Source organism: Macrotis lagotis, chromosome X (genome assembly GCF_037893015.1).
Source record: "Macrotis lagotis isolate mMagLag1 chromosome X, bilby.v1.9.chrom.fasta, whole genome shotgun sequence".
In the NCBI taxonomy this organism is placed as follows: Eukaryota; Metazoa; Chordata; class Mammalia; order Peramelemorphia; family Peramelidae; genus Macrotis; species Macrotis lagotis.
The window spans coordinates 355,959,478-356,103,656 of NC_133666.1; the positions used below are offsets into that span (position 1 = coordinate 355,959,478).

Sequence of the window (144,179 nt, forward strand, 5' to 3'; positions counted from 1 at the left end):
GATCTTAAACTAGAGGATACCAGATTCCTGAAGAGGAAACTATTAGCTCCTCTTTCCATCCTCCTTCCAGGATGTTAGTGAATTATTTAGCTTCCATTCAGTCTGTGAAAACATATTCACTAGCCCCCAGGGAAGCCTCATTCAATCTGCTTTTGGCCCCACAGTTAGCCAGAGCCTCTCCCAACCCAACCTCTGGCCGGATTTTTTATGTGCTATCTAACCATTGGCCTTTCCATTCCATTTACAAACTCCATCATTCAGGTGAACTTCTGCTGGCTGGTCCTTCTCTACTACCTATTTATGGACTGAAAACCTAATGGGACTAATTTTGGTGACTTAAGTTGTCTAACTTTGGGTCTGTCAATATATTCTAGAAGATTCCCCAGGAACCCTCATCACATATTCAGTTATGATGTTTCTGAAAAGACAGATTTCAAACTTTATTTTTTCCTTAAAAAGAAGGTTATCAACATAGGTCAAGAATACTAATTTGGATTATTTTCATTAAAAAAAACCACCTAACTATACTACCTCCTCTCTCAATTATTTCACTTACAGTTATATTTTTGAGGAATCAATTAAAATTAATTGAACTATTCCTATATGAACATTCTAGTCTCACAGCATAAATATGATCACATTAAAAATCCAATTAGCAATCTCATATCTGAGACTTTTGCTTGCTTCTGTCTGTTTAGTTTTTCCATGAAGAGAAAAAGTTAAGGCCTTTTCCACCTGTGCTGTTATAAAAAGATCAATTAGGATCAGTATGTAGTCCATGGTCAAAAGCACTTAACCAGGGTCAAGAACATTTGAAGAATCCTTCAAAAGCAGAAATCAAATGTCAAAATCAGGCTATCAAGATTAGGTTGGAAGCAAAAACTGTGAAGGATTTGAAGCAAAACATATTCAGTAAATGGAATTGAGGTCAAGAAAAGCTGCTAAGCTCATCAATGTTTAGGAAAGTGAAATAAAGTTGCTAAAATAGTTTCAAACACTAGAGGTCAGTGTATAATGGAATAGGAAAACTTGGAGCCCTGAAGGGAGAGTCTGCGAATCTTAAATATGTAGTTATCTTGTTCATCTTATCCCAGAGTCACCTGGGATAATAATTACTCTATTAATTTGCATATCATTAGTAACCTAGAGTTTCCAAACTGGAGATAGAACAGAAATGTGGTAATAGTATTTGAATAAGAACAGAGACTGGGTCCAGAACTAAGATGTGCTTCCTGCAGTCTCTTCACACCATGGGCCCACTGCCCCACCATCCTACCACAGCAGATACTAGGATTACATTCCTAACTTCCCTCATTCTGATAGTCAGGATCCAGTCCTTGACACCATTTTCTGCTTTCTCCTTGCCTTGAGCAACCTCCCTTCCTCCATTTCCATCCATTCCTCTTGTATTAGAACATAAGTTCCTTGAGGACATGGTTCCATTCTATCTATCTATCTATCTATCTATCTATCTATCTATCTATCTATCTATCTATCTATCTATCTATCTATCTCTATCCCTCTATCTTCTATCTGTCTACCATCTGTTCATCTGCCTACTATCTTAAATTGAGTTGAGAACTGAATGAAAACAAAGGAAGAATTAGGGTTGAAGTTGGAATTCTAGAATATATGTCTCATACTAATATTGTGATTAAGCACAGGTGATTGGATTTATGGGAGATCACATGGAATGAATGTCCAATTTACAGCCAAAAGAGCTGGCTTTAAGTTATAAACACTCTATTTACTAGTTATGTGATCTGAGTAAATCATCTTGCTTTTTTGGTATTCATTGTCTATAAAATCAAGGAGTAAGACCAGAAAATCTTCAAGGTCTTTTCTATATCTACAGTAACTCTCTAATACTATGAAGTTCTATGATTCAGCTAGTAATAATTATTTATAGAAAATAATGAAATTGGGGCAGCTAGGTGGCATAATGGATAAAGCACTGGCCCTGGAGTCAGGAGTACCTGGGTTCAAATCTGGTCTCAGGCACTTAAGAATTACTTAGCTGTGTGGCCTAGGGCAAGCCACTTAACCCCATTTGCCTTGCAAAAACTTAAAAAAAAATAATGAAATTAAACCTGCAATAAGACCATCATTTTACCATTAAATGACTGAAGACACTGATGATGAATAAAGCTATACCCCACATATTCTAAATTATAGGTATAAATGTTTGCTAAAAACAAGGAACTCTCTTATGAATGACCACCTTATACATACTTATTCAGATATTTACAAATATTAATTTGTGATAGGTTGGAGATAATAGGAAGGGAGGAAAAATATAGTGACTTATGACAAGTAAGGAAGTAAGTATTTATCAAGTATCTTACAAATATTAACTCATCTGAGACTCATAACAACCCAGAGAGGTGTATATACTATTATTATTCTCATTTTACAGTTGAGAAAAGTGACGCAGAGAGATTATTTGTCCAGAGTCAAAAAGCTAGTAAGTATTTGATGCCAATGATGATAAACTCAGGTCATCCTCATTCTAGACCTAGAGTTCAGACTACTATTCCATTTAGCTGTATATATAGAAAATAAGATGATGGCAATATGAATAAAAGAAACTGATTAGGAAAATAAAAGCATAAGAAGATAAATAAGAGAGGTTTAAATTAATCAACACAAGATCTGGAGGAAAGCAGAGGAAAAAATATAACTAGATGAGATTTATTGATGAATCCTAAGACCAACAGAAAACATAGAGAACATAATATATTTAAGCAAATCCATAAATTTTCTTTATTTTGGAATTGAAAAGAGAGGTAAAGAGAAAAGGTAATGCTGTCAGAGGGGCTGAAAAAACCATGGTAGTAGTACCCATAAAGAGAGGAGTGGATCATTGGTAATGGCAGATGAACAAAAAGGGAAAAAAAAGCCTGCCTTTGAATATTTGCCTTTCACCTAGTGTAAATGTTCCTTCAGTAACACAAAATTGGGATGCATTTTTTCATTTAGTTTCTGAGACCTATGTTTGCTCAAGCTTTCTTAGATACCCTTTCCCAGCACAGAGGCTCTGAAAGCAGGGTGCTAGGATTATGGAATTTCCAAAAGCCACATACTGGGTAACAACAAGGATTTGAGTTTGGATAGTGCATGCTTTTGTAGGACTTTGCTTTGTCTTCTCAAAAATTGTCTCAATATTTAGGGGATATGGTAAAGTTTTAGATATTTGGTCATTAAAAAAAATCATGAGAAGATTTCACTTCTGTTTTTGAACAGAAAAGTCATGGATAGAATAGAAAAAATTCCTGGATTTCTGTCTTTGTCCTTTGCTACAGCAAGTATTAAGTAATGTAAAAGGGCCACATAACATTTAGGTTAAGGGAATGCCTTTTTGATTCGGTCATCTCAATATGCATGTAAAAAATGTTTTAATGGACATCAATGTGTGAATAGTATGCTTTTAATAGTTGTAAAGCAAACCTGAAATGAAATAAATACACCAAGGGCAACATTTTACTTGACTTTTTGGAATTCATAAGCATGCTTGCGAAAAGTAGGAAACAGACATTTACATGTTATACCAATAATGTGTCCTTGAATTATACAATTTATAGCTTGTAATCTAGGTTTTGCTGAATAAGCAATTGAATCCAGACAGCATTTCCAACTTTTTCCTGCCTTTGGCAGATGGGATTGCCTCCTGCAGCCCATATATATATATATATATATATATATATATATATATATATATATATATATATATATATATCCAACTACATGCAAAGATAGTTTTCAACAATCACTTTTCTGTAAGGTTTTGAGTTTCATGTTTTTTCTGCCCCATAGAAAACAATTTGTTATAAATGTATAACTATGTTAAACTATATTGTGAAAGAGGAATCAAATCAAAATGGGGAAGAAAACAGAGAGAAAAAAGTAATACATGAGACAATTTTTACAAATTGAAGATAGCATGCTTGGTCTGCATTTCAACTCCAAAGTTCCTTCTCTGAGTATGGATGGTATTTTCCATTATAATTCATTTAGAATAATTTTTGATGATGCTGCTGCTGAAATGACTAAGTCCATCATAATTGATCAAAAGACAATATTGCTGTTAGTGTGTACAATGTTCTGGTACTGCTCACTTCACTCAGCATTGGTTCATGTAAATCTTTCCCAGCTATTCCCTTCAGCCCTCTTAATGGTTTGCACATGAAATTCTTGAGGACAGAGTATTGGGATCATGTTATAGCCTAGAAAAGAAGACAAGGACTTAAAGAATTCAGAAAAAGGAGTTGGAGGTAGAAGGAATAATTTAGGGGAATTCTATGAAGGTGAATTTGAGCTACTTTGCTATTCCTCTTGTAAGTCTTCTTTCTTTTCTCTCTACTTCCACATCCTTTTTCAATATGTGTATGTGTAGGAATGTTTTGAATGTTTTTCTTGGTTTATTTGAATTTTCACTTCTTTATATTTGAAGAACTTGCTTTCTTGGTCACTTCTAAAATTTCCTCAATGGAATTGTTCATTAATTACTATGTGTTTTGGAGTTTGAAGTATAGTTTTTTTTTCTGGAGGCTATCCATAGATTCTATCAATTGATACTTTATTTTTCTTTATTCTGAAATTCCCAGTTTTTTTTTGTATTGCATCTTGCATTTTGGTGTTCAGATTTTTAATGTTATATTTTTTCTTAAATTTTATTTATTTAAGGCAATGGGGTTGAGTGACTTGGCCAAGGTCACACAGCTAGAAAATTAAGTGCCTGAGGTCAAATTTGAACTCAGGTCCTCCTTACTCCAGGACCAGTGCTCTATCTACTGTGCCATAGCTGCCCCCAATTCTGTTATTTTTTTTTATGGGAAGCCTATGCTTCTTTTTTTTTGTATTTAAAGATTTTATTTATTTTGAGTTTTACAATTTTTTTCCCTAATCTTACTTCCCTCCCCCCACCCCCCACAGAAGGTAATTTGCCAGTCTTTACATTGTTTCCATGCTATACATTGTTCCAAATTGAATGATGAGAGACAGATCATATCCTTAAGGAAGAAACTTGAAGTATAAGAGATAGCAAGATCAAACAATAAGATATCAGTTTTTTTTTTCTAAATTAAAGATAATAATCCTTGGTCTTTGTTCAAATTCCACAGTTCTTTCTCTGGATACAGATGGTATTCTCCATTGCAGACAGCCTCAAATTGTCCCTGGCTGTTGCACTGATGGAACGAGCAAGTCCATCAAGATTGAACATCACCCCCATGTTGCTGTTAGGGTGTACAGTGTTTTTCTGGTTCTGCTCATCTTGCTCAGCATCAGTCCATGCAAATCCCTCCAAGGGAAGCCTATGATTCTTAAGTTGTTTTTACACATCCTGTTTTCTAGATCATTATATTTTGCTTATATAAACAATACTCTTTAACATTATTGCACTTTGCTTCTCTTCTTTTGGATTGTCCTCTACTTCAATATATTTTTGATCCCAATTGTTCTCTCTTTTGCATCTGTGGAAAAACTTACCATTCTGTTAGTCAGTTTTTAGGTAAACTAATAAACATTTACTAAGCATTAACAATACTAGATAAACAATTATGCACAATCTATACACAGGATATATAGTAATCATCAGAGGAAGATTTCTTGCAGAAGATGAGATTTTCAACGGGGACTTGACCATGGCATGATGCCATGACATACAGGTGAAATGGATTTAAGTGAGACTGGGCTGTGCAATCACCAACTTCCCTTTTTCCTCTGGAACCATTTCAGACCAATGACCAGATATGGATCAGGATAATTGGATGTATAAAACTTCTCTTATGTTTTTCCTTCCTATCTCATGGTTTTCTCTTTCTCCTAGTTCTAATTCTTCTTCACAAAATGATTAATATGTAAATATGTTAAACACAAATGTGGATGATGGGAGAAGATTTTTCTATTTTGCTAATTATTTCTGATGTGCAGACCATAAATTCTACCATTTGTTTCCTTGTAGTTTTTGCTTTCACATTTTATTTTTCTCTTTAATCATTTGGGAATGTCTTTGTGTGGTTTCATGCTCTCTTGAGAAACCATATGGTTCTCTATATTATCAGGTATTGGTTCAACTTCCTTTATTTTGCAATATTTATATGAAGACATTTATGTTTGTTTTAGTATTGGTGGTTTCAGTACTCCAATTCCTATTACTCCCCTTTATTTTCCTATTACTCTGAATTCTTCCCCTATGATAGTGTATCTCCTCAGGGACTGGGCCTCAAAACTATCTCAGCTTTTCAAGCTAGGGAATTCACTTTTCACTACAGTTCTTGCCCAAAGTGATTTCTGGGGGATGGGGGACTCAGAGAAAGAACTAGCCTTAGTTGAATATTAGTGCCCATTTCCTCAGGTATAGGACAATCCATTACATCAGTGCTTATCTCCTGCCCCTCTTCCCTGTTTAAGGCAGCAGAAAAGAGTATCAGAGTATAAACTGGTGAGCTGGATTGTGAGCTTTCTCAAAGTGTTGGGGCTAGACTGTTACCTTGATGTCTTGGCCTATGGACATTTGAATTGTTTTTAACTTTTGTGTATAATTCCAATTTTGGAAAGTTTGTGAGGATTGAAAAAAAGTCTCATCTTCCATCCTGTTCCTTCCAGACCCTTGCTTTGCCTCTATTATCCTTCAACAACCTCTCTTTTGTAATTTATACCATTAAGTGGAGTCACTTATAGATCTTTAGGATATTTTCTCATTGACTTCAAACCCTGTTTTTCAGTGTTCTTCAAGAGGAAACAATCCTACTTTTAAGATTCTGGATTTTGAAGCCACCCTCTTTTATCAATCTCTTTTCCTCTATCCTCTTCCACTGAACTGAATCTTCATCTTCAACATGACCTCTGGTTCTTTCTTGTTCTTCCCTTCCCTGGCTTAATTTCCTGCATCAATATATTATATCTGACCTAGATGAATGTTAGGATTGTATGTTGGGAAAAAGTGTATAATATGTTTAGATTCTTACTAATACTGTGAAATCATTGTTACTAAACAATCCAAAAATGCTTACATGGAAAAAATGTATAAAATAGTCTAAAAGGTGTTTTCAGAAAATACAAAATTAAGTGAAATTTAATTTCTTCCCTCATAGTAGAATTTATTAAAGGTCTAACTCAATTGATCTAATTAATATGACGATTCCATCCAAAGCTGTAGATCCATTCAAGCATGTCTATACTGTTTGACTCTCATCTGAGTCATTCTGGAAAGTTGCCAATGGGAATCTCTTTAGTATGCTGAGGGCCTTCTTTGAGTTTTCTTGCTATCAAGAGGATATCAATGGATCACACAGACCTTTGGTCATTCAACATTTTCACCATCTGATCAGTTATTTAACCGAAACTTTATATTTCTTTATAACATGAATATCAAAAAGAGTACCATTTAATTCCTTGAGTTCTATATCTCCTAATTGATCTTCCTAGAGAATGCAGGACAAGGAAGGACAACAGTTAAACTGTGTGATTCTTAGTACTTCCTGACATAGGGCAGAGTGCTATTTTATATATTTTTTTATATATTTCATGAGTTCCTATGGCCAAAGAATTTATCACCAATTGAGTAGCCTATTAATGACAATCCCCAAAATATGCAGAGTTGATATAACTGTAAAAATAAATTAAATGTTAGAATGATTTCACTCTCACAAATTGAATAATATTTTAAAGACTTTGAAAAAGTGTTCAATTAAAAATAACTTTTTTCAGGGATCCTTTAGTATAATTTTTTTGGTTATACAATTTATATTTGGGCATATTGTTTAAACTTAAAGTAAGGCATACTAGTATTTTAAGAGAACAGATTACAGTGTAGAGGAGTTCAAAGTCCTGGGTTGACTCCTGTCTTTCCCTCTTTCTTAGCATTAATATTCTGCTTAATGAACTTCCCATTTTCTCCATTTGCAAAATGAGAATAACACTTATGCTAACACGTAGGGCAGTATAGTTTGGCTCAAATGAAACAATATGAGGAAAGTAATTTATAAATGTAAACAATTATTGTCATCTTTTAATGATAAAGGGCTTGATTTTTGTGTCCTACTTAGTTTAGGTTTGGTTAAGGAAAATATTTGAAACATTTGTAAGATAATTTGTCGTTTGATTTTTTAGCAATTAGATAATTCCAAGATAACATTACTAACCTTAAGACTTTTTTTTTGGAGTGTGCATAGGGGAATATTTTGTTTGTGCAAATTTTCAACAGGGATTCAGTTTTTCTTGTTTACTCAGGGTGGGGGGGCGTGGCTTGTGAGAGGGAAAGAGCTGGTAGATCTTCATGAGAAAATAAAAAATTAAATCTTCCTCAATGAAGGAGCTTCAAATTCATTTCTGTGGCTTCTCTAAATTAACCCTATTCAGCTTTTCCAAAGCTTCACATATACAAAATTTAAAAATATCAAAATTCATGTGTCTGGAAATGTGATTGGAAATTACTACATGCAGATTTTAAAGGTGTGAAGTTGTTGAATTTAGATGGCCTTTTCCATGGAATTTTTTCAGACTACATGTTCATTGAAAAGCTTCCATTCAGGATTAACTGTGTGGTTAGATCATTATTCCATAAAAGTAGAGCTCCCTTTTAAGCTTCAGGAGGAGAGTTGAGTGTGATTGAAGATGAATTTCAGTGGACCTACCATTCTCATTGTTGGTTTAAGGATTTTCCTTCCCCCCCAACCCTTCAATTTCTATGGCATCAGAGGATCTGTATTCCAATCACATTGTCTGCAGGGATTGTTCTCCCATCATGAGAAATGAGCCACCAGAAAAAGATAGCACTTAATAAAAATTTCCTAATGTTAAAGACAATTTACACATCTAAAGGAGATTAGAAATAAGCTCTAAATGAAATCCAACATGAGTTGCTATAGTTGTCATTGCCATCCTTTAATACCTCACACAGAATTGAAAATGTGATATCCAAAAGATGCAAAAACTAAGCTACTAGAATTAGAAATCAAAAAACTAAGGTTCGATATGGCTAATAAGATCTATATATTAAGAAAATTGGATGCTTTGCAGGAAATGCTGTACACTAGGCATAATTTTTCTCCCTACATCTCAATTAACATTGATTTCTCTACTCAATTTTCTGGGGGGGGAAAAAAAGAAAATTTTATTCCCTAGGCCTACTGTAGTGGGGAATTTAACTGTTGCTAAATTGCGTATGATACAGTCTAGTTTAACTATATATATATATAAAGTAATCAGACAGTAAATAAATGTTAACACTAGAAGCAGCTATTGTAGAATTCTTGACATGATCACGACTGAGGTGAATTATTTTGTTTTTAGCTTATTTATAAAGAAAAGAAACAATTTCTTATATTTTTTAAAGTGAAAGAGCCCTTTCCCCTTTCAAATTATGAACCAACCCTATTTAGAAGCCATTTTCCGAGAAAGTGAAAGGACTTACCTTTTCCCAACCTAAATTCAGATACATTTATACCCTTGAGATCTACTAATTTTAATTATATTTAATTGCTCAGTCTGTGGATGGTAATAGCCACTTCTGAGATAAATTCCTGTCTAAAGCCCTGCTCCAATTTTGCAATTAATCGATAATCCGGTTCTTCCTATAATCTGTGAGAAAGAGGAACCCTTCAGTAATGCAGGAAGGGGGCGCCAAAATGCTGTAAATGGAATTTCAAGTCCTGGCCACTGAAACCTTTTACCCCAAAGTAAATTTCGCTTTAATCAAATTTAACAGCTGTTAATTGCAAGTTTTCCTCCCTTTCCTTTTTTTATTTCCTTCTCTCCAAAACGGAAGCCAGATGTGCAGCGCTTCCCCGCATGCTGTATTGGGGGGATTAATTGGTGTATCGGTTTTACCTACTCGTGGCAGCTTTGTGCCAACACTAACCTGCCACAATTTGTCAGGGCTTGGAAACGTGCGGTTCTTAGCTGGACAGCTGCTACATGCCTGGAAATAATCCCTTCATTAGAGGCGTGACTGTCCCCTCCCCCCTTTTCTTTTTACCGGGATGGACCCGCTTCTTGGGCGTTTTTCTTCTTTCTTTCTCTTGCCTCCCTAACTCCCTGTGCCTCTTGTCTTGGGGGCGCGGGGAGCTAAGCAAGACCACTCCCTCTCCAGTCCGAGTCCTGGCCCTTGGGCGCATTTAGTCGACGGGCTCCACCGCCTCCCTTTATCTCCCCTGAAGTCGGAAGAGCCAGGCTGCCGAGCCTCTAGACTTCAGGGTGGGTCGCAGCTAAGACCATCTCGTCTACAGCAAAGAAGAAAAGTGTTGCCGTGGTGGTCTCACGTCTCAGGGGCTACGGGCAAAAATAACCTTCCAGCGGCCCCCAAACGTCAGGGTCTTCCCACGCCGAAGCCTCCTCTCCCGAAGGCTAGGATCCCCGCTAACTGGTAGCACTGTTTGAGAAGGAGGTGGCAAGGAGGTACACTCAGGGACCCTGAGTCTCAGAGCTCTTAGCACCTCTCCTTAAAACGTCGGGTCTCGACGCCCCCTTAAGACTGGGTGTGCGCGGGAGCCGAGTCTTTCCCATAAATAAAGCAATCTGGGCGGGGGCGAAGGGGGGGCGCAAACACTCACCCCCCGAGCTGGCGTGGCTTAAGGGACTGCCCATAGACTAACCAAGAGGCGAGGGGGAGGGGAGGCGGGCTGGCAAGAGGGAGGGAACCAGAGGGGGAGGGAAGGAGGGAGGCAGGCGAAGGGAGGGGGAGAGAAGGAGAAATGCAGAGGCAGCAGCGGCGGCGGCGGCAGTAGCGGCGGCGGCATTGCTCCAATAGGCTCCCCACGCTCCAGTCTCCAGCCCGGCAGAGGCATCGCGCCACCCAGCCCAGCCCAGCGGACCCCAGGCTCCCCGACACTCTCGTGGTGACACCGGGGCGCACCTCGCTCACACCGAGGGGGCGGAAAAGAGAAAAAACCCAGGTAAGCAGGAGCATCTCCTTTCTCCCATCTTCACATCCCATACATGGGAAAGCATTGCTTTGGAGCCCCTTTGCCTCCTGCCTTCCTTCCTCCTCTCCTCCTGCCCCGAACCCCTTTCTTCCCCCTGGAGCTGGAAGGTGGGGGTGAATTTGAAGGAGTGGAAGGGGGGGGAAACGCCTCCACATTCAAAAGAGAGGAACCGCCTGGCTGGGCACAAGGCGAGCCTCTAGTTTCTCTAAGGGAAGAGCTATGAATTAATGCGAGGCTTCCAATCGGATCGAAATAATTGCTAAAAGTTTGCCCTATTTGTAAAGATAGGGAGGCAAGGATGGGATGGGAGTGATGGGGGGGGGGTAATGGAATGGGGAGCATAGTCCAGGAGGGAAGCTATTGAATATTAAAAAATACACACACACACATACACACGCACACAAAAGCCTTAACTTGGGTAGAAGGCAGTTATTTTAGCGATTAAAAGAAACATGTGTTAGTGGAGCGAATTACACCACGAAGAAAATGCTTCATGCTGGGGTATGGCAGAGAGAAAAGATGGAGGGGCTCGAGTGGGGGTGGGGATAGGGAAGGGGTGGGGTGGGGGTGGGGAAGAGCAAGGGAGAAGAAATAAGGGAGCTTTTGGTACCTTAACCAGAAAGAGAGATGGGAATAAGAATGCTGCTTTTAGAAATTGGCTATATTTACCTGTGGCAATTTTAGGAGCTTTGCCTTTGGAGAGCCAGAATATCTAGATGGATTGGTATTAAAACTTGAATCTGAAAACAACTGCTTAGCCACTCGATAGCTCTAAGTCTTCAACATGGCAATATTAGCTTTCCACCAATCTATTGTGGGTTTTTTTGACAATTAATTTAGCCTTGCTAGTGTTCAGTAAAGGCGTTCAGTATTCTTAATTCATTGACTCTAGTCACTGGTGTATCTGCTTGGAAATGACAGCATGCTAGCTGCATGGAATCGGGGGTTTTAATCTCACAGCTTCATGCAAATATTTGAGGTTTAGCGACTTGTGCCTTAACCCAGCTAACGCTGCAACCAGACTCCCGGTTCCCGCCCTCCTTGCTCTCCCTTCATTCTCCCCCTCCAAACACCACCCCTCTCGCCCTTCTCCGCCCCCCCCCCCCCAATTCGCTGAGCCTCTATTGCATTTCTTAATTGCTTGCAAACTGCCTGGCTTGGAAGTGCAGTTTTTCCATGAATATTCATCGAATGCCTTGGTGGGACTCTTATCTCTGTACTACCCTAAAGATTTCAGCCCTGAAACTACAAGGACTCTTGCAGGTCCGTAGAATTTTTTCCTGCAATGAAGCAAAGTGAACATCTATAGATTTTTTTTTTATAACAATCTGTATGGATGCCATGACCCTTTTCCCAATAAAACTTCTTTCCAGATGTCAAGTTTGTTGAGTGAACACTCAAACATCAATGTCTTCCTTGTATGCTGGGTTGAATTCACCCTAAGATACTGCTGCTCTTGCTCAGAGACCAGTACTGCGGTGAAAATGAATGAAACTGGACTGTAATTACCTATTCCTTTGTCTTTGCCTCACGCATGCGCCAGAGAACTGGGTGTGGAAAGGGACATAGGCAGCTTGATCTCTCCATCACTAACCAATCTCATATCTGAAGCATTGGAACAAAGGCCTAAATGTTGCATTAGACCCATGGATGCAGTGGCAGGTCTTTGGAGGAGGGAGGGAAACGTTCTTTTCTTACAGGATGTCATCTCTTGATTTCTTAATGATGAATGTGACTACATTAATAATTTTTTAAAAATTCAACTATATCCCTAAAATCTTAAAGGTCAGATTTGCTGTATATCCTGATTTTGCTCCACTTACTAATAAATGACAGCTTCCCCATGTCTATGCTTTATTACATGTAATGCTACTAATTTAGTATCTCATCCTTTGTCCCCCCACATGATTATTTTCAATTGGATCATTTGATTAAACCAAATCTGCTGACCATGAAGTGATCTGGGTGTTGTCTCTGGCAGCTCTGTTAAGGGAAGTTTACTACTGGAAATCACTAACAAGATGGCTTTCAAATCTAGCGAAGAGAAAATGGTTACCTTTCAGAACATGTAGTTGAGTCTTTCTGTTTTGTTTTCATTTCCATATTATTGATAGGCTAGGTCCTTCAAGAATGGCAAAATGGAAATGTTAATTGAGTCTAGAGATATTAGTATTGAGGGTAATTGCTCCTTTTAGTTACACAATGTCAACTATAGCTCAGATCACATTGGTTGTTGAGTGCTCTCTCTTCACCAGATTCTAAAAATTCCTTTTAGCTTTAGGCTTCTAGGTCTTTGTTGTATATTAAATAGATGCATCTTGGAGTGCTTACAAATGAAAGATTAAAATTTTCTCATGAAGTTTTCATACATATAAATCTTTTAAAGCTACAAAATGTAGCTGGCTGGGTTAACATAAAACTTGCTTATAGTAGTTGATTAAATTGTTTGTTTGACTCAGAATTTCAGCATTTACCAGATTTTCACGTAAAAGGTCAGTTCACATGTCATTTAAGGTATTCTGAGGAGAAAAAGAAGCCCGTTATTCTTAAATATTTGGGAGAGCCATTGAAGATTGGAAGGGTGGGGTGAGTGTTGTTTTTTTGTTCTTTTTACAAAGACCTAAATTCAGTGAGTCTTGGATTTTAAAATAACTTTTGTTTTAATTGACCAACTACTTTGTTTTCCTTTCACTGTTCTTGTTATTTCTTTTAGTTTTTACTACTCTTCAAGGAAATGAGTGAGGAAAGGGAGTTGAAATGGAGATAATTGTCAGTATATATTGAGCAATTGCTAATATTTTGCTAGTGATATAAGATTAAAAATTTTACTCTTGTGCTTTTGCTATGGAGTTTGAAGTAGGCAGCTGAATTTGAAATACTGAACTGTAGGAAACTGGTGTCCCAAGATTTATTTAGTCAGTTTTGCTTATCAAATCAAGAGGACTTGTATTCAAATCCAACCTTTTGACACATTGACTGTCTGACCTTGGGCAAATCTTATAACATCTTACTCCTAGTAAGTTCTTTAAGACTATAAATTGAGAGAAAGTGCTGACCTGCACTGCTGGATGAGCCTCAATCAGCCCTATATCAAATGAAATCACAGGTCCAATTCCTAAATTTTTGTGATTGTCCTCAAAGTTGAGCTTTGGGACTCTATATCAAAGGCACTTGACTTTAATTTGAAAGCTTTTTGGGAGTTTGTGATTATTTTACAGAACAACATTGTCTGAAAATGATGTATATTCTCTCCAGTTTTTATTTCAGATAAACAACAATTCATGGTCAAGATAAAGTGTGCCAATACTGGGGACAAGTATGACTTTTGGGGTGAAGGGAATTGTATCTGTTAACACAATAGATATTTTTATAATGTATAGCATTTGTGTTTGCATCTAACTGTATGATCCAATTTGTATCACCTTGAACTTATGACTTAGTAATTATATTTTGTAAAGATAAAATTTATTTTATGCATAAAACCCATCCACCCTTAGGACATTGTGTTGCAGTATTTTTATGCTGCTTTTGGAAGTTGATTGTATTTTTTGTAAAACAGTCTTTCCTATAGGTTAAAAAAGGTGGCTACCCAGTCTGCTGGTGTGCCATATCCCTTAAAGAAATGAGACCCATTGAAACTATGAGTCTATTCTCCATTTTAAAAAACAATGTTGAAATTAAAAAAAAAGAGAGATTCATAATAACTGCTATTAATAGATAAATCAGTGGGATAAGTAAGATTTGTAAAAGAAAAGATTTTAAAAATTGACTTGTTCTATAGTTATGCCTTAATGTAACATTCAGGTATATAAATTATATTTTCACATCTAACATGTTACAGATAAAATGTCACACACATGTATACATAAACAGTATTACATAGAGTATGCATATTATGCACATTGTGTGTATATGTATCTATATATTGATATATCTATAGATATGTATGTACACACTCTTATATACACATATCAGCTAAAAGAAATTGGTTAAGCATATGACCAGTAATGACTCAAATTAACCCCATATTCTTTTCAGAAAGACCACCTTGATCTAACCTTTCTGGTTCCCTGTAATATCTGGTTACAAACCATATTACTGTATCTCCCTGTCTAACAACATTGCTATTTACTTAATGGAACCCTCACCTAGAGAAACTAGGGTGTAAACAGTTGAGAAACAATCTTAAGTATCTGGATGAGCTTGTACTGCCTTTGGGCACAAATAAGATATCTTTGATCTTGTTTGAGAATGGTTGGTAAACCTGTGACTTTAGTAACTATTCTTAAGTTTCAGTGTTTTTTTTTTATTATTGTGTTTATGAATTTAGGTAAGGTAATATATCTTCTCCTTTGGCTCAGTTATGGCAAACTTCTGGAAATATGTAGCTGGGGAATGGTCTTTTTTCATTCTTATTCTCTTTGTTGGAGATTTCCTTGGGTAAGTTTCTTTGACACATTTGTTACAGTATCCCTCTGCTATTAGTCTGTTATTAGGATAGTTATTACATGGTAACACATTTATAGTTTCTGTACACTCAGAAAATAGTCTATTTTTCCATTCTTGAAGTACAGTTTCTCCAAATGTCTTGGAGAGCTGGAATGGTACTTTGATTTTTTTTTTGTCTATTTTCTAACATGGTTCTGTGAACACAAGTTGCTTAATAAATGTTAAGGATGTACTGAGGTTGGAGAATAAGGGAAAGGAGAATGTTTCAAAGTGACATAGTTTACACTCAGACATGCAACATTCTCATAAATGGAGTAATTGATTTATGATATCTGACTGGACAGAATGATTCTTACTGGGAGTCAGAATGATTAGAAATTTTATGCAGAGTGCCTTCCTTATGTTTATTTCCTTAAAGCTCTAAAGATTTGACTAGCTCGACAGTCAGATTGCCCTAAAGAAACTAATTTCTTGAACACAGGTTACAGAAACAAACCAAAAAAACCCCCTGATTCTGACAAGTCAAAGCAATCAGTGGCAATGGAATTGGAATGAGGAGAGAAATCTAGGAATAAATTCCTGAAAGCATTAGAGTTAGAAATGGAAACCATCTGCAACACTACAGGGGCTTGGTGCATAAGGAAACACTTTTCAAGATAATATCAGAAAATGGTGTTTAATGGTAAATGAAAAGTATTTAGGGAACATATCTCCTATATCATTTTAGAATTTCATAGATTTGCTTTTTGATTTCTTGATTCTTGCCTGGGCTAGTAAGGCATTGAAATGTATACTGGAGAGTTTTTTTTAAAGGCCTGTGATTTGTCAATGTAGATATTCTGTAATTGAATTCTATATTTCTAATGTCACATTTTCATTAATCTTGAAAAATTTATGCATATTTGTTTAATCACTATAACCCATTTTCCTTTTAGGTATAGACTCACATATCTCTGAATGTAATCCTTGTACCTATAGGGAACTAGAAGTACATCATTCTAAAGATTAAAAAATGGCATTATGGTCTAATTGGTAGAAAACTCTTAAATCCTTGCCTTGGTGTGGAAATCACTTTGTAAAAGATTGGTAGTCTCTTCAATAACATCTTTATCTTTAAGTTAAGAGAACCTAATGTAGCTTAAAGTATAGCATCTGAATTTGGGTAATAAGTTAGCTGTCTATTTTGACCCAAACTTAAGACTATGTGAAGGATTTTAATGTGAAATTAATCTTTAAAATCAGAGTGGCTAGATTGTTGAGAAATTTAAATGCTAGACTGAGGGTCTTTATTTTAAGGGTTAACTGAAGATTTTTGAGGTAGGGACATGGACAGATCTATTCTTTAGAGCAGATTGTTTTGGTATGAATATTAGAATGGAGTAGGAAACCAGAGACTAGGAAGTTAAGAGATCCTTAGAAGTTATAACTCTTGAGATAGATAGACTTTCCTGCTAATTAGGGTGAAGTGAAATACATGTTAGATAAATAACTATTTTAGGTATTTAATTCACTTAGATCCCTGGAATTAATTGGTTAACTTCATTGGTTAGGAAGTCAGAAATGTTCACTAATGTTTGTAAGGACTCTCCCAATGCCAACAAGAGTAGATACACCAATCTGGATTTTAAAATTCTACATAAATTGACATGGACATCATTTTTTATTCTATCCACAGTGGAATTTTGAAAATAATCCCCCCCCCTTGATTTCTCCCTCTGAATTTATGCTTCTAGTTAGCCAACATTATATTGGATTTTTTGTCTGCTTTGCAATGGCACAAAAATATCATGCCTGTTGCTTCTCATTTTTTACCTAGCAACTTGGTGGTTTTTTTCTTAGTGTCTAGTGGAAAGATCCTTTGGATACAATACAGAAAATGAATAAGATTCTTTGTGCACAGTTTTTAAAATAAAGTCTCATGCTTTATTTCTCTATTCCTTTACTTTATATTTTTCTATAGTTTAGGTAAGATGTTTGAAGGGGGCATTTGCAGTAGTTGTTAACCTATAGCAAAAGTTACTAGTGTCCGCTACTTACATAGAACTTTGAGTGTAAGGAAATTTATGTTTAGAGATGCTGTAATCTACAGAAGGCTCTGTACTAAAATTCTTATAGATATGGGTATCCTAGATAAGTCCCTTGCTTGCAGACTTTACAACACTATCTCATTCTTTTTTTTTTTTTTTTGCCCTCCATAGGTGCTTAAAAATGATTATTGAGTGACTAATAACCACAGACAATTTCAGGGTAAAAAGAGTACTTTTTTCTTTAGATCAAAACCTGGCCACTTGTGCAAACCTGGGTCCTGAGCAGGTCTTTGTCTATAATTCTTTAGTAGCAATTATCAACTTCCTCCCAGCTTTGTAGATAAAGTGGGGAAAAGTCGAGCCATCTTTGGAATTTCAGATATTTTGGGTGGGTCAATCATTTGGAATCTAGCTTCACATTTTTGGCAATTAAGGGCAGGTAAGGCTGAGTGCAGACCAATCCAATAATTCCCCAAGTATTTGTTTATCTGATGGAGCTAAAGGTTTTTGTCACCTGCAAGTCTTAGGAGCTCCAGTGAATTATAAGGAAGATGGTAGAGATGTAATTGTTAAAATATTGCTAATTTTTATAAACTATTTACTTCTTTCCTATAGAGGTACATCAGCTGGATGAAAAGTCTTGAAGGATACCTTGGAGGTGATTTTTAATTTCCGAATTCTCATTTTTTTAAGTTTGAGAGGAAAATTGAGATTTTTACAATATCTTATTTTATGTGAATTCCAAGTGTGACAACTAATTTGTAGTTCACTTATTTGTAACCTTACATGTCTTTACTATATAATCTCATCTAATTGAATTTGTACATTTATTTCAATTAGTAGATCTGTGACTTATGGTCAGTTACTTAATCTCTCAGTTTTAGTTTCCTCATCTAATAGCACCTGCCTCAATAGAGCTATAAAGATCAAATGAGTTCACTTGTAAAATGATTTATAGATCTTAAAACATTACAAAATGTTAACTCCAAAGGCCTGTGGATGTTGTACAAATTAATTTTAACGAAGTTAAATAAATGCATTAAAATGTCAGTGATTATGAAGCTGGTTACTACATTTGCCCCACAAAAATAGCAGCTATCTGCCCCAATGTCCTCTTTTGCTCCTCTCCATCTTCCTTCCAGCACAGGAGGAGGAGGTGAATCTGCTGTAAATGCTTTCATTCTTTTTTTCTCCTTAATCTCTCAGTTACTGTGGTATTGTGTGTTAGGAATTCTTTAAATAAGCACATGGTAGTAACCCTAAAAAAAACATCCTGTATGAAATACTAACTACTTTTGAAGAATGTCATTAAGATCAACAGGAGCACTTCTTGCTATTAAATTATGTCAGATTAGAAAAGATCCCAGTGTTGAATTACAGAGAAAATGTTTATTTTTGACTCATCAGCAGACATTTTACAGAACATACCATATTTAGACCATTATAGAGTTAGAATGAATTTTAGAGAAAATTAACCCAATTTCTTTTGCGAATGAAGTAATTCATTACAGTTCAAAGAAGTTAGGTGATCCATAGCTAGTTATTAGTGGAGACCTTAGGTTAGACTGAACACCCCCTTTTGATACCTTCCCTACATAATAATGAAAAAACTAGAGAGTCTTAAATCTGCCTTACTCAAAATTTGTCCCTTTCTAGTTTCAAAACAACCATTTATGTTACTGACTTTGTTATTCTACCTTTCCTTGCTCAGTCACCTTCCCTTATTTTTTTAAGTTATTGAAAATCTACTCCTTTTAAAATAAAACTAAAGGCCTATATTCTAGAATCAATTTTAGTAAATATTAAGTGCTTCCATGGGCTAGCTGAACTAAGTTACTATGTGCTCTGCCATTCAAACTGCTTTATATTCTTCTGAGTAGAAATAGGTCTGTAGTCTGGGAATTTAATTCTCTCTGGGAGATAAAGAACAAACAATTGTTTAAGGCCTATCATTCACCAGACTACAAACTAAGCTCGTGTACTTTATTTATCTCTTGTTATTTCCCCAGACCCTGGGGAGGTAGGTGGTTTTGTTATCTCCATTTTACTCTTGGGCCAGAGGTGAAAAGACTTGTCCAAGGTCACACAATTGAGTATGAGTTTTAGGGAAATTTAAGGAGATATATGGAAAACTTGGCAGGCTAGAATCTGGGAAGGCTTCATCAAGGAAATACTACTTGTAAAAATTCTGAGAGGCAAAAATGAAAAAAAGGAGTGGCTAAAGAAGGGAAGGTGATTGGTAGCACTGAGTTCTGGGAATAGCCTAAGTAGGCCATTTTAGCTGGAAATTAAAGTATGCTAAGTGATATATGAATTTGATTACAAAATTAAGATATAGTCAGAATATGAAAAGTCTTTTATTCCAATCTTTGCAGTTTATTTTAGGAACAATAGGAAGCCACTAATGGTTTTAATCAGGGTAGTGATATTACAGGACTTATTGTTATAAGATCATTTTGGCAGCTTTTAGAATATTGTATTGGAAAAGGGAGAAATGAGATGACTGAAGCCCAGTTAGGCAGTGAAGGAGTCACTTAGAATTTTTAAGTTTAGGACAAGAAAGGATCCTTCAGAACACCTAATCTAATTCCCTTTAATTTAAAAAATTAAGAAAATGAAAACCTAAAGAATAAAGTTAAGCAATTTAAGATTGATAGTACTTGTCTTAGGTCATACAACTAGGATAGTATGATAATTGGTTTGTACATTTAGAACTCACCAGTAAATTTATAAATGGAGTCTCACAGATTTTAGCTTTATGACTAGTTTGAATTTTATCCCTTATCTATTGAAGTTATTTTTTGGTGCCTATCAACTATACAGGAATAGGGGTATGTATTTGTGTGCATGGGTGTGTTTTTTTCTTAAATTCCATCTTTTCCTTTTAAAAAATAATACAGCAAAGACAAAGATTGAAGAGTGGAGCCTAGATAATGCAGTTGGAGTAAGGGGAGTGAAGTTTCCTAGAATACAGGAGACACTCATCCTTGGATTTGATTGAGAAATGAAACTCTTGAATCCAACCTTATCTATATTATGAGACCACTTTTAGTGTAGCTCTGGGAAAAATGGAAAGATACTGGGTTAACATTGTTTCGGAAATATTTGGGATAGATGTCTTTTATGTTGAGTGCCATTTGCTACCAGGGTTCCTGTGTGAATGCTGACATTCTTGAATCTTCCTCTGAGCTTGGAATTGTGGGCTATGAAAACTCTTCAGTTTAACTTGGAGCATGGAATTTAGAGTTGGAAGAAATGTCAAAGATCAGTTAACCAAATTCCCTCATTTCCAGATGATGCAACTAAAATTCAGAGAGGGGAAGTACTATGGGGAATAAATAAGCAGAACTACAATTTGGACTCAGATTTTTTTTTTTTTTTTTTTAGGATTTTGCAAGGTAAATAGGGTTAAGTTGGCTTGCCCAAGGCCACACAGCTAGGTAATTAGGTAATTATTAAGTGTCTTAGACCGGATTTGAACCCAGGTACTCCTTGACTCCAGGGCTGGTGCTTTATCCACTGCACCACCTAGCTGCCCCTCTTTTGTTTTTTTTAACTTTAAAAAATACTATGCTGCAGATACAGAACCACAGGTTGAGACTTGGAAGAGACCCCTAGAGGCCACCTAGTATAGCTCTCTCATTTTACAGATGAGAAAACTGAAGGTCATTAATTGACCTGCCCAAATACACAATTTTGGTACCTAGCACTAGAGGCAGTATTGGAACATGTCATCTGGCTTATTCATTATGCCAAGTATAATAATTTTAAGTTAATGTTAGGATACTGAAATAAGTGAATCCTGGATTTTAGACAAACTTTTAGATATTGTTTTAAAATAACTTAAAATTTATTAATATCCTCACTCTGAAAGATTATTTTGAAAGGTTATTTTTGCTTCATATTTTGAAACACATGCTTCTCTATTTAATTTTATGATAGTTATACTTCTTTATGTTGACTGGTACCTCAATAATGGCCTGAAAATGATCTTGTATTTTCAAAGGAGGGCCTTCCAAACTGAAAAAATTATTTAATTAATTGTAAACCTCAGAAACTAGTAGATTCCAAGCTAACCCTAAATGAATAATTTGGTTCTGGGAGCCCATGAAACCTTACAAGAAAATTGTTTTTAGATAAAGATTCTACTTAAAAATCTGACCTTCCTTATTTCCATAACAAATGTTAATTTTACTGTGAAGTTCTGGGATCAGGAGTTGTTAGAAGAATAAGAAAAATGGTCAACTATAGTAATATAGTAATGTAAAATAGAGTTCTAGTACAACCAAACTAACCTTGTGTTATGCACATATTGTAAATGATCTTATTTGGACCATTAATAGGTGTTTGTTTTGATTTGTAAATCAGTACAGTTCATTAAACCAACTGAGAGAACCAACCTTTTTGAAGAATCGAGGGAGAAATATAAATCAATTGTTCTTTGGATTAAGAAAGTGCAAGTCTGCTTCCTGCTTTGCCTCAAGAAAAAGAAAAAAGGAAGGAGGGAAGGAAACAAAGAAGGAAAAGGAAGGAAGAAGGGAACTACACTGAACTCTGGGGATAGTGCTGAAAATCCATTTCATTGAACAAGCATAATGCTAAATATAAATTCTAAGTCATTTTGGGAAAAAAATCAAAACCAAAAAGTTAATCTTTGAAATCCTCCATACGAAAAGGAAACTTCTGAACACACTTCATCTACAGATTGCTAGCCTTCTAACTAAGGGGATTTAAATACTCTGATCATTAAATTGATCATGTTTGAATAACCTGAATTCATACATATACATAGATTCTTCAAAAGTGTAAAGAAAAGATCAAGTGCCCAGTTTGCCCACACCCTTGATACATAATGTCTATAATTTATATCTATAGAATCTAAAATATTTCAACTAGTAAGAAAATAAAGAACAGTCCATTCATCATTTCATACACATTCTCAGAATATTGCTTTATTTCAAAGTTTTTTAGTCTAGTGACTGTGAATTTTTTTAGTATGTGAACTTAGAAACATTAATAAGGGCTTTAGACACTCACACATCCCACATACACATCACTTAATGACATTTATTTTAAATATTCTTGTTTGCTGAAGGAAAACTGGTAGGTTTTTGGAATAATAGGTCAATGAACCCAAAGTTAAAAGACTGAAGGTACAGTGACCTTGGCTGTTTACCAATTCCTCTAAACCATCCTAGATAAGAATTGAATCTTCCCTGAATGACTCATTTTCCCCAAAGGCAACAAAAAAAATCTTAACAATTAGAGGTAACAATAGATTCTGAGGCTTTCTCTTGGTTACCAAACTTGAGTGAATAATACCCTATTGATGGAGGTTTATTATAGCCTCCAGTTTTCTTCAGTAGCCCTGGAGATCTTTTGTTCAAATCTCTTCCTTTGATATGTTAGGGCTCCTTCTACTTGGCTTCAAAAACTATTTACTTGGGTCAAGAATGCTTGTCTTAAAGAAACATGGTAATTGTGTTATATACTAGTGTAATCTCTGGATAAAAGATTAACACTTGTGTTTCTTTTTTTCAGTGTGACTCAGACTTCAAGGGGAAATTTTTTACTGTAAATAGGCTACCTCACTTTAAGACTTTTGCATGAGGTATTTATTTAAGATAAGATAATGGTGTTTTCTGAAATTTTGCCCATTCAGAACTAAAGATGGTGGTCATATTAGCAGCAGTCCTTTAGACAGATCTTGGAATCCAGGCTAGGGAGCTAAGTGAGTTGGACTACAGTAAACTCCAGTGAAGAAAGAGAAAGGCCCTCTAGTAAACTTCTTTTGGTGAGGAAAAGAAAATGTAAATCTCAACAATACATTTAATAGTTGCACTTGAGATTTAGGTTTGGAAGAGCTAGTCTAGTCTTTGTTGAAGAAGTTTATGCCCTAGGGAGGGGAAGTGATCTCAATTCCTATAGCTGAATAAACCCTTTGGAACCTCCTATGTTATATCCAGGTAAGTTGTGGAATTTAGCTATGGGTTTGCACATGATTTCAGTTATCTTTCTAAATAATCAATTTAGAGCTAGAAAACACCTCAGAGATCCTCAGATATGATGAACATCAAGAGAGTTTAATACCCTCTCATTTTACAATCAAGGAATGAAAAGACCAAAGAATTTGAGTGACTTGTATAATAAAGCCACATAACAACAACAATAATAATGGTTAATATTAGCACTTCCTATATAATATAGCATTTATTATGCCAATGGTACTTTATCAATATTATCTTGCAACAACCATCAGAGGTAAGTTAATGTTCTCAGTTTTACTGATGAGACTGATGCAACAGGTTAATTGTCACACAAATAATATCTTGAAATCAGATTTGAGCTCATTTCTTTCAGACTTTAGATCTAACACTTTTTTAAAATTTAATTTTAATTTTTAAATTTTATTTAAGGCAATGGGGTTAAGTGACTTGCCCAAGGTCACACAACTAGGCAATTATTTAAGTTATCTGAGGCTGAATTTGAACTCAGGTCCTCCTGATTCCAGGGCTGGTGCTCCATCTACTGTGCCACCTAGCTGCCCCAGGTCTACCATACTTTTCCACTGTACCATCTAATGTAAGGAGCAATTAGATAACATAGTGGATAGAGTATTAGATTTAAGATTCAGAAAATACTTAGTTCTTTCAGTGATGTCTGACTCTTTGACCTCATTTGGGTTTTTTAAATGTTAAACATTTCAACATTAGTCAAGTTATGAAAGAATCAGAACAAAAGGAGAAAAAACACAAGAAAAAACATTAAGTGAAAATATTATGCTTTTGTTGAGATTCACAGCCCAGAATATTAGGGTTCTGTAGAACGTCTGAGAAAACGTTCAGAAGACAAGTGTTCTCTCCCAGACAAGTAGGCACTGTGATGGCCCAGTGAACTGAGAGTTGGAAGGAAATCTAGCATGTTCTCATTTTCATAAGGAGAGAAGGAAGAAGAAAAAAATGATCTCAGATAAATAATTAAGTCTGGTTAAAGTGGGTCTGGATGTCAGAAGTTGGCACAGTTAGAAGGGACAAAAACCTAAAATTAAATTATAAATATCCTTGTTAAGGAGGGTTTTTGGGTATCAAAGAAGACCCCAGTTGCTGTTAATAAGTGAATAAATCTCCAGGCAGACCCTCATATAAGATAAAAGGACAAAGGTAATCCTAAACAGTGGGCACTGAGAGGACAACCAGAAAACAAAAGACATTGGGCAAAACAGGGGCAGGGACTGCAGAGCCAGTAATTAAATCATAGCTAGAATTTCTCAGTTCTACCAAGGTCCCAGGAAGGACATTTAGACACTTAGAATTCTGGGGAGGGCACTCATTTATTGAGTACCCCCATCACTTTAATCTCTGTTCTGACTCCATAAAGAGTTCTTTGGCAATAGATCTGCTTATTAAAGAGTCCTTTTGAATTGTCTTTGGTCATTGTATTTCTGGGAAGAGCTAGGTCTATCAGAATTGATTATTGTACAGAGTTGCTGTTAAAGTGCATATATTCTGGTTCTGCTCAGTTCACTCAGCATCAATTCATGCAAGTCTTTTTAAGGTTTTTCTGAAATCTACCTGCTAATCATTTCTTTAACAACCTTTTTAGCCATTCCCCAATTAATGGGCATCTCCTCAATTTCCAATTCTTTGCCACCACAAAAATGCTCTAAATATTTTTGTACGTGTAATTACTTTCCCTTTTTTAAAATGATTTCTTTGAAATATAGATCTATTATTGGTATTGTTGGATTAAAGAGTATGCACAATTTCATTTGTGATTTTCTTGGCAAAGATGGTATAGTGGTTTGCTATTTTCTTCTCCAAACTTGTTTTACAGATGAGGAAATTGAGGTACACAGGGTTAAGTGACTTCCCCAGGGTTATACAGATAGTGAGGGATTTGAACTCGGGTCTTTTTTATTCTAGAGCTGGTACTCTATCCACTGTGCAACCTAGACTCTTGCCAGGAAGAACACTTAGCCATGAGACCCCTGTATTAAGTCAGTTAACATTTTTCTATCTGTTTCCTCATTTTTAAACTGGGAATAATAGAAGCACCCACTTTGTTGCATTTTTGTGAGGTTCATATGACATTACATATAAATTACTTAATCTTAAAGCAACATAAAAATGCTAGTTGTTATTAAATCCAAGTCCTCTTAATCCATAGTCTTTACTATTTTACCATGTTGGATATCACAAGGAACAGATAAATTGTCGATAATTTTTTAAAAGGGTGATATTTTTAATAAGCATTGACTTTAAAAGAAAAAAAAGTTAGACTTTAATTGCTAGCTTCATTCTTCCAATATATTTTTAGAGTGGAGTTGCAATTGATCATTGGTTTCATCTGCTCTCTTACGACCTGTTATAATTTTGAACTTCCTCTTCTTTTCCCCTATCCCCCAATTAGGTTAGCTTTGCAAATGAAGTATCTATTACTCACCATTTGAGCTGGCCCAAATAAGCTCAGAATAATTTTACAAGCAAAATATTTCCAGAATTACTGAGAGAAAACAAATTTAAATCAGTTTGGAGTGGTTAGAAAGACAGTTATACCCAAGGGAGAAGTACCCATTTTTTCCCCTTGGTATTATGGAGGTTGGCAACAAATTGCAGAATGATAAACAGGTTGCATGCTCCAACAAGTTAGCCATCTATTTTGCATAGCCTACCTGGTAAAGAAATATTTGAACCCAGGTACTCCTGACTCCAGGGCCAGTGCTTTATCCACTAAGCCACCTAGCCGCCCTTGGTAAAGATATATTTGGCAAACAAGCAAAAATGTTTTGGAATACTTGGTGACAGTGGTATGTGACAATTATCCATGGGTGGAGTCAACCTTAAATCTTGATTCTGGTATCTTTTAAAGATAATTGACTTGCTAAATCTTTAGTGTAGTTAGCATTTCAATTTTGCAAGCCCTTATTTTACTGGTAAGAACAAAATAGCAGATAGATTTGAATGAAAAAATATTTTCCATTTTTTTCACATGTTTTTTACTTCCCCTCTTTAATTTGGAATTAAATGAACCCATGTTCATTTAATGTTGAAATGTAGTGGAAGTACATCTTGGAGTCAAGACTTGATTTTTTTTTTTTTGTCCCTGATCTGAGAAGCAGGGAAACCTTAGCAAGTTTCTTGTCATTCAACTGGTTGTGGAAACAATTTCCTCTGTAAAAATTTTTTCTTTCTATAAAATGGGAAAATTATTATTCACTTGTGTCTGACTCTGAGGTTTTCTTGGTAAAGATCCTGGAGTGGTTTTCTTATTTTGTAGATGTGATCTGTCCAGGGTTACACAGCTAGTAAGAATCTGAGACTGTAGCTGAACTCAAATTCTCCTGATTCCAGACCCAGGACTATTCACTTTGCCACCTAGTTGCCCCTAAAATGGGGGACAATATTTACATTATGTAGGTTGTGAGGAAAGCACTTTTTTCTTGAATATTTTTGGAGACTACTTTGTGAATGCTTTTGGAGAATTCTCTTACCCAGGGGTCCTGCAATCTTTCTGGAAGGTAATTCTCCCCCCCCTTGGTTCTCCTGCTACCTTGGACTGTTTGGAGATTTGTAAGTCTGGTGGTAAGATTGGAAAAAAGTTTAGTTATTGAAGTTGACCCTTGGCTAGTAGCAATCCACTGAACAAAGGGAGAATGACAGAGTAGCCTTTGGGCTACTTGCGCCTTGCAGAAAACTTTCTGTTGTGACTACTCTGCCACTTGCTATTTTGGGAGGCTGAGTAATAGGGGCAGAATGTCAGGTGATTGGGGAGGGGGAATATTTGTAATTTGGGGTTGTGATTTGTTAACTATAGTGTTTTTGGAATTGCCATAGATCAGGTTTGTTTTGGTAGAGTTGTTCCTTCTGTAGTTAATCTCATCCAAGTGATCTAGACCTCCATATGTTGTTTGTCCTTCCTTCTAGAAGACCAAGACTTCAGGGGAGTGATTCCATGATGAATTGGATTTGAGTGAAGGGTTTCTGTGCCTAGTCACTAGCCTCATTTTATTTTCTGGAGTCTCAGAACTATTGGATATGGCCCTGGATGTGAGGCCTCCATCTACATAGAATCTAGAGGCTTATCTTGTTATATAAAAACCTTTTTTTCTATTCACTTTCTTTGGTCTTTAAGTTTACTATTTCTGGAGAAATGTCACCCAGATTTTATTCATTCCCTCCACAATACTAATAGGTCTTGATCATGTGAACAGATTTTTTTGTTGTTTGTTTGTTGGTTTGTTTGTTTTGACCCACCAACGGAGAAGCATTTTCTGAGATAGAGCTAAGTGTGGGGAGCAGGGGATGAGAACTGTAAAAATTGGAGAGGAAATCGAAAGTGAGGAAGCAGAAGAGTTGAAGGGAGAAAATATAATAGAAAGGGAAAGTGATTGAGGGGTTACCATTGCTTCACAATCCTAGGTAAAATATTAATTTATATATTTGGAAAATTTTTGGTCTAGTGGGTAACACTTAAACTGTTTAAAATGAAAAAGAAAAGGATGGAGCTTTTCTTTGTATTTCCAGGCCATAAAAAGAATTCTGATGTTATTATAGTGGCACTCAAGGGATTCTAGAGTGAGTGACATTTCAATTAGGGGAATTGAGATTCTCAGTAACTCTTGGATGTGTCTATGCAAAATGCTTAATTTGGTAAGTTGCTTTTTTAAAATATCTCTTTGCAAATTTGTGTGAGTATTCTTAAGTAATTCAGTAATTCACCCTTAGTTAGATTTCAGATTGCTTCATATTTCAGTGATACCTTTTAGAATAAGACATCAACAAATAAACCTTTATTAAGTGTGTGCTTACATTGAACTTACAATCTTTGTTAGGGCAACAATATGCAAACAAATATACCAAACAACCTATCTACAAAGTAATAGAGGGAACTTAAAGAATTAAGAGGGGTTGGGAAAGGCTTTTAGCAAAAGATAGAATGTTAGTTGGAATTTTTAACAGCTAAAGAAGTCAGTGGATAGAATTGAGGAAAAAAGGTATTCCAGGTGCAGGGGTTAGACAGAGAAAATGACCAGAGCTGAGAGATGGAGTATCTTTTTCATGGAAGAGTAAGGGGATTGATGTCACTAGATTGAAGAAGTGTGGTAAGGGGGAGTAAGGTGTTTTTACACCTGGAAATTTTAGCCTTATAGACTGGAATATTAGGAATGGGTAGTCAAGGAAAGACATTAAATGTTGAACATTTTGTATTTGGTCTTGGAGACAATAGGAAATCTTTGATGTTTATTAAATAGCTAGGTGGTGTGGTCAGTCTGAGTTTGATTGAGGAAGGCCACTTTGGTAGCCAAGGTAAGGATGGATTGGAGCAAGAAGAGAGTTGAGGCAGGTTGATCCACCCACCAGCAGACTAGTGAAGTCTAGGTGGAAAGTGAAGGACTGCACTAGGGCTGGCTGTGTAAGAAGGCATATTTGAGAGATATTGCAAGGGGGAAATCAGGTTTTTAGTAGGTAACAAATTGAATATTGAGGGATGGGGTGAGAGATAACAATGTCTTTTGAGCCTGAGGGATAGGACAGTGTTATGTTCCACAGTTCTAGGAAAGGTTGAAAGGAGGGAGACAAAACTGGAGTCACTGAACAAAAAAGGAGATGGAGGAGTGGGTCAAATAGGTACAATCAGGAGAGAATGGTGTCCCCAAAATCCTGAAGAAGAGAGTATCAAGGAGGAGGGGGTGATCAGCCATGTTAATGGCTGTGGAGAGGTCAAAGAGAGTGATGACTGAGAATAAACCATTGGATTTGGCAAGCAAGAGATCACTGGTAACTTTGGAGAGAGAAGTTTTGGCAGAATAAGGTCAGAAGTCATTGTAAGATATTGTAAAAGAAGAGAAAAATGGACACACCTATTGTAGACTGCCCTTTCAAGCAGTTTTAGCTACAAAGATAGAATTGATATTTGATGATAGCAGGGAGGGAAGGATCCAATAAGAGTTTGTTATATTTATTTTGTTTTGTTCTTCAGGAGAAATATGTTTGTAGGCACTAAGGAATGAGACCTTAGACAGGGAGAAATTGAAAATAAATGATAGAGTAGGGATTACAGGACAATTTGTTGAAGACTGGGTGGGCTGGGATTAATGGCAGAAAGATTATCCTTGATAAGAAGTAAGATCATGTCATCATGAGATAGGAATGAAGCAATAGATGATGGTAGAAAATGAGGAAGAGTAAGCTCATTGCCAGGATTCAATTTTTTTTTTCTGTAAAATGAGGCAAAGTTTTCATTTTGAGAGATTTGGGGGTTGGAGCCTTGGAACAATTGAGGAAAGAGGAAAAAGAAGCAGATATAATTTCTCACAACACATTCTGCATGTTTTAATTACTATTAAGATAATTACTGTTAATACACAATGCATTTCCTTATGAAGTAATAATTCATAACTTCAACTAAACCATGCTTATTCTCAGTGAATTTTAGCCTGTGTTGTAACTGTAACTATTGATTTCAGTTGAAAGGACAACATCACACTAGAATGAAATATGTAGTGTTTATGGATAATGAAGAAAGGCAAGCAGGCAATTTGGTGGTGTTTCTAATTGCTGTCTTATTGTCACTCATGAACATTAAGACCATGGGTTAGAAACCTCGAGGCCAGTTTAACTTGAAAAAACTACCTGAGTATATGGGCTGCCTACTCATCAGCCAAAAGAATTTCTCTGAAAACCTGGGTATGCATCCTAAATTTTCTCACTTAATACTGTCTTGACTATAGGCAAGTCACTAACTCTGGTCTTCACTTTTTTCATCTGTATAATGAATGGGTTGGATTTGGTGACATGAAGATTATCTTCAAATCTAGGTCTATGTTTGATTCTATGATAATGAAAACCGCTCCATCTCCTCTTTGAAACTACAGCAAAAGAGGCTGATTGGTAAAATTTGGATATGGAAATAATACACATGAACTAAGCCATAATCTGAACTAAAAGCCTAGGACACAAATGTCAGTCATCTTGATTTTTTTTTTCTTTCAAATGTTTGTTACTTAAGATAAGTCTTAATGTGGCCATTTGAGGGGTTAAAAAAGTTAAGTGGCGGCTAGGTGGCTAGGTTGCGCAGTGGATAGAGCATAGGCCCTGGAGTCAGGAGTACCTGAGTTCAAATCCTGCCTCAGACACTTAATTATCTAGCTGTGTGGCCTTGGGCAAGTCACTTAACCCCATTGCCTAGCAAAAACCTAAAAAAAAAGTTAAGTGGGGTATACCATAACCATCATTTAATTTGGTGTTAGTATCATGAGAACACAGATACATTTTAATTGTTTGGCTGCCTGTGCTCTAATGTTCCGACTCTTAACTTAGCATGAGCATTCTGTCCATTTCACTGAAATGTAGAAATGATGAATCAACATTTGGGGAATATTTTATTAATCATCTCTTCCCCCTTCACAGTAAAATACAAATAGGAAGAATGATTTTCTTCATCTAGAATAGGAGTAGAGGTTTCCCATTAAAAAACACATCATGGTTTCTGGCTTTTTTCCTCTTTTGGGGGAAAGTTTTATTGTGTTTTGTTTTTACATTATAAATATTTACAAATTATTCCTACTTCATGACAAATTAAAACAGTTTATGTAAAACTAATATCACAATGATCTCATCTAAAAGTACATGCAATACTTCACATCTGTAGCACTCTCCCCAACTCTTTAAAATTGAACAGAAATTGATTTTTCTCCTCACTACATCTTGATTTCAATAGAAAGAAAAGAAAAAATCTTGTAAAAAATATGAATAAATTCTCAATGACTATAAATGTGGGTGTCATTTTGTCATTGTATCAATCATAGTTTTTCTACTTCTCATAATCTGCATTTATAGTATTGTTACTATAATTGTTCTCCTGCTGATTTCATTCTTCATTGGTTTATAAAGTCCTCAAGAGTCTTCATTTTTGTAAAACTGATGTTGTAAATTCTTCTGTTTCCAAACCTTTCAGTCTGTATCTGTGCATTTAAGTCTTCCCCTGTCTCCTTTAAAATAGCTTTCTCCTTTGTATAGCACATAAGTATTCCATTGAATTCACTTGCCACAACTTATTTAGGCAAGTCTTAATTGAAGGGCATTTTCCTAGTTTCTAGTTGTTTTTTACCACTACAAAAAGAACTGCTATAAATATTTTTACATATACAGAACCTTTTTTCTCTTTTATTTCTTTTGAATATAGATAACCCACCCAAATCTTAGTACATTTTTTAAGGTATTAGAGTTTAAAACTACAGTAAGACTTTTGGGATTTATTATTGTCTTGACTCAGAAATGAGAACTTCCATGATCCTTTCTGTTCTTTGTTTGGTCATAAACTACTCTTATCCATAGATCTGACAGGATAACTTTCTTGTTTTTCTCATTTGTTTATGATGTGACCATTTATATCTAGATCACCTACAGATTTGGAACATATCTTTGCATAAAATATGAATTGTTTATCTAAATGTAAATTCTTCTATCTTGCTATCAAATAAGTTCTTTTTTCCAGTAACTGGGGTCCTTGTTTTTTTTAATTTAATTTAATTTAAATTTAAATGATCAAATTTAAAAATTTTTAAATTTTACTAATATTTAAATTTTATTTATTAAAATAATTTGACCAGGAGGGTATATCATTTAGCTGTTTCCAAATGAGAATAGCCTTAGATAGACAAGATAGTTTTACATATTTGACCATGATTTTCCCCTTTATTTTTAGGTGCTTACTGGATAGATGAATATCTGATGAGCTCCAATTATATAAGCTTTCTGTTTCCAGGCTGTAACTCTACTAGTAATTGCTCTCTGGTCCTGAGACATTAACAAGCAATTAGTACTAATGATTATCACACTGTTGCTCTTTCCCAAGGTTATAGCTCCAAAGAAAAATTAAATCTTGTGTTCTTTGTTGGGAACTAGAACATAGTGCATTGTAGATCTCAGTTTCTGCAGTACCACTGCTATGAGTGAGGAGTCAGAATTGTGGAAAAGTTTTCTTTTGTCTGAGACTTAAAAAAATTAGGACTGATAAATAACTTTAAAACCCCAAAACAAACTTTGTAAAGTTAGGCATGATATAATATTATCCATTAAAATGCCCAATTGTTGACTATATTAGCAAAATGAAAAAAAAAAGATTTAACCCCTGCCCTGTGCAGTGATAATGACATGGTTTGCATATATTAGGTGCTAGCTGAAATAATAACAGGACTTTCCTCTAGCATAAGTAAACTAAAGAGCAAGATGAACCAAAAATCCATTTTAAATGGGAAATTTTCTTGTTCATGAATGTGATGAAATTTTGGCCGAATACTTGAGTTTGATTTGGCAAAGTAAACATACTGTGATTTCCCACATTTCCATTTTTACTGTGATAGGAAGGGTTGACCTTTCAGTTATTCCCTCATAACTTAGTGTCATTGGTCTTAGTCTGAACTAAGATTGTAGTGGAGAAAAATTTTAATGCAAACACTGAAATTTTTGTCAAACCCAAACATAGCTTTCTCAGGCTGATCCTTAGAGATTGAATTATTTCTTTTAAACATGCTTTTAAAAACCTATGTAGTTCTTTAGTAGGGGACCATGAGCCAAGATCCTATGGTCAGATTTAATTTGGTCAGTTTAAATTAAAAAATATTACACTTAAATTTGCATTGTAGAGTATGTATGAGATTGCTTAAGAATTAATTATTTTACATTTAATGAAGAAATATCACTAGAGGATAGTGCTTTGAAAATTTCATGCTCTAAAAGAATTATGTTTAATATATTTTAGCATGGCCATTTCTTACAGGAAAATTAGTTATAGATGAGGAAACTAAGGTTTAGAGAGATCTAGTGATTTACTCAATGTCACCATCATAAAACTAGGATTAGAACCCAAGGCATAGCACCATAGAGTGAGAATAGGAAGGAGACTTTGCAAGTCCTCTGACTTCAAACCCAGAGCTCTTAAGCTACTTAGAGGTCCCTGTTTCAATAATTAAAAATTAGATTCTTTGTGTGTGTGTGTGTGTGTGTGTGTGTGTGTGTGTGTGTGTGAATATAGCTTTTAATCCTTTGAACTAATCCACAGGATGATTTTATTAGGTTGGATTTTGTGTGTGTGTGTATGTGTGTGTTTCCACTTTTGAAACATGGGTGGAAAAAAAGACATGTCTTTGACTTAAATATTTTTTGATAGATAAAAAAAGAATAGATGAATTATTTTGTTGGTCATAGGAGCTATTAGCCATCCCTTGCATGGTCAGCTAGACTAAGGATGGGTTGCTGTGCTCCTGGGAGTTTCCCTTGAAAGTGCTTAATTTAAAAGTGATAGTGTTGAAAGCACCCTGACAAGTCTTCTAGGAATTTTGGGTGGTGGGATTCTGCTAGTGGGTACTTGTTTATGTTAGCTTGACTACATCTTCACAGAATAGGGGTATTTGTGATAGTCAGTAAAACCAGTCCTGGTTGGAGGTTTGTTAACTTAGAAAATGTTAAGTAAGTTTCAACATTGCTAAGAGTAGTTAAAGTATATTTTCAGGAAAATTATTTCCTTTTTGTTACCTCTTTTGTTTAAAAGGAAAAGCTAATCTGGGGAGAAAGGCAGAGTTTGTACATGAATGGTTATAGATAGGTAGCAGTAATGTTCAAAATTATTAGATATTGAATAAATTGGAGTCAGTTTACTGACACTCGTGTTTTGCTAGGTATGTTTTCATTCATATATATTTGTATGTGAAATATTTTACCTTAATACAAATGTTTCCCTGATTAAAAATCCTTTTAGGAAAGTTTTGAATGTTGTCAGACTCAATGAAATGAATCCACCTTAAAAACTTCCATTCATTATTGAAAATAACAAGGTGTGGTGGACCAGAAGAGAAATCCTGAATTCACTAGGCTTGGGTTCAAGTCCCAGGGACTATTGTTGCCAGCATTCTAAACTGGCAAATAGCTATCTCCCTGAAATGCAGTTTCTTGTCAGCAAAATGGAGATGTTAGCACAATCTAGTAAGAACTTATTAATGGACTTCTACCCAGTTTCTTAGAGGACTGACCAGCAGGTTGTATAGTACCATCACTATAATTGAACAATTTCAAAGGAAACTGTCAGCAGCATAGAATCTATTATCCTTCTGAATGCCCATGTAAAGGATGACTGATTATGCCCACAACTTAGAACACAATAATCTTATTCTTTTCATCTATTTATGATCCTTAATAATTCCTTAGACTTTTGTAACCTTTGACCTATACTGTGCTCGGTGATCCTCCTTGCCAAGGTGGAAAGCTGCCCCATTATACTTAGGAAGTCATGACACTGGTTTTTCTTAATGTCATTGTTACATTAGCTTTTCTTTCTGGGGAAAGGGAATAGCTAGTCTGCAGACCATTTGATCTGGGGTTGCCATGAAGGGTGAGACTTGACATACAGTGAATCTAGGAGTTTTTAGGGTTGAATTTAGGGGTGAATGATGCTATAAAAATATCCAAATGACCCTTGGCAGAAAAAAGATTCCTCACCTTTATGCAAGTTTAGGATAATGGTTTAGGAAGGTCTCTTGGACCTCATTTAATCAAATCTCATTTTACAGATGAGGAAACTGAAACTCCCAAGGTGAGAGAAGGGAGGGAAAGAATTAGATTTGGATATCATTCCATTAATGGAGGCATTGGATGAATTCTAGCCAGGATATGGAAAAGATAGAGGAGCAGTTCAAATAATTGAACAACAAATGGGGAAACTTGGGTTTTCATCTGTGGATTACAAGTCATTCCATTTCTTGGTGTCCTAGTTAATTAAATGCAGAATATTATTTTCATACAGTGGTGATTCTCACTTATCCTCTCTTATAGGTTGGGAATGAGGGCAAGAGGGGAGACCTGTTGATTGGTCCCAGTGAACAGACAGTATTCATTTGGGTATAGCAATTAAAAAAAAAGATCCTAGGTTTAAGGGATTTTAGGTTTTATGGTATTTAAAGCTCATTGTTAAAACTGTATGGTATTCAGCAGTAGTTTAGTTCAAAAGAAAGTAAATTAGGTTTGTAAATGGTTCATGGAAAGAAATCTTGATAAACAATCAAAATGCAGATAAATTTCAAATCCTTCTTTAAAAATAAAGTTGCTACACAATTATGGATTTCTTTTTTAAAATGAATGACGGAGCTTCTTTACTGACCTTTGAACACTTTCCAGTGAAATCTTTCAATCCATGCCAACCTTTCATGGAGGTATTTTAATGAAGATTGATTTGCCCACTCAATTAGAGATAAAGAGTTGTCCTTTCAAACTCTTGTGTTCTTTTAGACTGCTTTCAGTGTTTGTTTGTTTGTTTTAGCACCAACCTGATCTCAAGTATATTTTAACATCTATAACATGGACTTTAGTTATTTGTTGATACAGCCCCTCCCTAAATACACCTGATGACTATATACTCTTCTGATAAAATTTTATGTGTTCCTAGTTAGGCTAAAGCAGTTAAATGATTTGTTTATATAACCTGTACATTGTTGGCATCCACTGACCTTTCCATCAACTGAAGTAGCAAGGACCTGAAGTTCTTATGTCAGGGTACCACTATTGTTCAGCTGTTTACCTATCTGACAAAGTATGGAGAGGCAAGATGGTGAGGCCAGTTTGGGAAAAGGAGACCTTTCTAGTTCCTGACTTGTCACCAAGGAATTTAGTGAATATGGCAGTGGATATTTTAGTTATTCATTAGATTTTGATTATGTCTCTTTTCAATTTCTATTTAATCTTCAATAGTGCTCTTTTAGGATATAAGCCTGTATAAAATTATATTCTGAGAAACTGGAGTTTTTCATTAAAGCACAGCATGGAAAAATATTAATAGTATATAGAGTTGGTATGATGTGGTGGGAAGGCAGATCTGAGTTCAAATTCAGTCTTTGATCCTGGCAAACCTCTTAACTTTTGTGCCTAAGGCAATGTCCTTTTATACAAGTCCTATATGTAGGTTGGCAGGTTGTGGAAGGGTTTCCCTTGCAATCAAGTGGACCCCCCAGTTTGCAACCTTCCTTCTTTTAAAAGCTCTTGAGAATATTTTTTATGTCTCCTGATCAGTTCATTTTCCATTTGTTAATGATATTCTTTACTTTGATTTTTTCTTATTCATTAATAGTTCTTTTAATGTATCTTTCCTGACCTTACCTTCACCTACCATTCTCTCCTCTTAACCACCTACTTTCTCTGCTTTGTTCTCTGAGTGATACTCTTGATGCCAGGGCATCTAGGTGGCTCAGTGGAAAGAGCACTGACTGGCCTTGTAGTCAGGAGGACAGGAGTTTAAATTTGACCTCAGACACTTGACTGTTACTAGTTGTGTGACCTTGGGCAAGTCAGTTAATTTTGATTGCTTTGAATCCAGTGTCATCTCCAGACTTTCTGATTGTTATCTGGCCACTGGACCCAGATGACTGGAGGAGAAAGCAAGGCTGGTGACTTAGCACAGCTCCCCCTCACTCAAATCCAATTCATGTGCTTGTCATGGCATCTCCTCCCTGATGTCATGGTCTTCTTAGAGAATGAAGGACAAACATCATCATGCTTAATGCCTCACTGGGACATGTAGTTAACCTTGCTTTTTTCTTTTTAATTGATCTGGTTATTTATTAATTTATCTTTTTCTTTTAAAACTGAAGTCTATAGCAGATGAAAGTCCTATTAGCTTTTACAAGACCACAGAGGGTTTAAGTAGGGTTATTGCTACAAAATGAGTTTTTGTACCCCATTTGAAGTATTGAGAAGTTCATCACTAATGGACTTGTTGCAGCTACTAATGTAGCAAGGAAACATGCTAAATAATCTCTAGTTTCCAGTGGCCCTTTCCACTTCTACAATTATTATGTCAGAAAATGAGCAGGGGGAAATCTCTAAAATTTACCTCAGTTGGTTCTACATTGCTTTTCTTCTGCATTCTGGAATGTTTATATGAAACCCAGAGTAAAAGAAGAGAAATAACATGGAATAGATTTGGAAAGTAGATTACAGTAAGATTTTGGAATCTGTATCTTGTATGCCAGATGAGGGGATTTATAATTTTATCCTAGAAGCAATTAGGAGATTTTGGAGGATTTCCAATAGGGAAGTAATATCAGATCCATTCTATGATTTAGTATTTCTATAGATCCTTGTGAGTTCTTTGTCATAGGATCATAGGATTATAAGATTTAGAGTGGAAAGGGATTTTAGAGACAACCAGTTCAATCCTCTCTTCACATTTTAAAGATGAGGAAATTGAGGCACAGAAAGGTTGCCCAGGGTCCCATAGCTAGTATAAGTATCTGAAGTAGTATTTGAATCCAGAATATTTTTTTATTGTTTGAAAGGCAATGGGATCAAGTGATTTGCCCAAGGCTATACAACTAAGTATTAAGTGTTTGAGATCAATTAAGGAATTTGTAGTTCAATAAACTGAATCACCTTTTTTCCTTGAAAAGGGAACATAGGAAGCTGAAGAATTTGGCTTTAATTTTTATGCCCAAAGGCACATTTCATGAACTTTTTTGGTCACCCTCTCACAATCTATTTTGCATTAATAAAGTTGCGACCTCTAACAACAAAATTCAGTTCAACAATCTTTCCACAATCTCCTATTGTGTGAAACCAGGTGAATACAAAGGGGAAAAACTGACTTTCATTCTCCTTAAGGAGTTTAATTTATTTAAGTTGGGCTATAGTACATAGATAAATACAAGGAAATGTGAGGAAGAAAAGAACACTAATAAATGGGAGAATCAGGGAAGACTTTCTAGGAGGATGAGATTAAACATATCCTACTAGAACAAATTTTGAAAGAAAGTGAGAGATAGGGAATGTGGAAGGAGTACATTCTGGTAGGCTTATATGAAGCCCAGAGTAAGTGAAGGGAAATAACATGAAATAGATCTGGAAAGATGGATTATGGTCAGATTTTGGAATCTGTATCTTATATGGTAGATGAAGGCCTTTATAATTTTATCTTAGAGGCATTTAGGAGCCATTGGAGGATTTTCAATAAGGAAGTGTTATCAAATCCATTCCCTATGATTATTTTAATATCTCATTAGAGATACTGAGTAGATACTTGGTACAGCTAGCTGACACAATGGCTAGCTTGCTGGCCTGGAAGACTTGAGTTCAAATCACCAGCTGTGGAGGATGGATTAGGGAGAGGGAATTGGCATATAAGAGTATTAATTGAGAGACTATTTCAAGAGATCTTGAGAACTTGAATCAGGCAATGGCCTTTGATTTTTTTTTTCTGTTTAGTACATTCCTTTTCCTTGGTCTAATAAAACTCTTATTCTTTGCTAATCTTATAGTGGAAAGTACAGGCAAACCAAGACTGAAATAAAGAAACTCTCAATTCCTCAAGAAATTTCCCTTCTTGGTGCATGTGGTTGGACAGTGACAACATATAGGAGCAGTTTGAATATAAACTTTTTTGGCTTTTGACTTTCTTATGCCTAGTACCTGTGGGGAAAAATAACCAGCTAAAGCATTTCATGCATTTATATCTTTGTCATTCATGATAAACAGTCTGGAATTCAGAGAAGATTCTCTACCACCTGCTTATGACTCTAGTGAGTGATAATCTTAGAGCTTAATGTTTATACATTTATTTATGGATGAATTTCCCTTCCTGGTAAATATCATGGGACTTAGTTATCTTTTTAGTCAAAGGGAAAACTTTCTTACAATTATTAGTTTGGATTCTCACAAAACTGTCATGATAAAACATTGGGGCAGAATTATAGACTGAGCTGGAAGAGTTTATGTAGTCCAAACCCCCCTTACTTTGTAGATGAAAAAAGGGGGAAGGAAACAATTAAGTGCCTATTGTATATCAAGCAATGTGCAAAAGACTGGGATGCAAAGAAAGGCCAAAAATAATCTCTATCCTCTGGAGTTTACATTCTAAAGGGATAGAGAAACAGGAAAGTAATTAGGCCAGATACATGATAAATACAGAGTATAGGGTAGCAATTCTCAGCTGGGACAGGGTTGGGGAGGATGCTAGGAAAGACAGATTAGAATTTGAGTTGAGAACTGAAGATAGTCAGTGCCTATGAGAGGAGAAAGAAGGCCACACTAGTCAGATTTGGAAGAGCAATTGGAGGGGATAAAGTGTAAGAAAGACTGGACAGGTAGGAAAGGGCCAGATTGTGAAGAATTTTAAATGGCAAACAAAAAACTTTATATTTGGACTAATTTTTATAATGAGTTTAGTGGCAGGGAGGGGATGACATTAAAAAGTGAGAGATCAAAGATTTTGCTCAAAACTACATAGCAATTTATTAGCCAGAGAAAAAACCCCTCCTGCCTCCTCCTGGTTCAATGTTTTTTGCTCCTATTATATTACTCTACAAGTAATTTTTAATTAGTTATGAGGTAGATATTGTGAAATGCCCAGACTAATGATTTCTTAATGCTCGGAGAGTATAAAGAATTCATAGTGTCATCTTAAGAATTTATATTTTAATATAAATAAGTGTTCTTACTTTTTCCTCACACTTCTCCTTTTCCTACTCTAACCTCTTAAAACTCATGAATTGCATAGTTTTTGACTGCCTGGATTTTGAACATGCTTTCTACCTTCTATGACTTTTAGTTTCTAACTCTTCACCTGGTTTCTGACTCATTCTAACTTGTTCTGTCACATATTTTTCATGTATGTTCTGGTTTTGACTTACCTACTTCATTTAAACTCTTCCCTCTTAAGTCTTTCTCAGTATCCTTGAAGCAAAGCATGCTTTAAGATACCTGTAAGGGTATAATACATTATATAATATATTCTTTTAGGTTTGGGAATGTGGGGAATGTGGGGCATGTGGGAAAGGAGACTTACAGCCAGGAGTCTAGGGACAGAATATATTCCAGGGACTCAAAGAAAGGCTAATTTAGATTTCTTTTGCTCACCTTCTTCATCAGACTTTTTAATCTGGTCCAGGTAGGCATCCTTGTTCAGATCATGATTACCCACTTCCTGCTTTATAGTCCAGGCTATTGCATTTTTCTATATGCTTCTAGGATTTGGAACCTATAGTTTCATAGGTTCAGAGATTTAGAAGTATATAAAATCTTAGAATTTCTAAATTCCTTATTTTACAGCTGAGAAAATTAAGGTTCAGAGGAGGCTTAAGTGGTATAGTCAAGGTCAGACAAGTAGTGACAAAGGAAGTTTTGACAAAGTAAGTTTTGGGGGATTGTTTTTCTTTAAGGCATTTTCTAAATGTGGACTTTAAAGAAATGACCTGGCAATTTGTGTTAATTTGCGATAATAATGTCTTTTTTGCAGTTATTCTAAATTCAGTAGGGATTTGAGTATCTTATATATTTAATCCTCTGTTTTAGGTATTATAGAGATAGAAATATCTTAGAGATAGGTCCTTAAGAAGCTTACATTACTGATGGGGAGGAAAAAAACAGTTCAAGAATAGCACAAAATTTGTGGAGATCTCTGGTGAATGATATCTGAAATAACAGAAAATAAAAGTTTTGAGTTTCCAAGCATATGGATATATGAAGCAATGCATGTCAGTGGCATATATAAATCAGGATCAGGCTTCCTTAGCTTGGCAGTGGACCTGAATGGGGGCGGGGGGAGGACAGGGTTTTGTGCATTAAAAAAAATACTACAGGATATAAACAAAGATTAGTCGGATTTCTAATTAGAGGAAAAATAAAGGACTTTGCAAATTGACAGGGGAAAAGGGAACAGATACAATTTCTTGAAATCAGAAAAAGACATGTGTCACCCCACTCCAATCTCTTTCATATAGCTGCTAAAGGGATTTTTCTTAAAACATCTGGCTGTATCAGTCTAACTCTTAAAAAACCCTAATACCTGGCGTAATTAAGTGACATGGTAATAGCTAATAGCAGTAATAGTGATAATAGCTAACATTTATAAAGCACTTAACTCTGTGTTCTACAATTATCTCATTTGACTCTCATAACAAGCTTGGGAGGTAGATACTAGTATTATTATTATTATCTCCATTTTATAGATAAGGAAATCATGACTTGCTTAGGGTCACACATCTAGTAAGTGTCTGAGACCAGAGTTGAACTTGGCTCTTTCAGACTCCAAACATGACACTCTATCCACTTTATCATCTAGCTTCCTATAAATGATATGGTTCTTGTTTTCCAAAGATAGATATATATTAAGATCTTTTAATGTTTCAGTTCATTTCAATGAAATGAAATTTCAAATGAGAATTTGTAGAACTAACCAGGACTACTATTTCAGAAAATGTTCCCAAATCATCCATGCTTACTCCTGGACTCCGACTCTTGCCAATAACCTTGCCCCTGGCTTGGATACCTTTTTCTCTCTCCCTTTTCAGCTTCTTTTTCTATATCTTGTTCCATTAGAATGTGGTCTTTTTAAGGGTAGAGACTGTCTTTTTAGCTTGTGTTTGTATTCCCATCACTTAGTATGGAGTCTGACTTGTGGTAAGTATTTAAAATTGTACTAGTCACTGAAATACAAATACAGAAATGAGGCAGTCCCTGCCATCAAGCAATTAACACGCTAATAGAAGGAAACTATATATAATATGAGAATGGAGGTCAAGGAATAGAGTGATTAACAAACATTCACTCATTCATCTATTTGTCCATCTTCTAATCTACCTGTCCATCTATCTAGCTAACTAGCTAACAGGTATTTCATTTGTAATATGCATTGATGTAATGCCTCAATGTAATATGTAATAGATATCTAGCTATCTAACAGGTATTTATTTCACTTGTAATATACTACTAAATTCCTTTTCATTTTAGGTAATTGTTGCTTTAGATATAGACTAGAGTCTTTTATGGTGCTCTTGATAGAAAGGTGAAGAAATGTTTGAAAGAGCATAATATAATTAGATATATTAAATGAGTTAGTTCATGCTTTTATGTCAGCTTGAAAGGTCTTTGGTAGAACCATTCAAAGGATCGATTTATCTCTGGGCTGATATAATTCATATATATATATATATATATATATATATATATATATATATATATGCTTTAAAAAACTAATTTGGACAAAGGTATTAAAACAGATTTTTAAAATACTGAAAACTGGAAGTGGGGGAGATAGCTAAGACATTGAAATGACAGTCTTAGTTCAAAAATGTCTCCGATCTGTTGATCAGAACATTTTGTTGAATTGAAGAAGATGAAATTGAACAGAGACCAAAGAAGTTTTACATTTGAGTTCAGAAGATCAACTTCTCAGGTACAGGATGGGGAGATCTAGTTAGACAATAGTTTAATCTGAAAAAGAGCTACAGGTTTGTGAATGGATAGGAGAAAATAATGTAAGAGTAATTTCTTTCTTATTTTTCCAAACACATGTAACAATAGTTTTCAACAATCTTTTTTGTTCCTACATTTTTCCTCCCCTGATAGAAAACAATGTAATATAGACTCTTATATCCATAACCATGCTAAACATATATTCATGTTAATCATATTGTAAAAGAAAAATCATCCAAACAGAAGAAAAAAATTAGAAAAAATCCCAACATAATTTATGGCAACTTTTTAAAAAAATTGAAGATAGTAAATTTTGTTTGGTCTACATTTTAACTCCATAGTTCCTTCTGGAAACGAATGGTATTCTCCATCACAAGTCTTTTTGTATTGTCTTTGATTATCACACATCACCCCATGTTGCTGTTAGTTCTTCTCACTTCACTCAACATCAGTTCAAGGAAGTCTTTCCAGGCTATCCTGAAGTCTTGTCCCTCATGCTTTCTTATAGAACAGTAATGTTCCATCACATTCATATACCACAATTTGTTCAGCCATTCCCCAATTGATGGGCATCCCTTCAATTTCCATTTCTTTGCCACTACCAAAAGAACTAGCAGCAATCTCAAGACTACATCAACAATAGCATTAAAAAAACCTCTTATGAGTGAGTCTTGTCATACTGGTTATGCCATATTTGGAGTATTGTGTTCAATTCTGGGTGCCACATTTTAAGAAGAATATTAAGTTGAAGAACAACCAGGATGGTGAAGGTACTTGATTCTCACTTCAAGTGAGGACCATTTGAAAGAACTATGGGATATTTAACTTAGTTGAAGGGAAGACAGAGGGCCTGGGGTTGGCATGGAGATTATAGTTGTCTTTCAATTATTTTAGGGATTGTCTTCTAGAAATAGATTTCACTCATCATTCTTCTCGGCTACTAAGGTCACAGAATCAGAGCATTCAAGAGAATTTGAAGAGAGAGGATTCAGATTTGACTTAAGAAATAAAAATAAGCTCCTTAATAATTAGAACTGTAATGAGTTGCCTCAGGAGATAGTGTCATACTAGAAAATTTTAAACAAAGTCTATGCTAGATGACCTTACCATGATCCTCTGTTATAAGGGAATTCTTTTTCCCTGGTCTCCAGTCCTCTGTAGGTGTGTTTCTCTATAGTAGAATCTAAGCTACTTGATTGCAAGGACTGTCTTACTTTTATATTGTATTCTAGAACCTAGTACACTATTTGTTTTTTTATTCTTTTATTCATTATGCATTCTTGCTACTGCTGAAGACTACAACCTCTCTATAGATTTACTTCTCTGGCTGCTGCTGCTGCTTGCTAGCACTTATATAATACTTTAATATTTGCCAAGCATTTTACAATCTTGTTTTTGTCCTCACAACATTCTGGGAGGTGGGTGCTATTATTATCTTCATTTTACAGCTTAGGAAACTGAGGCAAATAGAATTTATTAGTCAGTGTCTGGCTAAAAACAAAAGATTAAAATAAATCACTTGGTGAGTCTTTTTGAATATAAGTGGTCTAATTTTCAGATAACAGATATAGAGTGGTCCCTTTGTTAGGGCCTGTGAGGCTTTTGTTTTGCTAGCATGATCATTAAAAGGAATTGCAGTTACCTCTGTGCAACTCTTAATCATTGAGATAGGACTTCAGTAGAAGATCATTCTTATGGGTAGTCTAGTATCTTAATTACTTGTCAAGTTTGAGATTCTGATCTCTGTCATAAATGCAACAACTGCTTTGGTACATGCTTAATTTAACCCATTGCTTTGTAAAAAAAAGCAGTCTTTGCTCATGTACTGCTTTCTCCTTGTATTATTTTAATCCCCTTTTGGGGAAAATTATTCATAAGCATGTACTTTTTAGTGATTATGTAGGAACTTTTATGAAGAACTGGTTAAATGAGTTAGTGAGTTAGTTAAATGTATTCTTTTGATATGAAAGTAATTTTAATACTTTAAAGGTGTTTCCATCATGTGCTGTTGCCATGGATATAGCTAAGGACTACTAATACTCTGGAATTTAGAGAGCTGGAAGGGGATGGACTTTAATGAATCTAATTCAGCTTCTTCATTTTATGATGAAGGAACTGAAATCCATAGATGTTAACTAGGCTGCCTAAGACCATGTAATAACAGAGCCTGTGATTGAAATTCAGGTCTTTTCATTTCAAATCCGTTGTCCTTTTCTTCCCCCCCTCCCCACCAAAAATTTATGTATGTCTCATGAATTGAAGATTATTATGCTGAGGATGTACTGAAGATAATACGTCATTTTCTTTTGTCTTTTGTAGTCAGGGAATTATAAAGGAATGAAAAAAATATTACTATGTGCAAAGTATTGTGAAGTGCTTTTAAGATATAAATACTTAATTAAAAATACAAAATATTGTCATAAATAGTTAGCTTTGATATTCATTGTTGGAATCTCTCTCATTATATACACTTTGCCAGACTCTTTATCATGTAAAGAGAGTTTCATTCTGGAACTACAGTGCTCTCTTCCTAGTGGAATGGAAGGCTTGTGTTATAGGATATAATATATTCAGTGATGCTTTGGCCTATATTTGCTACCTAGCCATTATAAGGAAATGGTATCCTGTTGTGAAGTATGCCAACAGTTCTCCAAATGTATTTAAAGGAAATTACATTAGAGGGACTTTAGATTCCAGGATGGCAAAATATAATTTCCTGAAAATGTAGTTGCCAATGTTACCACCTTGACTCTCCCTTATCCCTGCACTTAAGAGTCTCTTGCTATGGCTAGTTTTAATTTCCCTGGTTTTGTCTTTTTTTTCATCTCTAGCATAATCTTCCTCCTCTTTGTCATTTTTCCTTTTCATACCATATTATAACTGCAACCTATCTACATCCTTGCTTCATTCCTCACCCTTCACCAATCATTTCCTCAGATTATTCTTTTCAGCCTCCTAATTAATGTTTTCTTACTTTTTTTATACTAAAAGGAAATGTTGGAAAGCATTCTAGCTAATGCTACAGTGTCTTCATTTAAACTATATAAGACATTTAAATTTAGTCTAATGTTATCTTGCTATTGGCACAAGAAGTCTATTAATTTATTAGTTCTTATCTATTACATATATTTGTTGTTGTAAATATTTATTCTTAATATCACTAGCTGACCTGGTAGAGTATTATATACAGAAAATTCATTGGACTTACATAATTTCCAGTATTCTTTTTCATATTCTAAAGGTAGATGGTTGTGAATTGGTATTACTTTAGTCTTCATTTGAAAAACCTAGACAGGTACTTTAAAACTATCCCTTATTTTAAACCGAATTTCAACTTGTGCAGGGGACAGTAACTTACTTGGATTTCCATGAAATATTTTATAAACTAAAAATATCTCAAGAAAAAAATGGCTGTATATTAGGTGACCAAGCCTCTTTTAGACTATGGAAATGAAGTGGGTCAATTAACATATCAGTTATTTAAAACAGTAATTGCTTGCTCTTTTCAGGCACTGTGCTAAGTATACAACAAAGTTAAGAAACTTAGGTTCTGAAAAAAAGGCATTAGAACCAGTTCTCTTTTGATTCCTAGTTCTTCTTTCCTCTGTATCATGGTGTAGTTGGATATGAGCATGAAGTAAATGAACAAAACTTTTCTGGATGACACTAGCCTTAATACTTTATTCCTTGTCCTATTTTAATTCGGTTTAGAAGACAACACTTTTACAGGAGTCATAGCACCAGGGGATTTCAAGGCCAACAATAGATTCATGGCAATTTTCTTGTTCAGAAGGGTGTCATACTCCTTAATGTGTTTAGACCAGATTTTTCTGAAATAGAAACTAAATATGTAATCCTAATTATACTTTATTTACAGTCTTTTAGTGAGTTCAAAGTGATTCACATGTTGCCTCATTTATATTACTAATTACTAATAAGACAAATTATAAAACTACAATTATTTATTCTTAATTGCTTTTGTTTCTTGTATCAACTAGCCAGATCCTTCCCTCATGAAGAAAATGTAATGTTCTAGATCAACAGTTCTTAAAGTGTTGTCCAAGGGGTCTGGAGGATCCCTAAGACCTTTTAGGACTCTGCAAAGTTAAATAATCTTAATAGTTATAATAATATTACGACATTATTTGTCTAGTAAGGCATTCCTTCTTTTTCCAACCACATTTGTATTTGATGTTGGATTTTCTTTATGTACTTCAATCAACAATTTTGCAATAGATGAATTTTAACAGATAAGAGAATTCAGGTGTCTTCTATTAAAACAAAGTATAAAGTGGGCCTAAGACTAAAAAGCTTGCTAGTTTAATTGTTATTGTTTTTATCTCAAATGTTCTGTGATAGTAAAGGGTACAAGATGGTATAGCATTTCAGAGTTTGTAATATAGGAAATGTGGTAAGGAAGTTGGGCTTAAGATTTCTCTGTCTACTCTAAAAAGTAAACTCATAACTTAAAGGCTTTCCTTTACATATGCAGCTGTTATTTTTTATTATATTAAGAAATAAGAAAAGAGACTAAATGTTGTGTTCTAGAATTTTTTTTTTTTTTGCAAGGCATTGGGGTTAAGTGGCTTGCCCAGGTTCACACAGCTAGGTAATTATTAAGTGTCTGAGGCCGGATTTGAACTCAGGTACTCCTGACTCTACGGCCAGTGCTCTATCCACTGTGCCACCTAGCTGCCCCATGTTCTAGAATTTTAAGGGAAGAAAATGGAAATATTGAAGGGTATTGTACAGAATCCTGGTTCTAATTTCATTTTTCCTAATTGTATGTAATGGGTGTGTCCACTGGGGCAGAGGATAAGCCTGTCTGGAAGGTTGCTGAGAGGTAATATTGGATTAGAGTTGCATCATAGATGTTGACCATAAATGCTGTCTATCTCATCTTCCCCAAGGAACTTCTGGTAAAGTCTGTCCAAAGGATGCGGTTCTAGTTTTTGTTTCTTTTTTTGTGTTCTTTATTTTTCCCCCTAATCTTCCCCCACCCCCAGAAGGCAGTCTGTTAGTCTTTGTATTGTTTTCATGGTATACGTTGATCTAAGTTGAATGTGATGAGAGAGAAATCATATCCTAAAGGAAGAAAAATAAAGTATAAGAGATAGCAGAATTACATAATAAGATAACTTTTTTTCCCCTAAATTAAAGGTGATAGTCTTTGGTCTTTGTTTAAACTCCACAATTCTTTCTCTGGATACAGATGGTATTCTCTATCGCAGATACCCCAAAATTGTCTCTGATTTGTTGCACTGATGAGATGAGCAAGTCCATCAAGTTTGGTCATCACCCCCATGTTGCTGTTAGGGTGTGTACAATGTTTCTGGTTCTGCTCAGCATCTGTTCATACAAATCCTTCCAGGCTTCCCTGAATTCCATCACATACATATACCACAATTTGTTAAGCTATTCCCCAATTGAAGTACATTTATTTAATTTCCAATTCTTTGCCACCACAAACAGGGCCTCTATGAATATTTTTGTACAAGTGATGTGTTAGCCTTTTTCACAATCTCTTCAGGGTATAGACCCAGTAGTGGTATTGCTGGATCAAAGGGTATGCACATTTTTGTTGCCTAGTTTTTCTTAACGGGAATGATCACAAGGGATTCTGTTGTCTGTTGTCTGTTGTCTGTGGTCCAGGCAAAAATTGTTTCTTAACTCAATTTCCTGAATTGACTGTGCACTTTTTGTTTTATTACCTTTAGTTAATCCATTTTCCCCCTACTTTCTTTCCATGTCTACTTTTTCCCTTTGAAATGCCAACTTTTTAATGAAGCCTATTCTGATTTTATAATCACAACTCCTTTCCTCATCTGATTTCACAGTTCTGACACGTTTTTCATTATGCTAAATTATTTGACGAAGTCTTATCCTTCTTATCCTCCGTGTCTAGATTATAGGTTTCTTGACTGAATAGCACTCCATATTTGCATTCCCCCATAGGACACTGTGCATCATTCCTGCCTTTGACATTCATTGTCCCCAAGCAACTCTAAATGCTGATTATTTTCATTGATGGAGGTTTTTTTTTAAATGCTGGAAATTTCACTCCTATCATCTCTGTCTAGTACTTAGTAAATTACAGATTCAAACCCTCCCCCCCCAAAAAAAATTATCCTGAGCAGAGAACTAGGTCCTGAAAGTCCATGAAAGGAGATTTTTTTGTATATGTGTAATATATTTGTAGTATTTTAGATATTACAACCTCCTTTTCCCCTCCAAAAAGAGAATTTCTACGTTCTTAATCTCTAAATATTCCTTCATATGTTTCTGTTTAGTAGCAAGGCTACAAACAAGAAAGTGATCGGGACTAATCCTTGTAGCATCCTTTTGTCATGAATAATGTTCTTGTTTTTGATAGTTGGAACTGAGTCACTGGTTAAGGAAGCTTGTGTATGGCCATAGAACAAAGCTGGAATTAAATTTTCTAGCTTCCACTATTATCTTGTGACCATGTAAGAAGAGAAACTGATTGTAGTATCTTTATTTAACAAAAGGGTGATACAAGTGTGATTGTTGCCATTCCTTTTACTTTTGATATTTTAGTGTACATGTCCATATAAACCTTCATATTTTTAATAATATAGTTTGACATATAAATGGGTTATTCTGCTATGTTATTTGAGAAAGAAATATAAATTTTGACTGCTTTTGGACTCTGATATTTTTATGTCCCTGTCCTCCTGACTCCCCATTCTTGGCTAGTATTTTGGTTGGCTAGGTTACTGCAGTGTTGTGAGTCAATGTCTCCCTTGAACTGGGTAAATATTTTATAAGTGAATCTTAATATTAAAATTTATAAGTGAAAATTAATAAAAATTGTTGTTAAGATAATGACTATATAAAACACTTTGACCAGATGACCAAAGCACTAAACAGTGTAGGACAGTAAGGAAAAAAAGCATGAAACAAGAAATCAAAACTTTATTCTGCTAAAACTATGTGACCTTGAGCAAATTACTTAACTTGCCTAGATTTCAGCTTCTTCATTTTAACTTAAACCCATTTCAGGTCCAGTTTATAAATCCTACAATTGTCCATAATAGCTAGTTTTAAAATAGGTTTCTGTAATTGTTCCTCAGCTGCCTTCCTCCTTCCAGGCTTATCTTTTTTTTTTAAATCTCTTACCTGGTGACCTTGTTAGCTCCTATAGATTTAATTATCTCTATGCAAATATCTGAACCATATTTCTAGTCCTAATCTTCCTCTTATCTCCTAACACTGAATACTTTTCAATGGATTTCCTAAGGGCTTCTCTAAAGGAATGCTTTATCTTTCCCTCTCAAATCATCACTTTCCTGGAACATAATCAGATACTGTTGCTGTTGAGGGTCACCAAAACTGTCATCCAAATATTTGACATTTAAAGCCTTTCACAAATGGATTTCAAAGGACCTCTTCCTCATATATGATACTCATCATCTCTGTGCCTTTGCATTAACTGGCCATGTCTGGAATGCATATTTTTCATCTCTGCCTCTTAGAATAACTTCTTTTATGATTTAGCTCAAATTCCCATTCTACATGAGGTATATTCTTATCCTTTTAGCTGCTAATGCCTTTGTATCTATAGTGTATATACTTCTAGATGCATATCTCCCCCTTTCCCCAACATTAGACTCTAGTATCCTCTTGGGTAGGAACTATTTCAGTTTTATTTTTTTACCCCAAAGTGCCTAGCACATAATAGATACTTAATAAATATTTGCTGATCTATATATTATTAAAACCCATCAGTCATTTGTTTTGCATCTTGAAGTAATAACCAAGCACAGTGTTCTTTTTACTTTTTAACTTAGATCCATAGAGTGGTCAGGTTTTATTGAAGACAAATAGTGACTAGGTGTATATCCACAATCTGATTTTTAGTAAGGACATTTTAAGGCTCACATATCATGGGGGGGGATTGGATAATTTATTGATTTTCATTTATTTGTTTTCAGTAATATGGAGTCCTGAGTATGATCAACTTTTTGAGCCTCATCTATATAATGAGGAGGATAATATTTGTCCTGTTCATCTCATAGGGCTGTGGGGGATCATGCTTCTTAATTTTTTTATTTAAGGCAGTGAGATTAAGTGACTTTTCCAAGGTCACACAGCTAGGCAATTATTAAGTATCTCGGGCTGGATTTGAACTCAGGTCCTCCTGAATCCAGGGCTGGTGCTCTGTCCACTGCGCCACCTAGCTGCCCTGGGATCCTACTAAAATCCATACTCTGTTTTATTATTCTCTTGTGATACTCTTAACTAAAGCTTTTGCCATTTTAACAGGTAATTTTTTTCTTTTTCTTTTTTTCAGGTAATTTTTTCAACAGACTTTCACAGTCCACATTTACACTGTTAATATTCATTCTCAAGGTTCAAAAATCCAATAAGACATTAGAGTTATGAAGACATGCAGGCATAGAACCCAGACCCTGATCGATCTTGACCTCAATCCTTAATTAAAAGCTGGAATCTACTGAGTGAGAACAGTTATCTCTTGAGTTCAGGTCCTTGAAAATTTGAACATTCAGAGCTTCTGTATTAGGTAGGAGAATTATCTTTACTGCCATTTTTTGAGTACATTATATACTGTGCACTGTGGAATCAGACACATAATAGCTTTAGGATTCTGGGGTAGAATTTGTGGGAGAACTTTGGACTAACCAAAATTCTTTCCATGATTATAGTGAAAAGTACACTGCATATTTAAACCAAGAACTAAAGCAATTTGACACCTATTAATGAGCCATGATTATATTTGTAGTCCAAGTATCCCTCCTCAAAACCTTCTTTCTTTCCCCTTCCCCCACAATCCTGTGTGAATTGAAAATAATCTTGGGCTGGCTTAGTTCAGAGAGATGAAAAAGTAGCTGAGTTTTGGCATGTTCCTGTTTGTAATGAAAGGATAGTGATATCATGGGATGTATTTTGGGGGGAAATATAATCTTTGCCAGATGTATGAGCTTAAACTCAGGGTAGTGATTCTTTAGGAGGGATGACATGGAATAATAAAGAGAAACTTCTGAGAATAATCAACTGGAGAGTGAAAAAGTCATAAAATTTTAGAATTGGAAGTGATCAGCACATTCATTCTAAACTCCCTTATCTTTTGGGTTAGGAAGTTAGGAACAAAAGAGATTACATGAATTGGCCAGAGGCGCATAGTAATGGCAAAGCAAGCTGTTTTCCTATTCTCTGCCTCAGTGTTCTCTTTACTATTTAACACAGAAGATCCATAGAGTGATCAGGTTACAAGTGTCTTACATTGTTTAACAAAGACTGTTCCTCTTTTATGTAACCATGGCCCGGAGGGTACCCCAGAGTTTAGGGTTGTTAGACCCAGGTTGGAATTGAGAATATTTTTCTTTCTTTTTCAAATAAGTTTATATTGATATTTTCTGTTTTTTTTTTTTTTTAATTTCATCATTGTTATCCCCGGTAATCCTCTTCCTCCCAAGGAACCATCTCATGACAAGTATTTTTTTTTTTTAAAGAGAGGGGGGGAAAAAGTCATTACCTAACATGTGCAATGTGTCTCACCTCCACAAAGGGGTAGAGTGGGAGGGGAATCTTCTTGCAGCTCTTTATTTGAATCCTGTTTAATTTTTAGATTTTTTTTTTATATTTTTGGTTTTTTTTTTTTAGTGTGAAGCAATTTAGCCAAAGCTGTCAATTTAAGTGCATTTAATTTTTTCTTTGACCCTTCCCTTGTTCTTAAAGTTAATAAACAATTTGTTGTTTACAAGGTATTGTCAAGGAAAGACTTCTTGGCAAGTCACATTTGGGGCCTCAATGATCTTAACCTCTAAAATGGTAGGGCAGAAAAATAAGCACAGTTGCCAATTGAAATTAGCCAAGTAAAGCATTTCAAAAACTTAGAAGTGCTAAATAATTTAGTAATCATCTAAAGAAGTAATCATCTTGATGAATGTTATTTTTTTCTACATTCAAACTTGTTTTACTTGTAATTTCTTTGTTTCCTTTTTTTTAGGTTTTTGCAAGGCAATGGGGTTAAGTGACTTGCCCACGGTCAAACAGCAATTATAAGAATCTGAGGTCAAATTTGAACTTAGGTCCTCCTGACCCCAGGGTTGGTGCTCTATCCACTGTACCACCTAGCTGCCCCTCCTTGCAATTTCAAGCTGCTTAAGGAAAGCTTTATAAAGGAGAGGGAGGGGTAACAAGTATATGGGTGGTATCCTATTTATGTGAGAGTTACTATGTATGGAGAGTAGCATCATAGTGCTACTGAATAGAATCAAATATTTATTTGATAAATTAGAAGGATGCTCTTCCCATCTTACCCTCAATACTCAAAACCCACCTTCTACTAAAGGCTTTGCTTTGTCTTATTATAAATAAATACTGTTTGCAAATTCTCTCCCCTTTTGGAATATGAACTTCTTGAGGGCAGGCATTATATTTTTGCTTTTCTTTGTATCCCCAATAATTTTGGTGGCTGAGTGAAGATGGATGTATGTGGGTAGAGACTTGAGGCAAAGAAAAGGCAGTCTAGTTGTGAGATGATGAAAGTGATTGTGGAGAGAATGGGATACATGAGTAAGGCTGAAATATTAGACTCATCAACAGTTTAAACATGTGGAATAAATTTGAGAGACAAATTGAGGATGATACTGAAGTTTTGAGTCTGAGGTGTTTGAGGTGACAGAGGATAGTAACATTTCTCGATTGTAATAGAAAAATTGGAAGAAGGGAAGGGTTTGGGGGAAAATTTGAGTTTTGTTTTGGACATTGAGTCCTTTGGAACATACAATTCAAGATGTCCAATAGGCAGTTGCCAGGACAACTTAAGGAAAGAAGTCTGGCTATGCAGATCTATGAAGAGTAAGCATCATTATTGTACCCACAATAGAGTACCCATCTCAGGTGTTCATTTGAACTATTTGTGCCCGATTTGTGGTAGAGTATTGTTCTGATCAACCACAGTTAAACACATTGTAATTTGTCTCTTAATGCAGTGATATATTTTGGTCTTCTTTGATAATGAAGAACAGGAACCAACCAAGCAAACAACCTTCTCTCTTACTCTCTTAATCTTTACAGTTATCCTCACTGATTTCCTTTGACTTTCCTTTTAACCAAAATATTTCCCCTTTTTATTCCTTGGAGGACCACTCTTGGTTGAGGTATAGAGAACATATACATTAGTATCTAAAAAAAAACTTAAAACACAAATTTATTCAAATAAAGAATACTTGTTAATGCCATTTGATAATTCTCCCTATTACCTATTAATTTCTGTCAGTCATCTAGATTGTGATTACTCCTATCTTTTCCAGGGATACTACTCATTTTATCACAAATCTTTGTCATTGTCTTATCATAAGTTCAGTTTGAATGCCCATCTTACGTACTTACTATTAGAATGATCAAATCTTCCTTTAAATAGCCAGATTCCTCTGTAACATTTTTTGTTTTGGGGGATCACTGCTAAAGTGGCATTCTGTAGCATTTCCCCTAGATTTCTGACCAGTTTAATTTGATTACACACAAGTATTATTTTAGTTTAGAAACCAAATTATGCCATAGGACCAAAAAAAAGATTGAAAATCTCAATGAAATCTATATTTTATTAATTCAATGAATTAGGTTCTTCAAAATGTGAAAACTTTCTCATATTTTTATTGTGTATAATTTATATTTATTATTCTATTCTTTCCTATCTTTGAAAAGCAGATTTACTTCTATTTATCTCAGAAACCTTCGCTGACTATAGTCATTACCCTTAGATAACTAGAGCAACATAGTCTATTTTTTGTTTGGTTTTGTTTTTGTATTTGGTTTTCCCTTCATATTCTTTTCTGAATGTACTTCTTTCCCCATTCCCCCAGCTTTTTTTTCTCTTAAGAAATGAGATTTTTCTTACACTAAAGGTTAAAGAGAGGGGAAAAAAAGATAACCTATCAGACTAAAAAAGAACAGTGCAGTTAGATAAATCAACACATTGGATTCATTTGACAGCATTTGTAATGTTCTGTGTTATTGTCTGCCATCTTTGCACTGAAGGAAGAATGGCAGATTTTTCAAATTCTTGGTACAGGCTTGATCATTAAAATCTGGTAGCATTTGGTTTCATGTCATTGTTCTTTTTTGGTTTTAGATTATTGTAGTAAGTATCTTGTTTTTCTATTTTTGCCTACTTTACTCTGTATCAGGTATTATTTAGTTTTCTCATGTTTCTCTGAATTTGGTATTAATCATTAGTACATTCATATGCTCCAGTTTTTTTAGTCATTTCCAAATCAGTGGGTACCTACTTTGTCTCAAGTTCTTTGCTACTACAAAAAATTTGTTGTGATGAGTATTTTGTCATATATAGGATCTTTCTTTCAGGCAATGTATTTTAATGAGAAAAATATAATTCACACTGGCAATTTATTTTAAACAATATAGGATATATTTATTGGGTTGATGGTTGATTTATTTCAGTTTTTCTAATTCCTTTTACTGTTTGTTCACAGCTATAGTTTCTTTAAATGAGAATTTGAGAATTTACTTTGAGAATTGTCATGATGAGATCTTCTATCACAAGAACTGCATTATACAAGATATGTACTAGTAGAATGGTGAAATAGTAATGCATAGAATATTGGACCAGGAGTCACCCATCAATGTTCAAATCAAGCCAAGTCATACATGCCATAGGTTCCTGACAAATAATCATGCAGTTTGCTTGAAGAGTTCCAATGAGGTGGAATCTAACATTTCTTGAGGCATATTATTCAATTTTTGTATGAATTTAATCCATAGAATTTTCCCTAACATCAAGTGAAGACTTTTTGTGCCTCAGATAATTTTCAACACTAAGTTATATAGGATAAGTTGCTTTGTTGGAGGGAGCTTTAAGACATTCATTCTGACAGATCTTTCTATGTTTACCCTATACAAAATAGACCAGGAAAATAAAGTTATTTATACTAATATTTTCTCTATAGAATCCTTAATAGGCTAAAAAGATGCCTAGTATTTGCTCATACAGTAAAATTTTGTTAATTCAAACTATTTAGGAGATGACATCAGTATTGTTAACGTTACTTAAACATTCTTATCCTCAATTTTCTCATCTGTAAAATAAGGATAAGCCATAGTGTTGGGAAGACTCAAATTAGATAATATATTCGGTCATTTTAATAGACAAACATCAGTCAACCAACAGAATCAATCTAAAGAATTTAAAATTCTTAATTGTAGGCAATTTCTTAATGCACTTTCAGTCTCATTACAAGAATTCTTGTTTGGAGTTAACAGAGGTTAAGTGACTTGCCCAGGATCACACAGATAGTAAATTTCTGAGGGTGTATCTGAACTCAATTCTTCCTGACTCTAGGCCCAATCAATACTCTAACCACTGAACAACCAAGCTACCTTTTAGAGTTCATAAATATTTTTATATGAGTGATAGTTATGAAGTTAAGCATGCTTAAATGTCTTTATTTCCTTTAAGCACTTAAAAAATTCCTCCTAAATTTTGTTCAACTAATAAACCAACCTTATTTAATGCCAGGCAACATGATAGTTATAGAAGGTAAAGATCAAAAGAAAAATCCAAATGATACTTGCCTTTAAAATGTGTGCAATCCATCCAGGAGAAATAGTGTAATGAAAATAAGTAATGAGTGTGTGTGTGTGTGTGTGTGTGTGTGTGTGTTATGTATGTATATATGTATAGTAAATATAATATAATGAGGGCTTCTAGCAGTTAGAGGGGATTAGGAAAGACTTCATGTAGGAGTTGGAAGATAGTGAACTGAGCTTTGAAGGAAATTAGAGTTTCTAAAAGAGGTGGACATAAGAAGGGGGGTCATTCCAGGGAAATAGCCCTGTAAAGGCACAGAAATGGGACTTCAAGGACCCTGTCTGAGGAAAAGTGGGCATTTTATTATAGACATATAGAGCAGATTACATAAAAGATGAATATTTTGGCTATACCAGAGTATATATGTGAGGAGGGAAATAATAAAATAATATCCCCAAAGTTTTAGGGTCTTTTAAAGCTTAACTTAAATACTTTAATAACTTTTAGAACACTATGTATAATATGTATAATAAGGTAGAATGGAAGTTAGATTGTTAAATTATTTATATATTAAGCAGGGAACTTTTTATTATGTCCTGGATACAATAGAGAACCATTGGAACTTTGGGTCAGAGAAGTGACATATTCATACCTATGCTTTGGAGATACCACTTTGGCAGGCATGATTATGTATGGGATCTTTGGTCTGATAAGAATAGAAATTCCTGATGAGTAGAATTCATATCAATGAGGTTGTATTGAATAAGATAAGGTTGATAACTGAAAAAAATTGGGAAGGAGTTTTAATAAGGGAAAAAAGTTGATATTTGTTTGGCAAGGTTTGCAAAGATTTTTACACATTATCTTCTACGGATTCCAGGTTTCAGCAACATCTCTGTGAAAGTACCTATAGGTAGCATAAGTCTAATTTTTGTTTTGTTTTTATTACAACATTTAGGAAGGGGCAGCTTGGTGCATTAGATAGATTACTAACCCTGGAGATAGGACTACTTGAGTTCAATTCAGCCTCAAGACAACTTGATACTTACTTGCTGTGTGATCTTGGACAAGTCAGTTAAACCCAATGCCTAACCAAAAAAAAAAAAAAAGAGAGAAAATTTAGAGAATACTTTCACTCTATGAGAGTTCTTATAATAAAATTTAAAAAAATTAAGTAAAACTGATCATATAGTGACCTCATTTGAAAGTACATTCAGTATTCCATATATCTAGCAACGTCAATTTTTTTTAACAAAAATCTATTTTCTCTTCCTATGATACCCTTTAATAGAAGAGAGAGTGAGAGAAAATAAACAAATTCCTTGTAAAAAAGTAAATAATTCAAAGTCACTCAGCTAAAGACTGTCAGAACCAGGATTTGCATCCTGGTTTCCATGACTTCAGGGATTGCAAATTTATCAACTTGACCACATTCCTTCTTTAATGACTGATGTTTAACACATATTTAAAACATTAATTCAAAGTTGAATGCAGTTTGGGTAAATTGTTTTCTCAGTAAAATATGTATACAGAAAGGATTTATTCTGTTTTGCAATTCTTTTTGTTGTAGTTAAGGTAGAAAGCACACTGTTTCTGTAATTTAATGCTGCCAACACTCCTGGGACTCCAATTAGAGCCTTTGCTTCTCTTGGCAGGCATTTACCTTCCAGTGTCCAGGTGTGTCCTCAAATCAGGTATAACCAGCTTAATATGCTTGAGCTAGAATATAGTTGATTTTTCAAAAGTGAGTCAGAATTTCCCTTCTAAAACTATACGTAAAATTGACCATTGTGGGAAATTGAAAGACACATAGCCCACCGAAGGGAGATATATGACTTGTTCATTATCTCCTTTATGGCAATTAATTTTGTTAAGACATTGACGATAGAACTTTCTGGGTTTTTTCCCTTCAATTAAACTGTCTGAAAACATTCATAGAATGTGGTTGCTTGAGTAAGTTAATTATCAAATACTTAGTTTCATTTACTTTGACTAAAATCTTGTTTCTTGTCCCATTATGTCATGAAGGTGACCCCTGAGTTTCTGAAGGTTTTGTGAGAACTCAGAATCTGGTAATTCTTTTTTTTTTTAAATTGTTTATTTATTTTTGAATTTTACAATTTTTATCCTAATCTCACCCCCCCCCCCCAGGTAGTCTTTTAGTCTTTATATTGTTTCCGTGCTATATATTGATCTAAGTTGAATATGTTGGGAGAGAAATCATATCCTTAAAGGAATAGCAAAATTACATAAGATAACCTTTTTTTAAAATTAAAGGTAATAGTCTTTGGTCTTTGTTCAAACTCCACAATTCTTTCTTTGAAAAGACACCCCAAGGGGTGGCGTAGTGGCGTAGTGGATAAAGCACCAGCCTTGGAGTCAGGAGTACCTGGGTTCAAATCCGGTCTCAGACATTTCATAATTACCTAGCCGTGTGGCCTTGGGCAAGCCACTTAACCCCATTTGCCTTGCAAAAACCTAAAAAAAAAAAAGAAAAGACACCCCAAATATGTCACAGATACCCCCAAATTGTCCCTGATCATTGTACTGATGGAATGAGTGAATCCATCAAAGTTGATCATCACCCCCATGTTGCTGTTAGAGTAATAGTGTTCTATAACATACATATACCATAACTTATTCAGCTATTTCCCAACTGATGAACATTCACTCAATTTCCAATTCTTTGCCATCTGATAATTTTTAATGTGAGAGACTTTGGGCATATGCTCACAGATAGCTTATCTTTTCCAACATGACTCTCCCCCCCCCCCCCAAGCTGAGCTTAAGTATGCTTAGAGATTTGTCTACTAAATGTGGATATTTTGTGGATTTACAAGAATAAAATTACAATTCCTTGTATTTAAATAATCTATTTTCTGCTAATTTTTCATTTGATAACTTGAGGAACTACTTTGATTTGTATTTAAGATTTCTTTTTTTCTTTAGGTTTTGCAAGGCAATGTGCCCAAGGCCACACAGCTAGGTAATTATGATGTGTCTGAGGCCGGATTTGAACTCAGGTACTTCTGACTCCAGGGCTGGTGCTCTATCCACTGTGCCATCTAGCCGCCCCCTAGATCTAAGATTTCTGTTTTTTTGTTGTTTTTTTTTTTAGATTTTGCAAGGCAATGGGGTTGAGTAACTTGCCCAAGGCCATATGGCTAGGTAATTAAGTGTCTGAGGTCGGATTTGAACCCAGGTACTCCTGACTCCAAGGCCGGTGCTCTATCCACTGTGCCACCTAGCTGCCCCTGATCTAAGATTTCTTGACATTTTTTTCCCTTTTATGTAAGTATTTCCTCCTGGAAGGCAAATCACATTCTATTGGCATTTTATCTTCTGTGACACTTGTTCATGTCTAACCAATAAATTCTTCACAGGGAGTTCAGGCAATGGGGAAATGTGCTATTGAGAAGACATTCTCTAAATCTCTAATGCTTACTGAATCAAAATGAGAAATAGGTAGCAAGACTTGGGATTCTTATGCTTTATTATCATATAATGAAAGTCTTCTTTAAATTGTCATTTTCTAAGTACTATCATTTATTACTATCACTTTATGGCTTAGTGTCTACTAGACAAAGTGATTTTCCTCACATTAGGACATGTGATATATAGGTACTTGATGAATAAAACTTTTTTTTAAGTTTTATAACACTCAAATTTTGAATGTTTAATGAGGTATTCTTTCTGCTTTCTTAGAAATAGATATTTCCCAATTATTGCACAAATCTGTGCATTTTACCAGACTACTCTCATCATCTCTTAGTTTTCATAATGAATCTTGCTTAATTGGAGAATTTTACTGTTAAATTTGGATTGAATATGAAAGTAGGATTTGAAGATAGGAAGGTCTAAGTTCAAAATCCTGTCTCTGACTTTGTAGCTTTTTAACTATGGAGAAGTCACTTAACTTATCTATGTCTCAATTTCCATATCTATAAAATGGAAATATTAATAGTGGGGTCAAATGAGGTAGGATGAAGAACTCTTTGCAAAACTTGAAGACTATACAAGTGATGGCTGGTATTTTTCCTCCATATGATTCCCACCCCCAGGAAAGCTTTCCTTTAAAGTTACATAAATGGGCATATATAAAGATGACTAGGATCTAGCTAGGTGGTAAAAGTAGATAAGAGTGCTGGGTCTAGTGTCAGTAGTAGGACCCTGCCTGAGTTCAAATCTAGCCTCAGACACTTATTGTGTGGCCCTAGGCTAGTCACTTAACCCTGTTTATCTCAGTTTCTTCATCTGTAAAATGAGCTATAGAAAGAAATGGCAAACAACTCCTATATCTTTGCCAAGAGAGCCCTGAATGGGATCATAAAGACAAGATTGAAGTGCTTGCTCAGCAAAGGTGGTTAGACAAACTTAAATAGTTTATAATCATGATTGTATATAGATCATTTTAATAGGGGAAGGTCTCAGTGAAATGAGGACTAAATACTTTCATTGAGATTATTTAATATTTTTTATCCATTGATAGTCTATTATTGGTTTGGGTGTGACAGAATACTGTGAATCTTTCTCGGGTATAATTCTGTTCTGCAAATATAGAATTGCAAGTAAATAGAGCATCTTATTTACAGACAATCAACTTAGAAAGAAATTATTTTTGTTATAGAATTCTTTATTATAATGGTATCGTTAATACAGATTAGTTTTTAGCATAAGATTTTTTTTTTCAGATAATGGAAAAACAGTTAAGAGATTATACTGGATCCAAGGCCAACTTGGATAATATTTGGTAGTCCTTAGGACTAATGTTCTGGCACCCCTAACTCAAAGTCAGTATGTTTTAAAGTTTATTAGATTTTTGCAATCATAGATTTGGAATTGGAAGGGACTTAGGCTGACCATCTAGTCAAACCTGTTTACTTGATAAATATAGGAACAAGATCTATGGGCATTGTGATTTGTCCAAAATAATACACATCAGAGAATTTGAATCCAGGTCCTCTTGACTGTAGAGCCTGTAGAGTGGAATTTCCAGTGAATCACATTAAAAAGTCTTGGATAATTCATTTAACCTGATTTTAAGCTTAGTTAATTTGATTAATAGAATAGAACAAGGAAAATTTTTTTCTTTCTAGTTCTGCTTATTAGCTAGATAGACCTGATGCTAAATCTTCCCTGCGCCCCCCCCCCCCCCCCCATGAAAGAATTTAACAAGTTACAGCCTTTCAGGTTTTTACTACAGGCTATATTTTAATATCAAAGAGTTCTTATGAGGAAATGACTATTTCCTTCCCTGTATATACATATGTATACCAATCTGAAGACTCTGGCATTATGAAATCTCTTGCTACACTTTGAATGTCTAGCATTATCAGGAAATGTTGCAACACATGCAATACATATACCCTCTGTTTTTGACACTATTGCCAGGCAGGAAGGTGGGAGTAAGTGACTGACTGGATAGTTATAAATAGTAGATGGCTTTTATCACAGGATGTAGCTTCATTACTGGATAACTTTTGCCAACACCAGGTAAAAGTTCTATTGCACAAATCTCATCTTTCAAATTCTCTCCACATTTTCTTGGAACTTGTGCATGCCTCCCAATATATATTTAAAGCCCAACTTGTACTCTTGTTTTCACAAAAGATGCTATAAAGTTTTGCTTGAGGACATTCAGTTGGGGGACTCAACTAGTCCATGGATAGTCCACTCTGCTTTCAGGGTTAGGATGTTTCCCCTTTCATCAAGCCTCCTGCCAGGTTTCATTCTCTGCTCCTAGTTCTGCTCAGCAGGACTATGCAGAATAGACCCAATTCCTCTCCCACATCAGATTTTTGATGAAAATTATCAAGTCCTTGAATATCTTCTCTTCTCAAGGTTAAACACCTCCAGTTTCTTAAGTTTCTCCTTAATAAGAGACCTTGAAGAGCAGGACTTTGAAGGCTAGAAAAGTAGTTGTTTTCTGTTTCATCATGTCTTTACTAAAATGAAATAGCCAAGACTGAACTCAGTCACCCAGCTATAGCCTGACCAGAGCAATATAACTGTTGTCTTCCTATCCCTGGACATCATGCTTTTCCTAATTGAACCTATATTTGTATCATCTGTTTTTCCCCTGATCATATCACAGTTGACTCTGTGAGGGCTTTTTAGTGACTAAAACTTCCAGGCTATATTTACTTATTTTACTTAATACTACAGTGCTAAGTGAAGTGTCACCATGTTTTACTTTGGATGTTCTTGAATAAGATTTTAAATAAACATTCTAAATATTGTATTTGATAACATCATAACGTATTTGTAGGAGGGAAAATATATTTCATATCTTACTTTGCTTTGCTCTTTGATTCTATCTTTTATTTCAATATGCCCCTGGTTGACTTAGTTAAAGTAAATATATTGGTAGGGCTTCATGAACTATGTACAATCTCTCACATATCCCTTGACTCTGGGATAACTTTCTAGGGTACCACATGTGAGGGGGCCCTGGGTAAGTATAAATGTTGTTCCATAACTTTTTATTAGTCATTAAATAAATCTGTGTTGTGATAACATAATATAATTGGAGTGCTGAGTTGCTTTTAAAAAACTCTTAGAAATACAAGCTAGGGATACATAGAATCATCATACCATCATAGAATAGATATTGGTTTTTTCAGGGGACTTCTATTAGAGTTGTGATTATGATGGAATCACCCCATGCTAGTTCCTTGCCCATAGTCACACAGATCAACTGAATCAGGTTTCTTGTGAACCCAGGCTCCAATATCAACATTCTCTCCATTCCACCAGACTGTCTTTATAAGTAGGTATCCATCAAAGTGGGAAAAATAGTAATATACTTTCTAGTTGAATGTTCTTACCTGGCCTTTTAATGAACCAGTCATTTCAACAGGAGGTGAATGGTGAATGCTAGGGTGGAAAACATTATGTTAATGTCAATTCTTGAGATTAGTTCAGTTTTAGACCAGATCTGAGTTGTTAGGGAGTAAGACGGAAGAAACAGGATGGGAAAACTTTTTTTGAGATGAGTTTAATTGCTGCCTAATAGTAGGCACAAAATCTTGATGCTAGCATTCAGATTCCTTACTGAGAGGTAAGTACTGAGTATTGAGAGGTACTGTTTCCTGATGCTGCTTTAACATTAGATACCAATAGCCTAGAGCTACAATGGAAATATGGAAATAACCATTTTCTAGAGACTAGGGAACAAAGTGTTGTTTTCTCAGAATTATTTATTCTGCAAAGTGCATATACATGTATGTTTATGTATCTATGGAAGACATTCTGTTGTGAAATTCATTATGAAGGAACTGAAACATTCATTATTTGATTCAGATTAATATACTTCCATAAATTATAGGTGTGTGTCTGCACTCTTGAGTGTGCATGAATGATGGGACCAGACCAGAAGAATGTAAATAAAAAGCACTGGATTAGTTTCTGGTGTCCAATTGTAAGTTTCACTTACAAAAATGTAAACTTTCAGATTAGTAGATTATCAATAGATTAGTTGATCTGAAGGAGAGAGATCATTTCATCTGTGGGGATAGTTTTTTTATCGATACAGATTACCTTCCCTGAAGACATAAAAGGATATTTAGTTAATTACTAAATTACTCCATGGTCAATATTCTGGTGATATTTCTACATTTGTGTAATCTGACCTTTGAACTTCCCATCACTGGGTTCACTTGAAGACTTTCTAGCTGGGTATGATCTTGTACATGGTTACCATAGACACTATGTGGGATAGTTTTAGAAGAAGTTACCACATACAAAATGCAAAAGTGCTAGCCATGTCACAGTACTCCATGGAAATTCTTTTTCATGGCCTTTTCAATCTATGTTAAGCAAATGAAGATAAATGCTAGAAAAAAAATAGAGAGCCCTTATTCCCAATATACTCATTCACATGTGAATATCTTTTGATTATTATTTTTCTTTTTGTAGATCTTCTTTCCTTTTAGAACATATTGCAATAATTTTCTCTTTCTGAGTCATCCTTGTATTCTGCATCTTTGGCACTTATCCTTTCCAATTTGCTGCTTCTGTTCATATTTTTATGAACTTTTTTTACAAAACAGATTTTACCCCTTTGGAAACACCTGCTTCTTTTAAAAAGCAACTTATGCCACACATGGATGACTTTTCTAATCGGCTGTGCATGGTAGCAACACTCAACTTTTGGCACCCTAAGTCCCTTCTAACACAGCTCAGATTTTGGTAATTGAGGCTGTAAGTACTGTACCCCTGACAGTAACTGTCACAAACCCCTATTCTTCCACTCATATTTATTCACTTGGTATAAACAGGTTAATGGGGAAGTATCTAGAAGGTGTGGAAACAAGGTAGGTTCCCTTTTGATAGGGAATAGCTGAAAATATAGTATATGAATGTAATAAGATGTTTTATGCACTAATAGAGGAATCAAAATTATGGAGTTACTATGAACTGACTTAATGACATGAACATAATCAAAGGGACCAGATACCCAACAACTATGATAATATCCTATTTGTTTTCTGAATAATTGTGATAACTGATCTCTAATAAACATAATAAAACATTTTTTGGCAGAAGTGTAAGAGTACTATCGGACCAGAATATATTATCAGATAAGTATTGGTTATTTATGCATAATTGCTTTTCTTATTAGAAGGAGGATTCAGTTCTTTGGGAGCTAATGAACATATTCAAAAGGAACTGTGATGTAAAAGGCAAAAATATCAATAAAATTTATGGTTATTGTTTGTTTTCTAAAAAACGAAACCATCCAAACTTGAATTCGTTGAATGTCTTAAAAACGATGTTCATAAAATTTCTTACTGATTAAGATAATAGTATCCAGAAAAAGAGTAGAAATTGGGGTTTGATATAAAAGTAAGAAATGATAGTTTGATAACCAATTTGCTAACAATTCAGAGAAAATAGATGACATTTTTAAAAAGATAAAGAGGCTATTATAACACATTACAGAGATGTATCTTCATTAATGATTAAATCATCAATGTTAAATCATGTTTTGTGTCTTCTGTTTAAAGTGACAGGTGGTATATATAATGCATGAGACCTTCAAAAATGGTTAGTATTCTTAAAAAGTTAGTGTTTAAAAAGAAAAGTTAAATGACAGGGAATAGTTCATTCCTTATGAATGATAAAGAAATAAGACCTATTACATTTATTAGTATGAAGTTCTCTGAACAATTTTTACCTGTCTGTGTGATCTTGGAAGATTTGAGCATCTGTGATTCCCCCTTTTCCCCCTCGAGGCAACCTTACTTTTTGCTACTCTCTTTGCCAAGTTCTCATAGTTACTCACCTAGTTACATGGACTTTCTAATCAGATTGCAGTTCTATCATTTCTTATTTGTGAGTTGCTACAGAAAAGGGGGAAAAAAAAGAAAAGCATGACCTTCTGGTAATGACCAGCTTGGGAAGACCTGCCATGGCTCTCTTCTGTTAGCATAACTTTTAAAAATCTCTGATTACTTCAGTGTCATAATGAAGAATCAGAATTTATTGCATCATGTTGGGGATCGACTTTTTTTAATAAGCAGAAATGAGATTTATTTAAAAGTTTTCATCTGTTTAGAGATTTTTGGTTACTTGAGAATGACAGATTGAGCTAAAATTTTTAGAGAGGAAAGTTGAGTAAAAATGGTCCTGGACAGTTTTCCTTTTCTGAACACTTGTTGTGGTTCAATTATAGTTCAGAATTATTGACCAAAATGGCAGGTGAAATATCCTTCTCTTTTCCTCTCTTCCAAACTCTCCCCAATAAAATACTATTTTGAAGGGCTTTTGAAATAACCATTGATTAAGTGCAAGTACAAAATGAAAATTTGACTTTAAAAGTGTGGTAAGATATTAATGATAATGAATAGTACCTATGTTTTAATAGTAGTTAAAAGTAGCCCTACCTATTGCCAACATAAAAAGAACCTTAACTACAGAGAAACACATTTAAGTATTTTATGCTAACTTATGACATGTACTTTTATTCAGAGTTCTATGATGAAAAGATAGCTATTTAAAAGTTTGTAAAATGTTATTCTGAATTTAGACTATAAATTCAGAATAACATTTTACAAACTTTTTTAGACTAGACATAAGTAATTTTTTAAAACTAAATTTGTGTTGATTACTGTGATTTTTCTCATTCCTGTTCAAATATATGGAGGTAATGTTTCATCTCAATGGATGTCAAAAGCTTGATATTGTCATGGAATGAGAGATGAGTGAATTATTTGAACAATTTTATTTTAGCCCTGATGCCAAGAGGAAAACTTTAGTGCACACATTATATTTTAAAATATTTATGAAACTTAACTTGGTCAAGTCAGTTTTGGAAGGCTACATTGCTTCAATACTCTTGGTTTGTGGGTGTATTGAGCACCAAACTAGCTTCTGTGAGAAGAATGAAAAAAAATTACTGTTCTTTCCTTGAAGCAGCTTGTGTAAACTGAGGCTTCCAAGAGAATCAGTGATTCACCCTAGGTTATATAGCCAGGGGATTAAACTGGGAACTTGGAAACTGAATCTCTTATGTTTATACTTGGAAAGCAAACTATAGAATCCGTGATCTTGTTATCCATCAGTTACTCTGAAAAGATTTAAAGAGGTTTGTGAACAATATGGAAATCATTGTAAATGAAAACAGTAAAACATGGAGCACATACTTAGGTACACAGGTGAGAGGAATGCCAAATTCTTTAGTAATTAAAGAACATCAATGAAGAAACTGCATTAATACTGTCCAGAAGAGAAAGGAAGTTTTTTTCCCTTTCAAGAGGAAATTATTCTAAGCTGGTAAAACCATAGATTATGAACTAGAAAAGAATTTACAGGTCAGCAAGTCCAATCCTCTCTTTTATTTTTATTTTTAATTTTTTTCTATGACATTCAACTTGTTCAGTCATTCCTCCATTGATGGGCATCCCCTCAAATTCCAATTCTTTGCCACCACAAAAAAAAAAGAGATGCTATAAATATTTTTGTACATGTGGATCCTTTAACCTTTTATTTTTTAATGATCTCTTTGGGAAATAGACCTAGTAGTGATATTGGTAGATCAAAAGCTATGTACAATTTGATTGCCCTTTGGGCATAATTCCAAATTGCACTCCAGAGCAATTGGTTGGATCAGTTCACTTCACCAACAATGCATTAGTGTTTCAGTTTTTCCATATCTTTTACACATTTATTATTTTTACTTTTCTGTCATAATAGCCAATCTGAGAGGTGGTGATTTTAATTTGTATTTCTCTAAAAGTGATTCATATAACTATTGATAGCTGTCAGTTGGGGAATAACTTGTATCCTTATAATATTCAGTTCTCTCTTTATTTTAGAAATGAGGCCTTTATCAGAAACATTGGCTATAAAAATTATTTCTCAGCTTTCTGCCTTCTAATCTTTAACCCTCTCATTTCACATATGAAGAAATAAAAACACAATAAAGTAGCATCACTTGGTAGTATCAGAGTCAAGATTTGAACTTAGATTTTCCTGATTCTAAGTCTAGTACTTTCTCTACTATGGGACATAGCTACCTCCATGAGGTCTGAGACTTTTTTCTAAATGCATAAAAAACCATTTACTCTTAGTGGACCTGAGCCAGATGCTTTTCACTTTTGTTCTAAAGTATCCATAAGAAATATACAACAAAATTACTTTTGTTAACTTCTTAAGTAGAATAAATATAAAAGCATATAAAGGACTTTAATTTTTGACTATTGTTATCTACAGTGCCTTGCACCTAATAGGTGCTTCATAAGTGTTTTTCAATCTATATGGAATGGTGATTTTTTTTCTGTTTTTCTTAAAATTATAAACACTTTGAATAAATGAATGAAAAATGAGCCAGGTATTTTTTAATTTACTGTCTTTACAAATTATCTTTCTGTCTCTAACGCTCTCTTTTGGCTTCTGTCTCTCCATATGTAATCCCTGCCTGAAGGAGTTTACATTCTAATAAATAAAAAAAAAAACAATACAGGAGTAGTAGCCTGAAAAAGGAGTTTGATGTGGGAATTCACAAGCATGACATGTTGTTGCTACATGGGCCCAATGTATCAATGCATCATGTCTCTGGCATGTGCTGGCTATGTCTTTCCCTGCTCTAAAACTATATGTATAAGTCTAAATCTGTCTGTCTAACATTCTTCTCTGCATTGGTCCCTTTCCCAAGTTAAATTAATGCAGTTTCCTGTTTGTTTTATATAACAGGCTCTTTTTCAAGAGTTTATCTCCAGGTTTAATATTCTTATTTGTTAACCTAAAAAAAATTCCAAAATTAATGGGTAATAAAAATCAATCCCTTTGCTCTCAGCCTCCTTGGGTTTCATTGTCCAAGAAAAAAGGGAATGAATGCATTGTAATCTGCAATTAAGTTGAGATGTATCTAACAAGTTAAACAGCCAGTATAAGAAGAGCTGAGCCCAATTCAGGAGAGTTAGAGTTCTGACTACTGATTTCAGTATCATGGGATAAATCAGATCTGACTGGTTTCATCTAAGAAGATAAATAATAAGACTAAAAGTAGGGAGGAATATTAAGAAAAGGAGTAAATATACTAGTTCAGCCTTTTCAGGGGTATGGGACAAGTTGGAGCATTTATACTACATGTAGAATCAACCCCATAATGATTTTTCTGATACAATTGTCAACCAGATTGGGATATCTAAGTCTTTAGAGGTCCAGAAAAGGGATCCAGATAAGGATGAGATCTCATCAGTGAACCTTTGAAGCCAAACCTGGGTGACATGCTTTTGAGGGAAATCTAGGTTATATAGCCCTTCTGGGGCAATCCCTAGTTAGATTTTCATGGACTCTCCTAAGGTGAAAATAAGATGAGTCTGGAATTAACCCCACCCAACCTGGAGAGCAGTCAGTTGTTTATCTAGCCATTTGTCTTATGGAATCTAGTGATTTTTATCTTTGGAACAAGTTCTTTGCCAACCTAAAGTATCAAGAAAGCCATGGAGAAAGAGTCAAGTAGGGTTTTGAAGTTTCTTGGGTGAATTTTCCTAGCTTTCCCTTCTTGTTCCTCAGCGCAGTTCTTGACTTCTGTTGGAGCATCTTTCACCTTTCTAAGATCAATGCTAAACTGTTGAAGTCCATAGCCAAAAGTAGTAATATCTTTTTTTATCCTTACAGCAACCCTGGGAGGGGTAGCTATAATTATCCTTGACTGACAGAGGTTTAAGTAACTTACCTAAGGATAAACAATTATTAAGTGTTTGAGGCGTGATTTGAACTCAGAACTTTGACTTGGGTTCCAGAGCTCTATCCAATCTTAGTCATGATTAATCACCAAAGTGACAAGCACAACTCCCATTTATGTGATGTTAACACAGCAGCTTCTTTGTATGAAGGTGGGTAGTATAAGCATTATTATTTACAATTTACAAATCAGGAAATTGGAGCTTAGTTAAATGATTATCCATGGTTACAAAGTCAATGTCAGAACCAAGTCCAGTGCCTTTTTCTGGTTATACTATGTTGCCTTTTGGTGCTAGCAGGGATTAGTACTGGATGGTCCTAGAATTTGTAGATACAATACAAATGCAACTACATTCAGCTGTTCATTAAAAATAAATGCTTGACCTTCTAGAACAATCGGCCCAATAATTTTCTCTCATGCAGATGTAATTGAATTACAATTACTCAAAAATGGCTAAGTTGTCCTAGTTGTGTCATCACTGAAAAGCCAGAATTTTCATCAAAAATATTTAATCAGTTGCCTTAGAAATTGATATCTGTTTTTCCTTCCTCAGGACTCCCTCACCCCTGCCCCCAGATATTGGCAATACTTCTCAATTGCTAAATAAAAGTTTTGACTGAGTCAGACTCTGAGAACAAAAAAGTCCACTAACGGAAGTTCTCACAATGCACTGATGAAATTTGACAGCTAAGCGTAGAAAACATTGTGTCAGAACATGAAGGGGAGGGGATATTACAAAACCATCAAAACACACACTGCAGACTTTCCCCTTATATCTTTATTCCCCTTTCCTTTAAGGGGGAAAAATCCTTTTAGAAAGAGTAACAGTTTGGAGTTTATCTACAGTAAGTCCTAAGAGTTGACCCTTTGGAGTTTGCAGTAAGTTCATAGCAGAAAAAACAAATTTTGTTGTTGCTCTGTCTCTGTCTCTGTCTCTCTCAACACTATCACCTTGCTAAAGTTAACTGAGTTTCTTCACCCACAGGAACTCACAGTTGGTCTTAAACCTCTTTCTTCATTCTCTAAAATGGGTGATAATATTTCTTTTCCAAAGCCTTATTACTCTTGACTGAATAAAGAAACTGATGTGGGGCTACCCTGGGTATTTATTTTGTTTGTATATAAAAAATTTAGGGCAACTAACTAATTTTGATTTTACTTAGAAACAGAAGAATGGAGTGTCCTGATAAATATTAATTATGTTTTTGATTTTTGGTAGAATTGAACTGTTTATATTCAGTCCTATAAAATAAAAGGATGATTTGTAAATTTGGAATCAAACTATTTTATGGTCACATTTCTATAAGTAAGTTATGATTTTTTGGATACTATTAGTTGTCATCATAACAATAATAATCATTATTTAGTTTAATAAATTTGTAAAGTATTTATTAAGATAATCTCATTTTTAGTTTGACAGCAACCTTAACATGGATATTACTGATACTATTATCCTCATTGCATAGATAAAGGAACTAAAGTTCAGAAGTTAGCTAACCAAGAACCCTACCAATCAGGGTTAGGATTTGAACTGAGGTTTTTATTAATTTACTCTCAAGTTCATCACTTTACTTCCTAATTAAATCAGGGTTGCCATTTTAATTGATGGTGTTGACTTATTAATTATTAATTATCCTTAAATCAATGAATAGTAGACAGTAGTTTAACTATTTGCTTAATGGTAATTTATATTACTTGACCTGAGGTAACCAGGTGCTTTAAATTGGTTTATCATGTATCATACTGTATTTTCTCTAAACATTTTGCTTTTGGTTTTAACAATAGGAACTAAATCTTATGCTTTTTAAAACTCAAAAGAGTTGGAAGGGATATTAGAAGTCATCTAGTTCAACTTCTTTCCTCTTGTGTCTAGCACCTCATTAATAGTTGTTAATTCATACATTATCTCTTCAGTAAATTCTCAATAATGGTTTGGAGTGGAACTGAGACTTGGAAACTAGAGGGTTGGGGTAATTGGTAGGGTTCTTAGTCAGAGAGATAGAGATATATAGGTTGGCACTTAAATGATTTCTAAGAGATTTCTAAGGAGAAGGCCCTGATTAGGATGGGGTCATGGAAGGAGCCACAAGGCTAAGGGGAAGCTTTTCATCTTATGTTTGAAAGCCATTTTTGCCCCAAATTGGGGAAATGATGCAAAAATCTTCATCATCTCTGACTGCCCCCTTAGAATTATTGTTGAGAACCTGGCTTGGCTATCTTTTTCTAGTCAGATTTCTAATTAGGTACATTGGAATCTGCTAGAACAAGCTTCTGATATACTTTTCCCTCTAGACTCCTCCAAACACATGCCTTCCTCCAACAAGCTATACCCCTTACTCCCCAGCAAAACAAAGGATCCATATGGCTCTATCTATATTTGATTACTTTAAACAAATTTTTTTCCAGAAGTCAAAAATCTTTTTTTTTTAAAAAGCCAATGTTTTTTATTAACAATGATCACTAGGCTTAAATACTTACTAATTTCTACATCTTTAATTTCCTTGGTGTGGTATGAACTCTTTCTTCAGTGACAGTAATCACTGTCTCTTTGTAACTGTGGAGATGGTCTCTAAGACCATGGTGGTGCTATATATTGGAAAATTTAATCTGTCCAATGGGCAATACATTGGTAAGCCTCTTTGTATTTAGTTAAGCTTATCTATAGACAATAAGTGCATACTTCATCATCCTAGGATCATCTCTCTCTCTCTCTCTCTCTCTCTCTCTCTCTCTCTCTCTCTCTGTCTTTAGCATTGTCTTAACCTTACAGCTCAAGGTCATCTCTCTAACAAGATAAAGCTCAGGAATTTGTAAGCTCTCAAGATTTACCAAGTACTAATTTCCTAATAATTGAGTGTATTTTAATGAACAGTTTGCCTTTTCTTTTTCTCTTGATTCTTAATGATTTTCAGAGGCAGCATCATGAATCGCTAGATTTGAAACACAAGTCAAGTTATTTAACTTCTTTAGGACTCCCATTTCCTCATTGGTTAAATGAAGCAATGAAAATAGATGGCCTTTAAGGAATTCCCATTGATGATCTTGTAGACAGAAATGGAAAGAGTTTTGATCAGATTAAAGTAGTTTATTTTTCTTAAATTGAAAAGAAAAGGAGAGACAGGGTTGAACATTTTTAGATTTATCAGGGCTAAGAGTTAAAATCTAATCAAGATCTTAAAGAAGACAAAGGAAATAGCTTATAATGCTATAGAAAGGACTTTTGTTTTTAAGCAGGAAATAGAAGAGCTCTTCTTATACTTCCTTAAGTTTAATAACATTAACAATAGCTAACATGTATAGCTTACTTTGTGCCAAGCAATGTTCTAAGCTCTTTGAAATTAGAGGTTGAATTTGAACTCGCTTTCTCCTGATTTCCAGGCTAGAGTTTGTAACTTCTATCTAGCTGCCTATCATTGATTGGGTCACTGACACCATCTCAGGAAGGTAACACAACAAAGAAATGTATTTTCAGAAAAAAATAAGCTAGACTCTGCCACTAATACCCAATGTGATACCAAGAGAACAGAAAGAAAAAACTCTCAGCATGTTTAGAGATGAATGTATGGATTACTTCAATGATTTCGAGAAGCATAGGATTGTAATCTATCCCAGATGCTTTGGAAGAGCAAATCTTAGAAAAAGAAACTGAGCCACTGGAAGATGAGCCTATGTGAAGTCACATAATAAAGAAGCAAAAGGAACAAGTAAGTAATGAACTGGAATTTGTTAATCAAGCTTTACCTTAAGGTGAATGGATTTTAGAATGGAGGAATATTAAAATTATCTCAAGGATATTCATTCACCACAAAGATTGAGTGGAGAATGGAATTGTAAAAAAATTTTAAAAAATCAGAACAGTTTATGATGTGATGTTTATCCAGCCTTCTCATAGAAGACCATGACATCAGGGAAGTGATACCATGACAAACAAGTGATTTGGATTTGAGTGAGGTGCTTTTTCATCTGGAGCCATCTGGATCTAGTGACCAACTAAGAAACAGGAGGCAATTATGATTGGGTGACTTGCCCAAGATCACACAGCTCTTAAGTATCAATGTCTGAAGCTGGATTTTAACTCAAGTCTTCCTGACTCAGGGCTGGTGCTCTAACTACTAAGCCAACTTGCTGTCCCAGAACAGTTTAAAAAGGCTCACCATATTATTATATTGTCAAATAATGAATTGTTATAAATTGTTCTAATTAGAATTAGTTATTAAAACAAAACTATAAGGATAGGATGGTCCTAAGCAATGCTTAAAAGGCTCTGCAGTGCTGGTAAGTTGTAGGAAATGAATTTGCAAAGACAATTTTTAAAAGGATGCTAGAAAATATCAAAAGTAGAAGTAAAATTATATCTTTTCTATATAATAATAACAACAATGATAATAGCTTACCTCCAATAACCCTTAGTATTATCAAGTGCTTCCTCCCAACTACTCTGTTAAGTAGGTGACAATTAAACTCACAATTTTAAGAGGTTTAGTGACTTGTCTTTTGATTTAATGGCTATTATTTTTCTACTATGCCATATTTTTCCTCTTTACTAATTAATATTTAGGAAAAATTGCAAAAAAAGTTAAGATATCTGAAAATTTGACAATATAACACTTCATGTGCTTATGGCATCTCCTACAGTCTCAGTGTTTAGAAGAGCCTTTAGCAGTTATCTATTATAACCCATATTAGAGTAGAGCAGGAATTCTTTTTGACTCCTGAATAGTGGTTATCTAATATCTTCTTTAAGACATTTAGACATGGTGAGCTTCCCTACAGTGGACCTTTCTATAAATAGTTAATTCATATTCTAAGATTCTTGGAAGTATGGTGATTACCTTCTCCTTATGAGAAGTTTCATTACTTTGTGAGTTAAATTTTTTCTGAACATTTCAGGAAAGAGAAACTCCTTGATATATTTAAACTTGTGATACCTGATACAAACAACATCATGATGTTTCATAACTTAAAATGAGAAGACTTCAGTCAGCTGAAATCTCTGTTCTTCATGTTAGTGTCTCTACTAGAATAAATGGGAAAAAAGTCCCACTGTAAACCCTGATAATTATTTTAAAGTACATAACATTATACCCCAAGTCTAAAATTAGCATAAGTGCATCTCATAAATACCAGTTTTATATACGATCCCATTGTACCAAAAAGTATACTCATAACATAAAAATTCAAACATTCAAAATTCATTTTCCTTCAACCTCAATTTATTTGAAGCTTTATGCTGTTTCAGAGGGGGGAAAAGGTAAAAAAATGATGTGAAGATCATTGGGGGAACTTCTCATTTCTCTTTACTGTCATGGCTACCATTCTATTGCACACCATCTTTATCTCCTGAACTATTGCAATCCCCTAGTAGTTGACTTTCTTGCCCCTAATTTCTGTTAGACATCTGTAAAAGTGTTTAGAAAGTGAAGGCTTGATCAGGTTGCTTTCGTATTCATACTCTAATATTTCTCCAGGGCCACTAGGATCAACTATATATATTTGGCTCTTAAACTACAGCAGAACTTGAGTTACCTTTCTAATTAATTATACATCATTTCTTTTCCCATATTCTATTGGCCATCTTACTATTTCTCACTTGTGAAATTATTTCTCCGTGTTTTTGCATAGACTGTTTGCCATGTCTGTTATGTACTCCTGTCTAAGGAGCATATAGATGGCTCAGTGGAAAGATCACTGACCTTGGAGTCAGGAGGATAGGAGTTCAAATACAGCCTCAAGACACTTGACACTAGCTGTATGATATTGGACATGTCACTTAACCCTAATTGTCTGGAATCCAGGGCCAGCTCTGGTCGCCCTGATTCATATCTGGCCACTGGACCTAGATAGTTCTAGAAGAGAAAATGAGGCTGGTAACCCAGCACAGTACCCCCTCACTCAAATCCAATTCATGTACTTGTTATGGCATCACCTCCCTGATGTCATGGTCTTCAAAAGTGAAGGTTGAGCATTATTACTCCTGTTTCATTTTTTCCACTTAGAATTCCTTGTGTCCTTCAGAATTCCTCTCAAGTGGCAATTTCTTCATGGAAACATTTCTAATTCCCCACATGACTGCTGGTGTCTTCACTGACAGGCTCATACTACAAATTGTGTCACAAATCAATAGGTGATCTTTGAATATTGTGGTCCAAAAGTTCATCTCCCATTGGCCAACTTTCTAATACTGGATTTGTCTGAACTTGAACTAAGTTGTCTTCAAAGACATTAAGTTTTTGGGGCAGCTAGGTGGCATAGTGGATAAAGCACCAGCCTTGGAGTCAGGAGTACCTGGGTTCAAATCCGGTCTCAGACACTTAATAATTACCTAGCTGTGTGGCCTTGGGCAAGCCACTTAACCCCATTGCCTTGCAAAAAAAAACCTGAAAAAAAAGACATTGAGTTTTTGCCAGGGTTTTTTGGATTGAGATTCTAATTTTTCTAGAGCTTAGGGTTTTACTGGACTAATATTTAAGAACTATGCTGCACCAGAGCAGGACCTCAGGAAATGAGGTTCTAAAACTAGCCTATAATGGGGCATATAATCTTGGTATTTTTCTCAATTGCCAGCTACCTTCCTTTTTTCTTAAAATATAAGATTAATTTTAACACTGTGTAGTTGGTTCCAATATGTACACCAATGTTGTTTTCTCTACTGCTAGAACCATAGCAAAATTTTGAATTTCCTGAAGTTTTAACTGTAGCAAAATATTAGACCCAGTTTGGGACCAAAGAAAGATGATATGGTATTCAAAAACATTTTAAAAAATTGTTTATACTTTATGATCAATGACTTCAGCCCTTCTGGAAAGCAGTTTTGGAACTATGTCCCTAAAGTTATTAAATTGTGAATTTTCTTGAATTAGTGATACCACTACTAGGCCTATACATTTTAGAGATGAAAGAAAGAGGAAAAGGCCCTATTGTAAAAAAATGTTTATAGTAGATCTATTTTGTGGAGGTAAAGAACCAGTGGGGTGTCCATCAAATTAGAAGTGGCTCAATAGATTATGGAAAAAAATGATATGGAATACTATCCCGAAGAAAGGAATGAATGGTTTCAGTGAAACCTGGGAAGACTTGTATGATCTGATGCAGAATTAAGTGAATAGAATTAAGTATTAACAAAAATAAGGTCCTGTGAAATTGATCTCTGCCAAGCTTGAATGGCATAGGTCTAGGTTTAGGAATTTGAGAGAATCTTGATAATGATTTAGCAGAAGTGAATCTGACAAACTTTTTAGCTGATTTGACTCACTAGCAGAGCAGAAAGTTGTAGGGTGTGGTTTTCTTCTTATCTTTTTGAAGAAACGATTTAATATCTAAGGAGGAGGATACACATGGCCAGGCTTTCAGTATTCTCAACCTGTGGAAATGTACATGAAATTTTTGCTCTTAAAAAAAGTTCTGCATTTGCATGTCCCAGAAAATTCTTTTTGTGAGCATATGTTCCAAGAGCATTTGCAAATTCATTTCAAAATGCCATCTAAAATTGGACAAAAAGATCTGAATGGTAGAAGAGAGTTTGCTTTTATGAGGACAACTAGCCTTTAACAAGTAACTGGGGAGCTGACTATTTAGGGGATGGCTCATAAATAATGATACAAAAGAATTCAAAATAGTTTTACATTTCTGTATCACTTTTTTTTGAGGTTGGAACTCTGAAGGGAAGAGTAGTATTTCATGTCCTAAATCCAATAATTATTACGTATTTGAATGCCAAAATGTATTTTTAATTGTTAAAACAAAGGGTAAAAAAGACACAAATCTTTCCCTACCTGGAAAATTTGTTTCTTGAAAAATTATGATTAGAATTCATTTGGTGTTCTTTGTACAGCTGTGGAGCAATCAACAATAGGTTAAGAGGAAATAACATAACAATCTCCATGACTCCCACACAGTTTTATTCAAGTGTTAAGTGTAGAGCTAAAATCATTTAACTGACTTTTGCTTCTTTTTTCTTTTTTGAGAGTCATGACATAGTGGAGAAGGCAGTGGGCAGGGAGTCAGGATGACCTGGGATCAAATCTTGCCTCAGATTCTCATTTACATGTGTGATTTAGGATAAATAACTTAAACTTTGAATCTCAGTTTCCTTATCTGAAAGATGAGAGAGTTGAATTCACTGACTGCTAAGGTTTTTTACAGTTCTAAAATCTTTGTAGGTTTACCTGGAGTAGAGACAGCAAATTCTATTATTATATGAATTTCCTTGATCTGTTTTTTTCAAGCTTAGACTTGAAGTTTTATTCTGGGATTTGCCATAAGCCAATAGGTGGTAGCCCTCTTTAAACATGGCAACCCTGAGCAGAGGAAGATCAGGATATTTATATGGGGGCGGGGTGGATTGCTTTTGTGTGTGTGTGTGTGTGTGTGTGTGTGTGTGTGTATACACATATACACATAAAACAAGAATAGATAAAACCTTAAACCTCCTGAAATATTCTAATCTAAAATTTCATCGTATGGCTAAGGAAGGACACATTCTTTCCTGGATTGAAGAACAAGAAGGGCAGAATAAGTAATCCTTTCAGTGTCTAAAGGAGGATACATTCTATTACTCAAAATAGCTAAAAAAATCAACCTTTGACCAGGAATATAGTTTTGACAAAAATGTAATTTGACATTCCCCTATTTTGAGCAAATATGTAATTGCATCAATTGCATAACTGAATATGAACCAAAAGGCTAGAATAACTACAAATACTGGGTAGTTACATAGTGCAGTTGACAGAGAATGCCAGTCCTAGAGTTCAAATCTGGTCTCAGACACTGTAGCTTTGTAACTATAGATGAGTAACAACATTATTTGCCTCAGTTTCCTCATCTGGAAAATAGGCTGGAGAAGGAAATGACAAACTAATAACTTTGCCAAGAAAATCCCAAATAGGGTCACAAGAATTTAATGGTACTGAAAAATAACAGTATCAGTATACCAAACTGAATCTTTTAAAGGTTAGCATTTCTTTGTAGTAAAAATATTTGATTAGTCTTTGGCTATTAAAGATATTGCTTAAATACTTTCCCCAACCTTAGACTAAGGAGTTCAAATTGGATTTATTTAATAGGCCATACTGATATATTGAGGCTGGATTTAAGGCAGAATTTAAATAATGCACTTATTGCCTTCTGAAATTTCTAAATGGTTTCTTGAAGTTTGTACATATATGAAGTCCACTTCAGTCCCATTTATGCAGTTCCATATGATTTCTTATGTCTGGTCCAGAGAAAAGGTAGATGTGAATCAGGTATGATGGTTATTAGTAGCATTTGACCTTAGGAATGAACCTGACTAGGAAACTTCATGATTTTTGTATGTGCCTAAGAAAAGTTCTTCGGAAACATTGATGCTTCTTCCACCCCTTAATTTTATATTTGACTTTCTAAACATGTTTTTTTTTGGCCTAGTTTGCTAATCAATAATTGCAAATTAAGGAAGAAAAGGGACTTCATAATGAGTTGTGTTTTTGCAGTAAGATGGCAAAACTCTAATGACATTGTTTTAGGAAGTAGATAATTTCCTAGTTGTACTTCATTCAATTAGAATAAATACTAAGTGGGATTAGGATAATTAAAATGAAACTAAGGAGTTTGCATCCTTTTGGGGGAATAATATGCACACCTAAATAAGTAAAGGAGCTTGGATGATGGAAATAAAATGTGCTTTGAAATATAAATTAATGTTTTTAGAACTGAATTGACTTAAGAACTATTCTTGGCTCCCATTGAAATCATCCTTACTATTCCCATTTTCCTTCTTTTTTATTTTTGTCCTGGACAAATGAATAACAGGATATATTTATCCTCTGTTAATATCAAACTGATTTAATTTCTGATAAAATGAAGACCAGTTTATTAATCAAATGTTTGATTCCCTAGCACAGATGCTCTAGTATTGGTCACATTTCAGTTTGAAGAATAAATAAAATGGCCTCTTGGTGTGTTAGAAATTGAAAATATGTCAACTAACCTTTTTGGTTTAAGTCTTAAAAAGAAGTCTAAAAACACAAGAAAAAAGAAATGCCTGTGACTTTAGTCATTGGAACACAAGTCAATTCTGATTTTTCTAAAATAGTACTTCCTCTAATATATTTACTGATATTTAGTTTGTTAAGAGAAGTGATATAACTGACATGTATATATTTGGTATACAAAGTACTTTTCCTTTCAAGCAACATGTGAAATTGTGCAAATATTGCTGCTTCCATTTCACAGATGAATCAACTAAGGCTCACAATCATATGGTTAGTAAATGTCACAACCAAGATTGAAATTCAGATTTAAAATTCAGTAACCTTGATCTACTTCATTCTTACTTTCAGTTATAGTCAGACTAATCCATTGTTCATTATAGTTTTACAATTTGCAGATTCCTAATAGTAAACAAATCCTTCTGAAGAGGTTGATAGTGATTTGTGTTTTGGTTATCAGAAGGTTGAACTTTAGTTATAGAGAACTGAAGGTGTAGTGAAAGGGGAAGTGATTGATATTGTTTCCTCTGTTTTCACTCAAACAATATCTCAACTGAGGAAGTAGCTCATGATGTCTGACCCAGACTTTTTAACTCTGTCTGGAAGATTATTTTTGGCTATAATGAGTGGTTTGGTGCATGTGTTTAAATATCCATCAGTATTATAATTCTGAAAGGTTCCTCTTAATAAGTAAATTAAACTATATTTATGGATCTAAATTTGCCTTTTTTTGATTACCTTAAGTATACATAAACATTCATACTTGCAAAATTAGATTTTTAAAAAATTGGTACTGTCCCAAGTAAGAAATGCTCTCCCTCTCCCCCCCCACACTCTCAAGTCAATTCAGTTCCAAAAACATTAATTTATATTTCAAAGCACATTTTATTCTCATCATCCAAGCTTTACCTATTTAGGTATACCTATCATTCCCTCCCAAAAGGATGCAAACTCCTTAGTTTCATTTTAATTATCCTAACCCCACTTAATATTTAGAGTGGGGGTAAAAATTTAGTTTTAGTACAGGACTTGGGCCATGATGCAGAGTTAGGTGGAACCCATTAGGGCAAAAATATTTTTGTATCTTTGATTTTTTTTTTCTTATTGTTACTTTGGAATAGCTATGAGCATGGTTTTTTAGGGTACTTAAAAGATCAATCCAGATTTCTTCTACCTGTGATTTCACTTGACCTCTACCCCTTCGTTTCCTCCTGTTAGGAAGGTAGTATGAGATTTTTCATACAAAGTGCTATTTTTGGAAAGATCCAGGAGACCAGAATCACAGTGAACTAGAAAAATTTAGACCCTCATAATGAATGGTAGCACTGAAAGGGACCTTAGTTATTATTCAACCCCCTTACTTTTTGCAGTAGATGTGATTTTATCTAGCTTTTAGCAAAATATTTTTTTGTTTACTAGGTGGCACAATAGGTAGTGTGCTGGGCCTGTATTCAGGAAGATTCACTCTGGGGAAATTACTTAACCTTGTCTCAATTCCTCATCTATAAAATAAACTAGAAAAGGCAAACCCCTCCAATAGCTTTGCCAAGAAAACCTCAAAAGGAGTGTTGAAGAGTTAGACATACCTGAAATGACTGAATAATAATTCTTTTTTTTGCAAGGCAAATGAAGTTAAGTGGCTTGCCTAAGGCCACACTGCTAGGTAATTATTAAAAATACAGATGATATACTTTTCAAATTTGCAAATGACACAAAGGGATAGCATAACAAGGAATGACAATCAAAATTCAAAAGCTTTTTATAGACATTCAGCATTGGGCTAATTTTAATAAGATCAAATGCAATAGGAATGAATGCATTTTGGGTTCAAAAATTAAGCATCAAAAGTACAAGATGAGGAGCCTTAATCAGAATTTAAACCAGATTTGGGTTTTTTTTTATTGGATTATAAACTCAATGTGTTTTTAGTGTGATGGTGGTCAAAAAAGCCAGTGTAACATTTTGCTGTTACATTAAGGCAGGGATAGGTAATAGGAATTAAGAGAGTGCTACAGTTTAAAGATGTAGACATGTTGCAGAGCATCTAGAGACAATAACCAATATAGTAAAAGTCCTTGAATACTTGGTATCTAAGAATAAGCTGAAGGAACTACTGGTTTAATTTAGAAAACAGAAGCCTGAAGCAGAGGGAGAGAGACAATACCTGTCAAAAAAGATTGGACTTAATTGGCTTGTCTCCAAAAGGAAGGCCCAGGAGCAAGAGCTGTAAATTTAGACTTGAGGTCTTCCTAAGTGGAATAGATTGCATTAGTATGTGGTTAAGATCCCCCTCTTTAGAAACCTTCAATTAGAGGCTGGTTGACCATTCACCTTAGTTGCCCAATATTGTTTTGGAGATTTCTTCTGATTGTACATTATTCTTTGATGTGGGGTTGAATGTCACCAGTCATTTGCATTTCTTAAGTATTACCTTTAACCTAGTGTATTGTTAAAATACGAATGGGGGCCCGGTGATGCTTGCTATACTCTAACCTTTAAAATTTTGTTTGCTGTAGTTTTTATAATGAATAATCTTTACTGTCAAGTCATTTTCTAAGAGTAGCTTCTGTCTAAATAGGTGATAATGATCTAGTCCTAGAAAATAAAAGAAAAAGAAACAAAAGCTAAAGATTAGTATTGTTTTTTCTTTCCCCCTTACAAGAATTTGGTCATAACCCAACCCCATCAGCAATTAAAAATGGATATTGAAGTTCCTTGAACAGGAAAATAAAAGTCAATATGCTTTAGTTATGTGGGTTTGCTAGTCTTGTAGAAGTTGGATCACAAAGAAAAAAAATCTAGATTCAAGCAGACCACTTAGGAGGTTACTGCAAAAGAGAAAGTAAGGACCTAAATTTTGGATAAGTGAATGCAAACAAATGTGAAGAAATTGAAGAGGATAAATCTTTTACTTTTAGTTTTATCTTTAATTGCCCTCATGATGCCATTAAATTTTTCATCAGTTTCAGTGTTTTCCTTCTACTTTTTATGAGATACTTATTAGTGTTAAGTATGTCCAATCCAATAAACATTATTAATCACCTGCTATTTTTACCTATTTGTATTAAGTGCTGGGAATACCTATAGTAAGATAAGATAGCCCCTGCCCCTAATGAGTTTAAAATCTATTCAAAATGCCAAAGAAATTTGAAGTTGGGGGTGGGGGGAGGGAGATGAGTGAGGTAGTAGAAATTAAGCAGAGACACTAATAGAAAAATAAGGAATTATCTGGAAAGTTCAGGAGCCTCTATTAAGGAAGACTTTGGGAGCAGTTTATTACTCCTTCCCCCAATTGGGAAGAGTCAACTGAGGGAGTAGAAAAGATCTTCATGTGGGATTTCTGGAGATCATCTTATCTTGGGGGAGCCATGATATTATGGGAATTGAAAACAAGCAGAGTTACAGTGTTCCATTAGTTTTCTGTAAGATAATTTAAGTTAATCTAAATTGGTGTTGTGTTGTCTCTAGCTGCCCTAGCTATCTCACAATTGTTTCCTGACTTAAGCAATTTGTGAATTATGGGGGATACCTCTATTTACAGTCTTAGTTTATGGACCATTATTTTCCCTAGCCCCCATCAGTTGCAAAGTCTTGTCTACCTTTAAAATATCTTTGACAGCTATCTATCTCTTCGGTCAACTAGTGATCATTCTACTAGCATTTATTAATTTTTCATTATGTAGCTTCATTGTGCTAAGCTCTGGGGATACAAAAAAAAGATCCCTGCTTCAGAGGAGCACATGTTCTAATGGGGGGGGCACAGCATGCAAATAATTATTTTTATCAGGTATTCACTAGGTAAGTAGTATGAGTAAAATTGAAGAGAATTAACAAAGCAAAGGCACAAACATTAAGGGAGATCAGCAAAGGCTTCTTGCTGAAGGTGGAACTTTGGCAAAAATGACAAAGATGGGAATAATCATTGGAGGAGTTGTGGTTTCTTTTTTATCAAGTGCCTACTATGTGCCAATCATGAAGGATAAACACTACATATATATACACACACACACACACACACACACAAATAATTGTCCATTATTTGGCTAAGCAAAAAGGTGGAAATGAATATAATGAAACAGTGACTTTATTATAAGAAATAGTGGGTATGATTAATAGAGAAGCATAAAAAGACTTAAAAGAACTGATTGTAATTAGAATCAGGAAAATAATATACACAATTACTACATAAATGTGAATTAAAAAAAACCCTAACAACCAAAACTCAAAAATGATAATGCTCAAACTTGGTCTCAAAGAAGATATATTAGAATGCACTTCTCCTCCCTTCCCCCCCTCCAATTATGGAGTCTATGACTTTGGAATCCTGCATATTATGTTGATTTGATGATCATTGTGTTTATTGACCTTGCTCTGAACTGTTCTCTCTCTCTCTTTTTTTTTTTTTTTTTGATGATGATGATGATGATGATGATGATGATGATGATGATGACAAGTAGGACAATTTGGATGGTTTATGTGAGTGTGATATAAAATGAGGTTGGAAAGATTGGAGAACCTTTAATGTTAGGCTAAGGAATTTGAATAGACCACTCCAGGCAAAAAGGAACCCAAAAGTTTTCTCTCAGGCAGATCTGTTAGTATTTTGATAAAGTATTGGAATGTGCTGATGAAGAAAACCTGTGCTGTGGGGGTGAGTAGGGGGTTAGTGGTAGGAATAGAGAGAAAAGGAATGGATATTAGAATTGTGGTTGTGAGCAAATGAATTGAATAATGGATATGGAGAAAGAAACAATCACATAAGTTTTGAACATGGGACGCTGATCCAAATAGTTATACCACTGACAGAAAGAGTCAAAGGGAGAGCAAATTTGTGGGAAGAGATGATAACAGTCATTGTAAATGTATTCTAGATCATGAAAGAGAGATTAAAACTAGGTGTCAATTTAGGTGTCATCTATTTTAAACTTGAATGGCAAAGCTATGGGGTAAATGAAGTTGTCAGGGGAAAGAACAGAGCAAGAAAGGGAACAAGAGAGATCCTAAGGTAGCACCTGTTCTAAATATTTGGGAAGATGAAGAACTTGAGCATGATGGAAGAGTAGTTAAAAGAGATAGGAAAAGGACAAAAAAAGAGTGTGGTTTTCTATACAAACTTAAGAAAGAATGACTATCCAGATACCTACAGCTTCAGTCCAGTAGGATGTTTCCTTGATGATGTTTTGTCAAATGAATCCCACACATCTCATTCATTTCTTTAATGCATATACTTTATGGGAGGTGGGGTGGGGATGGTCACACAAAGAATCAAATACTTGATAAGTGAAGGGACTATGCTGTTTTTAGTCCTTGAATCTAGACAGGACATTATTATTACTATTATAAGAATATCTTAAGAGGATAGTCTAACCTATCCTCCATTTCCCCCCTCTCTGCTGCAGTTTTAGGGAGAATTAATAAAAAAAAAAGAACATTCATTTTTGTTCTGTCTTTAAATAGGTGGAATGTAGAGCTATGAGGCAAAGTATTGTGAACTTGTCAGTTTTTCCATTCCTTTACTCATTATATGTCATTTCTGTAGGAATCCATGCTAGTCATATTTGCTGACTCTATATGCACTTGAGCCAGTTAAAAATTAGATCAGATTGTTATAAACCATATCTATTTCAAGGCATATTATTTATTTAAGTAATGACTTCTGCCTTAATTATAGCTCTTTATAAGGAAAGTATATTTGTGTTTCACACTAGGAAGCCAAAATGAGCAAAGACACTTTTCCAAGGCAAAGGCTTTAATCAAGGCCAAGCAGTTACTTGGGGGGGGGGGTAAGAATACATGGATGCACAGTTTATTCATTGGCTACTTTTATTTTCATTTAATCACTAATGAAATATTAGAGAAGTATTGGATCTGCAGTTAAGACCTGGATTCTGATCTCTTACTAGCTCTGTACTTCATAACAATTTACAAGTGAATAATAAGCAATAGTACTGCATCTTTCTGAGGCTCATTTTCTTCATCTGTAAAATGAAATCATTAAACTAGATGACCACACAAAGACCCATTTTGCACTAAATTCATTTTTTTATTTATATTCTGTAGTCCTCAGAGTGTACATAATCATGCACATAATAAATCTTTTATCAACACTATTGGTGATGTCTGTATATAAACTATACTAACATGTGATACATCTAAAAGTGATAACTTTGCATATTATTTCAAAGAGAACAAGAATTCCCTAGGCTTCCACTGAAGGATGTCATAAAAGTCCTCTTTTTGATCTAGATTGATTGGGAAAGTGACAAGAATCTTGGAAAGCCTTATGCAACAAACAATAAAAACAATAGATCTATGCTGTAAGTTTAGATTGTTGGATTTTTTTCTTTCATAGTCTTGGAGAGTAAAAGCACACCAACCTTCTTTTAATTGGCATATGATTTGAATTTCTACCTCCTCAAATCTCATTGGTATATGCTTTCCTTTCCTGACTTTAAAAGCCGCTATCGAAAACTGAAGTACTTTTTAAAAGCAATATACAGAATCTACACTAGCTGACAAACTAAGTATAGTGGGAGTATACACTCTATTTTTAATGACCTGGACTATTGTTTGACTTTAACAGGTCCTTTGCTAATTACAGGGTAGGGTGAATCTGTTCTATTTTAGCCTAGGTATTCAAATACAAGAAAATGTATTTTTGTGCATGTGTAAGAATAAGAGAATTTCTAAAGAATCTAAGTCTTCTGGGATTGATTTTCAAAAGGAAATTATGATCTGTATAGTACATAACAGCTTTTATAGACTTTTTAAAGAAGGAAGCAGTTTTTCATTAGCTATACAGTAAACCTAAGATGGCTGGTGTTGCCATTTTAGGGCTTCTGGATTTAATACTCCATTTTTGATTTAACTGGAAGAGACTGCGCAGTGCTCACTACTAACATAAACGAAATATTTGTTCCTTTTTCCTTTAAGATTGATATCTAAGCTTCTAATCATTGACAGTTTGAGCTCAGCTTATTTACCAAGTTGACTGATCAGTAGCTGTGTAATAGCACTGTTTACTTTTGAAATTAAAACCTTTGGTTTTCTCACTCTAAAAAAGGAAATCTCTTTTTCTTTTTTCTGTTGCAGAACTCCAAAGATGGGAGGAAAACTTAGCAAGAAGAAGAAGGGGTACAATGTAAATGATGAGAAAGCCAAGGATAAAGACAAGAAGGCTGAAGGAGCTGGTGCAGAGGAAGAAGAAACTCCCAAGGAGAATGAGACCCAGACAGTGGCAGAGACCACAGATGTGAAGGAGAATAACAAAGAGGAGAAGACCGATAAAGATTCCCAGGTCACTGCTAACAAGACTGAAGAGAAGGAAACAGAGAAAGATGCAGCAGCTGGCAAGGAAGAAGCTGCGAAATCAGAGCCTGAGAAACCAGAGGCTGTTCCTGATGGAAAGGCAGAACAGCAGAAGGATACTGAAGGAGAGCAGGCTCCTGCCTCTGCCCCAGTGACCAGTAGTGATGCTTCTAAGACTTCAGTGCCTACCACTGAGGCAAAGGTCTCCCAGTCTTCAGAAGCCACAGCAACTAGTAAAGTAGATGACAAGAGCAAAGAGGAAGGGGAAGCCAAAAAGACTGAGGCTTCCGTAACTCCTGTCGCCCAAGAAACTAAAAGTGAAGTGGCTCCAGCTTCAGACTCAAAACCTAGCAGCAGCGAGGCTGTGTCTTCTTCCAAGGAGACTCCAGCAGCAACGGAAGCCCCTAGCTCTACACCTAAGGCCCAGGAACCTGCAGCCCCAGCAGAAGAGGTTAAACCTTCTGAAGCTCCAACCGCTAATTCGGATCAAACCATAGCAGTGAAAGAGTAACATGGACAGCCTATTGAAATAATAATAATAATGATGATGATGATAATAATAATAATAATAATCACTTAAAAACAACCTGTGTCTCTCTCTCTCTCTTTTTTTCCCCCCAGCTATACTAACTTGTTTCAAATCTGAAATAACGATATGTATTGCCCCCCAAAAAGGATATCCCATCAAGGGAGGGAGGGAGAGGGTGGGGGAGAGAATCCAAATAGTATTTTTGTGGGGAAATATCTAATATACCTTCAGTCAACTTTACAAATAAGTCCTGGATTTTAAAGATGGATGTCTGAAAGTACAGTACATCTTTTGTACCTGAACTGCTCTTAGATGCACTCCACCGATATATCAAAATCTCTTTTCTTCTGTAATAGGGTTTGGGAGTGATGTGTTTGATTCTGCCCACAGGGCCTGTGCCAAGGCAATCAGATCTTTATGAAAGCAGTATTTTCTGGTTTTTATTTTTGTTTTTGTTTTTAATTTACAGCCTTTCTTATTTTGATATTTTTTAATGCTGTGGATGAATGCCAACTTTCAGACAGTACCCACTTAGCTGTCCACATTTTTTCTCAATGCCAATCCTCCATTCTTCCTCTCCAGATATTTTTGGGAGTAACAAACATTCTCATCCTACTTAGCCTACCTAGATTTCTCATGACGAGTTAATGCATGTCCGTGGTTGGGTGCACCTGTAGTTCTGTTTATTGGTCAGTGGAAATGAAAAAAAAAATCTGCGTTCATTGCAGTTCCAGTTTCTCTTCCATTCTGTGTCACAGACACCAACACACCACTCATTGGAAAATGAAAAAAATACACAAAAAACCAAGAAAAAAAAACAAAATGTACAATGGATGCATTGAAATTATATGTAATTGTATAAATGGTGCAACAGTAATAAAGTTAAATAATTAAAAAAGTTGTACAGGCTGTTAGTTTTGTTTAGGCTTTCTTCTTTTTCTTAAGATATTCTTGCAATAGAACTGCCCCTGGGATCAACACAATAGTGTATTATAAAATATAATGTCCAGAGACTGAGAAAATAAATTTGTCATCCTGAATGTTATGTTAATGAAAAATCAGTGTGCCTTGATGAACACTGAAGCAAATTTGATGACCTGAAAGGAAGGGATTCTAGGATCTAGAAGAAGTGGTTTTTAAATTTGGGTGTTGTTTAGTTAACATAAATAGAAATGAGGAGGGAAATGATGAAAGTCTTAGGGTTATGTTTTCCAAATAATTGAGATCTTGCTGATGTCCTGCAGTCCATTTTCTTCCTATGTTTGGAATGGGGTGGAGCCTAAAAATCTGGTGCATTTGTTGGTGGACACAGTATCTACTTAGAAGAAGCACCAATAATTGGGTGCATAATGGTCACTTCTTTAAACTTTAAAAGTAAACTTTAAAAATGAATTTTCCTTTTTTATTTTGGATAGTGATCCACAGGATGGTAGCTTAAACTGATATCAAATGAGAATTAAAAAAGAATATTTTTGACTTAAAAAGAAATAAATCATCACATCATCCTATATTTGTTTTTAACTTTTAAGTCATTTTAATTATCTCAAAGTATTTCTATCAAGTCTATGAAGTAAAAATCCTGGAGGAGAGCTGATTTAGAACTAACTATCTTATCAGCCTCTGCCTTTCAGTAGATATTATAGGAGAGGAAAAAGGGTTAACTCTATAGGCAAATAGCAAGCCAGAAATGGTTCCTTTTAGGCTTTTCAAACACAGCATCCTTGAATGTATATTAAAGTTAATTTGAGCTCACAGAGCATGTAAGTACAGCAAACAAGAACAACTTGGACAAATTAAGCCTCCAAACATCTCCTTTTAGAAAAGGGGATGCTTGCCTAGATTGTGTTATCTCATAGCATTTTAACCAGACACCTTATTTTATACAAGAGAACTGAGCAGATGGAGTCATCCAGTGACTAAATCAGTTAGGGCAAAGTGAGGCTTGGAACTTAAGCCACCTATTAAACAGTGCATGCTCTTTTCTTTTAGCCACAAACTTGTGCAGTAAACCCCAGTAAATGGAAATATATCAGTAAAGCCTTCTTAATTTGTATTATACAGTGACCCATTAAAAAAAGTTTTGCATTCAGTCTTCACAAGAAGTTCCATATTGAAGCATATGCTCAACAAGTGATTTTAATTCTTCGTAGATTTTTTGCTTTTATAATATGAGCAAATTTACCCAAATTTGGTCATTATAATCATCTAACCTACTGGGCCCTGTTTGTCAGCATTTTGTCATTCTCAAACCAAAATCTAAATGAGGACTTGCCAATCAAAGGGAATTTCTTTAAAATCAGACTCTTTATACTTTGGTAAGTGTGGATGTGTAGCAGAAACTTTAAAATTTCCTAATCTTCCTGTTAATGTATTTTTGTTCTTGGATTTTAGTAAAAACATAGGATCTTCTGCTGGAAAGGGGAGATCATCTAATTCAATACTCTTATATTTAAGAAAAATGAGACTTAGTAAAGTTCATGAATTCCCCAACGTGTCACAGGTAGAAAATTATGAAATAGAATTTGATCATGGTTCTCATTACAAATGCAGAGCTCTTTTTTTTCTTAAATGTTTTCCCCCCCATGGATTTTTTAAAGATATAATCAGAAACTTGGAAAACTTTCTTGAGTAGTTTGTTACTTATGTAGTCATGCTATTTTAATGAAAAGGATATATATCCCAGTAACATCACTGAGAAGAAACTCAGGCAAAAAATATAGGTGGCATATATGGATGTTTTATGATGCATGGATTTATTTTTCAGGTAGTATAAATGACTTCTTGGTGTCTGTTGGTTTATATAGGTAGGGGAATGATACACCTTTATCTTGTGACAATGAGAACTATGGCTATAATCTGGGTAGCACCATCACCAATCCCAGCTGACAAGCCATGGAAGTACTCATACCTGTGATTCCATTCAAGGGGCCTAGATAGAAAAGACTTTGGCACTATCAATGCCTAAGAAATGATGGTATTTAACCCTTAACCACTTGCAAAGTTGAAAACCAATTTTGTTAAAATTTTGGCACTTGGAGGATTTATTAAGGTATCATTCATTACTAGTCTCAGTCACTATTATATAAGATAGCCTTTATTCAAGACTTTTGATTCTTCCCTGTTTTTCTCAGTGTTGATAAAAATTTCATTATGTTGCTGTCTAGTCTGCCTTTCTCTAAGAATTTCAAGCTAATTTTGAAGGTATTTTCCAAAAATTCTCTTCTCTTTTTTTTTTTTTTTTTTTAGGTTTTTGCAAGGCAAATGGGGTTCAGTGGCTTGCACAAGGCCACACAGCTAGGTAATTATTAAGTGTCTGAGGTTGCATTTGAACTGAGGTCCTCCTGACTCTAGGACCAGGGCTATGTCCACTGCGCCACCTAGCTGCTCCCCCATCAGAGTAATTTAAGTTTCAAAAATACTTTAGAATTCTTATAATAACATAATCATAGATTTTTTTTTTGGTAAGGAAAATGGGATTAAGTGGCTTGCCCAAGGCCACACAGCTAGGTAATTATTAAGTGTCTGAGACCAGATTTGAACCCAGGTACTCCTAACTCCAAGGCCGGTGCTTTATCCACTATGCTACCTAGCCACCCCTCTTCTCTATTTTTAATGAGAAATATTTTACCAACACTCAGTAAAATGAGCTCAGTACCACCAATTATTATGGAGTGGTATGGTCTTTTATTTCTTGTGTTGAGTGATTCATATACTTTGCACTAGTGCTTTTGAAAATAGATTTAAAATTGCATGATTTAGATTGATACTAACTTCTCTAATGTCAGTAAAGAAGAAATATGATGAAAATTTTCCTAAACATTTAAAAGATCAATTGACAATCCATTTAAATGAATTTTCAAGTCCAGGCTCATTTAATTGATGAAATTACTCTTTAAAAAACATATTTAGTGAAATTGCTCTTTAGTTCTTTTGTGGTTAAAACCTCTGATAAAATGAAACCATGTACAGGGAAAGAAATGTAACAGGAAATATACCCACCTATCAAAATATGCTCTATTGGCAGATAAGGAAATAGAGAGGTGACATTCCTTTGCAGAAGTCTTAAAAAAAAACCTTGTTTCTTATCCTGCTTCATTTTGAAAATGCTTCTCCACATTTCTTTTAGGTGCCTTTTTTGTGTCCAGAGCAAGTTCACTTTTTTTTAGCATTTTTCATTTTATAAAAATTGTTAATTATTATGATCTGTGCCATGTCCCTATACCTCCTTCCCCAGCTCTCCTCTTAGATAAGAGGACTGATTTTCATAATTGAGAAATGAAAATGTGGTGAAGCAATGTTGACTAATTTCCCAGAATTCTGAGAATACGCCTTATGTGACCTTGATAAAAATTTCTTTTTTTCTTTAGTCTGGAAAAGAAAGCAGAGGTATTAAAAAAAAATGAATCCAGTCAATAATAATTAATTCAAATACAAAAGAGGGAGAGGGAAGTTATCTTGGTAAGATGCTTCCTGTAATGGTGTCTTGAATGACACAGTAGTTCAGGTTCTGGGCATCAGTTACATTTCAGTTCAGTATATTCCACTTAAGCAACAAGCACAAGAAACACCAATCATGGTGACATGAAAAAAATCTTGCCAAATTTACCAATTTTCTTTCATAATATGTGAAATAGACTTGACATATAATTTTCCAATTATAAAAAAGAATTCTAAACAGGTCACAAATTGATCTAATCAAATCAAGTGAACAAACGTTTATTGTGTGCTTTTGAAGTGCCAGGCACCACAGTGTTTTGAGAATTTAAGAAAGCAAAAACAGTTTCCTGTCCTTAAAGAGCTCCTATTCTAATGGCAATAAAATTCTTCCAGGTAGAAAGTTTATGAGGACTATCATTATAAAACCAAAAGTTTACAGGTTATTATTTTTATTTTTAAATATAGTTCAATTTTTGATGGTGAGAAATACAATTGAAGAATGACACAGGAAAAAAATCTCAAGTTTTATTGAAAGACTCTTATGTTCTAATTTGGCTGAATTAGTGCCTCAAGATATCTCAAAAAAAAAAAGGAAACCAAAAAACTTGGAAAGTCCCTATGCTATACCTAGCAGTGAACTATTGCCAAATTGCCATGGTGTGAAGTGCTGTTAGCGTTGGCCTCTGTAAAAGCACTCAAAATCCAAGAATAGATAGCTAACATTGAGCCAGTACCACCCACACCAGCACACTAAAGTCTGAATATTATGCAAATTCTTTAAAATATATTTTTAAACTTAGGGGATATGGAGAATGTACATTGCTAGTTACTGACCCATTCTTCTGTCCTTTCAGGGCTCAGATCCTGAAAGTTGGAGGAAATTGTTCTTTTCAGAAAAGAAAACACAAAGTTATATAAAGTTAATAGGATAAAATGTTAATTAAGTTTCAAGTTGTCATGTGTGCAGTACAGATTGGTTATCTTTGTGATGAGTCTTATTGCCATTTTCCCATTCATTCTCCTTCATTTTCTCATTTTGTCTTTAATCCTGTTACTGTAATTTCCTACTAGCAACTTAAATTAATTTCTACTGTGGCAGCAGATTTTTTTTTTAAATTCTTTCCTCAATCCCAGAAAAGTGGAGATCACAACCCTTGTATCCTTTTCTGGAAGTAGCTAAGTAAGCTAATGTGTCAGCCTTTGTGTAAACAGTCTGGTGAGCCTTTGGGAAATCAAGAAGGTACTCAGATGAAATAAGAGTCATTCGTCACCTTCCATATTTAATTTCTTAAAATTCTATAAAACTGAGGAAAAGAACAAAGTAAATTTCATCTTTCCCAAACTCTTAGTCCTGGTGACCTAGAAAGGTATGTACATACCCTTCAATCGGATTTTATACTAAGCAAATGCATATTTCTCACATTTTTGAAAACAGACCTTGGTTACAGACATTCTAAGATTCCCTTAGATTTAACCCATGTTTTAGGACAAAAGAAGAGAGATTATGTTCACAGGAAATCAATAATAATAAGTATTAAAATTAAGATTGTAAAATCTAGCTTACCTTTGACTAAAATCATAAAAAAAGAACAAATATATTAATTTTTCACTTATGCCAGAAAAAGTGAACTTTTTCCCTTTTATCTCTTCATTTTTTTTCATTTTAAGGTCACCATTACATGAATATTTATAAATATTGGTAAAACCATAACTTTATACTTTTATCAGTTTTTCTCTAGAGGTGAATAGCATCTTCTTAAGTCTTGTATAGCCTTTGAAGGAAGATGTTATCTATCTCTAAGTACTGATTATGGGACTCAGAATAACTTACTTGTTCACAATTATTTTTTGAACAATAAAGCTATTATATAGTGTTCTTTTGGTTATGCTCATTTCACTTTTTATTATTTCATACATCTTTTCATGTTTTTCTAAAAACAACCAGCTCATCATTTCTTACAGCCTAGTAGTATTCCATCATAATCACAAACCACAATTTGTTTAGCCATTCCCCAGTTAATGGGCATACCCTCAATTTCTAGTTCTTTGCCACCACAAACAGAGCTGCTATAAATTATTTTAGAACATATTGGTGCTTTTTCTTTTTTCCTCATTCAAATATATTAATTTTTCACTTTTACTAGCAAAAAAGTGAATTTAACTACTGCTAACACTCATTACCAAGGCCTCAGTATGAGTTTGAAGTAGAATATCCAACACATTTTAGAATCTGAAGACTTTCTTTGTTTCTGTTTTGAAATCTAAGTGAGCTGTTGGACACTTATACATGAGGCTTTGGAAATAATAGTGTGAAACCAAGCCTATCTCACAGGGTTGTTGTGAGGGGAAATGTTTTGTAAACCATTAATCACTAAAGAATTATGAGCCTTTAATAAAAGGTGTATAGAAATTAACCTCTGCAGGATTAATGTTCTTTAGGTGATTTTCCTTAATGAGAAATATGCTTTTAAGACTGAAAACCTTTCACTTCCTTTTTCTCTTTAGGTCCTGGTTTTTATAAACTATTTTTGCCTCTAAAGAAAATTCTTGTTTGAAGACATGACCTTGGTTTCAATTCGTTCCATATGTGTCTCTTTATAGCCATTTCCTTCATTTGTCCTTATGGATTATGGATAAAACATGACTTCATAGACTCTCCAAGTTGGAAAGGACTCCAAAGACTTTCTCATTCAATGCATACCTGAACAAGTACCTGAACAAAGAATCATTTAGGCTTTCTGCTTCTTTCAGCTGATATTCAATCCTTTCAATACATGAAGACAGTTCCTGTACGCTAATGATTCCAATTCCTTCAATAGAACACTTCATCTGTAAACCGAAAGCCCCTCACTTCACAGGACTATGCCAGTTGCCCTCCATTAGATACTGTTCTAAGTCATCAGTGATTTCTTATATTGATTCATATTCTCTCCACAAGATTTAGATACAAACTACTTAGCTCAACATATACAGCATGACCTAGTACCTAGGTATTTTAATTTATGTAGCTCTACTACTACAAATTCATTCCTGATGAATCCTTTGAAATGCAAATATTTCTAGGAAAGTAATTCCCTAAAGGTATTAGTGACTTATATAATTCCTTTTCCAAGGTATCTCAGTCACCTGAAATTGCAGGCACTTGTTGAGGAGTGGTAAGGGATGAGAACAAGGAAAGCAGTTAGCAGAAGGACCCCTTGGAAGAACTTATTCACATTTTTATCAAGGATCACCCCTGTTCCCCTCCCCGCCATAAGTGTAATGAACCAGAGTACCATTTTGCCTTCTTTCATTTATCCCAATCACTCTATCCCAATTTCAGGTCAGCCTAGAGCTATTTTGATTCCCTACTTTTTGACCCTAAAATAGCATTTTTCTTGGGAGTAGGGTTTTTCTTAAATATTTTGATTGGAGTAATGTCTGTCAGAGCATTTCAAAATGGGATTACATATTTGTAGGTCAAAGAGACTTTATTCCATATATTAATTCCATGTAAAATAAACTTCCAAATATATCTAAAACTTTTCTTAATTTAAAAGGGAAAAAGTGATCTTTTTAGGGACATTCCTAGGTTAAACTATGGTAAAATTAATTTATGGCATTTCCAACCTGCCCTTTTAACATCTTTTCTCCACTCTTTTTTCTGTACTAGGGAAGTACTACCCCAACCCCCATCAGAAGGAAGGGAAGAGAATAAGCATTTTAAAGCACCTATCATGGACCAGGGATTGTGCAAAGCACTTGATAAGCATTTTACTTAATGCCTACACTCACCTTAGAAGCAGGTACTGTTATTTCCATTTTACAGTGGAGGAAACTGAGGTAGCAGAGGTTAAGTGACTTCTTCAGGATCACACAGCTAAGATCACATTTGAACTCATCTTCCTGATTCTAGATCTACTGCAACAGCTAGTAAGTAGCTACTTCTACTACTCCTACTGCTAGATGTATGCTTGCCAAAAGTACTATTTTATGGAGAACTTCCACAGAGCAAGCACTCACAAGGGGGTCAGTAGAAGTGATACCAAGACACCCTGAAGGTCTCATTGAAAAACTTTAGGACTGATTGTACAGCATGGGAGTCACTGGCACAAGACCACTCAGCATAGTGTACCTTCATCAGTGCTCTCTACAAGGAAGACAGAATTGAAATAGCTCAAAGGAAAGGTGACATCCATAAGATTGGAGTACCCCCCCCCACCCAGGTTTATGAACTATTTGTGCCCAACCTGTGGAAGAGCATTCTGAGCTTGTATTGGTCTGATCGCTACAGTCAGACACACTGTAATTTGTCTCAGACTTAGTGATGTCATTTTGGTCTTTGACAACAAAGGACAAGAGCCAACCAATCAATATTTTAAGGTAAATTAACAAGGCACGTTAACAAATGATATCTCACTTTGTCCTTACAATGATCTTGTAAAGATAATATGACCCTCATTTTAAAAATGAGGAAACTGAGGCTAAGTAGTTAAATGACATACCCAGAGTCACATAGCTAACAATATCTGAGGCAAAATTTGAATGCAAGTCTTCCTGACTAAGCTCATCATTCTATCCATTGCACCATTAGAATCAAAGAACTAAATCATCAAATTAGGTAACTTCATGAATAGGCTATGTATTAGTTCATGCTCTTGGATAACATCCTAGTGCTCCCATAGTCTCTAAGTGGCTAGTTAAAGCTTGCTTTCTGGAAAAGAACATGAGGAATCTACTTATGAATCATGATGTGTATCTTTCTCAAAATACTTCTCAAAAGTATTTTCAAGTTTAAACAACTATAAATGGGCTGCTAATGGTGTTCACAATACCTCAGGGGGGATTAAATTCATATAGATAAGAATAATATATAACATGACAATGAAAATTATGTGGTATACTATGAGAGATGTCATTTGGGATGGGCATTAATGAATAGATAAAAAAGAAGAGGTTAAAAAAAGAAGTAAAAATTTCACAGTCAATAAAGGACAGAGACAGAAACAGAAAGACAAAAAGACAGACAGAGAAAGAGACAGAGAGACAGAAAAAATATTATGCATCAAATACTGAACTATGTACAGGAGGTACAAAGAAAGGCAAAAGACGGTGCTGTCAAGAACTCTGGAGGTTGGAAACATGCGCAACTAAGTAAAAATGATACAATGAAAGGATAAATTGGAGAGAAAGATAGGATATGTTAGGGAAAAGAGCAGTTCCACCACATTCCATAGTAAGGAGCACAGAGTACTTGGAAGGAGAATAAAATGAAGTAACATTGGAAAGGAAGAATAAAAAGCTTTAAAGCTTGGAGCTTTAAAAATCTAGACAAATTGTTTCCTATTTGAGGGACAACAAAGAACACAAATATTTTTGAACATAGATGAATTGTGATCATATATATGTATATTATTATTATTATTATTTGTTTTTTGCAAGGCAATGGGTTAAATGACTTGCCTAAGGTCACACAGCTAGGTAATTATCAAGTTATCTGATGTCAAATTTGAACTCAGGTTCTCCTGACTCCAAGGCCAGTGCTCTATCCACTGTACCACCCAGCTCTGCTCTGCCCCATATACATATACATATACATATATATATGCATATATATGCATATATTTAAAATTTAAAGCTAAATTTTATTTTTTCTACTAACATGCAAAGGTAATTTTCAACATTCATCCATTTGAAAGTTTAGATAATTTTTTAAATCGTTTTTTCATTTTTTGAATTTTACAATTTCCCCCCCCAATCTCACTTCCCTTCCCCTGCCCCCCACAGAAGGCAGTCTGATAGTCTTTACATTATTTTCATGCTATACATTGATCAAAATTGAATGTGTTGAGAGAGAAATCATGTCCTTAAGGAAAAAATAGAACATAAGAGATAGCAAAATTACATAATAAGATAACTTTAAATAAAATTAAAGGTAATAGGCTTCAGTCTTTGTTTAAACTCCACAATTCTTTCTTTGGATACAAATGGTATTCTCCATTGCAGAAACCCTAAAACTGTCCCTGATTGTTGCACTGATAAAATGAGCAAGTCCATTAAGATTGATCCTTAACCTCACGTTGCTGTTTGGGTATACAATGTTCTTCTGGTTCTGCTCATCTTGCTCAATATCAGTTCACGTAAATCCTTCTAGGCTTTTCTGAATTCCCATCCTTCTTGGTTTCTAATAGAATAATAGTGTTCAAGATCATATATGTATGTATACACACATATGTGTATATATACATATATATGTGTGTGTGTATATATATGTTATATATATATATATATATATATATATATATATATATATATATATATATATATATATATATATATATATATAGTTTTGCAAGGCAAATGGAGTTAAGTGGCTTGCCAAAGGCCACACAGCTAGGCAATTATTGAGTCTGAGGCTGGCTTTGAACTCAGGTACTCCTGACTCCAAGGCCAGTGCTCTAGGTGCCACCTAGCTGCCCCTTCAGATAATATATATTTTTAAGGAAGATGAATATGGAGGGTTGATTGGAGCAGAAAGAGAGTAGAGGTAGGAAAACTTGCTAGAAGGCTTATGAACTAAATCCAGGTAGATGTTAATAAAGGATTGTATTACCTTATTGATGGTGGGAAGAGAGAGGAATATGGAAGTGAGAGATGATTCAGACAAAATAAGGAACTAAACAATGTGGTATAACATCAATTTGTAGTGGATAGTATTAGGTGGACTTCATGATTTTCTATAGCAGTGCTTAGCAGATGGAAAATCAGAACTGAGAGCAACAAATGGTGGGGATTACCAAGATAAGGATTTAACAGTTGGGAATGGCAGAAGGTCAAGTTAGGGTGTAGGTGATTTTATGGCAATTGCTAATTAAAGATTAAAGTGGAGCACAGAGGTCAAGGCTGTGCTGTGTATGAAAATCAGTGAAAACTGAGAAGGGGAGATCAGGGCTGGGGGTTGGGGGATGAAGTTGAGTAAAGTGACTAAGGGTCATTATAAGGTCAAAGAATAGGTTTAGTATAAGCGAAAAAATGGGAGAAGTGAAAAGAATGTATAGTCAATGAGTGGAAATTCGAATCCCCAAGATCATAATTCCCTGATAAGGTATAAGGTAGTCAAACAGGAGGATACTGGAGGTGCAGTGAAGTTGTTAGAGGAGCTCATCAACATGAATATGATATCCCCAATAAGTTATTTATCCAAATGAGGTAGAGATGAAGACCACAAGTCATTGATGAATTTTGGAGGGTGACTTGAAGGTCTGTATATGATGACAGCAAGGATGGAAAAAGGATGCTATAAGTGGATTTCACACAATTTCTAATTAGTTCCTTTTTCTTCCCTACTTTTATCTGGTTGTTTAATTTTTCATCTCAGTTAGTTAAGTAGATTCTCCATTCCTCTTCAACTAGTCTTATTTTATTTTAGGACCTCTTTTCAGACAAGATTGCAATCCTTCTATCTTTTTATTATTCATTCTTACTGCTCTAGACATCATTCTCTTCTTCAGGGCTCCAATTACTTATCCAGTCTCTCTATTTTCTGCATTCCTCTTGGAATCAAAACTTCCTTAGTTACTCATTCTGATCTCTTTGTGGAATTCATTTCAAAAGGCAAAAAAGGAAAACAAAACAAAATAAAACTCACAATTGATAGTGATAGAGGAATGGCTTAAATGGGGCAATGGTGGGTAAAGACAATGGGAATACTTCCTTTAGGAGTCTATGAGTCCGGGGGATTGAGAAGAGTAAGTCACTTATAGAGAGGAATCCTGTCAATTTGCCTTTGCAATTGTTCTCAAATATACCCGGGCCTCTCTTCTGACTCTTCTACCACTGGAGTGCAGGCACTTGTCACTTCAAGCCTTGATTACTGAAATAGCCTGTGGGTGGGCAGGTGTGCCTCTAGTCTCTCTCCACTTCAATTCTCCCTCCATTCAGCCAGTAAAGTGACTTTTCTAAAATTCGGGTCCAATCATGTCATCACCACTCTACCTACACACTCAATAAATTCCAGTGGCTTCTTTTTGCCTTCAGAAGCAAAAATTTCTCACTTTGTCCCACAAAGTCCTTCATAATTTAACAGCCTCCTATTTTTCCAATCGATTTACACCCTACTCACCAACATATATTCTTCAATCCAGTGACACTGGGTTCCTGGCTGTTCACAAATAAGATACTCCATGTCTTGACTCAGAGCATTCTCTCAGACTGGAGCTCTAGAATACTCTCCTTCCTTCACTCTGACCACCTTTTACAGGAAACCTTCTCCAGTCCCTCTCAATTCTAGCGCCTTCCCTCTGTTCATTATTTCCCATTTGTCTTGCATAGAGTGGGCTTTGTATTTATTTGTTTGCATATTGGCTCCCCCATTAGATTATAAACTCCTTGAAGGAAAGAACTTTTAGCTTTTTTTTTTTGTATCTCCAAGTACTTAGCACAGTATATAGTAGGCAAGTTATAAATGTTATTGATTAATTGATGGATGTGTTTTCCTAAAGTTTCAGTACAAGGGAGGAAGTAGAAGGAATCAAGTTTGAAAAGTTCAAGGATTTAAGAGAACTTTTTTATATAAATTAAGTGTAACTTTTTTTTTTAGGTTTTTTCAAGGCAATGGGGAAGTGGCTTGCTCAAGGCCACACAGCTAGGTAATTATTAAGTGTCTGAGACCAGATTTGAACCCAGGTACTCCTGACTCCAAGGCTGGTGCTTTATCCCCTATGCTACCTAGCCACCCCAAACTAGCTGCCCCTAAGTGTAACTTTCAAAGGACTGAGTGAGTTGTTCTAAAATATTGGTAAGCCAGGTTGGAGTGAATCTAGAAAAGATTAGGTCTGATTAATGTAGGTGTTATGGTTCTAGTAAAAGTAGTATGGGTATGCTGTTTACAAAGGAATTAAATCTCAAATTTCAGGTGAGTATGCTTTGGAGCAGAGTTCCTGGAAACCCTCAAACCAAACCATTTAGATACTTTTCAGGCTTCACTTATTCATGTGAATAACCCTGTAGCCAGAGCAATGCAGTCATTTTCTAATCACTAAATTAACAACAGAATAATCTTTTATATTTCTAAACAGTTAAGTCCTTTAATAGATGCATGCTTAAGATCGGACATTGCATAGAATTCTCAATCATCTTTACAACTTTATAGGAAACTAATTTAATTTTAAGACATATAAAATATTGGTTTGTAATACTGAAACCTATTAATTTCCCTATTACTAAATACTCTTTGGACAAAGGACTCAATGACCTCTCTCAGTACCATGAATAGGTTGATTTCTCTTTTAGATAATGTGTTATCTTATTCTCTTAATGTTTAGGTCAAAATGTCCTCTACTCAAATCTTTCTTCCTTTGACCTGATAATACTCAAAGCTTTCAAACCCCAACTCTGGATTGCTCTCACCTTCTGTCTTCTTTTACTCAATGTATTACTGAGCAGAGTTAGAAGAAACTTTGCAATCTGTCAAACTCTGAAAACAAATGATCAAAGACTCATGGAGATTACTAGATCAACTGTTAACCCTAAAAAATAAAATAAAATTAAACAAAACCAAAGAGTTCACAGAGGTAATAGTATATTTGTTTAGTGAAGGGAAACTTAGACATGCATGCTTGGTCATAGAGCAGACCCAAAGCAGGGAAGCTAAGTCTTGACATAAATAGTCATAGCTAGGCAAAGAGCCAGTCAGTGAGGTATAACCATTGCAATGAGGGATAACAACAACTAGACAAAGTTTGCCTAGTGGAAAAAATCTTTTCATATCAGGGTTTCATGACCAGAATGTGTTTCCTGCAGGTGCTGATCCAAGCTCAGGGACCACTTGGGGTTGAGGAGTCAATTCTGTGATTTAGATTAAGCAGAATTCATCCAGAGGGTGAACACAAAGGATTGTTGTTATGTCAAGCTCAGTGCACAACCTGCTTGCTAGACCTTAGCTCTGGAAAACATGGTATCTTCTAATAATGAAAAGAGAGTAGTCTTCTCATGGGGATCCTGACAAACCTAAATGAACTAGATACACATTAATGTCTTTTTCCTCCTTATTAATTGGTTCTCTGCACCACTCTATAGCAGATCCTTTTCTAAACCTTTTCTTCTCTCCTCATATTCCTCATACCATTCCTCTTTCCTTTGAGCCAAGGATTCCTCCTTATAATTTACTGAGAAAATAAACCCTTCACATGAGCACCCTCCTTTCCTCTACATTCCAAAACTCCTTGCTTGACATTTTTATTCATTTTCTCTTCTACTCCAGTCTGAGACTAATGAGACTTCTAGCCAAGAGTAATACAAAGCCTAGATTCTCTCATTTTCTCTAGCAGATAATCTTCATATTCATCTATTCCTTCCTCTTTACTCTTCCTTATTTCCAATCTTTCTCTATTTCCTGGATCCTTCCCTGCAGTGTATAAATATTCTGAAGACTCCACTAATGGGGTAAAAACCCAACTTCCTCTACATGTTACCATTCCCTGAATCTATTATCCCATATTCTTCCTTTCATAGCAAAACAGCAAGAAAAAAGTGGTCTATACCAGTTGCTTTCACATTTCACTTCTCAGTCTTATAATCAAAATTTCTAAATTGGATGGCAGGTACTTGACACAGTGGATAGAGCATTGAGTTTGGAGTCAAGAGGACCAGAGTTCAAATTTGTACTCAGACATTTAATAGGTGAATGACTGCAAATCATTTAACCTTTGTTTGTCCCAGTTTCCTTGACTGGATGTAATTTCCTCACAAGACTGTTGTGAAGAACTATGGAGCTATTTATAAAATACTTAGTTTAGTGTAAAATACTTAGACTTGGTACATTAAAGGTGACACTTAGGGGAAGCTAGATGGCACAGTGGATAGAGCACTGGCCCTGGAATCAGGAGGACCTGAGTTCAAATCCAGCTTCAGATACTTACTACTTACTTAGCTGTGTGACCTTGGATAAGTCACTTAATCCCAAATCCTTGCAAAAACACAAAACACAAAACAAAAAAAAGGTGATACTTAAGTGCTTATTTCTTCTCCTTTTCTCTTTCAGTTTATTTTATTTCTTTTTAGGTTTTTGCAAGGCAAATGAAGTTAAATGGCTTGCCCAAGGCCACACAGCTAGGTAATTATTAAGTGTCTGAGACTGGATTTGAACCCAGGTCCTCCTGACTCAAGGGCCGGTGCTTTATCCACCTAGCCACCTAGCCACCCCTCTTCTCCTTTTCTCAATCCTCATCTTTTCTATTTTTTTTGAGGGGGGGGCAGCTTTTGATTCTGTGGACTATCCCATCCTCCAGGATGCTCTCTAACTCTCTTGGTTTTCATGAGACAATACTCTTAGTTTTCCTCCTACCTGTCCGATCCCTCTTTTATACCATATCATACTCCCTAACTTAGGGATGCCCCATAGCCTTATCTGGGTCCTCTTCTTTTTTCTTTCTATAATCTCTCATTCAGTGACATTATGCGCTTCTATGATTATAATGAACATTTTCATGGCTCTAAATCAAGAACTAAATCCTGAACTCCAGTTTTATATTTTTAACTGCCTAATGATTATTTCAGATATATGTTTTACAGACATTTTAAGAGCATATCCAAATCTTATCCCTCCCCCTGCCCCCAAGCCTATCCATCTTTCCAACCTTCTGGTTTCTGTTGAGAGTGTTGAAATCACCAGCTTTTTTTCTTTCTCTCCCCTCCTCCCCAAGGCCATAGACTTAAAGTGGCTTACCCAAGGCCATACAGCTAGGTAATTATTAAGTGCCTGAGGCCGGATTTGAACTCAGGTACTCCTGACTCCATTGCTGGTGCTCTATCCACTGTGCCACCTAGCCGCCCCACACCCAAATACTTTTAAGGTGAAATATAAGCTCTTCTATTTGACTTTAAAAGTGCTTCACAACCTGGTTCCAAACCTTATTATACATTACTTTCTCCACTCTATGGTCTACCTAATATGTACTACTTGTTATGGGACACACCAGTACTTCCATTTCCTTGTCTTTGAAGTGGCTACCCCTTGAACCTTTGCTTCTGAGAATTCTTTATTTCCTTTCAAGATTCTACTGTGACTCTGGAGGAGAGAATGAGGCTAATTAATGGCTTTGTACAACTCTATCTCATTTAAACTCAATACACTCTCAAGTAAAGACAACACCCTGGTAATGTTATTGGTTTTCTTCCAGAACAAAGAAGGAGCAACAAAAAGACCTCCCACATGGACTTTCTTAAATGTATCTTATATTTACATTTTAATGTATCATTTATTTTGTATATAGTAATTTATACTATATTGTCTTCCTGGATAGAAGGGAAGATCCTTAAGGGCAGCCAAGGGACTGTTTCTTTTTTGCCTTCATATCTCTAGTGCTTAGCCTAATACTTAATACAAAGACTTATTACTTGCTCTGTGTTTGGAATCATACTATACATTAATTAGAAATGTCTCCCTTTTTCCTTTATCCCAGATCCATAACTGGAAACTCCATAGATTCTCCCAAAGCACCAAGTAGTTATTAGTTTTATCTATGTCAAACAGGGAGAGAAGAATTTATGTACTAAATTCATAATCAGATCTGTCAGGAAGTTATTGAATAACCAGAGAATAAGGTTATTCTGGTAGGGCCCCAAACTTTAACATAAATGTTATCTTTTCCTTCTGATGTAATGAATAATATTTTGGTTTAATGAAAACTCATGAATTTTCTTTTCATTATAATATATTTTTATGCCCACTTATTTTCATTTGCTGGTAAAAAGGTCCTGTGTCCACTCCATTTTCAATATCTATCAGTAAGAAAATTCTAATTATTTTTGTTTATGTAAAATTGGGATTTTACATTAGATAAAATCACAATGTTCAATTTAAAAATGGTCAACATTTTTTCCTTTGATTTGCATTAATATAGAATATTTTGCCTTGTAATTAATAATATTCTCTTTCAAAACAGTTTCACATTTGTCAAAGGTCTATTTGCCTGGACCAATTTTATAGGGAGACACCTTGCTACTGCCAAGATAATTATGCAAACTGATGTCTTCTAATTTAAACTCGTGTTTTAGAAATAATTTCTGCTAATTATGGAGTACTATTGTTCTAAAAGAAATCACGACTGATCAGACTTTGGAGAAGCATGGAAAAAATTATACAAATTCATGCTGAGCAAACAGCCTTGAATTCAGTTATCCTGAAGTTTTTATTATGACAACTACCTTGTTGCCCAGTTTTCATGTCTATCTCACATTCATGTCTACCTCAGTTCTTCTTAAACCACATTGCTAAGAATTTCCCAGTTGATCTTCCTTCTTTGCATCTTAGCCTTATGAAGCATATACAAGACTTAAGTCAACATACCTTCCAGATTAATCAAACTTGTGAGTTAATTATTAGCAAGTTGTTCCATAAATTTCTTTTTAATTTTCCAAATGTATTAGACTATAATTTCATTCAGAAGGAGGAATGAATGGATGATATTAATAGAGAAATAAATGGTCTTTACTTTATTATTGTAATTAGTACTAATGGAGAGGGAAATGGAAAACCACTCCCATATCTTTGCCAAGAAAACCCCAAATGAGATTGCAAAATGTTGGACACAATTGAAATGACTGAATGACAATTAATATTGTTATAGACTCATTCACATCATTCAGTTAAAAATAGTATACATTTTTATGTTTGTCAAAGAAAATGGAAACATCATCCATAAATTTAATGATATAAATAAAAGATTTATTTTATCCCCTATGAATTAAAAACTAGAGAACTACTTAGTTCAGTCAATTTTGTTTTGGGTCAGATATTGAAAGCAGCATCAGGATGCAGAGCTTCCCCCCCCCGCTTTCTGGATGTGGATGGTGTTGAGGGTGACAAGTCTACCAGGGTTGTCCTAGCTCTCTGAACTTTTGAGAGGAGCTGCATCCATCATAGCTGATCAACTCACAATGTTGTTGTTTTTTTTTAAAGATTTTATTCATTTTGAGTTTTACAATTTTCCCCGATGGCAATTTGCCAGTCTTTACATTGTTTCCATGGTATACTTTGATCCAAATTGAATGTTATGAGAGCGAAATCATATCCTTAAGGAAGAAACATAAAGTAAAAGAGATAGTGAGATCAGACAATATGATATCTGTTTTTTTCTCCTAAATTAAATGTAATAGTCCTTGGTCTTTGTTCAAATGCCACAGTTCTTTCTCTGGATACAGTTGGTATTCTCCATCACAGACAGCCCCAAATTGTCCCTGATTGTTGCACTGATGGAATGAGTGAGTCCGTCAAGGTTAATCATCGCCCCCATGTTGCTATTAGGGTGTACAGTGTTTTTCTGGTTCTGCTCATCTCACTCAGCATCAGTTCATACAAATCCTTCCAGGCTTCCCTGAATTCCCATCCCTCCTGATTTCTAATAGAACAAGAATGTTTCATGACATACATATACCAGAGTTTGCTAAACCATTCCCCAATTGAAGATTTCCAATTCTTTGCCACCATAAACAGGGCTGCTATGAATATTTTTCATCTCTTCAGGGTATAGGTCTAGTAGTGGTATTGCTGGATCAAAGGGTATGCTCACAATGTTGTTAATGTGTACAATGATTTCTTGTTTTTTTCCCATTTACTTAGCATCCTAGGAATCCAGATCACATACAAAATATTTAATAGAAGCTGTAAGTTAAACAAACAGAATAAGACATAAAGGGGCAAAAACAAGATTTGGTAGTGGTTAAATTAAACAATGATTTCCAAATTCTATTTTTTTGGAAGGGGTGGGTGCTAATCAGTGATCATGATTCCTTCATGCCCAATGAAGGTGGAACAATAAAAGAATAGACTTAAATTTAAGCAAGACAGAGTTTTATGCAAAGAAAATATAACTTTTTAGAGACATAAAACATTAGCGTAGTTTTCTGAGTATAATATGGGGAGGATTCTTGGAGAACTTTGTATAGCTAAGTGACATAATGTACAGAGTACTGATTGAATTCAGGAAGACCTGTCTCAGACTCTTGGTAGCTGTATGACTTTGAACAAAATTCTTAACTTGTCTCATCCCCTGTTTTCTTATCTATAAAATGGGAATAATAATAATAATAATAATAATAATAATAATAATAATAATAATAATAATATGTACCTCAGAGAATTAGTGTGAAGATCAAATTAGATGACATATAAAGCACTTTGCAAATCTTAACATGCTATATAAATGCTAGCTATAAGCTCTATTGCTATAGTAAGACATATTTACCAAACATCATTTCTATAGTTGCCCACTTGGAGACAGAGATGGCTTAATCAACAGATCTCTCTTTTCTTTTTTTTTATTTTATTTTTCCAATTATATTTTATGAAAAATTTTCAACATTCATCCACCTGCATATTTATGCTACTCATTTTTCTACCACTCTCTCTTCCCACCCCCTCCCCTTAGCAGCAAACAGTTTGGTAAAAGTTGTGCTTGTACATTTTTATGGGATAGGAAGGAAAAGCATGAGTAATTTTTAAAAAAGTGAACATAATATCCATTTAGATTCTGTGAGTTTTGGGTTTTTTTTGTTTTTCCTCCCTTCTGGATGTGGATGGTGTTGATAATAACAGGTCTCCCAGGGTTGTCCTAGCTCTCTGAATTACTAAGAGGAGCTGCATCCATCATAGTTGATCCACTCATAATATTGTTTTTACTGTGTACAATGATTTCTTGATTCTGTTCCCTTTGCTCAGCATGAATTTATATAATTTTTTCTATGCTTCTCCAAAGTCTGATCAGTCGTGATTTCTTTTAGAACAATAGTACTCCATAAAATTCATGTGCCATAACTTGTTAGCCATTCTCCAATTGATGGGCATCCCTTCAATTTCCAATTCTTTTACTATACTACAAAAAGAGTTACAGAAATATTTTTGAACATAATGGAACTTTTCCCATTTTTAATGATTTCCTTTGGATATAACTGTAGTATTGGTATTTCTGGGTCAAAGGGTATGATCAATTTTATTGCTCTTTGGGCATAGTTTCATATTGCTCTCCAGAATGGTTAGATTACTTCACAACTATATCAACATCAATGTCTCAATCTTCTCACAAACTCTCCAACATTGATCATTTTCCCTTTTAGTCATCTTAATCAATCTGGTAGATGTGAGGTGGTACAGCAGATCTCTTAAGGTCTCTTGCAGCTGAAGGATTCCATTCTCTAATAGTTCCAATTAGTACTTTCAGATGTTTTTATGATCTCCTTTTAAATGGCAAGGGAAATTCAAATAACTACTGCAACACAGCCCAAGGGAAGTCATGATTTCATTTCAGGAAGAGATGAATTGAAATTTCCTTTCATACTTATATTAGTTATGTGACCCTGGTCAAATTACTCAATCTCATTTTGGCTTCAGCTTCCTCCTCTGTATAATAGGGATAAGAAGAATACCTAATTTAAAAGAAGATCTATGGGAAGAATTTAATGAGGTAATGTGAATGAAATTTTTTGTAAACTTCAAAGTATTCCATAAATGTCAGCTATTATTATTATTATTATTATTAATATTTCAGAATAGTTCTGTTGCACTTGTGAGATAACATGCAGCTATTTTTAGTATTAAGCTTATTAAGAAAAGATTGGTAGAATGATTTGAAAAAATGAGGGGAGAAGATGGGAAACTAGAATGCCTATACCTCAATAGGTTGGAGTCTGAGAGATGTGGTTTTAAATCTAGTCAGACACCTAGATTTCTGTGACAGCTATTGCTAATATGTATAACATATTGTATAACATGTATAATAATGGTAACTATTAAAGTGCTTCATAAATGACAGCTATTATTTTTGTTTATGCTATTTTATTATTGATTGGATCAGTATAATTCATGGGATGACAGAATAGTTAGCATTTTATCAAGCACTTTAAGATCACCAAAGTACTTTGCATTTGTTAACTCATTTGAGCCACACAACAACCTCGTAAAGTAGGTACTACAATTATTTCCATTTCAAAGATGGAAAAACTGAGACAAGGAGAGATTTTTATGACTTTTCCAGGGTCACACAACTAAGTAAGGGTCTAGGTAGGATTTGAACTTAGGTTTTCCCTGACTGTAGGTGTCAGCACTCTGATCACTATATTACCTGACTGCCTTAAACAATCATCAGAGAGCTAGAGGGGTCCTTAGAGGTCATTTGATCCAATCCTCACATTTAATAAATGATGAAATCAAGGTCCTAAAAAAGGGGGATGATACTTACTCAAGATCATAACATACTTTACATAAATTACCAGTCAGATAATATAAACAACTTGGTCAGACTGTATGACCTAGATAGGAGGAATGATATTATCCAGGTAAATCTAGCTTTTTAAAATTAAGTTAAATTTATCATGTATCAATATATATAATGTAATTTACAAACCTTAAAGTTCTGTATGAATTCTAGTAGTAGTAGTAGTAGTAGTAGTAGTAGTAGTAGTAGTAGTAGTAGTAGTAGTAGTAGTAACTGTAATATTTTTATTATTATTATTACTGTATGTGGCACATTGGGAAGATTGTTGGATTTGAATTGTGAATCCTGACTTTGTCACTACCAATGTGACCTTGGTTACTCATTTCTTACCTGTGGATTAATTTTCTCATCATAAAATGAAAGGATTGACAAGTCAAATCTCTAGGTAACTCTAAGTTTCCTTCTAGGTTTAGCTCTTTGAACATAGGATATAAACTATCAACTCCTTAGGAACTATTAGGGCATAGGAACTGAGGAAAACACACATCCACACAACTTGGAACTTTAATGTGGTGCTAAAGGGTTAGAACTTTGCTACTACTCTACAAAGGTAGGGATATAGGGGTCAAGAAAACTTTTCTCTGGAACAACTGAATTTCTAATTCCTTTTGCCACCTGCTATTTCATATTAGTGGAACTATCACTGGAAACAGTCATATTATAAATATTATCTCTAGCCTTCTTTATTTTTTAACTTCCTTCCCCAACTAAAGCAACCCTCTGACTTAGACAATTTTTCAATATCACCAAATCATAGGATTTAGGGGGCTGGGAGTGATCACAGGTATCATTTAAACTTACCTCATTTCAAATGAGGAAGTTAAGGCCCACAAGAAATTCCTGAGGTCACACAGTTAGAGTTGGCACCACAATCTATGGTTAATGGATCCCTGTTTAATCATCTTTCCACCATACCTATCCATCAGACAAGCACTTCCTTTCTTGTACTATATTCTGGTAAAACCATGATTTACAATACATGATGACAGATCCAATAAGATGTTATCCAAGTTAAGACTTGTTTTTGAGAATCTTTTGCAAAATCGGAGTTGGTTTTGGACTACAAGATCTTACCATTTGGAAAGCATTCATATACAAACACCTGGTAGTCTGGGAATGCTGCCAGGTGAATTGATTCAGGCCTCCTTTTTGAAGGGAGAAAAGCCTTCATTTCAGTATTCTGGACAGAAAATGACACCTGTAGGAAGAGTTCAGGAAGTTGGGGCTTAAGAAAATCTTTAGCCATTCTTAGATGCATGAATTGCATTGTGCTTTTGATTATATGATTGATAAAGTGGGAGACCTTAGTCAGAAGAAATGTATTTCCTAAGCAATAGTAGGAAATTGAAATAATACCTTTAGAGAAAAAAAGAGGCATGATTGAGGTATTTATTAACTTCATACCCTTTAGTGTTTTGGGAAAGAAAAAGATTCCTTACTAATGAGAAGTTACTTCAAATTCTTTAAATTCCAAAGGAGATGCATCATTGGTCAGAAGAAAATATACTTTGATAGACAAGTGTTTCCTGAGAAATTCTCTGACTACTTAATTATATGCTTAACAGAGACAATCTGTGTTGGTGAATGCTCCAACATGGCTTCTAGCTCTCAGAAATTCAGGTTATATCCATGTAGCATCAGCACAGGCATTTAAAAGAAGAAACATCCTTTCTTCCCATGCACTACCACATAAATGGTTTAACCAGCTTTAAAAAGATTTTAAAACCACATTGACTTCTCCATTATATTGATGGAGGCTTAGAGAGAGGACAGAACTTTTGGAATGTTTTTTGCAAAACTTTAAAATACTCCTTTCCATCTATTCAGGAGCACTATATTATCTTCTGGGTAGCTCACTGTTCCCTGGGAACTTGTTTTCAATACAAACTATTACTACTTGTTTGGAAATCATGCCTATGCACATAAGGGTTTGGTAGGATTGTTAAATAGAAGAAAACTATCTTTACCTCCTCTCGCCACTATTGTTTGTAGGACCTCAAGTCCTTAAATTCAGGCAACCATTGTGGCATTCATGCAGTTTACATTATTAAATAAAAACTCACATTTATATATCATTGGATAGTTTTCAAAGCAACTCTGTTTGTAATAACCCTTACTCAAACAGTATTCTGTGCTATAAAATATTTTCTCTATCTTTTCTGGATCAAAATCATATTCTCTCAATGCTTTCTTCTCAATTAGCAGGAGGAAATCAATCTGATTAATTCTCTTAAGATAAAGTTTGAACATTTGACCATTTTAAAGGAGAATGCTTATTAACTGAAGACAAAAACCAGTTTTAGAGGTGGAAGAAAGGGCTCTTAGAGAGCATTTCCTCTAGGGGTTTTTTTTTTTAGGTTTTTCCAAGGCAAATGGAGTTAAGCGGCTTGCCCAAGGCCACACAGCTAGGTAATTAAGTGTCTGAGACCGGATTTGGCCGGTGCTTTATCCACTGCGCCACCTAGCTGTCCTCTAGGGGGTTTTTAACTCTTTTTTTTTTTTTGTCACAGATCCATTTGGCAGACTAGCGGAGCCTCTTAAAATAAAAAAAATATATATTTGCTTTTAAAACAAACTATTAATATTGAAATACAATTATCAAAACATTTTTAAAAATGGACTGACTACAAGTTAACAGCACTTGATCTAGTGTAAATCTCTAATTTTACAGAGGATACTATCAACAAATATTTATTAAGGGTTTACTCTAGGTCAGGCATGGAAATAAGATTGGGCATATAAAGAAAGTAAGAACAATCCTTGCTCTTAAGGAATTTACAGTCTTACGGGGAAATACACTGTGTAAATAATGAAGTACACAAAAGATATATACTGAGTACATAGAATAAGAGAGGGAGGCATTAATCTTTGGGGATGAGGGTGTTGAACTAGACTGAGAATGCTCTTATTGCAAAAGGCAGGATTTGATCTGGGCTGTGAAGGAAGTTAGGATATCTAAGACACAGAAGTGAGGAGAAATCGTTCTAGATATCGGGGAACATTTAAGTAATTGGGAGCCTCTGGAACTTATTGAGCATGAGGGTAATATGACTAGGCTTAGATTTCAAAGTCATATAGATAAATAGCAGAAATAAGACCTAAAATCTATGTTCTAATGGGAGAGACAATATTTAGTATTCTTATCTATCACATCATGCTTTCACTACCAGTGAAAGTTCAATCAGTATTGTCAGTTAATAAGCATTTATTAAACACCTACTATTTGCTGACCCTGTGTAAAACTCTGGATACAAGACAGGCAAAAGACAATTCTTACTTTTAAAGGAACTCACAGTCTAAAGGGAGAGAAAGAGAGCATTAAAACAACAATGTTGCAACTGTATATGTGTGTGTGTGTGTGTGTGTGTGTGTATGTATAGGATGATGGAGATAATTTTAGAGGTAAGACACTAGAATCAAGAAAGATTGAGAAAGACTTCCCATACATAAAAGGTGGACTTTAGTTGTGACCTGAAGGAAGCCAGGGAAACCAAAAGGCTGAAGTGAGGAGGGAGAGTATTCCAGGTGTGAGGACAGCCCAGAAAAAATGTCTGGAGCTAAGAGATTCAAGTAACAGCAAGGAGACGAGAATCACTAGTTTGCAGAGTATGGTGGTGGGTTGTAAAGACATAGCAAGACGATAGCCTTAGAATCACAGAGTCGTAGGAAATAAAAGTTGAAAGGAACATTAGAGGTCATCTCTTCCCCCCCCCCCCCCACTGTTACACTACAGAGGCAATAGCATGCTCATTGTCCAAGGTTGATCTTACTAAAGCATTAAAAAAAAATCCCACCCAAAAACCATGTAGGTAATGAGAAACCTTCATATATATGATCAATAGATGATAAGTTTTGATTGACTGGTCATAGACTGGATTTGCCAGAACTCTGAAATTGATATTTCTTAGACTTTCCCACAGCTCAAAGTATAATGTTAGATTCTGAAGTGTTTCCTGAGTGAAGAACTGGGGGTAGGGTGACAGTGAATAGGTTGCCTGGAGTCAGGAAGACTCATCTTCATGAATTCAAATTTGGTCTCAGACATTTTCAAGCAATGCTGCCCTGGGCAAGTCCCTTAATCCTGTTTTCTCAGTCTTCTCAACAGTAAAATGAGTTGAAGAAGGAAACCACTCTAGTATCTTTGTCAAGGAAATATCAAATAGGGTCAAAGTGTTTGTCAAGATTTTGGGAGATATCTTTGCATTCACCATCTGGCAAAATTTCATATTTTTGTATTTCTCTGACTGGTACCAGGTGTTCTCTCAGCTCAGATAAGCACCAGACAAGATCAGAAAATTCTACTATAGATTTTACTATGGATCAAACTTGTCTCTTTGTTGCTATTACTCCTACAGCTACTGGGCTACAGCTCATGGTGTAACCATATCTATAAGTATTGAGATCTGCCTATACTAAAGTGGGTCCCCAGCACATGTATCCTTGCTTGCAAGTTGTTCCCCTCATTTTGAAATTAAACTTCTATTTGATTTTCTTAACTCTGGCCTGCTCTGTTTGACTCTGATTAGAGGCTGGTTCACTCAGGTTGACAAATTGGACAAGACTTAAATAACTCAACAAGGAAAAAAAAAAGAAATTATCTGACTCATTCAGACAGAAGCCATATATTTGCCACAAGTACTTAGATACTGCTGCTTAGCTTACATTACACAAAAGACCAGGTATTGAATAATTAATATTTGAATGGATTTGGAAATTGTGCCATGATGGTGTTCCTCCAGGAGGCCAAAATGATCATTTGAAAAGTGAAATGTTGTATGGGATCATAGTAGAAACTTCAGCTTGATTGGATCTTCCAGGACCTAAAAGTTTAACCACCATGGAACTTGGAACCTCAGCTTCCTTCTGAAACCAACCGTTTTAAGACTTGACAATGCCAGCCATATTTTCCCTCCAGATTGTGTGAGTACTTTCTTGTTCCACTCACTTTCTTAGGATCTCTTTGAGGTATTCTCCTATACCATGTAAGAATATAAGTTCTTTGAGGGCTAAGATTTTCTTTCTTTTTGCTTGTATTTATCATCCCTGACCTAGAATAGTTAACACTTAGTAAATGATTATTGACTTGACCACTGAACAAATAGCAAGGCCTTCACAGACTCATGTTCTATTCCTTGCTATCATGAAGAACTAAAGTAGGATTTAAATAGAACTTGTAAAGCATCACACACACTAAAACAACCACCCAAAGTTGTTTGAATGAAGTCAACAGACTGCCTAGGGTCAATGGTAGGTTTCCCATCTTTGGAGGTCTTCAAGTCAAAGTAGGATGACCTCTTGTCAAGCATGGTATTATGGGCATTCCTTTCAGGTATAGTTGGATTAGAATTAGATGATTAGTGAGGTCTCTTCCAGCCCCTAATTTTGCTCTTCTATAATTATACCCAATTTAAATATAGATATACAAATCAGACCTTCAAGCCTCCAGGCTTTTGGATTGTTTTAGGCAAAATTCATCATTTTTCCCCCTTTGTCTGACTTATCTATATAATTATACCTTCCTAAGTCTGAATGAAATATTTTTACATGCTTATTGTTCATGACAGATATATAAAGAATTAAGGATTTTCTCCTACTCAATAACTAGTGGAATTTTTCTTTGTTGCTGGGATTGTGCAGCACACCTTGTTTGCCAATTTAATCAGTACCTTTTGAAAGGTCAACACTCCTGGAGGAGCATTGCTCCATTACTTGTGGATAATGGGTTTAGGTAAAAAAAACCTGTAGATATTGTAATGTTTGTAAGTGATAGGCATTGGAAACAATCATTAGATTGAGAAATTATGGAGTCAGTTTCTGAACTTTAGGTTACTTCTGTTACACTCCTAAATAAACAGGTGAGAAGTACATTTTGTATTTGTAGAGATAGAGAACTCTTCCTGGAGCTAGGTGTGGGTGGGACTAGAAGAGGAGAAAGAAAGAAGGAGAAAAATGTAAAACAAATGGATGCACTGGAGGGTCAGGCAGTTAGCTAGTATTTATTAAATGCCAAAGTGCAGAAGACAGTCCCTGCTCTCCTGAAGTTCATAGTCTAAATAGGGGAGACACTGTGTACAACATGATGAATATAGAATAAATTGGAGGAAAGGAGTAATCTCAGAGGGAAGTTAGCTGAGATTGAGAAATCAGGGAAGCCAGGTGACAGAGATAAGAAGGCAGAAAATAAAGGGAGGCAAAGATAGAATGTTAAATATGAAGAATAGTAGGAAGGTCATTATTGCTGAATTAAAGACTAACTGAGGGGTTGGAGAGGAAAAAGGGTAAGAAGATGGGAAAGGAAGGGCCTAGGTTATTAAGGAGTTTAAATGCCAAACAGAGGATTTCATTGTTGATCTTGGAAGTAATGGGTAGCCACTAGATTTATTGAATAGGTGTGTGTGAGAGAGTGGGTGTGATATGAAGGGTTGTGGCATTAACTGATCACATAGAGATGTTGCTACCTGGCCAGAAAAACAAAAGGAAAGCCTACATTTTTTTTTTAGTTTTTTGCAAGACAATGAGGTTAAGTGGCTTGCCCAAGGCCACACAGCTAGGTAATTATTAAGTATCTGAGACCAGATTTGAACCCAGGTACTCCTGACTCCAGGGCTCGTGTGTGCCACCTAGCCACCCAAAAGCCTACATTTTTAGGGTCTCCTTCTCAGTCTTGACTTTTAGAGTTTGCTTGGATATTGGATATTGCAAGTAATATCAACAGGTAGATGGTAATTTATGGGAGAATCTGTTCATTCCTATCCACAAACACAATAGCATGGCCAAGGAGGAAAACAGGAGTATGTTTGGGTTCCACAATACCTTTGCTGTGTGATTTGGAGAAATGCGTCTGATCTCTCATTTTACAGCCCTGAGGTCATCAATGCACAATATAACAGTACAGTAATTGATATTCGTAATGATGAGAGCTCCAAGTCATCAAGAAATACCATTGATATTTTGTACAATATACTGTTTTAGGGAGCAAAAAATAAAAGGAGTATTTGAGATGTTTTCATTCAAAGGTTAAAGAGAAAGTATGTGAATCTTCACTTGGAAAATCATATGTTCATTCTACAGTAATGAGAGAATAAATGAGATTTTTACCAATTTGCATAGATTGTGAGATCCTTGAATACAGGGACTATATCTTAATTACCTTTGTAGCCTCTCTCAGTATGTTCACCATTTGGTACTATAAAAAGGCACTTAATTAAGGTTTCATTGAATGAATTGCCATATATTCCCCCCAGTTTTTCTAGTTGTAAAGGACCTGCTTGAGTAAAATAACTAGTACATTCAACTTTGCTATAACTTGGCAGACATTTTTCTAAAGCACTGCCCAATGTAAAAAAAAAAATTTAATGGAAAAATTGAGGCTAGGGTCACAACACTTAAATACTCTTTCAGTGACACATAAAAAGAACAGAAACCTAATAAAAATAGTAGCACCCTTTTATACATATTAAGTGGTTAAAAATTACATAAAAGTTACAATAAATCATGGCACAGATCTGGGCCTGCACTCAGATTTCCACTGAGCCTGGGCTGACAAAGTCTGGAGACAGTTGGGCAGGCTGCCACTAGACCTGGATGCTGGGGGTGGTACGGACCATCCTTCCTCCTCCCACAACTTCTACAGTGTTGAAAGATACATGAAAAATATGGCACTTCTCCTTGACAAAGACCTTAAGTTTTCTTTTGGAAGTGGGTGTCTGAGGGGTTGCTACTTATGAAGTATTGAGTGATACTACATCCTCAGGATTTCTCTTGGAAGAAACATTCACAAGGAAACCCAGATTCTCATTATGCTCAAAATGTTTTCCAAATCTATCAGTCACCTTGGAACAAATTTGTGATTTCAAAAACAGCATTTTAGCAGAAGAGGCTGTATTTTTCTAGATCAGTAATTTCCAATGGCAGAAGAAAGGAGAGGAAAATAGAGGACTGAAAGGGAGCAGAGGATGGAAAGAAGTAATATAAAATTTTTGCACTTTAGTTTAGAAACAAACATCCAGGTATATAGCAATTATCATTTCAGAATGATTACAACTGTCAAAATAAATACTTTTAAAATGAAGTTTATAATAGAATAAATGCGAGAAAGTAGATTTTCTGCAAATGATAAAAGCATCTAATAGTCTTCGTGTGTTTTCTTTATGAAAATAGAGATAAATTTGTAAAGTAGGAATAGAACTGAGATTTAAGCAGAATAATAATTATAAGAATCATAGGATGGTAGAGTTACAAAGAACATTAGAGGTTCTCTAGCAGAGGTTCTTTTGAATATTATTGTTTTTCCCCAATTATATGCAAAGATAGTTTTTCATTTTTTTGTAAGTTTTTGAGTTCCACATTTTTTACCTCCCTTCATTCCCTCCCCTTTTGTCATGAAGCTAGTAATCTGATATAGATTATACATGTACAATCATGTTTAACATATTTGCCTATTAGTAGGATAGAGGTTCTTAAGCTGGGGTCCGTGAATTTAACAAAAGTTATTCTGAGAAGAGGCCCATAGGCTTCTATAGACTGCCAGTGATTGAAAAATGTCACTTGAGAGGCAGTTTGACATTGCAGAAAGAGTAGTGAATATGTAATCTGGAAAAACAAAGTTGAAGACCTGTCTCCTACACAAAATTGCAGCATCTGTGGTCAAGTTCATCTTTCTGAGACTTCGTCTATTAGTTGTGGAACTGAAGATGATATTGATAAGATCTATCTCCCAGGTTTGCTAGCAGTCTATATGATTTGTAGTTAGTATCTAGAGGCGTGCTGTTCTCAGGTTAGATTTGCCCATTGATAAATTTTCAATTTGAGCCTTTATGCCTTGGAAATCATAATATATTACAAACTGGGTTTGTTTTATTGTTTCACTGAGTTTTCTAGAATTAGGAAAGTGATGGAAGAATTGTTAATAATGTAAATGCAACTCGAACATGTGTTAAGGTTATGTTTTTAAAAAATTGGATAGCCAGTTTTTATATATTTATGATATGCCATTGGAAGGATCTCTTCCGGGAAATGCTCCTTTAATGCACATTCATACTTGCTGATTGAGTCCTTAGTGGAGGTCACTATCTCTTCTAGTTATGGGAATGAGGGGATTTTGATCCCTGATAATTAATTTCTCCTTTCCTCTTCTCTCTCTCCCTGCCTCATTTAGTGGATAAAACTAAAGAAAGTAACAGTTAAAAGAGAGACAAGGTATTAATATATTTAGAATAGAATTACTTGGCCAGTAGGAGATGCCACAAAGGTGTAAAAAGAGGTAGGCATGCAATATGACTAGAAAGGATAATGATCACTGTTGGAAGGTTTGTGGGAAATCTGGGACACTATTACATTGTTGGTGGAGCTGTGAACTCATCCAACCTTTCTGGAGAGCAATTTGGAGCTACACCCAAAGGGCAACAAAAATGTGCATCCTCTTTGATCCAGCAATACCACTACTGGGTCTATACCCTGAAGAGATGATGAAAAAAGGTAAAAACCTTGTACAAAAATATTCATAGCAACCCTGTTTGTGGTGGCAAAGAATTGGAAATCAAGTAAATGTCCTTCAATTGGGGAATGGCTTAGCAAACTGTGGTATATGTATGTCATGAAACATTATTGTTCTATTAGAAACCAGGAGGGATGAGAATTCAGGGAAGCCTGGAGGGATTTGTATGAGCTGATGCTTAGTGAGATGAGAAGAACCAGAAAAACAGTGTACACTCAAACAGCAACATGGGGGTGATGATCAACCTTGATGGACCTGCTCATTCCATCAGTGCAACAATCAGGGACAATTTGGAACTGTCTGCGATGGAGAATACCATCTGTATCCAGAGAAACAACTGTGGCATTTGAACAAAGACCAAGGACTATTACCTTTTATCTATGGAAAAAAAAACAATCTTATTGTTTGATCTTGCTATCTCTTATACTTTATGTTTCTTCCTTAAGGATAGGATTTCTCTCTCATCATATTCAATTTGGATCAAAGTATACCATGGAAACAATGCAAAGACTGGCAAATTGCCTTCTGTCAGGGGTGGGGGGGGGAGTAATATTAGGGGAAAAATTATAAAACTCAAAATAAATAAAATCTTTAAGAAAAAAATAAAAATAAGTAAAAAAAGAGGGAGGTATGGATACACAGAATTGGGAGCAGCTACCCTCAGGTTCTCATTTACTCTATGAGTCCATACTCCTAAAATTATAGCTCATAAGCCTCTATAAGGTACTTATCTTTAATATGCAGTCAATATACATAATTTAGTTCAAAGAAAAAGCATTTACTAAGATGGCAATAGTAAGAACTATGGCTATACCACATTTCCTCTATAAACTGGAATGAATTAATAGAGTATATTTGTAGTTAAGCTCTATTCCTCAGGAACACAAGTGACCAAGTCATATCTCTAATACTCCTGGGATCTACTGATCTTTCATGGGGTCCTCACTCCCTATAGAGTGCAGTGTTTCTGTTGGCAGATTTCCCAGATTGCAGTCCAAATGGCTAATTCTCCCTTGGATACAGAGTTGACTATCTGTGCTGCCAGGGGCCAAGCGCCTTTTAAACTAATTTCTGGCACTGAAAACTCTCTGACCTGGCTGAATTTAATAATTCCACCTAGTTGCTGCAGAGGAAAAAATGCTAGTCTGGAACCAGGAAGATCTGAGTTCAAATTCAACCTCAGATACTTACTAGATGTGTTAACCTGTCCAAGTCACTTAATCTTGTTAGTCTCAGTTTCCTCAACTGTGAAACAAATATAACAATAACATCTACCTCCCAGGATTGGTGTGAAGATCCAATGAGATGTTTGTAAGCATCGTTTATAAGTGCTTTGTAAGAAGGAAATGTCAAATCATTCCAGCATCTTTGCCAAGAAAACCATATATGGGTCAGGAAGAGTCAGGCAAAACCAAATGACTAAATGATACCAGCCCAGTAGCTCTTTTACAAAATGCCAGCCAAATGATGGAATTTGAGGAGAAAATATCCTCCTTCCCCACCAATCCCTACTACTTGAAAGGTTTGATTCTCTTCAGTGGCAGACAAGTTTTAACTTTTTAAAAGCCAGTGAGGGCCAGGGTCAATCTTTCAACATCCCATGGTCAGGTGCCCTTTTAATTACATCAGGAAGAATTGCTTCCCACTTCAATTTCTGAATAACATAAATAGACTTTTTTGCATTAAAAAAACTTATTACTTATTATTTGTTTCCATGATTTATATCACCTGAGCTCAAGGGTAAGGAATCAAGCCTCTCCTCCTCACCTTATACCACCTAGGAAAAGTCCTTCTTCAACTTGGAAAAACTGGTAAAGATGAGTCATTATTGCTGTGAAGAAACCAGTTCAGAAAAATGAAGTTTTTTCCTTTAAGTGAAAAAAAAATCTACCTGAGAGCTAAGCTGAGACCAGAGTCTAATTCTCCAGTTTCTTAGTTTCCTGTACTTTCCTTTGTATCAAAATACCTCCTAGTCCTATCTATACTACAAAAGATAAGCAAACAATGAAACCATGACAGTATCTCTGTGGCTGAGTGAGATTTATCAGGGAAAATGCATTATCAGATTGTTTCCAATGGGTTGGAAACATTTCCATTGGTTTCCATGTTTACTATTAAGTCAAATTTACTGTTTTGAGAGGAAGTTGAAGAGGTGGAATGTCATTTTGTATCATTTTTACATTACTCTTAGCTTAATATGTAAGAATTCCCTATTTTATTCTATTTTTCATTTTTGTAATAAAACAATTATTTAAATTTATGGAATAAAACAATTACCATAACAAGTATGTATATAATTTCCAGTTCTTTTTCTGCCACAAAGAGAGCTGCTATATATATATATTTTTTTTTAGAACATATGGAGCTTTTTCTTTTTTTTCCCCTCAGTCATCTCTGAAAATAGATCTAGCTGTGGTATTATTAGGTCCAAGGGTACAGGCAATTTAAAAACTCTTGGGGGGCAGCTCCAAATAGGAAGCAGACAGGTCTCACGAAATTTCATCTCATGAACTTTCATCTATGTTTTTATACTTGAAAATAGTTTCTTCATCTTAATATCTCATTTTTATACAACAGTGTGTTGCATTGAGATTTCTTAAAATCATGGAATAATATAATTATGCCATGTCAGACTGGAAGAGAATTATTTAGAGGTTAGTTTAAAACACTCTGGTCTTTGGTTTCATTAGCTTTAAAATTAAGCTGGTAGGTGCAAATGATCTCTAAGCTCCTTTCCTGTTCTATATGGAAGTGGCATAATAGCTTAAGTATTGGACCTGAAGTCAGGAAGATCTGAGGTCCGATGTGAATTCAGTTCCTAACTCAGACATTAACTACCTAGGTGACCTTGATTGACTACTTACCTTCTTCCAGTTTTGTCATTTGTAAAATGAGTGCTTACCTTCTAGAGTTATTGTGAAGGTAAAATAAGATATTTGTAAAATCCTTTGCAAACTTTAAAGTTTATACAAAATGTTGATATTATGAATGGCCTTATTTATTTTCTTTTTAGTTTTTTTTGCAAGGCAATGTGGTTATGGAATCCTGGGCCTATATTCTTCATAATGAATTAGCATAACTTTTAAATTTTGGTTTGTTTGTTGAGAGTAGGGAGGAAGAGAGTTTGAGATGGGCCCTGGGGTATGCTGGAGTCCCTTTAGGTCTTGGTTATCCATTGTTATATTTTCAGTGTAAACATTTTTACCTTTAAAATTAGCAAATGCTATAAACCAGGGCTTGGTTTATTGTTTGGTTGATTGTCTACACTTAAGAAAGGGATGTATAAAAGTTACTGTAGTAGATTAAACTTGTTCACTATTAACAGTGACTTTTGCCTATTATGTGTTCTGATTCTATAGGAGCAGATTGGATGAATCCTATTTCCTTTAATCAGATCAAATTAGCAATTAAAAAGGGTGCTTTTTAGAGAAAGAAAACTCCCTTAATTGTAAACAGGATAAAGACTTGTCATCTAAATCTCATCAAGAGCCCCTAAGCTATCTTGTTATTTTGAAGGTCTTTTAAGATAAGGCATTCCTTTTACTGGAATGTTTAATGTCATTTCCCTCCTCCTCCCCTCATCCTGACCTCCCCCACCCCCTTCCCACCTTGCTCCTGTGCTCTTTTTGAATTGGACAAGTCAGAGGTGATGCTTCAGATCCCACCTTCTAAAGACCAGCAGTAGGCTTCCATTTTGGAGAGGAATCTGGTTCTTCAGCTAGAAGTCCCCATGCAGGACTGCATAATTCTTGACCAAGAGAAATATGATTAAATTTGAATGTTGACCTAACAAAAATTCCTATCTCTGATTAGGACAAACTCTGGGATTAATAATTATTTATAAGATTAAAAACTCAGTGAGGACCCCTAGTCATTTTGCAGATACTCTTCCCCAGTCATATCTTTGTATGCATCTCTACAGAAACAGAAGTCCCAAGAATTTTCCTACCTAATCTCTCATATGGAAATGATCAGTCAATGGTGCTTGATTGTCATTAATCTTTTCCTTGCAGCCTCCCTTTCTCTCCCCACATATTTTGCTGAGATCTGTTGTGAGAAGGGGAAGTCCGGTTTCCTTCCTCTACAGAGGACTTCACCATAGACTGCTATATTGCTTCTCATTGTCCTCCTCAACTTCCACCTACTTGTACACATTTTTTTCTCAAAGTTTTAGAGAAATTAAAAAAAGAATTTATCAAGGACTTTTTTCTAATTGCTGTAGAACTGATTGTCTAATTGTAACTGCAAATGAAGAGTTAAGACTTCTGTCATCCATAATACTGTTGTCCTCTTTGCTTATTCTCATTGTCCTCTCCAACTGCCACCTACTTGTACATATCTTTTCTCAAAGTTTTAGAAAAATTTAAAAAAGAATTTATCAAAGACTTTTTTCTAATTGATGTAGAACTGATTGTCTAATTGTAACTGCAAATGAAGAGTTAATAGACTTCTGTCATCCATTATACTGTTTGTCCTCTATGCTTATTCCACACCTAGGGGAAGAAAAGCATTTGTTGGTTTGTGTTCTCACTTATTTGTAGAGTGAAGGTCACTGTTTCAGCCAGGCAACCAGGGTCAGGAAATATTTCTATCCTGGACAACATTGGTTATCATAGTATGTGTTTTGATTGGAGTTTGCTCTAAATAGTAAAGAGAAAATGCTTTGATCTTTTGAATATGCCTTGAGATGAGAGCAATCTTTATTTTTTTTTTGAAGATGTCTGCTTGAATAAATATGCTATATTTTAATTTTGCAGAAAATCTATCCGTTTGGGATGATGTATGTCCAGAAGCTATATCAATGTTATGGGTTAAGAACCAATTTGAAAGAAATCAGAGAAAGAAGAAAAAGATCTATATAAACATAAACATTTATAGTAGGTCTTTTTGTAGGAGGGAAAATGAAAAAGAGTCTTATTAGGGGATAGCTAAATAAATTGTTATTTATAAATCTAATGTGATATTGTTGTGCCATAAGAAATGATGGAATAATTTCAGAGGAAACAGGAAAAATTGTAAAGTGAGTAGAAGCAGGAGAACATTTCATATACCAAAAGTAGCATTATGAAACAGCTTAAAAAGACTTTAAATCTGATCAATGAGATGATGAACTTCAAGTTCAAAAGAATGAAGAACAGAGTGCAAACTAAAGGAAAACATTTTCAGACAAGACTAATGGAGGAATTTGTTTTGCTTGGACGATGTGGCTATATTTTGAGAACTTTATTTTTTGTTTTGTTTGTTATTTCCATTTCCATTTTTTAATTTTGCTGGAGGATAGTGGGAGGAACAGACAAATAAAAGTATTTTTCACATGAAAAATAAAAGTTATAAAATATATTTAAAATATAAGATAGTGATCTTGAGGAACAAACATTAACAAATTCATTAATTAGTTCAAAACTTTTTTTTAGGAACTCTATTGGAAGAAGTAATGAAGTTCCCAGAGAAGAGATACTGGAATACTCCTCCCTCATGGCAGTAGGATAGGGGACTACTAGAACAAAGTATTATTATTATATACCTTGTCAGCCTTGGTTTCTGTATCAGAGAATTGAGCAATAAGCATATTATTAAACACCAATTATGTGCTAGACTCTGAACTGAATACTTTACAAAGATGATCTCATTTAATCCTTGCTTAGTAACTCTGAAGTGGGTGATATGTCTATTTTCATTTTGTAGTTGAGCAAACTAAGACAGACCTAGATTAAGTGACTTGCCCAAGATCACAAAACTAGTAAGAATCTGAAGGTGGATTTTAACTGGATTCTTTCTGACTCCACACCCAGAATTCTATCCATTATATATCTATTAGTTACCTGATAATTACAGTCAGATGATTGTGTTTATATATATATATTTTTAGTCACAAGAGAGGGCTCAATCTAGAGGAGGTGGTAGGGCATGACTACAATGTAAAAACAAAAGACATCAAAAAAGGCATTCAAAAAAAGTATTCTACTAGGAAAGAGCAAGATTTCTTAACTTAAGACCTCTGTACTTGTCTTTGTTGGTTTAGAAGAATTTTGTATAGGATAAAAGAGAACATTTATTTTTTACTTATGAGGGATTTTTTTCTTATTCAATGTTTGGGGGAATAAAAGGATGGAAAATTTGTTTTTTTGTTTAATTACAGATAATATAATAAAAAAAGAAAATTCACACAAGAAATTCAGGTTTTACAGTTGTTTTAATGATGGCAAAAGAGGCAGATGATTTTTAAGAAAGGAAAAAGACTTGTTTATGACTTACATTTGAAGTTTAAATATTTCCAAATAGATTTATATCTTGTTTAGGGATATCAACCCTAATTCTGTTTAATGGAGATAACTTGACCCATAGCTACCCAACTATTATTGCTGAATTGACCAGGTAAGTAATGAAAGCCTTACTCTCCCATTCTCCCTGTGAGGTACAGTGCTGATCAGATAGCATCAGCCCCTTATACTGGAGAAGAGACAAGAGTATGTGTTTGAAATTACAGAGCAAATGAAGAATAAGACTAGGAGTGTTCTTGGGGTTTCTAAGAGATTACAATTCACTAAAGAATTTTGTGTCCAAGACCCCAGGGCTTCCTACTATTGCCAAATGATTATCTGACCAGGCATTTAACAGCAGATAGTTGAGGAATTTTTATTGTCACAATTCATTCAAATGGTGTTGACTCTTGGTAGCAAAGCTAGCCAGGATTATGATTGTCTGATATCTCTTAGAGCAGTGATATCAAGGATTACTGATATTGCTAAAATAAATACATCCTTGGATTCATTTAATGCCAAATTACACAACTGGAAACTTGGCTACCATCTCCATCTGCTTGGTTATTGTTATTTTTCAACAACAGGAAAAGTTTGCTGGCAATTCTGGAGTGAATGAGCATTTTAAGGAATGGAAGTTCTCCAATGTGAAACTTTGGAAATGAGCATTAATTCTCATAATTTTGAATTGAGTATGGCAACAAATTGAGAGAGGGCAGATTCAGGAAAATGCAACTGCTTGCCTGCCTGAGAATCTAACAGCTCTCTGTTCATACTGATTTGTGTTTGAGTACTATCCTGAAATGATGATACTACTTCTTGGAGTACCAAGTCTCTGAACACTGTTCATTTTTCTGAATCACTTTTTTTAGTTTAATTAGTATTTTTTCCAAATACACGTTAAGACAATTTAGATCCTTTTCCTTTTTTTATGATTTCAGTGGGATACAGATCTAGTAGTAGTATTATTACTGGATCAAAAAGGATGCACAGTTTGATTGCCCTTTAAGCATAGTTGCAAATTACTATCCAGAATGATTGATCAGTTTACAACTCTACCAACAATGATTTAGTGTTCCAATCTTCCCACATCTTCTCCAACACTTATCATCTTTTTCTATCATATTAGTCAATTTGAAAGGTGTGAAGTAGCATCTCAGAGTTGTTTTAATTTGTATTTCTCTAATCAATAATGATTTAGAACATTTTTTCATATGACTATAGATAGTTGTGACTTCTTCAGATGGACACTATTTGTCTATATCTTTTGACAATCAATTGGGGAATGACTTAAAGTCTTATAAATTGGACTCAGTATGCTATATATTTGAAAAATGAGACCTTTATGAGAGATACTTGTAAAAATTATTTCCTAGTTTTCTGTTTTGCTTCTAATATAGGTTGCATTGGTTTTGTTTGTGCAAAAACTTTTAAATTTAATTTAATCAAAACTATCTATTTTACATATTATAATGCTATCTATATCTTGTTCATTTCTGGGTCACTCTTAAAGTTACCAAAGTGCCATGGAAAACACAATGTCTTTCTCACTTTTTTTTTCTTGGGGGGGAACCAGACTTTCAATTTCAATAGTGTATACTTTGGTACACTTCATCTAATACCCTCTACTAGATCAGTTTGGCCCCCTACTCTGCAAATGATCATCTTTGAGAATTGTCTGGCAAGAGATTAAGTCTAACTTGCCCACAGTCAAACAGGTAATACATGACAGAATCTGGATCTGAACCCAGGTCTACCTGGCTCTAAGTTTGTCTATTTATTCATGATAATATGTTGCTTCTTAATAATACCTATTGAATTTTAAGTATTTGTGGGATTGTTTGGGGATTAAAGGAGAAAACCAGGCAAAACAATCTTAGCATTTAAGCAAAAACAAACCTAATCTTGAATTACATTGAAGCTCACATTTTTTTTTTTTTTGCGAGGCAAATGGGGTTAAGTGGCTTGCCCAAGGCCACACAGCTAGGTAATTATTAAGTGTCTGAGACCGGATTTGAACCCAGGTACTCCTGACTCCAAGGCCGGTGCTTTATGCACTACGCCACCTAGCCACCCCTACTACGCCACCTACTAGCTGCCCCGAAGCTCACATTTAATCAGTATCAATTTCTAATAGTGTTGAAAACAATATTAATTGAATACTGAATGCTTATTGAGCACCTAAAGAGTGAAAAATACTCTACTAGAAAATATGAAGGATATTAAATTATAAGAAATAGTCTTTACCTTCAAGTGACTTATGATCTAATGGGAAAGGTGAAGCATAAAACTATGAAAAGTTAAATAGCAATAAGTTTAGAGTTAAGAAAATAGTGTGAAAGACTAAGAAGTGTTGGGAATCAGGATGTCAGTTCTGTACCCACTTCTAATTTGTACTTAAAGTGTGACTTTAGACAATTTAATTAATCTCTATAGACCATAATTTGTGGTAAAATGAGGAAGCTAGAAGAACTTTTAAGGTCATAGAAGCACTGATTAGAACTCAGAGACTCCCATGTACAATCATCTCTTATTATAAGGAGGAAACTGAATCTCCAAGAAATTATGAGTTTCCCAAAGTCACACAATTAGTACAGTGACAGGATTGGGATTTGAATATAGATTGTCTCTCCATCTATTATGTTTTCTTCAGCATCAGGTTCCAACTTTAATGTTCTATAATTCTCTAAACTGCAAAATGAGACATATCATTGAGAGCTATGAGTTCAGAGGAGAGAGAACAAGGAGAGCTTGAAGACTGAATGGTTACTGTAAATCTTATACTATTTTCCAGGGTCTGCTTTAGTCTTGATGCATATTAGCAAGCACAGAGAAAATGTGTTCTATAAAAATTCTAAGCTTCTAGAACAAATAATTATATGAGCTAAATTGTCATATATGCAGCCTTTAGTTTAATACATTGCTAAGAAAGCATATTATTACATATTTGCATATATCCACATATATGTATAAAGTTGTCTTATATACTGATTGATTATAATTTATTCCAGAATATAATGGCTCCTGTAATGATAAGTTGAAGATTTAATGTAATTCCTTTTTTTTTTTTTTTTAGGTTTTTGGCAAGGCAAATGGGGTTAAGTAGCTTGCCCAAGGCCACACAGCTAGGTAATTATTAAGTGTCTGAGACCAGATTTGAACCCAGGTACACCTGACTCCAAGGCCGGTGCTTTATCCACTATGCCACCTAGCCGTCCCATAATGTAATTCCTTTTTTTAAAAAAATTATTTATTTAAGGCAATGGGATTAAGTGACTTGCCCAAGGTCACAGAACTAGGCAATTATTAAGTTTCTGAGGTGGGATTTGAACTCAGGTACTCCTGACTCCAGGCTTGTGCTCTATCTACCTAGCTGCCCACTAAAGTAATTCTTAATTTAAAGTAATTACCCTGGGGACTAAAAAAATACTCTCATTCTTTTTTTATTTTTATTTTTGTGGGCAATTCTTTAATGATGCACATATTGATTGAGTGATTATCTTCTGCTAGAACTTTTGTCTAAATAGTATTTCTGATATTCTTTGGGTCATGTGAAATGGACAGTAGTTAAGTGGTATAAGGAAAGATAACAATTGAGTTCAAATCCTGGTCAAGTTATTTAGTATGTGTATGAACTTGGGTTAATCACTTCCTATTTCTAGATCTTAATATCCTTTTCTGTGAAATGAGGAGTTTTTAGGATCATCGATCTTTAAGTAGAAGGAACCCCAGAGGCAGAAGTGTGGTAAAGTTTAAATAAAGTAGTGAATATAAAGTATTTTGCAAAATTTAAGGCACTAAATAAATCACAGTTATGAACCTCCTCCTCCCTCTCCTCTTCTTCTTTCTCCTCTTCCATTTCTAGGTTGATGATAACTTTATTTTCTGAGCTTTCTATTGAGGTCCTGCTGAATTCCAGTAAAGAAATATAGAGATGGGCTGGTCCATGTTTAACACCCCTCCTCCCCCAACATTTTTGCAAACACACTTTTGAGATTAATCTGCATTATTGACACTTTCTTAACAAAACAATAAATCAAGCCTAGACTTTTAGTATTTGTGGATTTCCGAGATTTAATTGCTCATACCAGAATTTTAACAACACACTCTACCAAGCCTGTTTGGGTAGCTTTACCCTTCAATCCTTCATTTATAGAGAGGACAATAGGCATCCAATGGCATTGACTTTTCCAAGGTCATAGAAACTGTTTAAGACAGGATTTGAACTCAGGTCCTCTGTTTCTAGAACCTGTCAACATATGTTGTACATTGTACATATACACTAACCAGTCTTCCAGCTTTACATTGTAAGATCTTTATAATTATTGCCAATTGTGTTGATCAAGTTTGCTAAGGTCTGTTAGTGTTGCTTAGGTTACTCTTCTCATGTTCAATGAAGGCATTAAGGTAGTCTAATCAAATTCAAAAGGATAGAGAGAATTGGGAGGGAAGGAAACAATAACAAAATAATTAAGCTTCAAATAAAAAAATAAAGCTTTTAAACTAGGGCAACTTTACTGAAACTCTTATAAAAGCTAAACTAATCCACTCAGTAATTTTTCTTCAGTGCCCTCACAAAACAAAGAAATATACCCGTCCAATTAAATTAAAGTGATTTGATAATATTCAGCTCCTCTGAGCATTAGCTAGAGTTGATTAGACCAGTAAGACCAAGAAATTCAGTTGGATGTATCTCAAATCCCTGACTCATTTTGCAGTAGAAGCAAAAAACAAACAAAAAAGCAGGGTTGAATTAACACAAAGATTTAATCCAAAGGCACAGTTATGACAGGTGATCTAAACAATTTTTTTCCTTGTTTCAGGCAGTATGGTTATCAGAAAATCAGGTCAGGAGTCAGGAAAGACCTACCTACAAATTTTGCCTTCAACACTTAATGGTAGGCAACTGGAAGGCAGTTAGAAGGCACAGTGGATAGAGTCAGGAGGACAGGAGTTTGAATCTGAGCTCAAACACTTGACACCAGCTACAGCTGTGTGACCCTGAGCAAGTCACTTAACCCTGATTGTCTTGCATCCCTGGCCATCTCCTGATTCATATCTTGCCACTGGACCCAGATGGCTCTGGAGGAATGAGACTGGTGACTTAGCATAGCCTCTCCTCACTCAAATCCAATCCACGTGCTTTTAATGGCATCACCTTCATGATGTCATGGTCTTCTTCAAGAGTGAAGGATAAACATCATTACCAACCCTTACTAGTTGAAAGATCACAGGCAAATCACTTAGTTTCTAGAGTCCAGGGATCTTCATCTGTAAAGTGGTAGGTGATACCCTGCCTATAGTTAGGAAGGCCTGACTATAGTCAGGTACTCCTGACTCCAGGGCTTGTGCTCTATCCACCTAGCTGTCCACTAAAGTAATTCTTCATCTGCAAAATGAGAGATTTGCTCTAGATGACATCTGAAGACCTTCATTTCACATCTATGATCCTATGATATCAATATCAGTTCCACACATTTATCTTATATAGAAAGGACTCATGATTATACTAAATTTATATACAAGATTAGCAAAAACATTATCTTTCAACAGAAAAGACTACATATAAATGCCTATTACTACTACTACTACTATTATTCTTTTTCTCCTTTACACCATTTCTACTTCTACTCTATATTTCAGAAAATATTTTTATTTTTTTTCTCTACCAAGGTTCCTTCCTCTTTTGGATTATAAATTGGGAGCAAAAAAAGGAAATTAGAAGTAATAAAGTCCAATTCCCTCATTTTGTAGATGAGAAACTAAGGCACAGAGCTGTTAAACAATTTGTCCAAGGCTTCACAGATCTAAGCCCAGAACTTTGGGTTCCAACTCTAACATTTTTCCCATTGGGCCAGCCTGTATCTCATGGACCTCACAGCAGGATTGGCATAGACATACAGATTGATTTTAGGTCTGAACAAACCCATGCTAATATCTTTTTTTAAAAATTATTATTATTTTTTTTTTTTTAGTTTTTGCAATGAGGTTAAGTGGCTTGCCCAAGGCCACACAGCTAGGTAATTATTAAGTGTCTGAGGCTGGATTTGAACTCAGATACTCCTGACTCCAGGGCCAGTGCTCTATCCACTGTGCCACCTAGCTGCCCCTGCTAATATCTTGAACTAGGAAATGTTTTATATAAGCAAAGTACTAAAAAACTGAAATATGCTAATTGGCAACACTGGAATTCAGCCAACGTGGCACAATGGAAAGAGAACTGACCTTAGAATCAGAAAAATGTGGGCTGAAAATCTTACCTCTTAACACATTGAGTATGGGTGGATATCTCAACATTCAAGTGACTCATGAAATTTTCTCATGTCGGCTCTGTGATTTACATATATATCTTGGCAGAATGTGAGGGACATGTGCAGCCCTAACTAAAGGGCTAAAAGTTAAAGGTGGCATCTGACCCTCTCAATAGGTTATGGGACTCAAATGTTTCATGAGATTTCTAGAGCAATGCCAGAACTATTGCCTGTGAAGTATACTAAACAATACAAGTTGAGATTTCTGGAAACATATGATAGTAAAGAAAAAAGATCTTAAGATCTTTTTAGATCTTAGAACACAGTTCATCCAGTACCGTAAAGTTATACTTTCCACAATAAAGTTCCTCTGAGTAGAATAAGCATGGAGAAGGAATATTAAATGGATGCTATGATTAAGTATGATGAGTGCTTGAAAGGACATATATTTAGGGAACCAGAGCAAACTATTTAATATTAACTTTGATACCTCTAAGAAGTGGATGGGTCAATTTTTCATGCAGCAATCTGAATTTAGATATGATATCTGAAGGGGGATGCCTGGTTCTCTGTTAATGGAGAAAAGACTCATCAGTGAAAAACTGGTGGTGATCAAAGGCAATCCACATCATGTCTAATTGTATAATAAATTTCAACAAGCTTTTATTAGTTATCTGTACATATAAGGTAATTGTTCTCACATTCTCCTTGGGGTTGGGGTAGTGGTGAGCATGTATAGATAAGTAAATATAAATTTTACTCTGGATCTATGATTTCACTGGATTGGGGAGCACCTGGTGAGGAAATGTCTTCTCCCAATGATGTTCTAAAATTCTGTGATGTGAGTACCTTTTGGCCCATATCAGGGACTATGCTCTGGAAGTCCCACTATCCTGATTTGTGACTGCCTTTCTACACTATTTTAGCTTCAGCCATGCTTTTCACATTCCCTTCTTTATAACTTTCTTAATAATCATTGTCTTTTCTTCTCCACTTTTCCCCTCCAGTTAAGGAAACATGAAAAAATCAACTTTCACCATTTTTCTTTGGGATGTGTCAGTTTCCTATGGCTTCACTCATCCACTCACTAACTTTCTAAATTAAAATGCCCTTCACTGGCCACCACTCCTTTTCATTGATTTGTTCATTAATATATTCCTAGAGAACTGAAAGGTTAAGTACTTTCCTTAAGGGGGTTCAGAATCACTAGTATATGATGGTATGGGAGTATACTAACCAATAACTCATTAAAAATGAGTTCAGGCAGATTACCAGTTATTGGAAAAAAGGTACTTTGATGATGTTATCCTTCAAGGTTCAACTTTGAGTTAAATGATAATTTTGTATCCTAATTGTGTCCAATCTTTACCTTTTCTGGGCTCCATTCCTCAACAAAAACCCTGCTGAGGGTCAAATTGAATACAGAATTCAATATCCATTCATGAATACAATGCAATTTACACCAACGATGAACAAAATAAATACAGGGAGGACCACATGAATGGATCTCAGCTGGCCTATCAGTTTGAGATTAGACATATCTGTCCTGGGGTGAAGGAACACTGAGAAGCAGGTGACAAGGATTGGAGCTGATACTGGATCTGAAAGTCAGTGGATCAAAGAAAGAAGTCAGGAGATAGGAGGAGGCTGGGGCTTGATGTAAGGCTTCATGAAGGTGAGACTTAAATTCAGGAGATCTTTATTCCAAGGCAGGCTCTCTTTATATTTACAAAGTAAGTTTAGGAGATAGGAATGGTTTAAGAGCATAACAAAGGTGAAAATTAGGAGAAGCCTCATATAGGTAGTATCTTTTAACCTGGACCTTGATGGTGACTTGGAATTCTAAGAGCCAGATGCAGAGTAGCACAAAGGAGAAGAATTAAAATGAGTCTGCAATTTCCTGGAACCTGGCTATGAAGGGCTAAAAATAACAAATAAAATTTGTATTCTATCTTGGTGGCAAGAGGAGTCCACATTTTTGAGGAGTGACTGTGCTTTAGGAATATAAATTTAAATCCAGGGATCCAATATGGTACAGTGAAGAGAGTGCTGGCTTAGATATAGAGGACTTGTGTTCATACCTCATCCCAGACATTATCATACAAACTTGAACAAATCACTTGAACAAACCTTCCTGAGCTTCAGTTTCTTCATCTGTAAAAGGAGAGATTTGCTCTAGTTGGCATCTGAAGACACTCATTTCACATCTATGATCTCATTATATATATGATATTTATATCATATATATCAGTTCCACACATTTATCTTATATAGAAAGGACTCATGATTATACTAAACTTATATACAAGATTAGCAAAAACATTATTTTTCAACAGGAAAGACTACTTAAATTTTGAGACTAACTGCCCACCCATCAGTTTTTGACAAGTTACTTCCTATTACTATATTCTAGAATTACAGATAAAAGATTCTTCAGCAGTCATCCAATCCAACTCACCTGAAGAATGATAAGATCTTCTGACTTCTATTCCCTTCTTCCCCTTTCCTCCCAGTGATCCACCTCCTTCAGGACAATGCTGATTCCACTTTTGGACAATTTTTATTGTTGGGAAACTCATCATAGTTTCAGATGTCTCCTGGGTCTCTGTCTTAAGGCAGGAAAGAGGAAGAAAATACTCATTTATAGAGTATCTACTATATGCTTGGTAATGTGCTAACCACTTTACAAAAATTATCTCATTTTTAAGGCAAAGAGAACAAATATAATTCCTCTTTTATGTGAAAAATGAAACCTAGTAAGACTCTTTGAGGACATGCAGTCTCCTTATATTTGAGACAGAATCTTAGAAAGGAGCAGAAAACCCTTATCTCTGCTCTGCATGTTTGTTTCTTTTCTTGACCCTATGATTTCACTGGTATAGAGACCACCCTATCAGGAAATTTCGCCACTGAAGAATGAATTGAATTGCCCAGGGTTATATAGCCAGTATGTTTCAGAGGCAACTTGAATACATATCTTCCTGACTCAAAGGCCAGCTTTCTGTTACTAGGCAAAGGTGTTCTAATGACTGTATTTACTGTCTATTTATTGGAGTTCAACAGCTCTACTTGCCCTGAAAGAGTTAGTTTATTTTTCAGAGGGCTTCAACATCTATGCCTTTGCAAAGAACTTCATATTCTCTGCTATGTTTTCTGTGCAGCAGACAATGTCTTTCTGGTGTTTAGCCAGAAACAGATTTGTCCATGCCTCTGTTCCAAAATGAATCCAAAGAAAAAACAATTTACTTGTGGAGCAGGTTTTAAGTCTTTCCTCTAGTTAATGAAATAAACTTAGCTGGTCTCAATAGATTGTGGTTCAACCTGAGATACTGAAGGGTCCAGTTTCCTTCTTTCCTAATATCTCAGCATTCCAGAATAGGGCCATTGCCACTTACAAAGGCACTGATAGTCAGCTAGTCTCTTTGAAGTGAGTTGATATTTCAGGTTTAATCCCACCTCAGAACATTGAGCTGTTTTTGTTTATTCGAGTGTTCCTGTCAGCACCTATGGAAGTTGACAGTATAATAACTAAGTACATTAAACTTCCTTATCAATTTAAAAAATCCATCCATTACAATTCAGAACTAATAGATAATCAGTGGAAGGCAAGCCCAAAGAACAGAATGCAGTTATTATTCTATTTCTTAACTGATTCTTGGGGGCAGCAAATACGCTTTATGATGAAGTGGAAAAAGTCCTGGTTAGGGAATTGAGAAACTGGAATTCTATCATCCACCCCTCCATGACCTAGTTTGTAACATACCAGGAAGCTTGTTTCCCCTCTCTGGTCCTCAGTTTCTTCCTTTGTAAAATCAGGGAGTTTCTGAGGTTCCTGCCAACTCTAAAGTTCTATGAAATTTGAGAGTCATTAGGGTGTTGAATTTGTAAAAAGATTGGTGCTTGTGTAAGTGAAATTTAGTCCAAGAAAAAGGAAGGCACTTTTCCAAGAAAAGAACCACAGATTCCTGGCAAATTCTGAGTTTTGAATTCAGCTGGATAAGTGTCCATTTTCTTTATTGGCTGAAATCAGTTTTCAACTGATTGAAAGGTATGGTGGGGGTGGTAATTTGTGATTACACTTACCAAAAAGTTTTACAGCAAACTATAAATGAATTAGAAACAAACAGAAGAATTTCCCTGAAAAACACCCTTTGATTGGGGAAGTTTAGGGCAAAAAATTTGGCAAAATCCACTTGAGGTTTTACTTACATGGTCACATGAGAAAACTATATTACAATATTTCAGCAGTCAATGCCAACAGTCTCACTTTATGTCTTTAGAGATATTCTCATTATATCCTACTCTGTGACAAGCCATGATCGGGTTTTCCTTGGTTCTTCCCTAACCCCTAATCTTTTACTTTCTTCTTTCTTTCTTCTCTTCTCTCTCTTTTCTTTTTTCTGTTGACTTTCCTTGCCTCTCCTCTTCTCCTCTATTATGTCCCTCTTTCCCTTTTCATTTTCTCCATTTCCCTCTTTCTAAAAATCCATAATTTTTCAATTTATTATTAAGTATTCAGTGCCTTGTGGAATAGATGATAACAATAATAACAATAGTTTTGTCCTTCATTCTCCAAGAAGACCATGACATCAGGGAGGTGATGCCATGACAAACACAGGAATTGTATTTGAGTTAGGAGGAGCTATGCTAAGTCACTAATCTCACTTACTCCTCCAGAAACATCTGAGTCCAGTGACCAGATCTCAATCAACTGACTGGAGATGGCCCTGGATTTGAGGCAATCAGGACTGAGTGACTTGCCTAGGATCACACAACTAGTTAGTGTCAAGTGTCTGAGGCTGGATTTGAACTCTTCCTCCTCAAGTCAAGGCCAGTGCTCTATCCACTGTGCCATTTAGTTGCCCTGTAGAGTAGACAAGAGAGCTGGTCTCAGGATAAAAAAATATAAAGGTTCAAGTCTTGCCTTTAACATCAAAGTTGCTGTTTTAACTAGTGTGGGTCATTTAATTCCTCAGCACTGTTCCTTATCTGTAACTTGAAGCATTTAGATTAATTGATACCCAAAGTCTCTACCAACATAAATTTCTGTTATTCTGTATAAATACTCAAATACCTCTTTTTTTAGTCATTTCATTTCATTTCATTTATTTATTTTTTAATTTTACAATTTTCCCCTAATCTTGTTTCCCTTCCCCCCACCCCACCACAGAAGGCAGTCTGATAGTCTTTACATTGAATGTGTTGAGAGAGAAATCATATCCTTAAGGAAGAAATAAAATATAAGAGATAGCAAGATTTTATAAGATAATTTTTTTTAAAAAATTAAAGATAATAGTCTTTGATCTTTGTTTAAACTCCACAATTCTTTCTCTGGATACAGATGGTATTCTCCATTGCAGATACTCCAAGATTGTCCCTGATTGTTGCACTGATGGAATGAGCAACTCCTTAAGATTGATCATCAGCTTCATGTTGTTGTTACAACAGTGGTGTGCAGTGTTCCTCTGGTTCTGCTCATCTCACTCAGCATCAGTTCATGCAAATCCTTCCAGGCTTTTCTGAATTCCCATCCCTCCTGGTTTCTAATAGAACAATAGTGTTCCATAATGTACATATACCACAATTTATTCAGCCTTTCCCCAATTTTTTTTTTTTTTAGGTTTTTGCAAGGCAAATGGGGTTAAGTAGCTTGCCCAAGGTCACACAGCTAGGTAATTATTAAGTGTCTGAGACCAGATTTGAACCCAGGTACTCCTGACTCCAAGGTTGGTGCTTTATCCACTACGCCACCTAGCCTCCCCATTCCCCAATTGTTAATGGACATTCACTCAATTTCCAATTCTCAAACACCTCATTGACAATACCAAAATATATAGCACTCTATTTCCAGTTGCTGTACTCTGAGGAAAGTCAACTTGTTCATATTAACATAGGAACATGTGTCCATATGTTCATAACATATCATTGTTATTTTTTTAATTAAGAAAAGCCTCAAAGAATTCACACACAAAATTCAAATAGAGCTTTGCACTTTGTGTTGGATTTATGTTTATTGAGTTACTATATATAACCTCTACCTTAAATTCTACAACATTGGTGACCCTGAATCACTCACAATATCACCTCTTTCTTGTTCTTTCTCTTGTCTCCCTATCCTCCCCTTTCTTCTTTTATCAATTCCTCCCTCATCTTCATTGTCCAGTCTCCCCGCCCCCAATTTATGGTGGAGAGCCGCTGTCATAACTAGATAGGACCCACAAAGATTGCTCAGGTTAGCTAATGGAATTAAGGGTCTAAGAGCTTGCTGACCCATCAGCATAATGCTGTGCAAAGCAGACAAAACTTCCTAGATTTCTATATGCAAACTAGATTTACAAATATTTGCCACAGGAGAACATTACTCATACTTGGTTTGCATTCACATTTATGTTTCAGGGTCAAGGGCATGCATTTTCTTGATATTTGATTATGGAAATAATTTTATAAAACAGGCTGAGGCCTCAGAGTGGAAGATGGATAACTCCTGCGGCTGCTAGCTATTCAAATGTTTTTGGTATATATGGGGGAGGTCATTACAAATTGTTAAGGTAAATGTTTGTGGTATGGAAACTAGTCATCCTAGATTAGTTTTTGGCTCTCTCAAATCCAGGATTTCATTTCCAGAAAGGGTCCTCTTCTAAAATTTTGGTATAAGTTAAAAAAATACTTCCTAACAATGCAAAAACAAGAAAATAAATGTAAAAAATTAAAAAAAATTGTATGAAACTTTAATGTTGGTATCAGTGACTACAAAAAACATTGTTATAAATTAGACTTTTATTTTTCTGTCCTTCCCTCTTTTTCTCCTTTTTTCATTTTTTCTTCACTCTTATTTCTTCCTTGCCCTCTTTTTGTGGTTAAAATGCTAGGGTCACTCAGTGCCCCCATCTTATATACATGACTAAAATACTTTGGTATATATCATCTTTGGTATATATCATCTGAGATGATGATAAATTTGACCAAATCTAATTTTAAGAAAGTTCATACCCTTTTCTTTACCATTATCTTTCTTAGGTTTCAAAGAAAACCCAAGATTTTTTTAGATGATATTATATGATGATATTTTTGGAGGAGATATGTGATGTTATCAAGGTATGTTGCTATGACTTAGTAGATAATAGATAAATTCTATGAATGTAAGGTATCTAGAGATTAAATAGTTTACCCATTGCTATGACTAAATAGCTAATGCCTATAATGTAAGGAAACTAGAGATTAAATAGTTTGCCTGTGGTCACACTGTCTGTCAGAGGGAGAGTTTTAACTATCTCCTCTGTCACATTACCTCCTTCACAATATCATGTCCTAAATTATTAATGGACTACATTTTCTATTTGTTTTACATTTGGGCCATTATTTTCTGCTTCTTTTTCATTTATGATTACTTCTCTAACCCCGAGGATTGCCTTGGTCCAAAGTTTCCATTCCTTCCTATCTACTGATATCACTTGGGCTCAGTAGTTGTCTCTCCACACCCAGAAACGAATGATAAGCAATTTATATAATCACAGTGTTGTATAGTTGTAAGCCACCTTAAAGAACATTTGTTCATCTCTACATTTTACTGAAGAAACAGCTGTGACTTACCAAGGGTCAACAAACATGTAGGCAGAGCAGGAACTCAAACTCAGATCATCTGACTGTATTTTTCTTTTTTCTTTTTTCTTTTTGTAAGGCAATAGGGTTAAGTGACTTGCCCAAGGTTACATAGCTAGGTAATTATTGTCTGATGCTGGATTTGAATTCAGGTCCTCCTGATTCCAGAGCCAGTATTCTATCCACTGTGCCACATAGCTGCCCCCTTTTTTTTCTGTATTTTTCACTAATACCTCATCGTTCAACCATTTTGTCTTTTTTTCTTCCCAGATTTATGTTTAACCGAAACTAGAGCACATTGTAACTTTAATGTAAAAGGAGGCCAAGATAAGTTTAATTAAATTGAACCAGTATTTATTGAATGTTTACTAGGTTTCCAGTAATGTCAGGGCTATAAAAATTTACAAGATGTACTTGCTGAACTTAATGATCTAACAATGTCTTGGAGGAGATAAAGTATACCCCAAAATGCACACATATCAATTAGAAAACAGAATAAGAGAAAAGTAGAATTAGGCTCCAAAGAATAATGCAAGTAAAGTATATTATTCTGTATATTTTCAATTTATCTATATGTGTACATCTTTTCAGATAGAATGTAATATCCTCGATGTCAGGGATGGCTTCATTTTTATCTTTGTATTCTGAGTACTTTGGTCAGTGCACCTAGGAGGCTCTTAGGATTGCTCATTGAATTGAATTCAATAACCATTAAAAATTCTATAAATCCAGTCTTACCTTATGTTTTATGTAAGATTGATCAAAAAATGAGACCTCCCATTACTAATAAGAGTCACAGGAAGATTAGAGTCTTTGGAATATAAGTCTTTCATGAACTGATTTCCTTGAGAGAAATTAATTCCTTGAGAAATAGCTTTCATTTGATGTTGGATGCTGAAAGAACAGAGAAGAGCCCTAGTTCTGCTGACGTCTTTATCCACAGGTAAATGGTTACTACTGAAAAAGAAGTAGTTATAGGAAGGGAAAAATAGGTGGGCACTAGTAAAAAGTTCTAGAAAGGCATCTATTTTCTCTCTTCTTTGGGACAAGTTCATAGCTATTTAAAGGGTCTTCCATAGCCTAGTGCAGTGATTCAGAAACTTTTTGTTCTTACAACTTCTTTACCCTTTTTAAAATTAATGAGGTTACCAAAGATCTTTTATTTTTATGAGCTATATTGATTGACATTTGCCACATTAGAAATTTAAACTGATATAACTTGAAATGTTTATTAATTAGTTAAAATGATAATAAAAACCTATTAATGTTAGCATTAAACCAGCAGTTCAAAATTTATTTGCATAAGACTCTTCTCTGGTGAAAACTGATTACTCAGTGTTCTATGTTTCAGAGTTGATGGGAGTTTGGGAGAGATAAGATCTTGTTCTTCTGGTTTCTAGCTTTGAGAAAGAAGACATATGATTCCAGATTCTCTTTAAGTTCCCAAAGATAGAAAAAGACTCTAAGAAGTTAATTGATAGAGTTAACATTTCTATCATCTACCCATCCCATCTTAGAATAGTAAAGATTTTGGGAAATTTTCCTGGGGTGATATCTGGAACTCTCTACATTGACTAAGATAGTTATCTCCCCATGGAAAATCTCATTTTCTCTGTGTATTGTCTGGTCTGATATCTGTTTGCTATTGGTTTGGATAAATGAGTTTATTTTATATTTGCTATGTATGTTCATTATGGAATTGGCAATTGGTGGAAAGGAAGTCAAGCCTTGGATATTTAATTTGGAACACTACTTCTCCTTTAGGGATAGCAATCAGGAGTTCTGTTTGAATTGAAGAATTATTTCCTTCAGATTAACAATATTTAAGGGAGTAGATAGATTTATCTGACTTGGTACCCTCTCTCTTTGAAAAGAACAGAGTACTAGTTTCTGGCACCAATCTCCCACTTCCCCTTCTGGTAGGAACCAGTCTCCCTTGGAGAAAGGTACTTGGAAGAGACTCTGAAGATATTCATTCATGTTTCTCTGTGAACCATACATGTATAGTGTTGGGCCTAGAGACAGCAAGACCTGGGTTTAAATCTGACCTCAGATACTTAACTAGCTATGTAACTCCAGGCAAGTCATTTGTCTTTATTTGTCTTGGTTTTTTCCAATTTTAAAGTGAGGGAAATAACAGTACCTACATCTCAGGATTGTTATGAAGATCAGATGAGATATATATAAAGTTCTTTGTTCAGTGCCTGAATGTATTATAGGCATGACATAAAGGCTTATTCCTCTTCATAATAGTAAAACATTAAAAAATGGAAAATAACTATTTCCCAAGACAAAAATATAGTGAGAAAGGTGACTTTGTTTTTCATATTTTTGCAAATCTCTGATGTCTGTCTTAATACAAGACAACTTCATTCTCATATCTGTTTATTCAGTCAATCTGTTGCAATATGTTTTGGTTGAAGTATATGAATCCAATCCATTCTCATACTGATGTATAGAAGGGAGGTTATTTACTAGGCAAAAAAAATCTTAGTATTATTTTTATGAAAAAGTTTTGACTCTGGACCTTCTGAAAGTGTCTTAGTAACCCAGAGAAGGGCATGAGGATGAAGTTACCAAAGGTTTCAGGTGTCTGTGAATCGCAATTTGGAAGTCTAGGAGATTTTTGTTTTTTGATTTGCCCCAGGTTAGGGAACATCTCTCTTTTTGATTACTACTCTTAATTTTTCACCTTGGGCTAAAGAATGCTACAGCAGAATAACTGCACCAGGTTTGCGATTATCCCAGGGAGATCATTACTTGGCTGCCTTGCTGAGGGCTGCATTTGTCCTCTGCCTTCACCCTAGACTGACCTTCCCCAAACTTCTGACAATTATCTAATATCAAATAAATAAGAGATAAATAAGAGACTAAAATGCAGTGAAAGAAAGGGCAGAAAAGACTGGGAGGAGAACAGTTTTTGGGTACAGTCTAGAAGTCAAAGACCTTGACAACTGCAGCAGAGGGGGTTAGGTGCTCTAACTCCTTTCTCTCCTGAAGAGAGTTTTTCCCCCTTCTCTTACTGGTAGTCCCAGGAGGGGATATTTTCTCTAATGGGCAATTGTGACTGCATCACTAAAACTGGTTTGAGCAGCACCACACCCACTGGTTAGAGGATCTCTTGGCCCAACTTTATTCAACAGTAGCTGGTAGAAGTAGTCATTGTTCCAGTTGCTCCTCAAAGTTTTTGTAGGAAAGCCCAGAGAAATACGAATCTGTGGTCAGATAAGTGCTTTGGGGGAAAAAGCTAAATCATGTCAAATATGGAAGATGAACCTCTGAATTATCCACCTTTTGACCTGGCTTTTTCCTTTTTTCCTCTGCAAGCAGTCCCAGATACTCCAGTCTCATGACTTCAATGGCAGGTTGAATTCGGGAAGCTATCTCTATTTTTATGGAGAATCTGATGAGGAATTATATAGGCCATGTATTATATATGAAACATGCTACATACATACATACATGTGTGTGCATTGGAGTATTTGGTTACCACTCCATTTATTAGGCTGTAAACTTTTTGATGGTAGAAGTTGTTTTTTATTTTGAGATACCTGAGGTTTTAGTTCAGTATTTTGCACAGGGGAGGTCCTCAGTAAATTTTAGTTGAATTGTTGAATTAAAGGGAAAATTTTTATAGGATATTTTGAGCCCATTGGAAGAGGAGAGAGACATGAAATTCAAACCTAATAATCAATCACCCAAACCAAAATTGTATTATCTTTTCCTTCAGAGAATTCTGAGGGAAAAACCCCTCAAACTTCAAGGGAATACTTCGAACATAAGTCTTTTCAGACTAAAGATTTTTTGTTTTTTTGTTTTAGGATTTTGCAAGGCAAATGGGGTTAAGTGGCTTGCCCAAAGCCACACAGCTAGGTAATTATTAAGTGTCTGAGGCTGGATTTGAACTTAGATACTCCTGACTCCAGGACTGGTGCTCTATCCACTGCACCACCTAGCCGCCCCTCAGACAAAAGTTTAATAAAAACAATTTTTGATAGTTTCCTGGGGGCAGAGCCAAGATGGCGACAAGAGCAGATCATGTCTTAGGTGCTCTCTCATAAAACTCATAAGCTAAGGACTCTAAATTTTCGAGAGACAGAACCTACAGAGGGACCCAGTGAGGCAGTTCTCCTACTCAAGGTAACCTGGAAAAGAGCAGAAAGGCTCTGCTCCCTGGGGTCAGAGGGGTGCCCCGCCGTAGGGGTGGCCTGTCAGAGCAAAAGAACTTCAGTCTCCTGGAGGCAGCCCCAAGGCACTGGGAGTCACAGCTCACAGCAGTGGGGGAGTCTCCTGAGCTGCACCCTGAGGAGCACCGGGCACAAAGTGGGGGAACAGCGGGGGACCTCTGCCAGAGTGAGCACATGAAGCCCAGGCCTCAGGGCACACAGTGAGCAATGTGGTCTTTCTGAAGCCCAGATCCAGGAACAGAAGCAGGCAGAGCCGGTAGCAGGAGCCCCCAGGGAATGAACCCATTGAACCTAGGGAGGGGAGTGAAGAGAGAGACACTGCAGAGCTCTGTCCTCTGCCTCTGGGACAGGACACTGGGGTTCTGAACACATTCAGATCCTGATGCCAGTCTAGGCCCCCCTATAGAACAGCAGGGCCCCCCCCACCTCAGCCCTGTGGCAGAGGGGGGCACTTATGGTCATTCACAGACCAGGAGGGAGGACAGAGCCTCACACACTGAGACCCTTGTGGGAGTGTCCCAAAAGCTCAGGAAGCACCCCAAAACCAGGCTCAGGCTGGGAAAATGAGTGAGCAGAGAAACAAGAGGAACACCACTGAGAAATATTTTGCCTGTGAACCCAAGAAGGATCAAAATACTCAGTCTCTAGATGAGGAAGCACAAATTCCTGCATCTAAAGACTCCAAGGAAAACAGAAATTGGGCTCAGGCTATGACAGAGCTCAAAAAAGACTTTGAAAATCAAATGAGAGAGTAAGAAGAAAAACTGGGAAAAGAAATGAGAGAGATGCAGTAAAAACATGAAAATGAAGTCAGCAGCTTAGTCAAGGAAATACAAATATATGCTGAAGAAAATAGCATGCTAAAAACCAGCTTAGGTCAAATGGATAAAACAGTTCAAAAAGTTATTGAGGAGAAGACTGCTTTAAAAAGCAAAATTGGCCAGATGGAAAAAGAGATAAGAAAACTCTCTGAGGAAAACAAATCCTTTAGACAAAGAATAGAACTCAGGGAGATTGATGAATTTACGAGAAACCAGGACTCAATACTTCAAAACAAAAAAAAATGAAAAATTAGAAGAAAATGTGAAACATCTCATTGAAAAAACAACTGATATGGAAAACAGACTTAGGAAAGATAATTTAAAAATTATTGGAATACCTGAAAGTCATGATCAGGAAAAGAGCCTTGACAACATTTTCAAAGAATTACTACAGGAAAATTGCCCTGATATTTTAGAAGCAGAGGGCAAAATAGAAATGGAGAGAATCCACCGATCCCCCCAAGAAAGAGATCCCCAAAAACCAACCCCTAGGAATATTATAGCCAAATTCCAAAACTTCCAAGTCAAAGAGAAAATATTACAAGCAGCCAGAAGGACACAGTGCAAATATCGTGGAGCTGCAGTCAGGATCACACAGGACTTAGCAGCAACTACATTGGAAGCTCATAGGGCTTGGAATATAATATACTGTTAGGCAAAAGAGCTTAGAATGCAACCGAGAATGAACTACCCAGCAAGGCTGAATGTCCTCTTC

General features: G+C 35.2%; 1 protein-coding gene across 4 annotated transcripts; it reads left to right on the forward strand.

Annotated features, from left to right (window-relative positions):
* The first annotated feature begins 10,721 nt into the window (after window positions 1-10,721).
* BASP1 (brain abundant membrane attached signal protein 1) lies at window positions 10,722-88,621 on the forward strand. Of its 4 annotated transcripts, none has more exons than XM_074208431.1 (2): window positions 10,722-10,895; window positions 86,420-88,619. In XM_074208431.1, exon 2 carries the CDS (start codon window positions 86,430-86,432, stop codon window positions 87,144-87,146), a length of 717 nt encoding a protein of 238 aa, XP_074064532.1. In that variant the 5' UTR covers window positions 10,722-10,895; window positions 86,420-86,429; the 3' UTR covers window positions 87,147-88,619. The 4 variants fall into 4 exon arrangements, with proteins under 4 accessions (XP_074064532.1, XP_074064534.1, XP_074064531.1 ...); XM_074208433.1 differs by lacking the exon at window positions 10,722-10,895 and adding an exon at window positions 66,259-70,207 and having other exon boundaries at window positions 86,420-88,621; XM_074208430.1 differs by lacking the exon at window positions 10,722-10,895 and adding an exon at window positions 66,260-70,241.
* The last annotated feature ends 55,558 nt before the right edge of the window (window positions 88,622-144,179 follow it).

Coding starts and splice junctions, on each gene's coding strand:
- BASP1 (XM_074208431.1), top strand. CDS start 86,430: ATGGGAGGAAAACTTAGCAAGAAGAAGAAGGGGTACAATGTAAATGAT.